General features: G+C 35.7%; 37 non-coding genes across 37 annotated transcripts; all 37 read left to right on the plus strand.

Annotated features, from left to right (window-relative positions):
- Positions 1-8385: 8385 nt before the first annotated feature.
- Positions 8386-8478, plus strand: TRNAI-UAU (transfer RNA isoleucine (anticodon UAU)). The gene is given in 2 exon segments: positions 8386-8423; positions 8443-8478. It is a non-coding gene; the product is annotated as a tRNA-Ile (tRNA).
- Positions 8479-21319: 12841 nt separating this feature from the next.
- Positions 21320-21412, plus strand: TRNAI-UAU (transfer RNA isoleucine (anticodon UAU)). Its single transcript is given in 2 exon segments — positions 21320-21357; positions 21377-21412. It is a non-coding gene; the product is annotated as a tRNA-Ile (tRNA).
- Positions 21413-27615: 6203 nt separating this feature from the next.
- On the plus strand, positions 27616-27708 carry TRNAI-UAU (transfer RNA isoleucine (anticodon UAU)). Its single transcript is given in 2 exon segments — positions 27616-27653; positions 27673-27708. It is a non-coding gene; the product is annotated as a tRNA-Ile (tRNA).
- Positions 27709-28519: 811 nt separating this feature from the next.
- TRNAI-UAU (transfer RNA isoleucine (anticodon UAU)) lies at positions 28520-28612 on the plus strand. Its single transcript is given in 2 exon segments — positions 28520-28557; positions 28577-28612. It is a non-coding gene; the product is annotated as a tRNA-Ile (tRNA).
- Positions 28613-29421: 809 nt separating this feature from the next.
- Positions 29422-29514, plus strand: TRNAI-UAU (transfer RNA isoleucine (anticodon UAU)). Its single transcript is given in 2 exon segments — positions 29422-29459; positions 29479-29514. It is a non-coding gene; the product is annotated as a tRNA-Ile (tRNA).
- Positions 29515-31229: 1715 nt separating this feature from the next.
- Positions 31230-31322, plus strand: TRNAI-UAU (transfer RNA isoleucine (anticodon UAU)). Its single transcript is given in 2 exon segments — positions 31230-31267; positions 31287-31322. It is a non-coding gene; the product is annotated as a tRNA-Ile (tRNA).
- Positions 31323-32133: 811 nt separating this feature from the next.
- On the plus strand, positions 32134-32226 carry TRNAI-UAU (transfer RNA isoleucine (anticodon UAU)). Its single transcript is given in 2 exon segments — positions 32134-32171; positions 32191-32226. It is a non-coding gene; the product is annotated as a tRNA-Ile (tRNA).
- An 810-nt stretch (positions 32227-33036) lies between these two features.
- TRNAT-UGU (transfer RNA threonine (anticodon UGU)) lies at positions 33037-33129 on the plus strand. Its single transcript is given in 2 exon segments — positions 33037-33074; positions 33094-33129. It is a non-coding gene; the product is annotated as a tRNA-Thr (tRNA).
- Positions 33130-36661: 3532 nt separating this feature from the next.
- On the plus strand, positions 36662-36754 carry TRNAI-UAU (transfer RNA isoleucine (anticodon UAU)). The gene is given in 2 exon segments: positions 36662-36699; positions 36719-36754. It is a non-coding gene; the product is annotated as a tRNA-Ile (tRNA).
- An 813-nt stretch (positions 36755-37567) lies between these two features.
- TRNAI-UAU (transfer RNA isoleucine (anticodon UAU)) lies at positions 37568-37660 on the plus strand. Its single transcript is given in 2 exon segments — positions 37568-37605; positions 37625-37660. It is a non-coding gene; the product is annotated as a tRNA-Ile (tRNA).
- Positions 37661-38468: 808 nt separating this feature from the next.
- Positions 38469-38561, plus strand: TRNAI-UAU (transfer RNA isoleucine (anticodon UAU)). Its single transcript is given in 2 exon segments — positions 38469-38506; positions 38526-38561. It is a non-coding gene; the product is annotated as a tRNA-Ile (tRNA).
- Positions 38562-41179: 2618 nt separating this feature from the next.
- Positions 41180-41272, plus strand: TRNAI-UAU (transfer RNA isoleucine (anticodon UAU)). The gene is given in 2 exon segments: positions 41180-41217; positions 41237-41272. It is a non-coding gene; the product is annotated as a tRNA-Ile (tRNA).
- A 1716-nt stretch (positions 41273-42988) lies between these two features.
- Positions 42989-43081, plus strand: TRNAI-UAU (transfer RNA isoleucine (anticodon UAU)). Its single transcript is given in 2 exon segments — positions 42989-43026; positions 43046-43081. It is a non-coding gene; the product is annotated as a tRNA-Ile (tRNA).
- Positions 43082-44797: 1716 nt separating this feature from the next.
- TRNAI-UAU (transfer RNA isoleucine (anticodon UAU)) lies at positions 44798-44890 on the plus strand. The gene is given in 2 exon segments: positions 44798-44835; positions 44855-44890. It is a non-coding gene; the product is annotated as a tRNA-Ile (tRNA).
- A 1714-nt stretch (positions 44891-46604) lies between these two features.
- TRNAI-UAU (transfer RNA isoleucine (anticodon UAU)) lies at positions 46605-46697 on the plus strand. The gene is given in 2 exon segments: positions 46605-46642; positions 46662-46697. It is a non-coding gene; the product is annotated as a tRNA-Ile (tRNA).
- An 810-nt stretch (positions 46698-47507) lies between these two features.
- Positions 47508-47600, plus strand: TRNAI-UAU (transfer RNA isoleucine (anticodon UAU)). The gene is given in 2 exon segments: positions 47508-47545; positions 47565-47600. It is a non-coding gene; the product is annotated as a tRNA-Ile (tRNA).
- A 2614-nt stretch (positions 47601-50214) lies between these two features.
- TRNAI-UAU (transfer RNA isoleucine (anticodon UAU)) lies at positions 50215-50307 on the plus strand. Its single transcript is given in 2 exon segments — positions 50215-50252; positions 50272-50307. It is a non-coding gene; the product is annotated as a tRNA-Ile (tRNA).
- An 813-nt stretch (positions 50308-51120) lies between these two features.
- On the plus strand, positions 51121-51213 carry TRNAI-UAU (transfer RNA isoleucine (anticodon UAU)). The gene is given in 2 exon segments: positions 51121-51158; positions 51178-51213. It is a non-coding gene; the product is annotated as a tRNA-Ile (tRNA).
- Positions 51214-57426: 6213 nt separating this feature from the next.
- Positions 57427-57519, plus strand: TRNAI-UAU (transfer RNA isoleucine (anticodon UAU)). Its single transcript is given in 2 exon segments — positions 57427-57464; positions 57484-57519. It is a non-coding gene; the product is annotated as a tRNA-Ile (tRNA).
- Positions 57520-59235: 1716 nt separating this feature from the next.
- TRNAI-UAU (transfer RNA isoleucine (anticodon UAU)) lies at positions 59236-59328 on the plus strand. Its single transcript is given in 2 exon segments — positions 59236-59273; positions 59293-59328. It is a non-coding gene; the product is annotated as a tRNA-Ile (tRNA).
- A 1714-nt stretch (positions 59329-61042) lies between these two features.
- On the plus strand, positions 61043-61135 carry TRNAI-UAU (transfer RNA isoleucine (anticodon UAU)). The gene is given in 2 exon segments: positions 61043-61080; positions 61100-61135. It is a non-coding gene; the product is annotated as a tRNA-Ile (tRNA).
- An 810-nt stretch (positions 61136-61945) lies between these two features.
- On the plus strand, positions 61946-62038 carry TRNAI-UAU (transfer RNA isoleucine (anticodon UAU)). The gene is given in 2 exon segments: positions 61946-61983; positions 62003-62038. It is a non-coding gene; the product is annotated as a tRNA-Ile (tRNA).
- A 3520-nt stretch (positions 62039-65558) lies between these two features.
- On the plus strand, positions 65559-65651 carry TRNAI-UAU (transfer RNA isoleucine (anticodon UAU)). Its single transcript is given in 2 exon segments — positions 65559-65596; positions 65616-65651. It is a non-coding gene; the product is annotated as a tRNA-Ile (tRNA).
- A 4421-nt stretch (positions 65652-70072) lies between these two features.
- TRNAI-UAU (transfer RNA isoleucine (anticodon UAU)) lies at positions 70073-70165 on the plus strand. The gene is given in 2 exon segments: positions 70073-70110; positions 70130-70165. It is a non-coding gene; the product is annotated as a tRNA-Ile (tRNA).
- A 2362-nt stretch (positions 70166-72527) lies between these two features.
- On the plus strand, positions 72528-72620 carry TRNAI-UAU (transfer RNA isoleucine (anticodon UAU)). Its single transcript is given in 2 exon segments — positions 72528-72565; positions 72585-72620. It is a non-coding gene; the product is annotated as a tRNA-Ile (tRNA).
- Positions 72621-77041: 4421 nt separating this feature from the next.
- On the plus strand, positions 77042-77134 carry TRNAI-UAU (transfer RNA isoleucine (anticodon UAU)). The gene is given in 2 exon segments: positions 77042-77079; positions 77099-77134. It is a non-coding gene; the product is annotated as a tRNA-Ile (tRNA).
- Positions 77135-77947: 813 nt separating this feature from the next.
- Positions 77948-78040, plus strand: TRNAI-UAU (transfer RNA isoleucine (anticodon UAU)). Its single transcript is given in 2 exon segments — positions 77948-77985; positions 78005-78040. It is a non-coding gene; the product is annotated as a tRNA-Ile (tRNA).
- Positions 78041-81015: 2975 nt separating this feature from the next.
- On the plus strand, positions 81016-81108 carry TRNAL-UAA (transfer RNA leucine (anticodon UAA)). The gene is given in 2 exon segments: positions 81016-81053; positions 81073-81108. It is a non-coding gene; the product is annotated as a tRNA-Leu (tRNA).
- A 1709-nt stretch (positions 81109-82817) lies between these two features.
- Positions 82818-82910, plus strand: TRNAI-UAU (transfer RNA isoleucine (anticodon UAU)). The gene is given in 2 exon segments: positions 82818-82855; positions 82875-82910. It is a non-coding gene; the product is annotated as a tRNA-Ile (tRNA).
- Positions 82911-85562: 2652 nt separating this feature from the next.
- TRNAL-UAA (transfer RNA leucine (anticodon UAA)) lies at positions 85563-85655 on the plus strand. Its single transcript is given in 2 exon segments — positions 85563-85600; positions 85620-85655. It is a non-coding gene; the product is annotated as a tRNA-Leu (tRNA).
- A 9925-nt stretch (positions 85656-95580) lies between these two features.
- On the plus strand, positions 95581-95673 carry TRNAI-UAU (transfer RNA isoleucine (anticodon UAU)). Its single transcript is given in 2 exon segments — positions 95581-95618; positions 95638-95673. It is a non-coding gene; the product is annotated as a tRNA-Ile (tRNA).
- Positions 95674-100091: 4418 nt separating this feature from the next.
- On the plus strand, positions 100092-100184 carry TRNAI-UAU (transfer RNA isoleucine (anticodon UAU)). The gene is given in 2 exon segments: positions 100092-100129; positions 100149-100184. It is a non-coding gene; the product is annotated as a tRNA-Ile (tRNA).
- Positions 100185-101009: 825 nt separating this feature from the next.
- TRNAI-UAU (transfer RNA isoleucine (anticodon UAU)) lies at positions 101010-101102 on the plus strand. The gene is given in 2 exon segments: positions 101010-101047; positions 101067-101102. It is a non-coding gene; the product is annotated as a tRNA-Ile (tRNA).
- An 812-nt stretch (positions 101103-101914) lies between these two features.
- TRNAI-UAU (transfer RNA isoleucine (anticodon UAU)) lies at positions 101915-102007 on the plus strand. Its single transcript is given in 2 exon segments — positions 101915-101952; positions 101972-102007. It is a non-coding gene; the product is annotated as a tRNA-Ile (tRNA).
- A 6263-nt stretch (positions 102008-108270) lies between these two features.
- Positions 108271-108363, plus strand: TRNAI-UAU (transfer RNA isoleucine (anticodon UAU)). Its single transcript is given in 2 exon segments — positions 108271-108308; positions 108328-108363. It is a non-coding gene; the product is annotated as a tRNA-Ile (tRNA).
- An 811-nt stretch (positions 108364-109174) lies between these two features.
- Positions 109175-109267, plus strand: TRNAI-UAU (transfer RNA isoleucine (anticodon UAU)). The gene is given in 2 exon segments: positions 109175-109212; positions 109232-109267. It is a non-coding gene; the product is annotated as a tRNA-Ile (tRNA).
- A 6249-nt stretch (positions 109268-115516) lies between these two features.
- On the plus strand, positions 115517-115609 carry TRNAI-UAU (transfer RNA isoleucine (anticodon UAU)). The gene is given in 2 exon segments: positions 115517-115554; positions 115574-115609. It is a non-coding gene; the product is annotated as a tRNA-Ile (tRNA).
- The last annotated feature ends 231 nt before the right edge of the window (positions 115610-115840 follow it).

A 115840-nucleotide genomic window follows, 5' to 3' on the forward strand; every position in this document is an offset into this window, starting at 1 on the left:
ATGCATGTTCCTTTGTTGCTCATCATTCATCACCAAAAATGATTTTCTTTTTCAATTCTTATGACTGTACTGATTGTATTGAATAAAATCCACATCTAGCATAACCAATCAATGCTGCAAAGTGCTCCAGTGGCGCAATTGGTCAGCACGTGGTACTTATAAAACAGTATCTGTTGAGCAATGCCGAGGTTGTGAGTTCAAGCCTCACTTGGAGCATCTTTGTACACTATTTTATTTCCTTTTCTTATGTCGTTAGTCATTGATTATAAACTGCTACCTTAATATTTAATATGATATTACAAAGGATGGAAGAAAGAAAGAAAAAACACAAACATGATTGTGCATTTAAGTTGTCAGCACACATCTGCTTTGGTTCAAATGCACTGCATATCTTCCTTCAGTCAGCCAACAAAACAGCAATGGAAAAGATTAACATACTGTTGGTAAAGCAGTTGCATCAAATAGATTTTCTGCAATATAGCATGATAATCCATACTGACAGCTCTGGATAGTACCAGCACATTTCTTGCTGGACTTGGTAATGCAAAGAACACAGTAAACAGCTTCACTTTTTCCTCAAAAATAAATAATTGACTATTAAAAACCTAACAGTCTTAAATAAGAACATCAGTAAGCACCACTGGCATAATGGATAAGTCACTGCCCTCCTAAGCCAGGGGGTCCAAGTCCCATATGGGGTGGAAGTCATTACAGCAAGTGTCTCATCACTAGAGTTGATATTTTATCCTTGCTTCAACTGTAAAACAGTCTTGCAGTGTTTAGCTTGTAAAAAATTACCACAGAGCTAAAATATGACATTAATTATGATAACATTGTTGTTGTTGTTGTTGTTGTTGTTGTTGTTGTTTTTTAAACCTTTTCTATCACCGTGGACAGCTTATTCAAGTGCCATCTGGCATGCATGTTCCTTTTCTGCTCATCATTCATCACCAAAAATGATTTTATTTTTCAATTCTTATGACTGTACTGATTGTATTGAATAAAATCCACATCTAGCATAACCAATCAATGCTGCAAAGTGCTCCTGTGGCGCAATTTCTCAGTGCACGGTACTTATAAGACAGTATCTGTTGAGCAATGCAGAGGTTGTAAGTTCAAGCCTCACCTGGAGCATCTTTGTATACTGTTTTTTTTCCTTTTCTTATGTCATTAGTCATTGATTATAAACTGCTACCTTAATATTTAATATGATATTACAAAGGATGGAAGAAAGAAAGAAAAAACACAAACATGATTGTGCATTTAAGTTGTCAGCACACATCTGCTTTGGTTCAAATGCACTGCATATCTTCCTTCAGTCAGCCAACAAAACAGCAATGGAAAAGATTAACATACTGTTGGTAAAGCAGTTGCATCAAATTGATTTTCTGCAATATAGCATGATAATCCATACTGACAGCTCTGGGTAGTACCAGCACATTTCTTGCTGGACTTGGCAATGCAAAGAACACAGTAAACAGCTTAACTTTTCTTCAAAAATAAATAATTGACTATTAAAAACCTATCAGTCTTAAAAAAGGACATCAGTAAGCACCACTGGCATAATGGATAAGGCACTGTTCTCCTAAGCCAGTCGTTGTAGGTTTAAGTCCCGTCTGAGTTGGAAGTCATTACAGCAAGTGGCATAATGGATAAGTCACTGCCCTCCTAAGCCACGGGGTCCAAGTCCCATATGGGGTGGAAGTCATTACAGCAAGTGTCTCATCACTAGAGTTGATATTTTATCCTTGCTTCAACTGTAAAACAGACTTGCAGTGTTTAGCTTGTAAAACATGACCACAGAAGCTAAAATATGACATTAATTATGATAACATTGTTGTTGTTGTTTTTTAAACCTTTTCTATCACCGTGGACAGCTTATTCAAGTGCCATCTGGCATGCATGTTCCTTTGTTGCTCATCATTTATCACCAAAAATGATTTTCTTTTTCAATTCTTATGACTGTACTGATTGTATTGAATAAAATCCACATCTAGCATAACCAATTATTGCTGCAAAGTGCTCCAGTGGCGCAATAGGTCAGCGTGCGTTACTTATAAGACAGTATCTGTTGAGCAATGCCGAGGTTGTGAGTTCAAGCCTCACCTGGAGCATCTTTGTACACTATTTTTTTTCCTTTTCTTATGTCATTAGTCATTGATTATAAACTGCTACCTTAGTGTTTAATATGATATTACAAAGGATGGAAGAAAGAAAGAAAAAACACAAACATGATTGTGCATTTAAGTTGTCAGCACACATCTGCTTTGGTTCAAATGCACTGCATATCTTCCTTCAGTCAGCCAACAAAACAGCAATGGAAAAGATTAACATACTGTTGGTAAAGCAGTTGCATCAAATAGATTTTCTGCAATATAGCATGATAATCCATACTGACAGCTCTGGATAGTACCAGCACATTTCTTGCTGGACTTGGTAATGCAAAGAACACAGTAAACAGCTTCACTTTTTCCTCAAAAATAAATAATTGACTATTAAAAACCTAACAGTCTTAAATAAGAACATCAGTAAGCACCACTGGCATAATGAATAAGTCACTGCCCTCCTAAGCCAGGGGGTCTAAGTCCCATATGCGGTGGAAGTCATTACAGCAAGTGTCTCATCACTAGAGTTGATATTTTATCCTTGCTTCAACTGTAAAACAGTCTTGCAGTGTTTAGCTTGTAAAAAATGACCACAGAGCTAAAATATGACATTAATTATGATAACATTGTTGTTGTTTTTTAAACCTTTTCTATCACCGTGGACAGCTTATTCAAGTGCCACCTGGCATGCATGTTTCTTTTTTGCTCATCATTCATCACCAAAAATGATTATCTTTTTCAATTCTTATAACTGTACTTATTGTATTGAATAAAATCCACATCTAGCATAACCAATTAATGCTGCAAAGTGCTCCAGTGGCGCAATTTGTCAGTGCACGGTACTTATAAGACAGTATCTGTTGAGCAATGCAGAGGTTGTAAGTTCAAGCCTCACCTGGAGCATCTTTGTATACTGTTTTTTTTTCCTTTTCTTATGTCATTAGTCATTGATTATAAACTGCTACCGTAATATTTAATATGATATTACAAAGGATGGAAGAAAGAAAGAAAAAACACAAACATGATTGTGCATTTAAGTTGTCAGCACACATCTGCTTTGGTTCAAATGCACTGCATATCTTCCTTCAGTCAGCCAACAAAACAGCAATGGAAAAGATTAACATACTGTTGGTAAAGCAGTTGCATCAAATTGATTTTCTGCAATATAGCATGATAATCCATACTGACAGCTCTGGATAGTACCAGCACATTTCTTGCTGGACTTGGTAATGCAAAGAACACAGTAAACAGCTTCACTTTTTCCTCAAAAATAAATAATTGACTATTAAAAACCTAACAGTCTTAAATAAGAACATCAGTAAGCACCACTGGCATAATGGGTAAGGCACTGTTCTCCTAAGCCAGTGGTTGTGGGTTTAAGTCCTGTCTGAGTTGGAAGTCATTACAGCAAGTGTCTCATCACTAGAGTTGATATTTTATCCTTGCTTCAACTGTAAAATAGTCTTGCAGTGTTTAGCTTGTAAAAAATTACCACAGAAGCTAAAATATGACATTAATTATGATAACATTGTTGTTGTTGTTTTTTAAACCTTTTCTATCACCGTGGACAGCTTATTCAAGTGCCATCTGGCATGCATGTTCCTTTGTTGCTCATCATTCATCACCAAAAATGATTTTCTTTTTCAATTCTTATGACTGTACTGATTGTATTGAATAAAATCCACATCTAGCATAACCAATTAATGCTGCAAAGTGCTCCAGTTGCGCAATTGGTCAGCGCGCGGTACTTATAAGACAGTATTTGTTGAGCAATGCCGAGGTTGTGAGTTCAAGCCTCACTTGGAGCATCTTTGTATACTGTTTTTTTTCCTTTTCTTATGTCATTAGTCATTGATTATAAACTGCTACCTTAATATTTAATATGATATTACAAAGGATGGAAGAAAGAAAGAAAAAACACAAACATGGTTGTTCATTTAAGTTGTCAGCACACATCTGCTTTGGTTCAAATGCACTGCATATCTTCCTTCAGTCAGCCAACAAAACAGCAATGGAAAAGATTAACATACTGTTGGTAAAGCAGTTGCATCAAATTGATTTTCTGCAATATAGCATGATAATCCATACTGACAGCTCTGGATAGTACCAGCACATTTCTTGCTGGACTTGGTAATGCAAAGAACACAGTAAACAGCTTCACTTTTTACTCAAAAATAAATAATTGACTATTAAAAACCTAACAGTCTTAAATAAGAACATCAGTAAGCACCACTGGCATAATGGATAAGTCACTGCCCTCCTAAGCCACGGGGTCCAAATCCCATATGGGGTGGAAGTCATCACAGCAAGTGTCTCATCACTAGAGTTGATATTTTATCCTTGCTTCAACTGTTAAACAGTCTTGCAGTGTTTAGCTTGTAAAAAATGACCACAGAAGCTAAAATATGACATTAATTATGATAACATTGTTGTTGTTGTTGTTGTTGTTTTTTAAACCTTTTCTATCACCGTGGACAGCTTATTCAAGTGCCATCCTTTGTTGCTCATCATTTATCACCAAAAATGATTTTCTTTTTCAATTCTTATGACTGTACTGATTGTATTGAATAAAATCCACATCTAGCATAACCAATCAATGCTGCAAAGTGCTCCTGTGGCGCAATTTCTCAGTGCACGGTACTTATAAGACAGTATCTGTTGAGCAATGCAGAGGTTGTAAGTTCAAGCCTCACCTGGAGCATCTTTGTATACTGTTTTTTTTCCTTTTCTTATGTCATTAGTCATTGATTATAAACTGCTACCTTAATATTTAATATGATATTACAAAGGATGGAAGAAAGAAAGAAAAAACACAAACATGATTGTGCATTTAAGTTGTCAGCACACATCTGCTTTGGTTCAAATGCACTGCATATCTTCCTTCAGTCAGCCAACAAAACAGCAATGGAAAAGATTAACATACTGTTGGTAAAGCAGTTGCATCAAATTGATTTTCTGCAATATAGCATGATAATCCATACTGACAGCTCTGGGTAGTACCAGCACATTTCTTGCTGGACTTGGCAATGCAAAGAACACAGTAAACAGCTTAACTTTTCTTCAAAAATAAATAATTGACTATTAAAAACCTATCAGTCTTAAAAAAGGACATCAGTAAGCACCACTGGCATAATGGATAAGGCACTGTTCTCCTAAGCCAGTCGTTGTAGGTTTAAGTCCCGTCTGAGTTGGAAGTCATTACAGCAAGTGGCATAATGGATAAGTCACTGCCCTCCTAAGCCACGGGGTCCAAGTCCCATATGGGGTGGAAGTCATTACAGCAAGTGTCTCATCACTAGAGTTGATATTTTATCCTTGCTTCAACTGTAAAACAGACTTGCAGTGTTTAGCTTGTAAAACATGACCACAGAAGCTAAAATATGACATTAATTATGATAACATTGTTGTTGTTGTTTTTTAAACCTTTTCTATCACCGTGGACAGCTTATTCAAGTGCCATCTGGCATGCATGTTCCTTTGTTGCTCATCATTTATCACCAAAAATGATTTTCTTTTTCAATTCTTATGACTGTACTGATTGTATTGAATAAAATCCACATCTAGCATAACCAATTATTGCTGCAAAGTGCTCCAGTGGCGCAATAGGTCAGCGTGCGTTACTTATAAGACAGTATCTGTTGAGCAATGCCGAGGTTGTGAGTTCAAGCCTCACCTGGAGCATCTTTGTACACTATTTTTTTTCCTTTTCTTATGTCATTAGTCATTGATTATAAACTGCTACCTTAGTGTTTAATATGATATTACAAAGGATGGAAGAAAGAAAGAAAAAACACAAACATGATTGTGCATTTAAGTTGTCAGCACACATCTGCTTTGGTTCAAATGCACTGCATATCTTCCTTCAGTCAGCCAACAAAACAGCAATGGAAAAGATTAACATACTGTTGGTAAAGCAGTTGCATCAAATAGATTTTCTGCAATATAGCATGATAATCCATACTGACAGCTCTGGATAGTACCAGCACATTTCTTGCTGGACTTGGTAATGCAAAGAACACAGTAAACAGCTTCACTTTTTCCTCAAAAATAAATAATTGACTATTAAAAACCTAACAGTCTTAAATAAGAACATCAGTAAGCACCACTGGCATAATGAATAAGTCACTGCCCTCCTAAGCCAGGAGGTCTAAGTCCCATATGCGGTGGAAGTCATTACAGCAAGTGTCTCATCACTAGAGTTGATATTTTATCCTTGCTTCAACTGTAAAACAGTCTTGCAGTGTTTAGCTTGTAAAAAATGACCACAGAGCTAAAATATGACATTAATTATGATAACATTGTTGTTGTTTTTTAAACCTTTTCTATCACCGTGGACAGCTTATTCAAGTGCCACCTGGCATGCATGTTTCTTTTTTGCTCATCATTCATCACCAAAAATGATTATCTTTTTCAATTCTTATAACTGTACTTATTGTATTGAATAAAATCCACATCTAGCATAACCAATTAATGCTGCAAAGTGCTCCAGTGGCGCAATTTGTCAGTGCACGGTACTTATAAGACAGTATCTGTTGAGCAATGCAGAGGTTGTAAGTTCAAGCCTCACCTGGAGCATCTTTGTATACTGTTTTTTTTTCCTTTTCTTATGTCATTAGTCATTGATTATAAACTGCTACCGTAATATTTAATATGATATTACAAAGGATGGAAGAAAGAAAGAAAAAACACAAACATGATTGTGCATTTAAGTTGTCAGCACACATCTGCTTTGGTTCAAATGCACTGCATATCTTCCTTCAGTCAGCCAACAAAACAGCAATGGAAAAGATTAACATACTGTTGGTAAAGCAGTTGCATCAAATTGATTTTCTGCAATATAGCATGATAATCCATACTGACAGCTCTGGATAGTACCAGCACATTTCTTGCTGGACTTGGTAATGCAAAGAACACAGTAAACAGCTTCACTTTTTCCTCAAAAATAAATAATTGACTATTAAAAACCTAACAGTCTTAAATAAGAACATCAGTAAGCACCACTGGCATAATGGGTAAGGCACTGTTCTCCTAAGCCAGTGGTTGTGGGTTTAAGTCCTGTCTGAGTTGGAAGTCATTACAGCAAGTGTCTCATCACTAGAGTTGATATTTTATCCTTGCTTCAACTGTAAAATAGTCTTGCAGTGTTTAGCTTGTAAAAAATTACCACAGAAGCTAAAATATGACATTAATTATGATAACATTGTTGTTGTTGTTTTTTAAACCTTTTCTATCACCGTGGACAGCTTATTCAAGTGCCATCTGGCATGCATGTTCCTTTGTTGCTCATCATTCATCACCAAAAATGATTTTCTTTTTCAATTCTTATGACTGTACTGATTGTATTGAATAAAATCCACATCTAGCATAACCAATTAATGCTGCAAAGTGCTCCAGTTGCGCAATTGGTCAGCGCGCGGTACTTATAAGACAGTATTTGTTGAGCAATGCCGAGGTTGTGAGTTCAAGCCTCACTTGGAGCATCTTTGTATACTGTTTTTTTTCCTTTTCTTATGTCATTAGTCATTGATTATAAACTGCTACCTTAATATTTAATATGATATTACAAAGGATGGAAGAAAGAAAGAAAAAACACAAACATGGTTGTTCATTTAAGTTGTCAGCACACATCTGCTTTGGTTCAAATGCACTGCATATCTTCCTTCAGTCAGCCAACAAAACAGCAATGGAAAAGATTAACATACTGTTGGTAAAGCAGTTGCATCAAATTGATTTTCTGCAATATAGCATGATAATCCATACTGACAGCTCTGGATAGTACCAGCACATTTCTTGCTGGACTTGGTAATGCAAAGAACACAGTAAACAGCTTCACTTTTTACTCAAAAATAAATAATTGACTATTAAAAACCTAACAGTCTTAAATAAGAACATCAGTAAGCACCACTGGCATAATGGATAAGTCACTGCCCTCCTAAGCCACGGGGTCCAAATCCCATATGGGGTGGAAGTCATCACAGCAAGTGTCTCATCACTAGAGTTGATATTTTATCCTTGCTTCAACTGTTAAACAGTCTTGCAGTGTTTAGCTTGTAAAAAATGACCACAGAAGCTAAAATATGACATTAATTATGATAACATTGTTGTTGTTGTTGTTGTTGTTTTTTAAACCTTTTCTATCACCGTGGACAGCTTATTCAAGTGCCATCCTTTGTTGCTCATCATTTATCACCAAAAATGATTTTCTTTTTCAATTCTTATGACTGTACTGATTGTATTGAATAAAATCCACATCTAGCATAACCAATAATTGCTGCAAAGTGCTCCAGTGGCGCAATTGGTCAGCGCGCGGAACTTATAAGACAGTATCTGTTGAGCGATGCCGAGGTTGTGAGTTCAAGCCTCACCTGGAGCATCTTTGTATACTGTTTTTTTTTCCTTTTCTTATGTCATTAGTCATTGATTATAAACTGCTACCTTAGTATTTAATATGATATTACAAAGGATGGAAGAAAGAAAGAAAGAAAAAACACAAACATGATTGTGCATTTAAGTTGTCAGCACACATCTGCTTTGGTTCAAATGCACTACATATCTTCCTTCAGTCAGCCAACAAAACAGCAATGGAAAAGATTAACATACTGTTGGTAAAGCAGTTGCATCAGATTGACTTTCTGCAATATAGCATGATAATCCATACTGACAGCTCTGGATAGTACCAGCACATTTCTTGCTGGACTTGGTAATGCAAAGAACACAGTAAACAGCTTCACTTTTTCCTCAAAAATAAATAATTGACTATTAAAAACCTAACAGTCTTAAATTAGAACATCAGTAAGCACCACTGGCATAATGGATAAGTCACTGCCCTCCTAAGCCAGGGGGTCCAAGTCCCATATGTGGTGGAAGTCATTACAGCAAGTGTCTCATCACTAGAGTTGATATTTTATCCTTGCTTCAACAGTAAAACAGTCTTGCAGTGTTTAGCTTGTAAAAAATGACCACAGAAGCTAAAATATGACATTAATTATGATAACATTGTTGTTGTTGTTTTTTAAACCTTTTCTATCACCGTGGACAGCTTATTCAAGTGCCATCTGGCATGCATGTTCCTTTGTTGCTCATCATTCATCACCAAAAATGATTTTCTTTTTCAATTCTTATGACTGTACTGATTGTATTGAATAAAATCCACATCTAGCATAACCAATTAATGCTGCAAAGTGCTCCAGTGGCGCAATTGGTCAGCACGTGGTACTTATAAGACAGTATCTGTTGAGCAATGCCGAGGTTGTGAGTTCAAGCCTCACTTGGAGCATCTTTGTACACTATTTTATTTCCTTTTCTTATGTCGTTAGTCATTGATTATAAACTGCTACCTTAATATTTAATATGATATTACAAAGGATGGAAGAAAGAAAGAAAAAACACAAACATGATTGTGCATTTAAGTTGTCAGCACACATCTGCTTTGGTTCAAATGCACTGCATATCTTCCTTCAGTCAGCCAACAAAACAGCAATGGAAAAGATTAACATACTGTTGGTAAAGCAGTTGCATCAAATAGATTTTCTGCAATATAGCATGATAATCCATACTGACAGCTCTGGATAGTACCAGCACATTTCTTGCTGGACTTGGTAATGCAAAGAACACAGTAAACAGCTTCACTTTTTCATCAAAAATAAATAATTGACTATTAAAAAAATATCAGTCTTAAATAAGAACATCAGTAAGCACCACTGGCATAATGGATAAGTCACTGCCCTCCTAAGCCACGGGGTCCAAATCCCATATGGGGTGGAAGTCATCACAGCAAGTGTCTCATCACTAGAGTTGATATTTTATCCTTGCTTCAACTGTAAAACAGTCTTGCAGGGTTTAGCTTGTAAAAAATGACCACAGAAGCTAAAATATGACATTAATTATGATAACATTGTTGTTGTTGTTTTTTAAACCTTTTCTATCACCGTGGACAGCTTATTCAAGTGCCATCTGGCATGCATGTTCCTTTGTTGCTCATCATTCATCACCAAAAATGATTTTCTTTTTCAATTCTTATGACTGTACTGATTGTATTGAATAAAATCCACATCTAGCATAACCAATTAATGCTGCAAAGTGCTCCAGTGGCGTAATTGGTCAGCACGCGGTACTAATAAGACAGTATCTGTTGAGCAATGCCGAGGTTGTGAGTTCAAGCATCACCTGGAGCGTCTTTGTATATTGTTTTTTTTCCTTTTTCTAATGTCATTAGTCATTGATTATAAACTGCTACCTTAATATTTAATATGATATTACAAAGGATGGAAGAAAGAAAGAAAAAACACAAACATGATTGTACATTTAAGTTGTCAGCACACATCTGCTTTGGTTCAAATGCATTGCATATCTTCCTTCAGTCAGCCAACAAAACAGCAATGGAAAAGATTAACATACTGTTGGTAAAGCAGTTGCATCAAATTGATTTTCTGCAATATAGCATGATAATCCATACTGACAGCTCTGGATAGTACCAGCACATTTCTTGCTGGACTTGGTAATGCAAAGAACACAGTAAACAGCTTCACTTTTTTAAAAAATAAATAATTGACTATTAAAAACCTATCAGTCTTAAATAAGGACATCAGTAAGCACCACTGGCATAATGGAAAAGGCACTGTTCTCCTAAGCCAGTGGTTGTGGGTTTAAGTCCCGTCTGAGTTGGAAGTCATTACAGCAAGTGTCTCATCACTAGAGTTGATATTTTATCCTTGCTTCAACTGTAAAACAGTCTTGCAGTGTTTAGCTTGTAAAAAATGACCACAGAAGCTAAAATATGACATTAATTATGATAACATTGTTGTTGTTGTTTTTTAAACCTTTTCTATCACCGTGGACAGCTTATTCAAGTGCCATCTGGCATGCATGTTCCTTTGTTGCTCATCATTTATCACCAAAAATGATTTTCTTTTTCAATTCTTATGACTGTACTGATTGTATTGAATAAAATCCACATCTAGCATAACCAATTAATGCTGCAAAGTGCTCCAGTGGCGCAATTGGTTAGCGCGCGGTACTTATAAGACAGTATCTGTTGAGCGATTCCGAGGTTGACATAAGAAATGGAAAAAAAAACAGTATACAAAGAAGCTCCAGGTGAGGCTTGAACTCATCAAGCCTCACCTGGAGCTTTTTGTATACTGTTTTTTTTTTACTATTCTTATGTCATTAGTCATTGATTATAAACTGCTACCTTAATATTTAATATGATATTACAAAGGATGGAAGAAACAAAGAAAAAACACAAACATGATTGTGCATTTAAGTTGTCAGCACACATCTGCTTTGTTTCAAATGCACTGCATATCTTCCTTCAGTCAGCCAACAAAACAGCAATGGAAAAGATTAACATACTGTTGGTAAAGCAGTTGCATCAAATTGATTTTCTGCAATATAGCATGATAATCCATACTGACAGCTCTGGATAGTACCAGCACATTTCTTGCTGGACTTGGTAATGCAAAGAACACAGTAAACAGCTTCACTTTTTTCAAAAATAAATAATTGACTATTAAAAACCTATCAGTCTTAAATAAGGACATCAGTAAGCACCACTGGCATAATGGATAAGTCACTGCCCTCCTAAGCCACGGGGTCCAAGTCCCATATGGGTTGGAAGTCATTACAGCAAGTGTCTTATCACTAGAGTTGATATTTTATCCTTGCTTCAACTGTAAAACAGTCTTGCAGTGTTTAGCTTGTAAAAAATGACCACAGAAGCTAAAATATGACATTAATTATGATAACATTGTTGTTGTTGTTGTTTTTTAAACCTTTTCTATCACCGTGGACAGCTTATTCAAGTGCCATCTGGCATGCATGTTCCTTTGTTGCTCATCATTTATCACCAAAAATGATTTTCTTTTTCAATTCTTATGACTGTACTGATTGTATTGAATAAAATCCACATCTAGCATAACCAATTAATGCTGCAAAGTACTCCAGTGGCGCAATTGGTCAGCGCGCGGTACTTATAAGACAGTATCTGTTGAGCGATGCCGAGGTTGACATAAGAAATGGAAAAAAAAACAGTATACAAAGAAGCTCCAGGTGAGGCTTGAACTCATCAAGCCTCACCTGGAGCTTCTTTGTATACTGTTTTATTTTTTACTTTTCTTATGCCATTAGTCATTGATTATAAACTGCTACCTTAATATTTAATATGATATTACAAAGGATGGAAGAAAGAAAGAAAAAACACAAACATGATTGTGCATTTAAGTTGTCAGCACACATCTGCTTTGGTTCAAATGCACTGCATATCTTCCTTCAGTCAGTTAACAAAACAGCAATGGAAAAGATTAACATACTGTTGGTAAAGCAGTTGCATCAAATTGATTTTCTGCAATATAGCATGATAATCCATACTGACAGCTCTTGATAGTACCAGCACATTTTTTGCTGGACTTGGTAATGCAAAGAACACAGTAAACAGCTTCACTTTTTCCTCAAAAATAAATAATTGACTATTAAAAACCTAACAGTCTTAAATAAGAACATCAGTAAGCACCACTGGCATAATGGATAAGTCACTGCCCTCCTAAGCCAGGGGGTCCAAGTCCCATATGGGGTGGAAGTCATTACAGCAAGTGTCTCATCACTAGAGTTGATATTTTATCCTTGCTTCAACTGTAAAACAGTCTTGCAGTGTTTAGCTTGTAAAAAATTACCACAGAGCTAAAATATGACATTAATTATGATAACATTGTTGTTGTTGTTGTTGTTTTTTAAACCTTTTCTATCACCGTGGACAGCTTATTCAAGTGCCATCTGGCATGCATGTTCCTTTTTTGCTCATCATTCATCACCAAAAATGATTTTCTTTTTCAATTCTTATGACTGTACTGATTGTATTGAATAAAATCCACATCTAGCATAACCAATCAATGCTGCAAAGTGCTCCAGTGGCGCAATTTCTCAGTGCACGGTACTTATAAGACAGTATCTGTTGAGCAATGCAGAGGTTGTAAGTTCAAGCCTCACCTGGAGCATCTTTGTATACTGTTTTTTTTCCTTTTCTTATGTCATTAGTCATTGATTATAAACTGCTACCTTAATATTTAATATGATATTACAAAGGATGGAAGAAAGAAAGAAAAAACACAAACATGATTGTGCATTTAAGTTGTCAGCACACATCTGCTTTGGTTCAAATGCACTGCATATCTTCCTTCAGTCAGCCAACAAAACAGCAATGGAAAAGATTAACATACTGTTGGTAAAGCAGTTGCATCAAATTGATTTTCTGCAATATAGCATGATAATCCATACTGACAGCTCTGGGTAGTACCAGCACATTTCTTGCTGGACTTGGCAATGCAAAGAACACAGTAAACAGCTTAACTTTTCTTCAAAAATAAATAATTGACTATTAAAAACCTATCAGTCTTAAATAAGGACATCAGTAAGCACCACTGGCATAATGGATAAGGCACTGTTCTCCTAAGCCAGTCGTTGTGGGTTTAAGTCCCGTCTGAGTTGGAAGTCATTACAGCAAGTGGCATAATGGATAAGTCACTGCCCTCCTAAGCCACGGGGTCCAAGTTCCATATGGGGTGGAAGTCATTACAGCAAGTGTCTCATCACTAGAGTTGATATTTTATCCTTGCTTCAACTGTAAAACAGTCTTGCAGTGTTTAGCTTGTAAAAAATGACCACAGAGCTAAAATATGACATTAATTATGATAACATTGTTGTTGTTGTTTTTTAAACCTTTTCTATCACCGTGGACAGCTTATTCAAGTGCCACCTGGCATGCATGTTTCTTTTTTGCTCATCATTCATCACCAAAAATGATTTTCTTTTTCAATTCTTATGACTGTACTTATTGTATTGAATAAAATCCACATCTAGCATAACCAATTAATGCTGCAAAGTGCTCCAGTGGCGCAATTTGTCAGTGCACGGTACTTATAAGACAGTATCTGTTGAGCAATGCAGAGGTTGTAAGTTCAAGCCTCACCTGGAGCATCTTTGTATACTGTTTTTTTTTTCCTTTTCTTATGTCATTAGTCATTGATTATAAACTGCTACCGTAATATTTAATATGATATTACAAAGGATGGAAGAAAGAAAGAAAAAACACAAACATGATTGTGCATTTAAGTTGTCAGCACACATCTGCTTTGGTTCAAATGCACTGCATATCTTCCTTCAGTCAGCCAACAAAACAGCAATGGAAAAGATTAACATACTGTTGGTAAAGCAGTTGCATCAAATTGATTTTCTGCAATATAGCATGATAATCCATACTGACAGCTCTGGATAGTACCAGCACATTTCTTGCTGGACTTGGTAATGCAAAGAACACAGGAACCAGCTTCACTTTTTCCTCAAAAATAAATAATTGACTATTAAAAAAATATCAGTCTTAAATAAGAACATCAGTAAGCACCACTGGCATAATGGATAAGTCACTGCCCTCCTAAGCCACAGGGTCCAAGTCCCATATGGGGTGGAAGTCATTACAGCAAGTGTCTCATCACTAGAGTTGATATTTTATCCTTGCTTCAACTGTAAAACAGTCTTGCAGTGTTTAGCTTGTAAAAAATGACCACAGAAGCTAAAATATGACATTAATTATGATAACATTGTTGTTGTTGTTTTTTAAACCTTTTCTATCACCGTGGACAGCTTATTCAAGTGCCATCTGGCATGCATGTTCCTTTGTTGCTCATCATTTATCACCAAAAATGATTTTCTTTTTCAATTCTTATGACTGTACTGATTGTATTGAATAAAATCCACATCTAGCATAACCAATTAATGCTGCAAAGTACTCCAGTGGCGCAATTGGTCAGCGCGCGGTACTTATACGACAGTATCTGTTGAGCGATGCCGAGGTTGACATAAGAAATGGAAAAAAAAACAGTATACAAAGAAGCTCCAGGTGAGGCTTGAACTCATCAAGCCTCACCTGGAGCTTCTTTGTATACTGTTTTATTTTTTACTTTTCTTATGCCATTAGTCATTTATTATAAACTGCTACCTTAATATTTAATATGATATTACAAAGGATGGAAGAAAGAAAGAAAAAACACAAACATGATTGTGCATTTAAGTTGTCAGCACACATCTGCTTTGGTTCAAATGCACTGCATATCTTCCTTCAGTCAGTTAACAAAACAGCAATGGAAAAGATTAACATACTGTTGGTAAAGCAGTTGCATCAAATTGATTTTCTGCAATATAGCATGATAATCCATACTGACAGCTCTTGATAGTACCAGCACATTTCTTGCTGGACTTGGTAATGCAAAGAACACAGTAAACAGCTTCACTTTTTCCTCAAAAATAAATAATTGACTATTAAAAACCTAACAGTCTTAAATAAAAACATCAGTAAGCACCACTGGCATAATGGATAAGTCACTGCCCTCCTAAGCCAGGGGGTCCAAGTCCCATATGGGGTGGAAGTCATTACAGCAAGTGTCTCATCACTAGAGTTGATATTTTATCCTTGCTTCAACTGTAAAACAGTCTTGCAGTGTTTAGCTTGTAAAAAATTACCACAGAGCTAAAATATGACATTAATTATGATAACATTGTTGTTGTTGTTGTTTTTTAAACCTTTTCTATCACCGTGGACAGCTTATTCAAGTGCCATCTGGCATGCATGTTCCTTTTTTGCTCATCATTCATCACCAAAAATTATTTTCTTTTTCAATTCTTATGACTGTACTGATTGTATTGAATAAAATCCACATCTAGCATAACCAATCAATGCTGCAAAGTGCTCCAGTGGCGCAATTTCTCAGTGCACGGTACTTATAAGACAGTATCTGTTGAGCAATGCAGAGGTTGTAAGTTCAAGCCTCACCTGGAGCATCTTTGTATACTGTTTTTTTTCCTTTTCTTATGTCATTAGTCATTGATTATAAACTGCTACCTTAATATTTAATATGATATTACAAAGGATGGAAGAAAGAAAGAAAAAACACAAACATGATTGTGCATTTAAGTTGTCAGCACACATCTGCTTTGGTTCAAATGCACTGCATATCTTCCTTCAGTCAGCCAACAAAACAGCAATGGAAAAGAATAACATACTGTTGGTAAAGCAGTTGCATCAAATTGATTTTCTGCAATATAGCATGATAATCCATACTGACAGCTCTGGGTAGTACCAGCACATTTCTTGCTGGACTTGGCAATGCAAAGAACACAGTAAACAGCTTAACTTTTCTTCAAAAATAAATAATTGACTATTAAAAACCTATCAGTCTTAAATAAGGACATCAGTAAGCACCACTGGCATAATGGATAAGGCACTGTTCTCCTAAGCCAGTCGTTGTGGGTTTAAGTCCCGTCTGAGTTGGAAGTCATTACAGCAAGTGGCATAATGGATAAGTCACTGCCCTCCTAAGCCACGGGGTCCAAGTCCCATATGGGGTGGAAGTCATTACAGCAAGTGTCTCATCACTAGAGTTGATATTTTATCCTTGCTTCAACTGTAAAACAGTCTTGCAGTGTTTAGCTTGTAAAACATGACCACAGAAGCTAAAATATGACATTAATTATGATAACATTGTTGTTGTTGTTTTTTAAACCTTTTCTATCACCGTGGACAGCTTATTCAAGTGCCATCTGGCATGCATGTTCCTTTGTTGCTCATCATTTATCACCAAAAATGATTTTCTTTTTCAATTCTTATGACTGTACTGATTGTATTGAATAAAATCCACATCTAGCATAACCAATCATTGCTGCAAAGTGCTCCAGTGGCGCAATTGGTCAGCACGCAGTGCTTATAAGACAGTATCTGTTGAGTGATGCCGAGGTTGTGAGTTCAAGCCTCACCTGGAGCATCTTTGTATACTGTTTTTTTTTCCTTTTCTTATGTCATTAGTCATTGATTATAAACTGCTACCTTAGTGTTTAATATGATATTACAAAGGATGGAAGAAAGAAAGAAAAAACACAAACATGATTGTGCATTTAAGTTGTCAGCACACATCTGCTTTGGTTCAAATGCACTGCATATCTTCCTTCAGTCAGCCAACAAAACAGCAATGGAAAAGATTAACATACTGTTGGTAAAGCAGTTGCATCAAATAGATTTTCTGCAATATAGCATGATAATCCATACTGACAGCTCTGGATAGTACCAGCACATTTCTTGCTGGACTTGGTAATGCAAAGAACACAGTAAACAGCTTCACTTTTTCCTCAAAAATAAATAATTGACTATTAAAAACCTAACAGTCTTAAATAAGAACATCAGTAAGCACCACTGGCATAATGAATAAGTCACTGCCCTCCTAAGCCAGGGGGTCTAAGTCCCATATGGGGTGGAAGTCATTACAGCAAGTGTCTCATCACTAGAGTTGATATTTTATCCTTGCTTCAACTGTAAAACAGTCTTGCAGTGTTTAGCTTGTAAAAAATGACCACAGAGCTAAAATATGACATTAATTATGATAACATTGTTGTTGTTGTTTTTTAAACCTTTTCTATCACCGTGGACAGCTTATTCAAGTGCCACCTGGCATGCATGTTTCTTTTTTGCTCATCATTCATCACCAAAAATGATTTTCTTTTTCAATTCTTATGACTGTACTTATTGTATTGAATAAAATCCACATCTAGCATAACCAATTAATGCTGCAAAGTGCTCCAGTGGCGCAATTTGTCAGTGCACGGTACTTATAAGACAGTATCTGTTGAGCAATGCAGAGGTTGTAAGTTCAAGCCTCACCTGGAGCATCTTTGTATACTGTTTTTTTTTCCTTTTCTTATGTCATTAGTCATTGATTATAAACTGCTACCTTAATATTTAATATGATATTTACAAAGGATGGAAGAAAGAAAGAAAAAACACAAACATGATTGTGCATTTAAGTTGTCAGCACACATCTGCTTTGGTTCAAATGCACTGCATATCTTCCTTCAGTCAGCCAACAAAACAGCAATGGAAAAGATTAACATACTGTTGGTAAAGCAGTTGCATCAAATAGATTTTCTGCAATATAGCATGATAATCCATACTGACAGCTCTGGATAGTACCAGCACATTTCTTGCTGGACTTGGTAATGCAAAGAACACAGTAAACAGCTTCACTTTTTCATCAAAAATAAATAATTGACTATTAAAAAAATATCAGTCTTAAATAAGAACATCAGTAAGCACCACTGGCATAATGGGTAAGGCACTGTTCTCCTAAGCCAGTGGTTGTGGGTTTAAGTCCTGTCTGAGTTGGAAGTCATTACAGCAAGTGTCTCATCACTAGAGTTGATATTTTATCCTTGCTTCAACTGTAAAATAGTCTTGCATTGTTTAGCTTGTAAAAAATGACCACAGAAGCTAAAATATGACATTAATTATGATAACATTGTTGTTGTTGTTTTTTAAACCTTTTCTATCACCGTGGACAGCTTATTCAAGTGCCATCCTTTGTTGCTCATCATTTATCACCAAAAATGATTTTCTTTTTCAATTCTTATGACTGTACTGATTGTATTGAATAAAATCAACATCTAGCATAACCAATAATTGCTGCAAAGTGCTCCAGTGGCGCAATTGGTCAGCGCGCGGAACTTTTAAGACAGTATCTGTTGAGCGATGCCGAGGTTGTGAGTTCAAGCCTCACCTGGAGCATCTTTGTATACTGTTTTTTTTTTCCTTTTCTTATGTCATTAGTCATTGATTATAAACTGCTACCTTAGAATTTAATATGATATTACAAAGGATGGAAGAAATAAAGAAAGAAAGAAAGAAAAAACACAAACATGATTGTGCATTTAAGTTGTCAGCACACATCTGCTTTGGTTCAAATGCACTACATATCTTCCTTCAGTCAGCCAACAAAACAGCAATGGAAAAGATTAACATACTGTTGGTAAAGCAGTTGCATCAAATTGATTTTCTGCAATATAGCATGATAATCCATACTGACAGCTCTGGATAGTACCAGCACATTTCTTGCTGGACTTGGTAATGCAAAGAACACAGTAAACAGCTTCACTTTTTCCTCAAAAATAAATAATTGACTATTAAAAACCTAACAGTCTTAAATTAGAACATCAGTAAGCACCACTGGCATAATGGATAAGTCACTGCCCTCCTAAGCCAGGGGGTCCAAGTCCCATATGTGGTGGAAGTCATTACAGCAAGTGTCTCATCACTAGAGTTGATATTTTATCCTTGCTTCAACAGTAAAACAGTCTTGCAGTGTTTAGCTTGTAAAAAATGACCGCAGAAGCTAAAATATGACATTAATTATGATAACATTGTTGTTGTTGTTTTTTAAACCTTTTCTATCACCGTGGACAGCTTATTCAAGTGCCATCTGGCATGCATGTTCCTTTGTTGCTCATCATTCATCACCAAAAATGATTTTCTTTTTCAATTCTTATGACTGTACTGATTGTATTGAATAAAATCCACATCTAGCATAACCAGTTAATGCTGCAAAGTGCTCCAGTGGCGCATTTGGTCAGCACGCGGTACTTATAAGACAGTATTTGTTGAGCAATGCTGAGGTTGTGAGTTCAAGCCTCACTTGGAGCATCTTTGTACACTATTTTTTTTCCTTTTCTTATGTCATTAGTCATTGATTATAAACTGCTACCTTAATATTTAATATGATATTACAAAGGATGGAAGAAAGAAAGAAAAAACACAAACATGATTGTGCATTTAAGTTGTCAGCACACATCTGCTTTGGTTCAAATGCACTGCATATCTTCCTTCAGTCAGCCAACAAAACAGCAATGGAAAAGATTAACATACTGTTGGTAAAGCAGTTGCATCAAATAGATTTTCTGCAATATAGCATGATAATCCATACTGACAGCTCTGGATAGTACCAGCACATTTCTTGCTGGACTTGGTAATGCAAAGAACACAGTAAACAGCTTCACTTTTTCATCAAAAATAAATAATTGACTATTAAAAAAATATCAGTCTTAAATAAGAACATCAGTAAGCACCACTGGCATAATGGATAAGTCACTGCCCTCCTAAGCCACGGGGTCCAAATCCCATATGGGGTGGAAGTCATCACAGCAAGTGTCTCATCACTAGAGTTGATATTTTATCCTTGCTTCAACTGTAAAACAGTCTTGCAGTGTTTAGCTTGTAAAAAATGACCACAGAAGCTAAAATATGACATTAATTATGATAACATTGTTTTTGTTGTTTTTTAAACCTTTTCTATCACCGTGGACAGCTTATTCAAGTGCCATCTGGCATGCATGTTCCTTTGTTGCTCATCATTCATCACCAAAAATGATTTTCTTTTTCAATTCTTATGACTGTACTGATTGTATTGAATAAAATCCATATCTAGCATAACCAATTAATGCTGCAAAGTGCTCCAGTGGCGCAATTGGTCAGCGCGCGGTACTTATAAGACAGTATCTGTTGAGCAATGCTGAGATTGTGAGTTCAGGCCTCACTTGGAGCATCTTTGTACACTATTTTTTTTCCTTTTCTTATGTCATTAGTCATTGATTATAAACTGCTACCTTAATATTTAATATGATATTACAAAGGATGGAAGAAAGAAAGAAAAAACACAAACATGATTGTGCATTTAAGTTGTCAGCACACATCTGCTTTGGTTCAAATGCACTGCATATCTTCCTTCAGTCAGCCAACAAAACAGCAATGGAAAATATTAACATACTGTTGGTAAAGCAGTTGCATCAAATTGATTTTCTGCAATATAGCATGATAATCCATACTGACAGCTCTGGATAGTACCAGCACATTTCTTGCTGGACTTGGTAATGCAAAGAACACAGTAAACAGCTTCACTTTTTACTCAAAAATAAATAATTGACTATTAAAAACCTAACAGTCTTAAATAAGAACATCAGTAAGCACCACTGGCATAATGGATAAGTCACTGCCCTCCTAAGCCAGGGGGTCCAAGTCCCATATGGGGTGGAAGTCATTACAGCAAGTGTCTCATTACTAGAGTTGATATTTTATCCTTGCTTCAACTGTAAAACAGTCTTGCAGTGTTTAGCTTGTAAAAAATGACCACAGAGCTAAAATATGACATTAATTATGATAACATTGTTGTTGTTGTTGTTTTTTAAACCTTTTCTATCACCGTGGACAGCTTATTCAAGTGCCATCTGGCATACATGTTCCTTTGTTGCTCATCATTCATCACCAAAAATGATTTACTTTTTCAATTCTTATGACTGTACTGATTGTATTGAATAAAATCCACATCTAGCATAACCAATTAATGCTGCAAAGTGCTCCAGTGGCGCAATTGGTCAGCGCGCGGTACTTATAAGACAGTATCTGTTGAGCAATGCCGAGGTTGTGAGTTCAAGCCTCACTTGGAGCATCTTTGTATACTGTTTTTTTTCCCTTTTCTTATGTCATTAGTCATTGATTATAAACTGCTACCTTAATATTTAATATGATATTACAAAGGATGGAAGAAAGAAAGAAAAAACACAAACATGATTGTGCATTTAAGTTGTCAGCACACATCTGCTTTGGTTCAAATGCACTGCATATCTTCCTTCAGTCAGCCAACAAAACAGCAATGGAAAAGATTAACATACTGTTGGTAAAGCAGTTGCATCAAATTGATTTTCTGCAATATAGCATGATAATCCATACTGACAGCTCTGGATAGTACCAGCACATTTCTTGCTGGACTTGGTAATGCAAAGAACACAGTAAACAGCTTCACTTTTTCCTCAAAAATAAATAATTGACTATTAAAAACCTAACAGTCTTAAATTAGAACATCAGTAAGCACCACTGGCATAATGGATAAGTCACTGCCCTCCTAAGCCAGGGGGTCCAAGTCCCATATGTGGTGGAAGTCATTACAGCAAGTGTCTCATCACTAGAGTTGATATTTTATCCTTGCTTCAACAGTAAAACAGTCTTGCAGTGTTTAGCTTGTAAAAAATGACCACAGAAGCTAAAATATGACATTAATTATGATAACATTGTTGTTGTTGTTGTTTATTAAACCTTTTCTATCACCGTGGACAGCTTATTCAAGTGCCATCTGGCATGCATGTTCCTTTGTTGCTCATCATTCATCACCAAAAATGATTTTCTTTTTCAATTCTTATGACTGTACTGATTGTATTGAATAAAATCCACATCTAGCATAACCAATTAATGCTGCAAAGTGCTCCAGTGGCGCAATTGGTCAGCGCGCGGTACTTATAAGACAGTATCTGTTGAGCAATGTCGATGTTGTGAGTTCAAGCCTCACTTGGAGCATCTTTGTACACTATTTTTTTTCCTTTTCTTATGTCATTAGTCATTGATTATAAACTGCTACCTTAATATTTAATATGATATTACAAAGGATGGAAGAAAGAAAGAAAAAACACAAACATGATTGTGCATTTAAGTTGTCAGCACACATCTGCTTTGGTTCAAATGCACTGCATATCTTCCTTCAGTCAGCCAACAAAACAGCAATGGAAAAGATTAACATACTGTTGGTAAAGCAGTTGCATCAAATTGATTTTCTGCAATATAGCATGATAATCCATACTGACAGCTCTGGATAGTACCAGCACATTTCTTGCTGGACTTGGTAATGCAAAGAACACAGTAAACAGCTTCACTTTTTCATCAAAAATAAATAATTGACTATTAAAAAAATATCAGTCTTAAATAAGAACATCAGTAAGCACCACTGGCATAATGGATAAGTCACTGCCCTCCTAAGCCACGGGGTCCAAATCCCATATGGGGTGGAAGTCATTACAGCAAGTGTCTCATCACTAGAGTTGATATTTTATCCTTGCTTCAACTGTAAAACAGTCTTGCAGTGTTTAGCTTGTAAAAAATGACCATAGAAGCTAAAATATGACATTAATTATGATAACATTGTTTTTGTTGTTTTTTAAACCTTTTCTATCACCGTGGACAGCTTATTCAAGTGCCATCTGGCATGCATGTTCCTTTGTTGCTCATCATTCATCACCAAAAATGATTTTCTTTTTCAATTCTTATGACTGTACTGATTTTATTGAATAAAATCCACATCTAGCATAACCAACTAATGCTGCAAAGTGCTCCAGTGGCGCAATAGGTCAGCGCGTGGTACTTATAAGACAGTATCTGTTGAGCGATGCCAAAGTTGTGAGTTCAAGCCTCACCTGGAGCATCTTTGTATACTGTTTTTTTTTTCCTTTTCTTATGTCATTAGTCATTGATTATAAACTGCTACCTTAGTATTTAACATGATATTACAAAGGATGGAAGAAAGAAAGAAAAAACACAAACATGATTGTGCATTTAAGTTGTCAACACACATCTGCTTTGGTTCAAATGCACTGCATATCTTCCTTCAGTCAGCCAACAAAACAGCAATGGAAAAGATTAACATACTGTTGGTAAAGCAGTATCATCAAATTGATTTTCTGCAATATAGCATGATAATCCATACTGACAGCTCTGGATAGTACCAGCACATTTCTTGCTGGACTTGGTAATGCAAAGAACACAGTAAACAGCTTCACTTTTTACTCAAAAATAAATAATTGACTATTAAAAACCTAACAGTCTTAAATAAGAACATCAGTAAGCACCACTGGCATAATGGATAAGTCACTGCCCTCCTAAGCCAGGGGGTCCAAGTCCCATATGGGGTGGAAGTCATTACAGCAAGTGTCTCATCACTAGAGTTGATATTTTATCCTTGCTTCAACTGTAAAACAGTCTTGCAGTGTTTAGCTTGTAAAAAATGACCACAGAGCTAAAATATGACATTAATTATGATAACATTGTTGTTGTTGTTTTTTAAACCTTTTCTATCACCGTGGACAGCTTATTCAAGTGCCATCTGGCATGCATGTTCCTTTGTTGCTCATCATTCATCACCAAAAATGATTTTCTTTTTCAATTCTTATGACTGTACTGATTGTATTGAATAAAATCCACATCTAGCATAACCAATTAATGCTGCAAAGTGCTCCAGTGGCGCAATTGGTCAGCGCGCGGTACTTATTAGACAGTATCTGTTGAGCAATGCCGAGGTTGTGAGTTCAAGCCTCATTTGGAGCATCTTTGTATAAAGATTTTTTTTCCTTTTCTTATGTCATTAGTCATTGATTATAAACTGCTACCATAATATTTAAGATGATATTACAAAGGATGGAAGAAAGAAAGAAAAAACACAAACATGATTGTGCATTTAAGTTGTCAGCACACATCTGCTTTGGTTCAAATGCACTGCATATCTTCCTTCAGTCAGCCAACAAAACAGCAATGGAAAAGATTAACATACTGTTGGTAAAGCAGTTGCATCAAATTGATTTTCTGCAATATAGCATGATAATCCATACTGACAGCTCTGGATAGTACAAGCACATTTCTTGCTGGACTTGGTAATGCAAAGAACACAGTAAACAGCTTCACTTTTTCCTCAAAAATAAATAATTGACTATTAAAAACCTAACAGTCTTAAATTAGAACATCAGTAAGCACCACTGGCATAATGGATAAGTCACTGCCCTCCTAAGCCAGGGGGTCCAAGTCCCATATGTGGTGGAAGTCATTACAGCAAGTGTCTCATCACTAGAGTTGATATTTTATCCTTGCTTCAACTGTAAAACAGTCTTGCAGTGTTTAGCTTGTAAAAAATGACCATAGAAGCTAAAATATGACATTAATTATGATAACATTGTTTTTGTTGTTTTTTAAACCTTTTCTATCACCGTGGACAGCTTATTCAAGTGCCATCTGGCATGCATGTTCCTTTGTTGCTCATCATTCATCACCAAAAATGATTTTCTTTTTCAATTCTTATGACTGTACTGATTTTATTGAATAAAATCCACATCTAGCATAACCAACTAATGCTGCAAAGTGCTCCAGTGGCGCAATAGGTCAGCGCGCGGTACTTATAAGACAGTATCTGTTGAGCGATGCCAAAGTTGTGAGTTCAAGCCTCACCTGGAGCATCTTTGTATACTGTTTTTTTTTTTCCTTTTCTTATGTCATTAGTCATTGATTATAAACTGCTACCTTAGTATTTAACATGATATTACAAAGGATGGAAGAAAGAAAGAAAAAACACAAACACGATTGTGCATTTAAGTTGTCAGCACACATCTGCTTTGGTTCAAATGCACTGCATATCTTCCTTCAGTCAGCCAACAAAACAGCAATGGAAAAGATTAACATACTGTTGGTAAAGCAGTTGCATCAAATTGATTTTCTGCAATATAGCATGATAATCCATACTGACAGCTCTGGATAGTACCAGCACATTTCTTGCTGGACTTGGTAATGCAAAGAACACAGTAAACAGCTTCACTTTTTACTCAAAAATAAATAATTGACTATTAAAAACCTAACAGTCTTAAATAAGAACATCAGTAAGCACCACTGGCATAATGGATAAGTCACTGCCCTCCTAAGCCAGGGGGTCCAAGTCCCATATGGGGTGGAAGTCATTACAGCAAGTGTCTCATCACTAGAGTTGATATTTTATCCTTGCTTCAACTGTAAAACAGTCTTGCAGTGTTTAGCTTGTAAAAAATGACCACAGAGCTAAAATATGACATTAATTATGATAACATTGTTGTTGTTGTTTTTTAAACCTTTTCTATCACCGTGGACAGCTTATTCAAGTGCCATCTGGCATGCATGTTCCTTTGTTGCTCATCATTCATCACCAAAAATGATTTTCTTTTTCAATTCTTATGACTGTACTGATTGTATTGAATAAAATCCACATCTAGCATAACCAATTAATGCTGCAAAGTGCTCCAGTGGCGCAATTGGTCAGCGCGCGGTACTTATTAGACAGTATCTGTTGAGCAATGCCGAGGTTGTGAGTTCAAGCCTCATTTGGAGCATCTTTGTATAAAGTTTTTTTTTCCTTTTCTTATGTCATTAGTCATTGATCATAAACTGCTACCATAATATTTAAGATGATATTACAAAGGATGGAAGAAAGAAAGAAAAAACACAAACATGATTGTGCATTTAAGTTGTCAGCACACATCTGCTTTGGTTCAAATGCACTGCATATCTTCCTTCAGTCAGCCAACAAAACAGCAATGGAAAAGATTAACATACTGTTGGTAAAGCAGTTGCATCAAATTGATTTTCTGCAATATAGCATGATAATCCATACTGACAGCTCTGGATAGTACCAGCACATTTCTTGCTGGACTTGGTAATGCAAAGAACACAGTAAACAGCTTCACTTTTTCCTCAAAAATAAATAATTGACTATTAAAAACCTAACAGTCTTAAATTAGAACATCAGTAAGCACCACTGGCATAATGGATAAGTCACTGCCCTCCTAAGCCAGGGGGTCCAAGTCCCATATGTGGTGGAAGTCATTACAGCAAGTGTCTCATCACTAGAGTTGATATTTTATCCTTGCTTCAACTGTAAAACAGTCTTGCAGTGTTTAGCTTGTAAAAAATGACCATAGAAGCTAAAATATGACATTAATTATGATAACATTGTTTTTGTTGTTTTTTAAACCTTTTCTATCACCGTGGACAGCTTATTCAAGTGCCATCTGGCATGCATGTTCCTTTGTTGCTCATCATTCATCACCAAAAATGATTTTCTTTTTCAATTCTTATGACTGTACTGATTTTATTGAATAAAATCCACATCTAGCATAACCAACTAATGCTGCAAAGTGCTCCAGTGGCGCAATAGGTCAGCGCGCGGTACTTATAAGACAGTATCTGTTGAGCGATGCCAAAGTTGTGAGTTCAAGCCTCACCTGGAGCATCTTTGTATACTGTTTTTTTTTTTCCTTTTCTTATGTCATTAGTCATTGATTATAAACTGCTACCTTAGTATTTAACATGATATTACAAAGGATGGAAGAAAGAAAGAAAAAACACAAACATGATTGTGCATTTAAGTTGTCAGCACACATCTGCTTTGGTTCAAATGCACTGCATATCTTCCTTCAGTCAGCCAACAAAACAGCAATGGAAAAGATTAACATACTGTTGGTAAAGCAGTTGCATCAAATTGATTTTCTGCAATATAGCATGATAATCCATACTGACAGCTCTGGATAGTACCAGCACATTTCTTGCTGGACTTGGTAATGCAAAGAACACAGTAAACAGCTTCACTTTTTACTCAAAAATAAATAATTGACTATTAAAAACCTAACAGTCTTAAATAAGAACATCAGTAAGCACCACTGGCATAATGGATAAGTCACTGCCCTCCTAAGCCAGGGGGTCCAAGTCCCATATGGGGTGGAAGTCATTACAGCAAGTGTCTCATCACTAGAGTTGATATTTTATCCTTGCTTCAACTGTAAAACAGTCTTGCAGTGTTTAGCTTGTATAAAATGACCACAGAGCTAAAATATGACATTAATTATGATAACATTGTTGTTGTTGTTTTTAAACCTTTTCTATCACCGTGGACAGCTTATTCCAGTGCCATCTGGCATGCATGTTCCTTTGTTGCTCATCATTCATCACCAAAAATGATTTTCTTTTTCAATTCTTATGACTGTACTGATTGTATTGAATAAAATCCACATCTAGCATAACCAATTAATGCTGCAAAGTGCTCCAGTGGCGCAATTGGTCAGCGCGCGGTACTTATAAGACAGTATCTGTTGAGCAATGCCGAGGTTGTGAGTTCAAGCCTCATTTGGAGCATCTTTGTATAAAGTTTTTTTTTCCTTTTCTTATGTCATTAGTCATTGATTATAAACTGCTACCATAATATTTAAGATGATATTACAAAGGATGGAAGAAAGAAAGAAAAAACAAAAACATGATTGTGCATTTAAGTTGTCAGCACACATCTGCTTTGGTTCAAATGCACTGCATATCTTCCTTCAGTCAGCCAACAAAACAGCAATGGAAAAGATTAACATACTGTTGGTAAAGCAGTTGCATCAAATTGATTTTCAGCAATATAGCATGATAATCCATACTGACAGCTCTGGATAGTACCAGCACATTTCTTGCTGGACTTGGTAATGCAAAGAACACAGTAAACAGCTTCACTTTTTCCTCAAAAATAAATAATTGACTATTAAAAACCTAACAGTCTTAAATAAGGACATCAGTAAGCACCACTGGCATAATGGATAAGGCACTTTTCTCCTAAGCCAGTGGTTGTGGGTTTAAGTCCCGTCTGAGTTGGAAGTCATTACAGCAAGTGTCTCATCACTTGAGTTGATATTTTATCCTTGCTTCAACTGTAAAAATGTCTTGCAGTGTTTAGCTTGTAAAAAATGACCACAGAAGCTAAAATATGACATTAATTATGCTAACATTGTTGTTGTTGTTTTTTAAACCTTTTCTATCACCGTGGACAGCTTATTCAAGTGCTTCTAGCATGCATGTTCCTTTGTTGCTCATCATTCATCACCAAAAATGATTTTCTTTTTAAATTCTTATGACTGTACTGATTGCATTGAATAAAATCCACATCTAGCATAACCAATCAATGTTGAAAAGTGCTCCAGTGGCGCAATTGGTCAGCGCGCGGTACTTATAAGACAGTATCTGTTGAGCAATGCCGAGGTTGTGAGTTCAAGCCTCACCTAGAGCAGCTTTGTATAGTTTTTTTTTTCCTTTTTTTATGTCATTAGTCATTGATTATAAACTGCTACCTTAATATTTAATATGATATTACAAAGGATGGAAGAAAGAAAGAAAACACACAAACATGATTGTGCATTTAAGTTGTCAGCACACATCTGCTTTGGTTCAAATGCACTGCATATCTTCCTTCAGTCAGCCAACAAAACAGCAATGGAAAAGATTAACATACTGTTGGTAAAGCAGTTGCATCAAATTGATTTTCTGCAATATAGCATGATAATCCATACTGACAGCTCTGGATAGTAATAGCACATTTCTTGCTGGACTTGGTAATGCAAAGAACACAGTAAACAGCTTCACTTTTTTTCAAAAATAAATAATTGACTATTAAAAACCTATCAGTCTTAAATAAGGACATCAGTAAGCACCACTGGCATAATGGATAAGGCACTGTTCTCCTAAGCCAGTGGTTGTGGGTTTAAGTCCCGTCTGAGTTGGAAGTCATTACAGCAAGTGTCTCATCACTTGAGTTGATATTTTATCCTTGCTTCAACTGTAAAAATGTCTTGCAGTGTTTAGCTTGTAAAAAATGACCACAGAAGCTAAAATATGACATTAATTATGCTAACATTGTTGTTGTTGTTTTTTAAACCTTTTCTATCACCGTGGACAGCTTATTCAAGTGCTTCTAGCATGCATGTTCCTTTGTTGCTCATCATTCATCACCAAAAATGATTTTCATTTTCAATTCTTATGACTGTACTGATTGTATTGAATAAAATCCACATCTAGCATAACCAGCTAACACTTCAAAGTGCTCCAGTGGCGCAATTGGTCAGCACGCGGTACTTATAAGACAGTATCTGTTGAGCAATGCCGAGGTTGTGAGTTCAAGCCTCACCTGGAGCATGTTTGTATACTGTTTTTTTCCTTTTCTTTTGTCATTAGTCATTGATTATAAACTGCTACCTTAATATTTAATATGATATTACAAAGGATGGAAGAAAGAAAGAAAAAACACAAACATGATTGTGCATTTAACTTGTCAGCACACATCTGCTTTGGTTCAAATGCACTGCATATCTTCCTTCAGTCAGCCAACAAAACAGCAATGGAAAAGATTAACATACTGTTGGTAAAGCAGTTGCATCAAATTGATTTTCTGCAATATAGCATGATAATCCATACTGACAGCTCTGGATAGTACCAGCACATTTCTTGCTGGACTTGGCAATGCAAAGAACACAGTAAACAGCTTCACTTTTTCCTCAAAAATAAATAATTGACTATTAAAAACCTAACAGTCTTAAATAAGAACATCAGTAAGCACCACTGGCATAATGGATAAGTCACTGCCCTCCTAAGACAGGGGGTCCAAGTTCCATATGGGGTGGAAGTCATTACAGCAAGTGTCTCATCACTAGAGTTGATATTTTATCCTTGCTTCAACTGTAGAACAGTCTTGCAGTGTTTAGCTTGCAAAAAATGACCACAGAAGCTAAAATATGACATTTATTATGATAACATTGTTGTTGTTTTTTTTTAAACCTTTTCTATCACAGTGGACAGCTTATTCAAGTGCCATCTGGCATGCATGTTCCTTTGTTGCTCATCATTCATCACCAAAAATGATTTTCTTTTTCAATTCTTATGACTGTACTGATTGCATTGAATAAAATCCACATCTAGCATAACCAATTAATGTTGCAAAGTGCTCCAGTGGCGCAATTGGTCAGCGCGCGGTACTTATAAGACAGTATCTGTTGAGCAATGCCAAGGTTGTGAGTTCAAGCCTTACCTGGAGCATCTTTGTATACTGTTTTTTTTCCTTTTCTTATGTCATTAGTCATTGATTATAAACTGGTAGCCTTAATATTTAATATGATATTACAAAGGATGGAAGAAAGAAAGAAAACACACAAACATGATTGTGCATTTAAGTTGTCAGCACACATCTGCTTTGGTTCAAATGCACTGCATATCTTCCTTCAGTCAGCCAACAAAACAGCAATGGAAAAGAATAACATACTGTTGGTAAAGCAGTTGCATCAAATTGATTTTCTGCAATATAGCATGATAATCCATACTAACAGCTCTGGATAGTACCAGCACATTTCTTGCTGGACTTGGTAATGCAAAGAACACAGTAAACAGCTTCACTTTTTCCTCAAAAATAAATAATTGACTATTATAAACCTAACAGTCTTAAATAAGGACATCAGTAAGCACCACTGGCATAATGGATAAGGCTCTGTTCTCCTAAGCCAGTGGTTGTGGGTTTAAGTCCCGTCTGAGTTGGAAGTCATTACAGCAAGTGTCTCATCACTTGAGTTGATATTTTATCCTTGCTTCAACTGTAAAACAGTCTTGCAGTGTTTAGCTTGTAAAAAATGACCACAGAAGCTAAAATATGACATTAATTATGATAACATTGTTGTTGTTGTTGTTGTTTTTTAAACCTTTTCTATCACAGTGGACAGCTTATTCAAGTGCCATCTGGCATGCATGTTCCTTTGTTGCTCATCATTTATCACCAAAAATTATTTTCTTTTTCAATTCTTATGACTGTACTGATTGTATTGAATAAAATCCACATCTAGCATAACCAATTAATGCTGGAAAGTGCTCCAGTGGCGCAATTGGTCAGCGCGCGGTACTTATAAGACAGTATCTGTTGAGCAATGCCGAGGTTGTGAGTTCAAGCCTCACCTTGAGCAGCTTTGTATAGTTTTTTTTTTCCTTTTTTTATGTCATTAGTCATTGATTATAAACTGCTACCTTAATATTTAATATGATATTACAAAGGATGGAAGAAAGAAAGAAAACACACAAACATGATTGTGCATTTAAGTTGTCAGCACACATCTGCTTTGGTTCAAATGCACTGCATATCTTCCTTCAGTCAGCCAACAAAACAGCAATGGAAAAGAATAACATACTGTTGGTAAAGCAGTTGCATCAAATTGATTTTCTGCAATATAGCATGATAATCCATACTGACAGCTCTGGATAGTACCAGCACATTTCTTGCTGGACTTGGTAATGCAAAGAACACAGTAAACAGCTTCAATTTTTTTTCAAAAATAAATAATTGACTATTAAAAACCTATCAGTCTTAAATAAGGACACCAGTAAGCACCACTGGCATAATGGATAAGGCACTGTACTCCTAATCCAGTGGTTGTGGGTTTTAAGTCCCGTCTGAGTTGGAAGTCATTACAGCAAGTGTCTCATCACTAGAGTTGATATTTTATCCTTGCTTCAACTGTAAAAATGTCTTGCAGTGTTTAGCTTGTAAAAAATGACCACAGAAGCTAAAATATGACATTAATTATGATAACATTGTTGTTGTTGTTTTTTAAACCTTTTCTATCACCGTGGACAGCTTATTCAAGTGCTTCTAGCATTCATGTTCCTTTGTTGCTCATCATTCATCACCAAAAAGGATTTTCATTTTCAATTCTTATGACTGTACTGATTGTATTGAATAAAATCCACATCTAGCATAACCAATTAACGCTGCAAAGTGCTCCAGTGGCGCAATTGGTCAGCGCGCGGTACTTATAAGACAGTATCTGTTGAGCAATGCCGAGGTTGTGAGTTCAAGCCTCACCTGGAGCGTCTTTGTGTACTGTTTTTTTCCTTTTCTTATGTCATTAGTCATTGATTATAAACTGCTACCTTAATATTTAATATGATATTACAAAGGATGGAAGAAAGAAAGAAAAAACACAAACATGATTGTGCATTTAACTTGTCAGCACACATCTGCTTTGGTTCAAATGCACTGCATATCTTCCTTCAGTCAGCCATCAAAACAGCAATGGAAAAGAATAACATACTGTTGGTAAAGCTGTTGCATCAAATTGATTTTCTGCAATATAGCATGATAATCCATACTGACAGCTCTGGATAGTACCAGCACATTTCTTGCTGGACTTGGTAATGCAAAGAACACAGTAAACAGCTTCACTTTTTCCTCAAAAATAAATAATTGACTATTAAAAACCTAACAGTCTTAAATAAGGACATCAGTAAGCACCACTGGCATAATGGATAAGGTACTGTTCTCCTAAGCCAGTGGTTGTGGGTTTAAGTCCCGTCTGAGTTGGAAGTCATTACAGCAAGTGTCTCATCACTTGAGTTGATATTTTATCCTTGCTTCAACTGTAAAACAGTCTTGCAGTGTTTAGCTTGTAAAAAATGACCACAGAAGCTAAAATATGATATTAATTATGATAACATTGTTGTTGTTGTTTTTTAAACCTTTTCTATCACAGTGGACAGCTTATTCAAGTGCCATCTGGCATGCATGTTCCTTTGTTGCTCATCATTCATCACCAAAAATGATTTTCTTTTTCAATTCTTATGACTGTACTGATTGCATTGAATAAAATCCACATCTAGCATAACCAATCAATGTCGCAAAGCGCTCCAGTGGCGCAATTGGTCAGCGCGCGTTACTTGTAAGACAGTATCTGTTGAGCAATGCCGAGGTTGTGAGTTCAAGCCTTACCTGGAGCATCTTTGTATACTGTTTTTTTTTCCTTTTCTTATGTCATTAGTCATTGATTATAAACTGGTAGCCTTAATATTTAATATGATCTTACAAAGGATGGAAGAAAGAAAGAAAACACACAAACATGATTGTGCATTTAAGTTGTCAGCACACATCTGCTTTGGTTCAAATGCACTGCATATCTTCCTTCAGTCAGCCAACAAAACAGCAATGGAAAAGAATAACATACTGTTGGTAAAGCAGTTGCATCAAATTGATTTTCTGCAATATAGCATGATAATCCATACTGACAGCTCTGGATAGTACCAGCACATTTCTTGCTGGACTTGGTAATGCAAAGAACACAGTAAACAGCTTCACTTTTTCCTCAAAAATAAATAATTGACTATTATAAACCTAACAGTCTTAAATAAGGACATCAGTAAGCACCACTGGCATAATGGATAAGGCACTGTTCTCCTAAGCCAGTGGTTGTGGGTTTAATTCCCGTCTGAGTTGGAAGTCATTACAGCAAGTGTCTCATCACTTGAGTTGATATTTTATCCTTGCTTCAACTGTAAAACAGTCTTGCAGTGTTTAGCTTGTAAAAAATGACCACAGAAGCTAAAATATGACATTAATTATGATAACATTGTTGTTGTTGTTTTTTAAACCTTTTCTATCACAGTGGACAGCTTATTCAAGTGCCATCTGGCATGCATGTTCCTTTGTTGCTCATCATTTATCAACAAAAATTATTTTCTTTTTCAATTCTTATGACTGTACTGATTGTATTGAATAAAATCCACATCTAGCATAACCAATTAATGCTGCAAAGTGCTCCAGTGGCGCAATTGGTCAGCGCGTGGTACTTATAAGACCGTATCTGTTGAGCAATGCTGAGGTTGTGAGTTCAAGCCTCACCTAGAGCAGCTTTGTATAGTTTTTTTTTTCCTTTTTTTATGTCATTAGTCATTGATTATAAACTGCTACCTTAATATTTAATATGATATTACAAAGGATGGAAGAAAGAAAGAAAGAAAACATACAAACATGATTGTGCATTTAAGTTGTCAGCACACATCTGCTTTGGTTCAAATGCACTGCATATCTTCCTTCAGTCAGCCAACAAAACAGCAATGGAAAAGATTAACATACTGTTGGTAAAGCAGTTGCATCAAATTGATTTTCTGCAATATAGCATGATAATCCATACTGACAGCTCTGGATAGTAATAGCACATTTCTTGCTGGACTTGGTAATGCAAAGAACACAGTAAACAGCTTCACTTTTTTTCAAAAATAAATAATTGACTATTAAAAACCTATCAGTCTTAAATAAGGACATCAGTAAGCACCACTGGCATAATGGATAAGGCACTGTTCTCCTAAGCCAGTGGTTGTGGGTTTAAGTCCCGTCTGAGTTGGAAGTCATTACAGCAAGTGTCTCATCACTTGAGTTGATATTTTATCCTTGCTTCAACTGTAAAAATGTCTTGCAGTGTTTAACTTGTAAAAAATGACCACAGAAGCTAAAATATGACATTAATTATGATAACATTGTTGTTGTTGTTTTTTAAACCTTTTCTATCACAGTGGACAGCTTATTCAAGTGCCATCTGGCATGCATGTTCCTTTGTTGCTCATCATTTATCAACAAAAATTATTTTCTTTTTCAATTCTTATGACTGTACTGATTGTATTGAATAAAATCCACATCTAGCATAACCAACTAATGCTGCAAAGTGCTCCAGTGGCGCAATTGGTCAGCGCGTGGTACTTATAAGACAGTATCTGTTGAGCAATGCTGAGGTTGTGAGTTCAAGCCTCACCTAGAGCAGCTTTGTATAGTTTTTTTTTTCCTTTTTTTATGTCATTAGTCATTGATTATAAACTGCTACCTTAATATTTAATATGATATTACAAAGGATGGAAGAAAGAAAGAAAGAAAACATACAAACATGATTGTGCATTTAAGTTGTCAGCACACATCTGCTTTGGTTCAAATGCACTGCATATCTTCCTTCAGTCAGCCAACAAAACAGCAATGGAAAAGATTAACATACTGTTGGTAAAGCAGTTGCATCAAATTGATTTTCTGCAATATAGCATGATAATCCATACTGACAGCTCTGGATAGTAATAGCACATTTCTTGCTGGACTTGGCAATGCAAAGAACACAGTAAACAGCTTCACTTTTTTTCAAAAATAAATAATTGACTATTAAAAACCTATCAGTCTTAAATAAGGACATCAGTAAGCACCACTGGCATAATGGATAAGGCACTGTTCTCCTAAGACAGGGGGTCCAAGTTCCATATGGGGTGGAAGTCATTACAGCAAGTGTCTCATCACTAGAGTTGATATTTTATCCTTGCTTCAACTGTAGAACAGTCTTGCAGTGTTTAGCTTGCAAAAAATGACCACAGAAGCTAAAATATGACATTTATTATAACATTGTTGTTGTTTTTTTTTAAACCTTTTCTATCACAGTGGACAGCTTATTCAAGTGCCATCTGGCATGCATGTTCCTTTGTTGCTCATCATTCATCACCAAAAATGATTTTCTTTTTCAATTCTTATGACTGTACTGATTGCATTGAATAAAATCCACATCTAGCATAACCAATCAATGTTGCAAAGTGCTCCAGTGGCGCAATTGGTCAGCGCGCGGTACATATAAGACAGTATCTGTTGAGCAATGCCGAGGTTGTGAGTTCAAGCCTTACCTGGAGCATCTTTGTTTACTGTTTTTTTTTTCATTTTCTTATGTCATTAGTCATTGATTATAAACTGGTAGCCTTAATATTTAATATGATATTACAAAGGATGGAAGAAAGAAAGAAAGAAAACACACAAACATGATTGTGCATTTAAGTTGTCAGCACACATCTGCTTTGGTTCAAATGCACTGCATATCTTCCTTCAGTCAGCCAACAAAACAGCAATGGAAAAGAATAACATACTGTTGGTAAAGCAGTTGCATCAAATTGATTTTCTGCAATATAGCATGATAATCCATACTGACAGCTCTGGATAGTACCAGCACATTTCTTGCTGGACTTGGTAATGCAAAGAACACAGTAAACAGCTTCACTTTTTCCTCAAAAATAAATAATTGACTATTATAAACCTAACAGTCTTAAATAAGGACATCAGTAAGCACCACTGGCATAATGGATAAGGCACTGTTCTCCTAAGCCAGTGGTTGTGGGTTTAAGTCCCGTCTGAGTTGGAAGTCATTACAGCAAGTGTCTCATCACTTGAGTTGATATTTTATCCTTGCTTCAACTGTAAAACAGTCTTGCAGTGTTTAGCTTGTAAAAAATGACCACAGAAGCTAAAATATGACATTAATTATGATAACATTGTTGTTGTTGTTGTTTTTTAAACCTTTTCTATCACAGTGGACAGCTTATTCAAGTGCCATCTGGCATGCATGTTCCTTTGTTGCTCATCATTTATCTCCAAAAATTATTTTCTTTTTCAATTCTTATGACTGTACTGATTGTATTGAATAAAATCCACATCTAGCATAACCAATTAATGCTGCAATGTGCTCCAGTGGCGCAATTGGTCAGCGCACGGTACTTATAAGACGGTATCTGTTGAGCAATGCCGAGGTTGTGAGTTCAAGCCTCACCTAGAGCAGCTTTGTATATTTTTTTTTTTCCTTTTTTTATGTCATTAGTCATTGATTATAAACTGCTACCTTAATATTTAATATGATATTACAAAGGATGGAAGAAAGAAAGAAAAAACACAAACATGATTGTGCATTTAAGTTGTCAGCACACATCTGCTTTGGTTCAAATGCACTGCATATCTTCCTTCAGTCAGCCAACAAAACAGCAATGGAAAAGATTAACATACTGTTGGTAAAGCAGTTGCATCAAATTGATTTTCTGCAATATAGCATGATAATCCATACTGACAGCTCTGGATAGTAATAGCACATTTCTTGCTGGACTTGGTAATGCAAAGAACACAGTAAACAGCTTCACTTTTTTTCAAAAATAAATAATTGACTATTAAAAACCTATAAGTCTTAAAAAAGGACATCAGTAAGCACCACTGGCATAATGGATATGGCACTGTTCTCCTAAGCCAGTGGTTGTGGGTTTAAGTCCCGTCTGAGTTGGAAGTCATTACAGCAAGTGTCTCATCACTTGAGTTGATATTTTATCCTTGCTTCAACTGTAAAACAGTCTTGCAGTGTTTAGCTTGTAAAAAATGACCACAGAAGCTAAAATATGACATTAATTATGATAACATTGTTGTTGTTGTTGTTTTTTAAACCTTTTCTATCACCGTGGACAGCTTATTCAAGTGCCATCTGGCACGCATGTTTCTTTGTTGCTCATCATTCATCACCAAAAATGATTTTCTTTTTCAATTCTTATGACTGTACTGATTGTATTGAATAAAATCCACATCTAGCATAACCAATTAATGCTGCAAAGTGCTCCAGTGGCGCAATTGGTCAGCGTGCGGTACTTATAAGACAGTATCTGTTGAGCAATGCCGAGGTTGTGAGTTCAAGCCTCACCTGGAGCATCTTTGTATACTGTTTTTTTTTCCTTTTCTTATGTCATTAGTCATTGATTACAAACTGCTACCTTAATATTTAATATGATATTACAAAGGATGGAAGAAAGAAAGAAAAAACACAAACATGATTGTGCATTTAAGTTGTCAGCACACATCTGCTTTGGTTCAAATGCACTGCATATCTTCCTTCAGTCAGCCAACCAACATAACAGCAATGGAAAAGATTAACATACTGTTGGTAAAGCAGTTGCATCAAATTGATTTTCTGCAATATAGCATGATAATCCATACTGACAGCTCTGAATAGTACCAGCACATTTCTTGCTGGACTTGGTAATGCAAAGAACACAGTAAACAGCTTCACTTTTTCCTCAAAAATAAATAATTGACTATTAAAAACCTAACAGTTTTAAATAAGAACATCAGTAAGCACCACTGGCATAATGGATAAGTCACTGCCCTCCTAAGACAGGGGTCCAAGTTCCATATGGGGTGGAAGTCATTACAGCAAGTGTCTCATCACTAGAATTGATATTTTATCCTTGCTTTGACTGTAAAACAGTCTTGCAGTGTTTAGCTTGCAAAAAATGACCACAGAAGCTAAAATATGACATTTATTATGATAACATTGTTGTTGTTTTTTTTAAACATTTTCTATCACCGTGGACATCTTATTTAAGTACCATCTGGCATGCATGTTCCTTTGTTGCTCATCATTTATCACCAAAAATGATTTTCTTTTTCAATTCTTATGACTGTACTGATTGCATTGAATAAAATCCTCATCTAGCATAACCAATCAATGTTGCAAAGCGCTCCAGTGGCGCGATTGGTCAGCGCGCGGTACTTATAAGACAGTATCTGATGAGCAATGCCGAGGTTGTGAGTTCAAGCCTCACCTGGAGCATCTTTGTATACTGATTTTTTTCCTTTTCTTATGTCATTAGTCATTGATTATAAACTTGTAGCCTTAATATTTAATATGATATTACAAAGGATGGAAGAAAAAAAGAAAACACACAAACATGATTGTGCATTTAAGTTGTCAGCACACATCTGCTTTGGTTCAAATGCACTGCATATCTTCCTTCAGTCAGCCAACAAAACAGCAATGGAAAAGAATAACATACTGTTGGTAAAGCAGTTGCATCAAATTGATTTTCTGCAATATAGCATGATAATCCATACTGACAGCTCTGGATAGTACCAGCACATTTCTTGCTGGACTTGGTAATGCAAAGAACACAGTAAACAGCTTTAATTTTTTTTCAAAAATAAATAATTGACTATTAAAAACCTATCAGTCTTAAATAAGGACATCAGTAAGCACCACTGGCATAATGGATAAGGCACTGTACTCCTAATCCAGTGGTTGTGGGTTTTAAGTCCCGTCTGAGTTGGAAGTCATTACAGCAAGTGTCTCATCACTAGAGTTGATATTTTATCCTTGCTTCAACTGTAAAAATGTCTTGCAGTGTTTAGCTTGTAAAAAATGACCACAGAAGCTAAAATATGACATTAATTATGATAACATTGTTGTTGTTGTTTTTTAAACCTTTTCTATCACCGTGGACAGCTTATTCAAGTGCTTCTAGCACGCATGTTCCTTTGTTGCTCATCATTCATCACCAAAAAGGATTTTAATTTTCAATTCTTATGACTGTACTGATTGTATTGAATAAAATCCACATCTAGCATAACCAATTAACGCTGCAAAGTGCTCCAGTGGCGCAATTGGTCAGCGAGCGGTACTTATAAGACAGTATCTGTTGAGCAATGTCGAGGTTGTGAGTTCAAGCCTCACCTGGAGTATCTTTGTGTACTGTTTTCTTCCTTTTCTTATGTCATTAGTCATTGATTATAAACTGCTACCTTAATATTTAATATGATATTACAAAGGATGGAAGAAAGAAAGAAAAAACACAAACATGATTGTGCATTTAACTTGTCAGCACACATCTGCTTTGGTTCAAATGCACTGCATATCTTCCTTCAGTCAGCCATCAAAACAGCAATGGAAAAGAATAACATACTGTTGGTAAAGCAGTTGCATCAAATTGATTTTCTGCAATATAGCATGATAATCCATACTGACAGCTCTGAATAGTACCAGCACATTTCTTGCTGGACTTGGTAATGCAAAGAACACAGTAAACAGCTTCACTTTTTCCTCAAAAATAAATAATTGACTATTAAAAACCTAACAGTTTTAAATAAGAACATCAGTAAGCACCACTGGCATAATGGATAAGTCACTGCCCTCCTAAGACAGGGGTCCAAGTTCCATATGGGGTGGAAGTCATTACAGCAAGTGTCTCATCACTAGAATTGATATTTTATCCTTGCTTCGACTGTAAAACAGTCTTGCAGTGTTTAGCTTGCAAAAAATGACCACAGAAGCTAAAATATGACATTTATTATGATAACATTGTTGTTGTTTTTTTTAAACATTTTCTATCACCGTGGACATCTTATTTAAGTACCATCTGGCATGCATGTTCCTTTGTTGCTCATCATTTATCACCAAAAATGATTTTCTTTTTCAATTCTTATGACTGTACTGATTGCATTGAATAAAATCCACATCTAGCATAACCAATCAATGTTGCAAAGCGCTCCAGTGGTGCAATTGGTCAGCGCGCGGTGCTTATAAGACAGTATCTGTTGAGCAATGCCGAGGTTGTGAGTTCAAGCATCACCTGGAGCATCTTTGTATACTGATTTTTTTCCTTTTCTTATGTCATTAGTCATTGATAATAAACTTGCAGCCTTAATATTTAATATGATATTACAAAGGATGGAAGAAAGAAAGAAAACACAAAAACATGATTGTGCATTTAAGTTGTCAGCACACATCTGCTTTGGTTCAAATGCACTGCATATCTTCCTTCAGTCAGCCAACAAAACAGCAATGGAAAAGAATAACATACTGTTGGTAAAGCAGTTGCATCAAATTGATTTTCTGCAATATAGCATGATAATCCATACTGACAGCTCTGGATAGTACCAGCACATTTCTTGCTGGACTTGGTAATGCAAAGAACACAGTAAACAGCTTCAATTTTTTTTCAAAAATAAATAATTGACTATTAAAAACCTATCAGTCTTAAATAAGGACATCAGTAAGCACCACTGGCATAATGGATAAGGCACTGTACTCCTAATCCAGTGGTTGTGGGTTTTAAGTCCCGTCTGAGTTGGAAGTCATTACAGCAAGTGTCTCATCACTAGAGTTGATATTTTATCCTTGCTTCAACTGTAAAAATGTCTTGCAGTGTTTAGCTTGTAAAAAATGACCACAGAAGCTAAAATATGACATTAATTATGATAACATTGTTGTTGTTGTTGTTGTTTTTTAAACCTTTTCTATCACCGTGGACAGCTTATTCAAGTGCTTCTAGCATGCATGTTCCTTTGTTGCTCATCATTCATCACCAAAAATGATTTTCTTTTTCAATTCTTATGACTGTACTGATTGCATTGAATAAAATCCACATCTAGCATAACCAATCAATGTTGCAAAGAGCTCCAGTGGCGCAATTGGTCAGCGCGCGGTGCTTATAAGACAGTATTTGTTGAGCAATGCCGAGGTTGTGAGTTCAAGCCTCACCTGGAGCATCTTTGTATACTGATTTTTTTCCTTTTCTTATGTCATTAGTCATTGATAATAAACTTGTAGCCTTAATATTTAATATGATATTACAAAGGATGGAAGAAAGAAAGAAAAAACACAAACATGATTGTGCATTTAACTTGTCAGCACACATCTGCTTTGGTACAAATGCACTGCATATCTTCCTTCAGTCAGCCATCAAAACAGCAATGGAAAAGAATAACATACTGTTGGTAAAGCAGTTGCATCAAATTGATTTTCTGCAATATAGCATGATAATCCATACTGACAGCTCTGGATAGTACCAGCACATTTCTTGCTGGACTTGGTAATGCAAAGAACACAGTAAACAGCTTCACTTTTTCCTCAAAAATAAATAATTGACTATTAAAAACCTAACAGTCTTAAATAAGGACATCAGTAAGCACCACTGGCATAATGGATAAGGCACTGTTCTCCTAAGCCAGTGGTTGTGGGTTTAAGTCCCGTCTGAGTTGGAAGTCATTACAGCAAGTGTCTCATCACTTGAGTTGATATTTTATCCTTGCTTCAACTGTAAAACAGTCTTGCAGTGTTTAGCTTGTAAAAAATGACCACAGAAGCTAAAATATGACATTAATTATGATAACATTGTTGTTGTTGTTTTTTAAACCTTTTCTATCACAGTGGACAGCTTATTCAAGTGCCATCTGGCATGCATGTTCCTTTGTTGCTCATCATTTATCACCAAAAATTATTTTCTTTTTCAACTCTTATGACTGTACTGATTGTATTGAATAAAATCCACATCTAGCATAAACAATTAATGCTGCAAAGTGCTCCAGTGGCGCAATTGGTCAGCGCACGGTACTTATAAGACAGTATCTGTTGAGCATTGCCGAGGTTGTGAGTTCAAGCCTCACCTAGAGCAGCTTTGTATAGTTTTTTTTCTTCCTTTTTTTATGTCATTAGTCATTGATTATAAACTGCTACCTTAATATTTAATATGATATTACAAAGGATGGAAGAAAGAAAGAAAAAACACAAACATGATTGTGCATTTAAGTTGTCAGCACACATCTGCTTTGGTTCAAATGCACTGCATATCTTCCTTCAGTCAGCCAACAAAACAGCAATGGAAAAGATTAACATACTGTTGGTAAAGCAGTTGCATCAAATTGATTTTCTGCAATATAGCATGATAATCCATACTGACAGCTCTGGATAGTAATAGCACATTTCTTGCTGGACTTGGTAATGCAAAGAACACAGTAAACAGCTTCACTTTTTTTCAAAAATAAATAATTGACTATTAAAAACCTATCAGTCTTAAATAAGGACATCAGTAAGCACCACTGGCATAATGGATAAGGCACTGTTCTCCTAAGCCAGTGGTTGTGGGTTTAAGTCCCGTCTGAGTTGGAAGTCATTACAGCAAGTGTCTCATCACTTGAGTTGATATTTTATCCTTGCTTCAACTGTAAAACAGTCTTGCAGTGTTTAGCTTGTAAAAAATGACCACAGAAGCTAAAATATGACATTAATTATGATAACATTGTTGTTGTTGTTTTTTAAACCTTTTCTATCACCGTGGACAGCTTATTCAAGTGCCGTCTGGCATGCATGTTTCTTTGTTGCTCATCATTCATCACCAAAAATGATTTTCTTTTTCAATTCTTATGACTGTACTGATTGTATTGAATAAAATCCACATCTAGCATAACCAATTAATGCTGTAAAGTGCTCCAGTGGCGCAATTGGTCAGCGTGCGGTACTTATAAGACAGTATCTGTTGAGCAATGCCGAGGTTGTGAGTTCAAGCCTCACCTGGAGCATCTTTGTATACTGTTTTTTTTTCCTTTTCTTATGTCATTAGTCATTGATTATAAACTGCTACCTTAATATTTAATATGATATTACAAAGGATGGAAGAAAGAAAGAAAAAACACAAACATGATTGTGCATTTAAGTTGTCAGCATACATCTGCTTTGGTTCAAATGCACTGCATATCTTCCTTCAGTCAGCCAACAAAACAGCAATGGAAAAGATTAACATACTGTTGGTAAAGCAGTTGCATCAAATTGATTTTCTGCAATATAGCATGATAATCCATACTGACAGCTCTGGATAGTACCAGCACATTTCTTGCTGGACTTGGTAATGCAAAGAACACAGTAAACAGCTTCACTTTTTCCTCAAAAATAAATAATTGACTATTAAAAACCTAACAGTCTTAAATAAGGACATCAGTAAGCACCACTGGCATAATGGATAAGGCACTGTTCTCCTAAGCCAGTGGTTGTGGGTTTAAGTCCCGTCTGAGTTGGAAGTCATTACAGCAAGTGTCTCATCACTTGAGTTGATATTTTATCCTTGCTTCAACTGTAAAACAGTCTTGCAGTGTTTAGCTTGTAAAAAATGACCACAGAAGCTAAAATATGACATTAATTATGATAACATTGTTGTTGTTGTTTTTTAAACCTTTTCTATCACAGTGGACAGCTTATTCAAGTGCCATCTGGCATGCATGTTCCTTTGTTGCTCATCATTTATCACCAAAAATTATTTTCTTTTTCAACTCTTATGACTGTACTGATTGTATTGAATAAAATCCACATCTAGCATAAACAATTAATGCTGCAAAGTGCTCCAGTGGCGCAATTGGTCAGCGCACGGTACTTATAAGACAGTATCTGTTGAGCATTGCCGAGGTTGTGAGTTCAAGCCTCACCTAGAGCAGCTTTGTATAGTTTTTTTTCTTCCTTTTTTTATGTCATTAGTCATTGATTATAAACTGCTACCTTAATATTTAATATGATATTACAAAGGATGGAAGAAAGAAAGAAAAAACACAAACATGATTGTGCATTTAAGTTGTCAGCACACATCTGCTTTGGTTCAAATGCACTGCATATCTTCCTTCAGTCAGCCAACAAAACAGCAATGGAAAAGATTAACATACTGTTGGTAAAGCAGTTGCATCAAATTGATTTTCTGCAATATAGCATGATAATCCATACTGACAGCTCTGGATAGTAATAGCACATTTCTTGCTGGACTTGGTAATGCAAAGAACACAGTAAACAGCTTCACTTTTTTTCAAAAATAAATAATTGACTATTAAAAACCTATCAGTCTTAAATAAGGACATCAGTAAGCACCACTGGCATAATGGATAAGGCACTGTTCTCCTAAGCCAGTGGTTGTGGGTTTAAGTCCCATCTGAGTTGGAAGTCATTACAGCAAGTGTCTCATCACTTGAGTTGATATTTTATCCTTGCTTCAACTGTAAAACAGTCTTGCAGTGTTTAGCTTGTAAAAAATGACCACAGAAGCTAAAATATGACATTAATTATGATAACATTGTTGTTGTTGTTTTTTAAACCTTTTCTATCACCGTGGACAGCTTATTCAAGTGCCATCTGGCATGCATGTTTCTTTGTTGCTCATCATTCATCACCAAAAATGATTTTCTTTTTCAATTCTTATGACTGTACTGATTGTATTGAATAAAATCCACATCTAGCATAACCAATTAATGCAGTAAAGTGTTCCAGTGGCGCAATTGGTCAGCGTGCGGTACTTATAAGACAGTATCTGTTGAGCAATGCCGAGGTTGTGAGTTCAAGCCTCACCTGGAGCATCTTTGTATACTGTTTTTTTTTCCTTTTCTTATGTCATTAGTCATTGATTATAAACTGCTACCTTAATATTTATTATGATATTACAAAGGATGGAAGAAAGAAAGAAAAAACACAAACATGATTGTGCATTTAAGTTGTCAGCATACATCTGCTTTGGTTCAAATGCACTGCATATCTTCCTTCAGTCAGCCAACAAAACAGCAATGGAAAAGATTAACATACTGTTGGTAAAGCAGTTGCATCAAATTGATTTTCTGCAATATAGCATGATAATCCATACTGACAGCTCTGGATAGTACCAGCACATTTCTTGCTGGACTTGGTAATGCAAAGAACACAGTAAACAGCTTCACTTTTTCCTCAAAAATAAATAATTGACTATTAAAAACTTAACAGTCTTAAATAAGAACATCAGTAAGCACCACTGGCATAATGGATAAGTCACTGCCCTCCTAAGACAGGGGGTCCAAGTTCCATATGGGGTGGAAGTCATTACAGCAAGTGTCTCATCACTAGAGTTGATATTTTATCCTTGCTTCAACTGTAGAACAGTCTTGCAGTGTTTAGCTTGCAAAAAATGACCACAGAAGCTAAAATATGACATTTATTATGATAACATTGTTGTTGTTTTTTTTTAAACCTTTTCTATCACAGTGGACAGCTTATTCAAATGCCATCTGGCATGCATGTTCCTTTGTTGCTCATCATTCATCACCAAAAATGATTTTCTTTTTCAATTCTTATGACTGTACTGATTGCATTGAATAAAATCCACATCTAGCATAACCAATCAATGTTGCAAAGTGCTCCAGTGGCGCAATTGGCCAGCGCGCGGTACTTATAAGACAGTATCTGTTGAGCAATGCCGAGGTTGTGAGTTCAAGCCTTACCTGGAGCATCTTTGTATACTGTTTTTTTTCCTTTTCTTATGTCATTAGTCATTGATTATAAACTGGTAGCCTTAATATTTAATATGATATTACAAAGGATGGAAGAAAGAAAGAAAGAAAACACACAAACATGATTGTGCATTTAAGTTGTCAGCACACATCTGCTTTGGTTCAAATGCACTGCATATCTTCCTTCAGTCAGCCAACAAAACAGCAATGGAAAAGAATAACATACTGTTGGTAAAGCAGCTGCATCAAATTGATTTTCTGCAATATAGCATGATAATCCATACTGACAGCTCTGGATAGTACCAGCACATTTCTTGCTGGACTTGGTAATGCAAAGAACACAGTAAACAGCTTCACTTTTTCCTCAAAAATAAATAATTGACTATTATAAACCTAACAGTCTTAAATAAGAACATAAGTAAGCACCACTGGCATAATGGATAAGGCACTGTTCTCCTAAGCCAGTGGTTGTGGGTTTAAGTCCCGTCTGAGTTGGAAGTCATTACAGCAAGTGTCTCATCACTTGAGTTGATATTTTATCCTTGCTTCAACTGTAAAAATGTCTTGCAGTGTTTAGCTTGTAAAAAATGACCACAGAAGCTAAAATATGACATTAATTATGATAACATTGTTGTTGTTGTTTTTAAACCTTTTCTATCACAGTGGACAGCTTATTCAAGTGCCATCTGGCATGCATGTTCCTTTGTTGCTCATCATTTATCACCAAAAATTATTTTCTTTTTCAATTCTTATGACTGTACTGATTGTATTGAATAAAATCCACATCTAGCATAACCAATTAATGCAGCAAAGTGCTCCAGTGGCGCAATTGGTCAGCGCACGGCACTTATAAGACGGTATCTGTTGAGCAATGCCGAGGTTGTGAGTTCAAGCCTCACCTAGAGCAGCTTTGTATAATTTTTTTTTTCCTTTTTTTATGTCATTAGTCACTGATTATAAACTGCTACCTTAATATTTAATATGATATTACAAAGGATGGAAGAAAGAAAGAAAAAACACAAACATGATTGTGCATTTAAGTTGTCAGCACACATCTGCTTTGGTTCAAATGCACTGCATATCTTCCTTCAGTCAGCCAACAAAACAGCAATGGAAAAGATTAACATACTGTTGGTAAAGCAGTTGCATCAAATTGATTTTCTGCAATATAGCATGATAATCCATACTGACAGCTCTGGATAGTAATAGCACATTTCTTGCTGGACTTGGTAATGCAAAGAACACAGTAAACTGCTTCACTTTTTTTCAAAAATAAATAATTGACTATTAAAAACCTATCAGTCTTAAATAAGGACATCAGTAAGCACCACTGGCATAATGGATATGGCACTGTTCTCCTAAGCCAGTGGTTGTGGGTTTAAGTCCCGTCTGAGTTGGAAGTCATTACAGCAAGTGTCTCATCACTTGAGTTGATATTTTATCCTTGCTTCAACTGTAAAACAGTCTTGCAGTGTTTAGCTTGTAAAAAATGACCACAGGAGCTAAAATATGACATTAATTATGATAACATTGTTGTTGTTGTTTTTTAAACCTTTTCTATCACCGTGGACAGCTTATTCAAGTGCCATCTGGCATGCATGTTTCTTTGTTGCTCATCATTCATCACCAAAAATGATTTTCTTTTTCAATTCTTATGACTGTACTGATTGTATTGAATAAAATCCACATCTAGCATAACCAATTAATGCTGCAAAGTGCTCCAGTGGCGCAATTGGTCAGCGTGCGGTACTTATAAGAGAGTATCTGTTGAGCAATGCTGAGGTTGTGAGTTCAAGCCTCACCTGGAGCATCTTTGTATACTGTTTTTTTTTCCTTTTCTTATGTCATTAGTCATTGATTATAAACTGCTACCTTAATATTTAATATGATATTACAAAGGATGGAAGAAAGAAAGAAAAAACACAAACATGATTGTGCATTTAACTTGTCAGCACACATCTGCTTTGGTTCAAATGCACTGCATATCTTCCTTCAGTCAGCCAACATAACAGCAATGGAAAAGATTAACATACTGTTGGTAAAGCAGTTGCATCAAATTGATTTTCTGCAATATAGCATGATAATCCATACTGACAGCTCTGAATAGTACCAGCACATTTCTTGCTGGACTTGGTAATGCAAAGAACACAGTAAACAGCTTCACTTTTTCCTCAAAAATAAATAATTGACTATTAAAAACCTAACAGTTTTAAATAAGAACATCAGTAAGCACCACTGGCATAATGGATAAGTCACTGCCCTCCTAAGACAGGGGTCCAAGTTCCATATGGGGTGGAAGTCATTACAGCAAGTGTCTCATCACTAGAATTGATATTTTATCCTTGCTTCGACTGTAAAACAGTCTTGCAGTGTTTAGCTTGCAAAAAATGACCACAGAAGCTAAAATATGACATTTATTATGATAACATTGTTGTTGTTTTTTTAAACATTTTCTATCACCGTGGACATCTTATTTAAGTACCATCTGGCATGCATGTTCCTTTGTTGCTCATCATTTATCACCAAAAATGATTTTCTTTTTCAATTCTTATGACTGTACTGATTGCATTGAATAAAATCCACATCTAGCATAACCAATAAATGTTGCAAAGCACTCCAGTGGCGCAATTGGTCAACACGCGGTACTTATAAGACAGTATCTGATGAGCAATGCCGAGGTTGTGAGTTCAAGCCTCACCTGGAGCATCTTTGTATACTGATTTTTTTCCTTTTCTTATGTCATTGGTCATTGATTATAAACTTGTAGCCTTAATATTTAATATGATATTACAAAGGATGGAAGAAAGAAAGAAAACACACAAACATGATTGTGCATTTAAGTTGTCAGCACACATCTGCTTTGGTTCAAATGCACTGCATATCTTCCTTCAGTCAGCCAACAAAACAGCAAATGGAAAAGAATAACATACTGTTGGTAAAGCAGTTGCATCAAATTGATTTTCTGCAATATAGCATGATAATCCATACTGACAGCTCTGGATAGTACCAGCACATTTCTTGCTGGACTTGGTAATGCAAAGAACACAGTAAACAGCTTCAATTTTTTTTCAAAAATAAATAATTGACTATTAAAAACCTATCAGTCTTAAATAAGGACATCAGTAAGCACCACTGGCATAATGGATAAGGCACTGTACTCCTAATCCAGTGGTTGTGGGTTTTAAGTCCCGTCTGAGTTGGAAGTCATTACAGCAAGTGTCTCATCACTAGAGTTGATATTTTATCCTTGCTTCAACTGTAAAAATGTCTTGCAGTGTTTAGCTTGTAAAAAATGACCACAGAAGCTAAAATATGACATTAATTATGATAACATTGTTGTTGTTGTTGTTGTTTTTTAAACCTTTTCTATCACCGTGGACAGCTTATTCAAGTGCTTCTAGCATGCATGTTCCTTTGTTGCTCATCATTCATCACCAAAAAGGATTTTCATTTTCAATTCTTATGACTGTACTGATTGTATTGAATAAAATCCACATCTAGCATAACCAATTAACGCTGCAAAGTGCTCCAGTGGTGCAATTGGTCAGCGCGCGGTAATTATAAGACAGTATCTGTTGAGCAATGCCGAGGTTGTGAGTTCAAGCCTCACCTGGAGTATCTTTGTGTACTGTTTTCTTCCTTTTCTTATGTCATTAGTCATTGATTATAAACTGCTACCTTAATATTTAATATGATATTACAAAGGATGGAAGAAAGAAAGAAAGAAAACACACAAACATGATTGTGCATTTAAGTTGTCAGCACACATCTGCTTTGGTTCAAATGCACTGCATATCTTCCTTCAGTCAGCCATCAAAACAGCAATGGAAAAGAATAACATACTGTTGGTAAAGCAGTTGCATCAAATTGATTTTCTGCAATATAGCATGATAATCCATACTGACAGCTCTGAATAGTACCAGCACATTTCTTGCTGGACTTGGTAATGCAAAGAACACAGTAAACAGCTTCACTTTTTCCTCAAAAATAAATAATTGACTATTAAAAACCTAACAGTTTTAAATAAGAACATCAGTAAGCACCACTGGCATAATGGATAAGTCACTGCCCTCCTAAGACAGGGGTCCAAGTTCCATATGGGGTGGAAGTCATTACAGCAAGTGTCTCATCACTAGAATTGATATTTTATCCTTGCTTCGACTGTAAAACAGTCTTGCAGTGTTTAGCTTGCAAAAAATGACCACAGAAGCTAAAATATGACATTTATTATGATAACATTGTTGTTGTTTTTTTTAAACATTTTCTATCACCGTGGACATCTTATTTAAGTACCATCTGGCATGCATGTTCCTTTGTTGCTCATCATTTATCACCAAAAATGATTTTCTTTTTCAATTCTTATGACTGTACTGATTGCATTGAATAAAATCCACATCTAGCATAACCAATCAATGTTGCAAAGCGCTCCAGTGGCGCAATTGGTCAGCGCGCGGTGCTTATAAGACAGTATCTGTTGAGCAATGCCGAGGTTGTGAGTTCAAGCCTCACCTGGAGCATCTTTGTATACTGATTTTTTTCCTTTTCTTATGTCATTAGTCATTGATAATAAACTTGTAGCCTTAATATTTAATATGATATTACAAAGGATGGAAGAAAGAAAGAAAACACAAAAACATGATTGTGCATTTAAGTTGTCAGCACACATCTGCTTTGGTTCAAATGCACTGCATATCTTCCTTCAGTCAGCCAACAAAACAGCAATGGAAAAGAATAACATACTGTTGGTAAAGCAGTTGCATCAAATTGATTTTCTGCAATATAGCATGATAATCCATACTGACAGCTCTGGATAGTACCAGCACATTTCTTGCTGGACTTGGTAATGCAAAGAACACAGTAAACAGCTTCAATTTTTTTTCAAAAATAAATAATTGACTATTAAAAACCTATCAGTCTTAAATAAGGACATCAGTAAGCACCACTGGCATAATGGATAAGGCACTGTACTCCTAATCCAGTGGTTGTGGGTTTTAAGTCCCGTCTGAGTTGGAAGTCATTACAGCAAGTGTCTCATCACTAGAGTTGATATTTTATCCTTGCTTCAACTGTAAAAATGTCTTGCAGTGTTTAGCTTGTAAAAAATGACCACAGAAGCTAAAATATGACATTAATTATGATAACATTGTTGTTGTTGTTTTTTAAACCTTTTCTATCACCGTGGACAGCTTATTCAAGTGCCATCTGGCATGCATGTTTCTTTGTTGCTCATCATTCATCACCAAAAATGATTTTCTTTTTCAATTCTTATGACTGTACTGATTGTATTGAATAAAATCCACATCTAGCATAACCAACTAATGCTGCAAAGTGCTCCAGTGGCGCAATTGGTCAGCGTGCGGTACTTATAAGATAGTATCTGTTGAGCAATGCCGAGGTTGTGAGTTCAAGCCTCACCTGGAGCTTCTTTGTATACTGTTTTTTTTTCCTTTTCTTATGTCATTAGTCATTGATTATAAACTGCTACCTTAATATTTAATATGATATTACAAAGGATGGAAGAAAGAAAGAAAAAACACAAACATGATTGTGCATTTAAGTTGTCAGCATACATCTGCTTTGGTTCAAATGCACTGCATATCTTCCTTCAGTCAGCCAACAAAACAGCAATGGAAAAGATTAACATACTGTTGGTAAAGCAGTTGCATCAAATTGATTTTCTGCAATATAGCATGATAATCCATACTGACAGCTCTGAATAGTACCAGCACATTTCTTGCTGGACTTGGTAATGCAAAGAACACAGTAAACAGCTTCACTTTTTCCTCAAAAATAAATAATTGACTATTAAAAACCTAACAGTCTTAAATAAGAACATCAGTAAGCACCACTGGCATAATGGATAAGTCACTGCCCTCCTAAGACAGGGGTCCAAGTTCCATATGGGGTGGAAGTCATTACAGCAAGTGTCTCATCACTAGAATTGATATTTTATCCTTGCTTCGACTGTAAAACAGTCTTGCAGTGTTTAGCTTGCAAAAAATGACCACAGAAGCTAAAATATGACATTTATTATGATAACATTGTTGTTGTTTTTTTTAAATATTTTCTATCACCGTGGACATCTTATTTAAGTACCATCTGGCATGCATGTTCCTTTGTTGCTCATCATTTATCACCAAAAATGATTTTCTTTTTCAATTCTTATGACTGTACTGATTGCATTGAATAAAATCCACATCTAGCATAACCAATCAATGTTCCAAAGCGTTCCAGTGGCGCAATTGGTCAGCGCGCGGTACTTATAAGACATTATCTGTTGAGCAACGCCGAGGTTGTGAGTTCAAGCCTCACCTGGAGCATCTTTGTATACTGTTTTTTTCCTTTTCTTATGTCATTAGTCATTGATTATAAACTGCTACCTTAATATTTAATATGATATTACAAAGGATGGAAGAAAGAAAGAAAAAACACAAACATGATTGTGCATTTAACTTGTCAGCACACATCTGCTTTGGTTCAAATGCACTGCATATCTTCCTTCAGTCAGCCATCAAAACAGCAATGGAAAAGAATAACATACTGTTGGTAAAGCAGTTGCATCAAATTGATTTTCTGCAATATAGCATGATAATCCATACTGACAGCTCTGGATAGTACCAGCACATTTCTTGCTGGACTTGGTAATGCAAAGAACACAGTAAACAGCTTCACTTTTTCCTCAAAAATAAATAATTGACTATTAAAAACCTAACAGTCTTAAATAAGGACATCAGTAAGCACCACTGGCATAATGGATAAGGCACTGTTCTCCTAAGCCAGTGGTTGTGGGTTTAAGTCCCGTCTGAGTTGGAAGTCATTACAGCAAGTGTCTCATCACTTGAGTTGATATTTTATCCTTGCTTCAACTGTAAAACAGTCTTGCAGTGTTTAGCTTGTAAAAAATGACCACAGAAGCTAAAATATGACATTAATTATGATAACATTGTTGTTGTTGTTTTTTAAACCTTTTCTATCACAGTGGACAGCTTATTCAAGTGCCATTTGGCATGCATGTTCCTTTGTTGCTCATCATTTATCACCAAAAATTATTTTCTTTTTCAATTCTTATGACTGTACTGATTGTATTGAATAAAATCCACATCTAGCATAACCAACTAATGCTGCAAAGTGCTCCAGTGGCGCAATTTGTCAGCGCGCTGTACTTATAAGACAGTATCTGTTGACCAATGGCGAGGTTGTGAGTTCAAGCCTCACCTAGAGCAGCTTCGTATAGTTTTTTTTTCCTTTACTTATGTCATTAGTCATTGATTATAAAATGCTACCTTAATATTTAATATGATATTACAAAGGATGGAAGAAAGAAAGAAAACACACAAACATGATTGTGCATTTAAGTTGTCAGCACACATCTGCTTTGGTTCAAATGCACTGCATATCTTCCTTCAGTCAGCCAGCAAAACAGCAATGGAAAAGATTAACATACTGTTGGTAAAGCAGTTGCATCAAATTGATTTTCTGCAATATAGCATGATAATCCATACTGACAGCTCTGGATAGTACCAGCACATTTCTTGCTGGACTTGGTAATGCAAAGAACACAGTAAACAGCTTCACTTTTTCCTCAAAAATAAATAATTGACTATTAAAAACCTAACAGTCTTAAATAAGAACATCAGTAAGCACCACTGGCATAATGGATAAGTCACTGCCCTCCTAAGACAGGGGTCCAAGTTCCATATGGGGTGGAAGTCATTACAGCAAGTGTCTCATCACTAGAATTGATATTTTATCCTTGCTTCGACTGTAAAACAGTCTTGCAGTGTTTAGCTTGCAAAAAATGACCACATAAGCTAAAATATGACATTTATTATGATAACATTGTTGTTGTTTTTTTTAAACATTTTCTATCACCGTGGACATCTTATTTAAGTACCATCTGGCATGCATGTTCCTTTGTTGCTCATCATTTATCACCAAAAATGATTTTCTTTTTCAATTCTTATGACTGTACTGATTGCATTGAATAAAATCCACATCTAGCATAACCAATCCATGTTGCAAAGCGCTCCAATGGCGCAATTAATCAGCGCGCGGTACTTATAAGACAGTATCTGTTGAGCAATGCAGAGGTTGTGAGTTCAAGCCTCACCTGGAGCATCTTTGTATACTGATTTTTTTCCTTTTCTTATGTCATTAGTCATTGATTATAAACTTGTAGCCTTAATATTTAATATGATATTACAAAGGATGGAAGAAAGAAAGAAAACACACAAACATGATTGTGCATTTAAGTTGTCAGCACACATCTGCTTTTGTTCAAATGCACTGCATATCTTCCTTCATTCAGCCAACAAAACAGCAATGGAAAAGAATAACATACTGTTGGTAAAGCAGTTGCATCAAATTGATTTTCTGCAATATAGCATGATAATCCATACTGACAGCTCTGGATAGTACCAGCACATTTCTTGCTGGACTTGGTAATGCAAAGAACACAGTAAACAGCTTCAATTTTTTTTCAAAAATAAATAATTGACTATTAAAAACCTATCAGTCTTAAATAAGGACATCAGTAAGCACCACTGGCATAATGGATAAGGCACTGTTCTCCTAAGCCAGTGGTTGTGGGTTTAAGTCCCGTCTGAGTTGGAAGTCATTACAGCAAGTGTCTCATCACTTGAGTTGATATTTTATCCTTGCTTCAACTGTAAAACAGTCTTGCAGTGTTTAGCTTGTAAAAAATGACCACAGAAGCTAAAATATGACATTAATTATGATAACATTGTTGTTGTTGTTTTTTAAACCTTTTCTATCACAGTGGACAGCTTATTCAAGTGCCATCTGGCATGCATGTTCCTTTGTTGCTCATCATTTATCACCAAAAATTATTTTCTTTTTCAACTCTTATGACTGTACTGATTGTATTGAATAAAATCCACATCTAGCATAAACAATTAATGCTGCAAAGTGCTCCAGTGGCGCAATTGGTCAGCGCACGGTACTTATAAGACAGTATCTGTTGAGCATTGCCGAGGTTGTGAGTTCAAGCCTCACCTAGAGCAGCTTTGTATAGTTTTTTTTCTTCCTTTTTTTATGTCATTAGTCATTGATTATAAACTGCTACCTTAATATTTAATATGATATTACAAAGGATGGAAGAAAGAAAGAAAAAACACAAACATGATTGTGCATTTAAGTTGTCAGCACACATCTGCTTTGGTTCAAATGCACTGCATATCTTCCTTCAGTCAGCCAGCAAAACAGCAATGGAAAAGATTAACATACTGTTGGTAAAGCAGTTGCATCAAATTGATTTTCTGCAATATAGCATGATAATCCATACTGACAGCTCTGGATAGTACCAGCACATTTCTTGCTGGACTTGGTAATGCAAAGAACACAGTAAACAGCTTCACTTTTTCCTCAAAAATAAATAATTGACTATTAAAAACCTAACAGTCTTAAATAAGAACATCAGTAAGCACCACTGGCATAATGGATAAGTCACTGCCCTCCTAAGACAGGGGTCCAAGTTCCATATGGGGTGGAAGTCATTACAGCAAGTGTCTCATCACTAGAATTGATATTTTATCCTTGCTTCGACTGTAAAACAGTCTTGCAGTGTTTAGCTTGCAAAAAATGACCACATAAGCTAAAATATGACATTTATTATGATAACATTGTTGTTGTTTTTTTTAAACATTTTCTATCACCGTGGACATCTTATTTAAGTACCATCTGGCATGCATGTTCCTTTGTTGCTCATCATTTATCACCAAAAATGATTTTCTTTTTCAATTCTTATGACTGTACTGATTGCATTGAATAAAATCCACATCTAGCATAACCAATCCATGTTGCAAAGCGCTCCAATGGCGCAATTAATCAGCGCGCGGTACTTATAAGACAGTATCTGTTGAGCAATGCAGAGGTTGTGAGTTCAAGCCTCACCTGGAGCATCTTTGTATACTGATTTTTTTCCTTTTCTTATGTCATTAGTCATTGATTATAAACTTGTAGCCTTAATATTTAATATGATATTACAAAGGATGGAAGAAAGAAAGAAAACACACAAACATGATTGTGCATTTAAGTTGTCAGCACACATCTGCTTTTGTTCAAATGCACTGCATATCTTCCTTCATTCAGCCAACAAAACAGCAATGGAAAAGAATAACATACTGTTGGTAAAGCAGTTGCATCAAATTGATTTTCTGCAATATAGCATGATAATCCATACTGACAGCTCTGGATAGTACCAGCACATTTCTTGCTGGACTTGGTAATGCAAAGAACACAGTAAACAGCTTCAATTTTTTTTCAAAAATAAATAATTGACTATTAAAAACCTATCAGTCTTAAATAAGGACATCAGTAAGCACCACTGGCATAATGGATAAGGCACTGTTCTCCTAAGCCAGTGGTTGTGGGTTTAAGTCCCGTCTGAGTTGGAAGTCATTACAGCAAGTGTCTCATCACTTGAGTTGATATTTTATCCTTGCTTCAACTGTAAAACAGTCTTGCAGTGTTTAGCTTGTAAAAAATGACCACAGAAGCTAAAATATGACATTAATTATGATAACATTGTTGTTGTTGTTTTTTAAACCTTTTCTATCACAGTGGACAGCTTATTCAAGTGCCATCTGGCATGCATGTTCCTTTGTTGCTCATCATTTATCACCAAAAATTATTTTCTTTTTCAACTCTTATGACTGTACTGATTGTATTGAATAAAATCCACATCTAGCATAAACAATTAATGCTGCAAAGTGCTCCAGTGGCGCAATTGGTCAGCGCACGGTACTTATAAGACAGTATCTGTTGAGCATTGCCGAGGTTGTGAGTTCAAGCCTCACCTAGAGCAGCTTTGTATAGTTTTTTTTCTTCCTTTTTTTATGTCATTAGTCATTGATTATAAACTGCTACCTTAATATTTAATATGATATTACAAAGGATGGAAGAAAGAAAGAAAAAACACAAACATGATTGTGCATTTAAGTTGTCAGCACACATCTGCTTTGGTTCAAATGCACTGCATATCTTCCTTCAGTCAGCCAACAAAACAGCAATGGAAAAGATTAACATACTGTTGGTAAAGCAGTTGCATCAAATTGATTTTCTGCAATATAGCATGATAATCCATACTGACAGCTCTGGATAGTAATAGCACATTTCTTGCTGGACTTGGTAATGCAAAGAACACAGTAAACAGCTTCACTTTTTTTCAAAAATAAATAATTGACTATTAAAAACCTATCAGTCTTAAATAAGGACATCAGTAAGCACCACTGGCATAATGGATAAGGCACTGTTCTCCTAAGCCAGTGGTTGTGGGTTTAAGTCCCGTCTGAGTTGGAAGTCATTACAGCAAGTGTCTCATCACTTGAGTTGATATTTTATCCTTGCTTCAACTGTAAAACAGTCTTGCAGTGTTTAGCTTGTAAAAAATGACCACAGAAGCTAAAATATGACATTAATTATGATAACATTGTTGTTGTTGTTTTTTAAACCTTTTCTATCACCGTGGACAGCTTATTCAAGTGCCGTCTGGCATGCATGTTTCTTTGTTGCTCATCATTCATCACCAAAAATGATTTTCTTTTTCAATTCTTATGACTGTACTGATTGTATTGAATAAAATCCACATCTAGCATAACCAATTAATGCTGTAAAGTGCTCCAGTGGCGCAATTGGTCAGCGTGCGGTACTTATAAGACAGTATCTGTTGAGCAATGCCGAGGTTGTGAGTTCAAGACTCACCTGGAGCATCTTTGTATACTGTTTTTTTTTCCTTTTCTTATGTCATTAGTCATTGATTATAAACTGCTACCTTAATATTTAATATGATATTACAAAGGATGGAAGAAAGAAAGAAAAAACACAAACATGATTGTGCATTTAAGTTGTCAGCATACATCTGCTTTGGTTCAAATGCACTGCATATCTTCCTTCAGTCAGCCAACAAAACAGCAATGGAAAAGATTAACATACTGTTGGTAAAGCAGTTGCATCAAATTGATTTTCTGCAATATAGCATGATAATCCATACTGACAGCTCTGGATAGTACCAGCACATTTCTTGCTGGACTTGGTAATGCAAAGAACACAGTAAACAGCTTCACTTTTTCCTCAAAAATAAATAATTGACTATTAAAAACCTAACAGTCTTAAATAAGGACATCAGTAAGCACCACTGGCATAATGGATAAGGCACTGTTCTCCTAAGCCAGTGGTTGTGGGTTTAAGTCCCGTCTGAGTTGGAAGTCATTACAGCAAGTGTCTCATCACTTGAGTTGATATTTTATCCTTGCTTCAACTGTAAAACAGTCTTGCAGTGTTTAGCTTGTAAAAAATGACCACAGAAGCTAAAATATGACATTAATTATGATAACATTGTTGTTGTTGTTTTTTAAACCTTTTCTATCACAGTGGACAGCTTATTCAAGTGCCATCTGGCATGCATGTTCCTTTGTTGCTCATCATTTATCACCAAAAATTATTTTCTTTTTCAACTCTTATGACTGTACTGATTGTATTGAATAAAATCCACATCTAGCATAAACAATTAATGCTGCAAAGTGCTCCAGTGGCGCAATTGGTCAGCGCACGGTACTTATAAGACAGTATCTGTTGAGCATTGCCGAGGTTGTGAGTTCAAGCCTCACCTAGAGCAGCTTTGTATAGTTTTTTTTCTTCCTTTTTTTATGTCATTAGTCATTGATTATAAACTGCTACCTTAATATTTAATATGATATTACAAAGGATGGAAGAAAGAAAGAAAAAACACAAACATGATTGTGCATTTAAGTTGTCAGCACACATCTGCTTTGGTTCAAATGCACTGCATATCTTCCTTCAGTCAGCCAACAAAACAGCAATGGAAAAGATTAACATACTGTTGGTAAAGCAGTTGCATCAAATTGATTTTCTGCAATATAGCATGATAATCCATACTGACAGCTCTGGATAGTAATAGCACATTTCTTGCTGGACTTGGTAATGCAAAGAACACAGTAAACAGCTTCACTTTTTGTAAAAAATAAATAATTGACTATTAAAAACCTATCAGTCTTAAATAAGGACATCAGTAAGCACCACTGGCATAATGGATAAGGCACTGTTCTCCTAAGCCAGTGGTTGTGGGTTTAAGTCCCATCTGAGTTGGAAGTCATTACAGCAAGTGTCTCATCACTTGAGTTGATATTTTATCCTTGCTTCAACTGTAAAACAGTCTTGCAGTGTTTAGCTTGTAAAAAATGACCACAGAAGCTAAAATATGACATTAATTATGATAACATTGTTGTTGTTGTTTTTTAAACCTTTTCTATCACCGTGGACAGCTTATTCAAGTGCCATCTGGCATGCATGTTTCTTTGTTGCTCATCATTCATCACCAAAAATGATTTTCTTTTTCAATTCTTATGACTGTACTGATTGTATTGAATAAAATCCACATCTAGCATAACCAATTAATGCTGTAAAGTGTTCCAGTGGCGCAATTGGTCAGCGTGCGGTACTTATAAGACAGTATCTGTTGAGCAATGCCGAGGTTGTGAGTTCAAGCCTCACCTGGAGCATCTTTGTATACTGTTTTTTTTTCCTTTTCTTATGTCATTAGTCATTGATTATAAACTGCTACCTTAATATTTAATATGATATTACAAAGGATGGAAGAAAGAAAGAAAAAACACAAACATGATTGTGCATTTAAGTTGTCAGCATACATCTGCTTTGGTTCAAATGCACTGCATATCTTCCTTCAGTCAGCCAACAAAACAGCAATGGAAAAGATTAACATACTGTTGGTAAAGCAGTTGCATCAAATTGATTTTCTGCAATATAGCATGATAATCCATACTGACAGCTCTGGATAGTACCAGCACATTTCTTGCTGGACTTGGTAATGCAAAGAACACAGTAAACAGCTTCACTTTTTCCTCAAAAATAAATAATTGACTATTAAAAACTTAACAGTCTTAAATAAGAACATCAGTAAGCACCACTGGCATAATGGATAAGTCACTGCCCTCCTAAGACAGGGGGTCCAAGTTCCATATGGGGTGGAAGTCATTACAGCAAGTGTCTCATCACTAGAGTTGATATTTTATCCTTGCTTCAACTGTAGAACAGTCTTGCAGTGTTTAGCTTGCAAAAAATGACCACAGAAGCTAAAATATGACATTTATTATGATAACATTGTTGTTGTTTTTTTTTAAACCTTTTCTATCACAGTGGACAGCTTATTCAAATGCCATCTGGCATGCATGTTCCTTTGTTGCTCATCATTCATCACCAAAAATGATTTTCTTTTTCAATTCTTATGACTGTACTGATTGCATTGAATAAAATCCACATCTAGCATAACCAATCAATGTTGCAAAGTGCTCCAGTGGCGCAATTGGCCAGCGCGCGGTACTTATAAGACAGTATCTGTTGAGCAATGCCGAGGTTGTGAGTTCAAGCCTTACCTGGAGCATCTTTGTATACTGTTTTTTTTCCTTTTCTTATGTCATTAGTCATTGATTATAAACTGGTAGCCTTAATATTTAATATGATATTACAAAGGATGGAAGAAAGAAAGAAAGAAAACACACAAACATGATTGTGCATTTAAGTTGTCAGCACACATCTGCTTTGGTTCAAATGCACTGCATATCTTCCTTCAGTCAGCCAACAAAACAGCAATGGAAAAGAATAACATACTGTTGGTAAAGCAGCTGCATCAAATTGATTTTCTGCAATATAGCATGATAATCCATACTGACAGCTCTGGATAGTACCAGCACATTTCTTGCTGGACTTGGTAATGCAAAGAACACAGTAAACAGCTTCACTTTTTCCTCAAAAATAAATAATTGACTATTATAAACCTAACAGTCTTAAATAAGAACATAAGTAAGCACCACTGGCATAATGGATAAGGCACTGTTCTCCTAAGCCAGTGGTTGTGGGTTTAAGTCCCGTCTGAGTTGGAAGTCATTACAGCAAGTGTCTCATCACTTGAGTTGATATTTTATCCTTGCTTCAACTGTAAAAATGTCTTGCAGTGTTTAGCTTGTAAAAAATGACCACAGAAGCTAAAATATGACATTAATTATGATAACATTGTTGTTGTTGTTTTTAAACCTTTTCTATCACAGTGGACAGCTTATTCAAGTGCCATCTGGCATGCATGTTCCTTTGTTGCTCATCATTTATCACCAAAAATTATTTTCTTTTTCAATTCTTATGACTGTACTGATTGTATTGAATAAAATCCACATCTAGCATAACCAATTAATGCAGCAAAGTGCTCCAGTGGCGCAATTGGTCAGCGCACGGCACTTATAAGACGGTATCTGTTGAGCAATGCCGAGGTTGTGAGTTCAAGCCTCACCTAGAGCAGCTTTGTATAATTTTTTTTTTCCTTTTTTTATGTCATTAGTCACTGATTATAAACTGCTACCTTAATATTTAATATGATATTACAAAGGATGGAAGAAAGAAAGAAAAAACACAAACATGATTGTGCATTTAAGTTGTCAGCACACATCTGCTTTGGTTCAAATGCACTGCATATCTTCCTTCAGTCAGCCAACAAAACAGCAATGGAAAAGATTAACATACTGTTGGTAAAGCAGTTGCATCAAATTGATTTTCTGCAATATAGCATGATAATCCATACTGACAGCTCTGGATAGTAATAGCACATTTCTTGCTGGACTTGGTAATGCAAAGAACACAGTAAACTGCTTCACTTTTTTTCAAAAATAAATAATTGACTATTAAAAACCTATCAGTCTTAAATAAGGACATCAGTAAGCACCACTGGCATAATGGATATGGCACTGTTCTCCTAAGCCAGTGGTTGTGGGTTTAAGTCCCGTCTGAGTTGGAAGTCATTACAGCAAGTGTCTCATCACTTGAGTTGATATTTTATCCTTGCTTCAACTGTAAAACAGTCTTGCAGTGTTTAGCTTGTAAAAAATGACCACAGGAGCTAAAATATGACATTAATTATGATAACATTGTTGTTGTTGTTTTTTAAACCTTTTCTATCACCGTGGACAGCTTATTCAAGTGCCATCTGGCATGCATGTTTCTTTGTTGCTCATCATTCATCACCAAAAATGATTTTCTTTTTCAATTCTTATGACTGTACTGATTGTATTGAATAAAATCCACATCTAGCATAACCAATTAATGCTGCAAAGTGCTCCAGTGGCGCAATTGGTCAGCGTGCGGTACTTATAAGAGAGTATCTGTTGAGCAATGCTGAGGTTGTGAGTTCAAGCCTCACCTGGAGCATCTTTGTATACTGTTTTTTTTTCCTTTTCTTATGTCATTAGTCATTGATTATAAACTGCTACCTTAATATTTAATATGATATTACAAAGGATGGAAGAAAGAAAGAAAAAACACAAACATGATTGTGCATTTAACTTGTCAGCACACATCTGCTTTGGTTCAAATGCACTGCATATCTTCCTTCAGTCAGCCAACATAACAGCAATGGAAAAGATTAACATACTGTTGGTAAAGCAGTTGCATCAAATTGATTTTCTGCAATATAGCATGATAATCCATACTGACAGCTCTGAATAGTACCAGCACATTTCTTGCTGGACTTGGTAATGCAAAGAACACAGTAAACAGCTTCACTTTTTCCTCAAAAATAAATAATTGACTATTAAAAACCTAACAGTTTTAAATAAGAACATCAGTAAGCACCACTGGCATAATGGATAAGTCACTGCCCTCCTAAGACAGGGGTCCAAGTTCCATATGGGGTGGAAGTCATTACAGCAAGTGTCTCATCACTAGAATTGATATTTTATCCTTGCTTCGACTGTAAAACAGTCTTGCAGTGTTTAGCTTGCAAAAAATGACCACAGAAGCTAAAATATGACATTTATTATGATAACATTGTTGTTGTTTTTTTAAACATTTTCTATCACCGTGGACATCTTATTTAAGTACCATCTGGCATGCATGTTCCTTTGTTGCTCATCATTTATCACCAAAAATGATTTTCTTTTTCAATTCTTATGACTGTACTGATTGCATTGAATAAAATCCACATCTAGCATAACCAATAAATGTTGCAAAGCGCTCCAGTGGCGCAATTGGTCAACACGCGGTACTTATAAGACAGTATCTGATGAGCAATGCCGAGGTTGTGAGTTCAAGCCTCACCTGGAGCATCTTTGTATACTGATTTTTTTCCTTTTCTTATGTCATTGGTCATTGATTATAAACTTGTAGCCTTAATATTTAATATGATATTACAAAGGATGGAAGAAAGAAAGAAAACACACAAACATGATTGTGCATTTAAGTTGTCAGCACACATCTGCTTTGGTTCAAATGCACTGCATATCTTCCTTCAGTCAGCCAACAAAACAGCAAATGGAAAAGAATAACATACTGTTGGTAAAGCAGTTGCATCAAATTGATTTTCTGCAATATAGCATGATAATCCATACTGACAGCTCTGGATAGTACCAGCACATTTCTTGCTGGACTTGGTAATGCAAAGAACACAGTAAACAGCTTCAATTTTTTTTCAAAAATAAATAATTGACTATTAAAAACCTATCAGTCTTAAATAAGGACATCAGTAAGCACCACTGGCATAATGGATAAGGCACTGTACTCCTAATCCAGTGGTTGTGGGTTTTAAGTCCCGTCTGAGTTGGAAGTCATTACAGCAAGTGTCTCATCACTAGAGTTGATATTTTATCCTTGCTTCAACTGTAAAAATGTCTTGCAGTGTTTAGCTTGTAAAAAATGACCACAGAAGCTAAAATATGACATTAATTATGATAACATTGTTGTTGTTGTTGTTGTTTTTTAAACCTTTTCTATCACCGTGGACAGCTTATTCAAGTGCTTCTAGCATGCATGTTCCTTTGTTGCTCATCATTCATCACCAAAAAGGATTTTCATTTTCAATTCTTATGACTGTACTGATTGTATTGAATAAAATCCACATCTAGCATAACCAATTAACGCTGCAAAGTGCTCCAGTGGTGCAATTGGTCAGCGCGCGGTAATTATAAGACAGTATCTGTTGAGCAATGCCGAGGTTGTGAGTTCAAGCCTCACCTGGAGTATCTTTGTGTACTGTTTTCTTCCTTTTCTTATGTCATTAGTCATTGATTATAAACTGCTACCTTAATATTTAATATGATATTACAAAGGATGGAAGAAAGAAAGAAAGAAAACACACAAACATGATTGTGCATTTAAGTTGTCAGCACACATCTGCTTTGGTTCAAATGCACTGCATATCTTCCTTCAGTCAGCCATCAAAACAGCAATGGAAAAGAATAACATACTGTTGGTAAAGCAGTTGCATCAAATTGATTTTCTGCAATATAGCATGATAATCCATACTGACAGCTCTGAATAGTACCAGCACATTTCTTGCTGGACTTGGTAATGCAAAGAACACAGTAAACAGCTTCACTTTTTCCTCAAAAATAAATAATTGACTATTAAAAACCTAACAGTTTTAAATAAGAACATCAGTAAGCACCACTGGCATAATGGATAAGTCACTGCCCTCCTAAGACAGGGGTCCAAGTTCCATATGGGGTGGAAGTCATTACAGCAAGTGTCTCATCACTAGAATTGATATTTTATCCTTGCTTCGACTGTAAAACAGTCTTGCAGTGTTTAGCTTGCAAAAAATGACCACAGAAGCTAAAATATGACATTTATTATGATAACATTGTTGTTGTTTTTTTTAAACATTTTCTATCACCGTGGACATCTTATTTAAGTACCATCTGGCATGCATGTTCCTTTGTTGCTCATCATTTATCACCAAAAATGATTTTCTTTTTCAATTCTTATGACTGTACTGATTGCATTGAATAAAATCCACATCTAGCATAACCAATCAATGTTGCAAAGCGCTCCAGTGGCGCAATTGGTCAGCGCGCGGTGCTTATAAGACAGTATCTGTTGAGCAATGCCGAGGTTGTGAGTTCAAGCCTCACCAGGAGCATCTTTGTATACTGATTTTTTTCCTTTTCTTATGTCATTAGTCATTGATAATAAACTTGTAGCCTTAATATTTAATATGATATTACAAAGGATGGAAGAAAGAAAGAAAACACAAAAACATGATTGTGCATTTAAGTTGTCAGCACACATCTGCTTTGGTTCAAATGCACTGCATATCTTCCTTCAGTCAGCCAACAAAACAGCAATGGAAAAGAATAACATACTGTTGGTAAAGCAGTTGCATCAAATTGATTTTCTGCAATATAGCATGATAATCCATACTGACAGCTCTGGATAGTACCAGCACATTTCTTGCTGGACTTGGTAATGCAAAGAACACAGTAAACAGCTTCAATTTTTTTTCAAAAATAAATAATTGACTATTAAAAACCTATCAGTCTTAAATAAGGACATCAGTAAGCACCACTGGCATAATGGATAAGGCACTGTACTCCTAATCCAGTGGTTGTGGGTTTTAAGTCCCGTCTGAGTTGGAAGTCGTTACAGCAAGTGTCTCATCACTAGAGTTGATATTTTATCCTTGCTTCAACTGTAAAAATGTCTTGCAGTGTTTAGCTTGTAAAAAATGACCACAGAAGCTAAAATATGACATTAATTATGATAACATTGTTGTTGTTGTTTTTTAAACCTTTTCTATCACCGTGGACAGCTTATTCAAGTGCCATCTGGCATGCATGTTTCTTTGTTGCTCATCATTCATCACCAAAAATGATTTTCTTTTTCAATTCTTATGACTGTACTGATTGTATTGAATAAAATCCACATCTAGCATAACCAACTAATGCTGCAAAGTGCTCCAGTGGCGCAATTGGTCAGCGTGCGGTACTTATAAGATAGTATCTGTTGAGCAATGCCGAGGTTGTGAGTTCAAGCCTCACCTGGAGCTTCTTTGTATACTGTTTTTTTTTCCTTTTCTTATGTCATTAGTCATTGATTATAAACTGCTACCTTAATATTTAATATGATATTACAAAGGATGGAAGAAAGAAAGAAAAAACACAAACATGATTGTGCATTTAAGTTGTCAGCATACATCTGCTTTGGTTCAAATGCACTGCATATCTTCCTTCAGTCAGCCAACAAAACAGCAATGGAAAAGATTAACATACTGTTGGTAAAGCAGTTGCATCAAATTGATTTTCTGCAATATAGCATGATAATCCATACTGACAGCTCTGAATAGTACCAGCACATTTCTTGCTGGACTTGGTAATGCAAAGAACACAGTAAACAGCTTCACTTTTTCCTCAAAAATAAATAATTGACTATTAAAAACCTAACAGTCTTAAATAAGAACATCAGTAAGCACCACTGGCATAATGGATAAGTCACTGCCCTCCTAAGACAGGGGTCCAAGTTCCATATGGGGTGGAAGTCATTACAGCAAGTGTCTCATCACTAGAATTGATATTTTATCCTTGCTTCGACTGTAAAACAGTCTTGCAGTGTTTAGCTTGCAAAAAATGACCACAGAAGCTAAAATATGACATTTATTATGATAACATTGTTGTTGTTTTTTTTAAATATTTTCTATCACCGTGGACATCTTATTTAAGTACCATCTGGCATGCATGTTCCTTTGTTGCTCATCATTTATCACCAAAAATGATTTTCTTTTTCAATTCTTATGACTGTACTGATTGCATTGAATAAAATCCACATCTAGCATAACCAATCAATGTTCCAAAGCGTTCCAGTGGCGCAATTGGTCAGCGCGCGGTACTTATAAGACAGTATCTGTTGAGCAACGCCGAGGTTGTGAGTTCAAGCCTCACCTGGAGCATCTTTGTATACTGTTTTTTTCCTTTTCTTATGTCATTAGTCATTGATTATAAACTGCTACCTTAATATTTAATATGATATTACAAAGGATGGAAGAAAGAAAGAAAAAACACAAACATGATTGTGCATTTAACTTGTCAGCACACATCTGCTTTGGTTCAAATGCACTGCATATCTTCCTTCAGTCAGCCATCAAAACAGCAATGGAAAAGAATAACATACTGTTGGTAAAGCAGTTGCATCAAATTGATTTTCTGCAATATAGCATGATAATCCATACTGACAGCTCTGGATAGTACCAGCACATTTCTTGCTGGACTTGGTAATGCAAAGAACACAGTAAACAGCTTCACTTTTTCCTCAAAAATAAATAATTGACTATTAAAAACCTAACAGTCTTAAATAAGGACATCAGTAAGCACCACTGGCATAATGGATAAGGCACTGTTCTCCTAAGCCAGTGGTTGTGGGTTTAAGTCCCGTCTGAGTTGGAAGTCATTACAGCAAGTGTCTCATCACTTGAGTTGATATTTTATCCTTGCTTCAACTGTAAAACAGTCTTGCAGTGTTTAGCTTGTAAAAAATGACCACAGAAGCTAAAATATGACATTAATTATGATAACATTGTTGTTGTTGTTTTTTAAACCTTTTCTATCACAGTGGACAGCTTATTCAAGTGCCATTTGGCATGCATGTTCCTTTGTTGCTCATCATTTATCACCAAAAATTATTTTCTTTTTCAATTCTTATGACTGTACTGATTGTATTGAATAAAATCCACATCTAGCATAACCAACTAATGCTGCAAAGTGCTCCAGTGGCGCAATTTGTCAGCGCGCTGTACTTATAAGACAGTATCTGTTGACCAATGGCGAGGTTGTGAGTTCAAGCCTCACCTAGAGCAGCTTCGTATAGTTTTTTTTTCCTTTACTTATGTCATTAGTCATTGATTATAAAATGCTACCTTAATATTTAATATGATATTACAAAGGATGGAAGAAAGAAAGAAAACACACAAACATGATTGTGCATTTAAGTTGTCAGCACACATCTGCTTTGGTTCAAATGCACTGCATATCTTCCTTCAGTCAGCCAGCAAAACAGCAATGGAAAAGATTAACATACTGTTGGTAAAGCAGTTGCATCAAATTGATTTTCTGCAATATAGCATGATAATCCATACTGACAGCTCTGGATAGTACCAGCACATTTCTTGCTGGACTTGGTAATGCAAAGAACACAGTAAACAGCTTCACTTTTTCCTCAAAAATAAATAATTGACTATTAAAAACCTAACAGTCTTAAATAAGAACATCAGTAAGCACCACTGGCATAATGGATAAGTCACTGCCCTCCTAAGACAGGGGTCCAAGTTCCATATGGGGTGGAAGTCATTACAGCAAGTGTCTCATCACTAGAATTGATATTTTATCCTTGCTTCGACTGTAAAACAGTCTTGCAGTGTTTAGCTTGCAAAAAATGACCACATAAGCTAAAATATGACATTTATTATGATAACATTGTTGTTGTTTTTTTTAAACATTTTCTATCACCGTGGACATCTTATTTAAGTACCATCTGGCATGCATGTTCCTTTGTTGCTCATCATTTATCACCAAAAATGATTTTCTTTTTCAATTCTTATGACTGTACTGATTGCATTGAATAAAATCCACATCTAGCATAACCAATCCATGTTGCAAAGCGCTCCAATGGCGCAATTAATCAGCGCGCGGTACTTATAAGACAGTATCTGTTGAGCAATGCAGAGGTTGTGAGTTCAAGCCTCACCTGGAGCATCTTTGTATACTGATTTGTTTCCTTTTCTTATGTCATTAGTCATTGATTATAAACTTGTAGCCTTAATATTTAATATGATATTACAAAGGATGGAAGAAAGAAAGAAAACACACAAACATGATTGTGCATTTAAGTTGTCAGCACACATCTGCTTTTGTTCAAATGCACTGCATATCTTCCTTCATTCAGCCAACAAAACAGCAATGGAAAAGAATAACATACTGTTGGTAAAGCAGTTGCATCAAATTGATTTTCTGCAATATAGCATGATAATCCATACTGACAGCTCTGGATAGTACCAGCACATTTCTTGCTGGACTTGGTAATGCAAAGAACACAGTAAACAGCTTCAATTTTTTTTCAAAAATAAATAATTGACTATTAAAAACCTATCAGTCTTAAATAAGGACATCAGTAAGCACCACTGGCATAATGGATAAGGCTCTGTACTCCTAATCCAGTGGTTGTGGGTTTAAGTCCCGTCTGAGTTGGAAGTCGTTACAGCAAGTGTCTCATCACTAGAGTTGATATTTTATCTTTGCTTCAACTGTAAAAATGTCTTGCAGTGTTTAGCTTGTAAAAAATGACCACAGAAGCTAAAATATGACATTAATTATGATAACATTGTTGTTGTTGTTGTTGTTGTTGTTTTTTAAACCTTTTCTATCACCGTGGACAGCTTATTCAAGTGCTTCTAGCATGCATGTTCCTTTGTTGCTCATCATTCATCGCCAAAAATGATTTTCATTTTCAATTCTTATGACTGTACTGATTGTATTGAATAAAATCCACATCTAGCATAACCAATTAATGCTGCAAAGTGCTCCAGTGGCGCAATTGGTCAGCGCGCGGTACTTATAAGACAGTATTTGTTGAGCAATGCCGAGGTTGTGAGTTCAAGCCTCACCCGGAGTATCTTTGTATACTGTTTTTTTCCTTTTCTTATGTCATTAGTCATTGATTATAAACTGCTACCTTAATATTTAATATGATATTACAAAGGATGGAAGAAAGAAAAAAAAAACACAAACATGATTGTGCATTTAACTTGTCAGCACACATCTGCTTTGGTTCAAATGCACTGCATATCTTCCTTCAGTCAGCCATCAAAACAGCAATGGAAAAGAATAACATACTGTTGGTAAAGCAGTTGCATCACATTGATTTTCTGCAATATAGCATGATAATCCATACTGACAGCTCTGGATAGTACCAGCACATTTCTTGCTGGACTTGGTAATGCAAAGAACACAGTAAACAGCTTCACTTTTTCCTCAAAAATAAATTATTGACTATTAAAAACCTAACAGTCTTAAATAAGGACATCAGTAAGCACCACTGGCATAATGGATAAGGCACTGTTCTCCTAAGCCAGTGGTTGTGGGTTTAAGTCCCGTCTGAGTTGGAAGTCATTACAGCAAGTGTCTCATCACTAGAGTTGATATTTTATCCTTGCTTCAACTGTAAAATAGTCTTGCAGTGTTTAGCTTGTAAAAAATGACCACAGAAGCTAAAATATGACATTAATTATGATAACATTGTTGTTGTTGTTTTTTAAACCTTTTCTATCACAGTGGACAGCTAATTCAAGTGCCATCTGGCATGCATGTTCCTTTGTTGCTCATCATTTATCACCAAAAATTATTTTCTTTTTCAATTCTTATGACTGTACTGATTGTATTGAATAAAATCCACATCTAGCATAACCAATTAATGCTGCAAAGTGCTCCAGTGGCGCAATTGGTAAGCGCACGGTACTTATAAGACAGTATCTGTTGAGCAATGCCGAGGTTGTGAGTTCAAGCCTCACCTAGAGCAGCTTTGTATAGTTTTTTTTTTACTTTTTTTATGTCATTAGTCATTGATTATAAACTGCTACCTTAATATTTAATATGATATTACAAAGGATGGAAGAAAGAAAGAAAAAACACAAACATGATTGTGCATTTAAGTTGTCAGCACACATCTGCTTTGGTTCAAATGCACTGCATATCTTCCTTCAGTCAGCCAACAAAACAGCAATGGAAAAGATTAACATACTGTTGGTAAAGCAGTTGCATCAAATTGATTTTCTGCAATATAGCATGATAATCCATACTGACAGCTCTGGATAGTAATAGCACATTTCTTGCTGGACTTGGTAATGCAAAGAACACAGTAAACAGCTTCACTTTTTTTCAAAAATAAATAATTGACTATTAAAAACCTATCAGTCTTAAATAAGGACATCAGTAAGCACCACTGGCATAATGGATAAGGCACTGTACTCCTAATCCAGTGGTTGTGGGTTTAAGTCCCGTCTGAGTTGGAAGTCATTACAGCAAGTGTCTCATCACTAGAGTTGATATTTTATCCTTGCTTCAACTGTAAAAATGTCTTGCAGTGTTTAGCTTGTAAAAAATGACCACAGAAGCTAAAATATGACATTAATTATGATAACATTGTTGTTGTTGTTTTTTAAACCTTTTCTATCACCGTGGACAGCTTATTCAAGTGCTTCTAGCATGCATGTTCCTTTGTTGCTCATCATTCATCACCAAAAATGATTTTCATTTTCAATTCTTATGACGGTACTGATTGTATTGAATAAAATCCACATCTAGCATAACCAATTAACGCTGCAAAGTGCTCCAGTGGCGCAATTCCTTCAGTCAGCCAACAAAACAGCAATGGAAAAGATTAACATACTGTTGGTAAAGCAGTGGCATCAAATTGATTTTCTGCAATATAGCATGATAATCCATACTGACAGCTCTGGATAGTAATAGCACATTTCTTGCTGGACTTGGTAATGCAAAGAACACAGTAAACAGCTTCACTTTTTCCTCAAAAATAAATAATTGACTATTAAAAACCTAACAGTCTTAAATAAGAACATCAGTAAGCACCACTGGCATAATGGATAAGTCACTGCCCTCCTAAGACAGGGGGTCCAAGTTCCATATGGGGTGGAAGTCATTACAGCAAGTGTCTCATCACTAGAGTTGATAATTTATCCTTTCTTCAACTGTAAAACAGTCTTGCAGTGTTTAGCTTGCAAAAAATGACCACAGAAGCTAAAATATGACATTTATTATGATAACATTGTTGTTGTTTTTTTTAAACATTTTCTATCACCGTGGACAGCTTATTTCAGTACAATCTGGCATGCATGTTCCTTTGTTGCTCATCATTCATCACCAAAAATGATTTTCTTTTTCAATTCTTATGACTGTACTGTTTGCATTGAATAAAATCCACATCTAGCATAACCAATCAATGTCGCAAAGCTCTCCAGTGGCGCTATTGGTCAGCGTGCGGTACTTATAAGACAGTATCTGTTGAGCAATGCCGAGGTTGTGAGTTCAAGCCTCACCTGGAGCATCTTTGTATACTGTTTTTTTTCCTTTTCTTATGTCATTGGTCATTGATTATAAACTGGTAGCCTTAATATTTAATATGATATTACAAAGGATGGAAGAAAGAAAGAAAACACACAAAGATGATTGTGCATTTAAGTTGTCAGCACACATCTGCTTTGGTTCAAATGCACTGCATATCTTCCTTCAGTCAGCCAACAAAACAGCAATGGAAAAGAATAACATACTGTTGGTAAAGCAGTTGCATCAAATTGATTTTCTGCAATATAGCATGATAATCCATACTGACAGCTCTGGATAGTACCAGCACATTTCTTGCTGGACTTGGTAATGCAAAGAACACAGTAAACAGCTTCAAAAAAATTTTTAAATAAATAATTGACTATTAAAACCCTATCAGTCTTAAATAAGGACTTCAGTAAGCACCACTGGCATAATGAATAAGGCACTGTTTTCCTAAACCAGTGGTTGTGGGTTTAAGTCCCGTCTGAGTTGGAAGTCATTACAGCAAGTGTCTCATCACTAGAGTTGATATTTTATCCTTGCTTCAACTGTAAAACAGTCTTGCAGTGTTTAGCTTGTAAAAAATGACCACAGAAGCTAAAATATGACATTAATTATGATAACATTGTTGTTGTTGTTGTTGTTTTTTAAACCTTTTCTATCACAGTGGACAGCTTATTCAAGTGCCATCTGGCATGCATGTTCCTTTGTTGCTCATCATTCATCACCAAAAATTATTTTCTTTTTCAATTCTTATGACTGTACTTATTGTATTGAATAAAATCCACATCTAGCATAACCAATTAATGCTGCAAAGTGCTCCAGTGGCGCAATTGGTCAGCGCGCGGTACTTATAAGACAGTATCTGTTGAGCAATGCTGAGGTTGTGAGTTCAAGCCTCACCTGGAGCATCTTTGTATACTGTTTTTTTCCTTTTCTTATGTCATTAGTCATTGATTATAAACTGCTAGCTTAATATTTAATATGATATTACAAAGGATGGAAGAAAGAAAGAAAAAACACAAACATGATTGTGCATTTAACTTGTCAGCACACATCTGCTTTGGTTCAAATGCACTGCATATCTTCCTTCAGTCATCCAACAAAACAGCAATGGAAAAGATTAACATACTGTTGGTAAAGCAGTTGCATCAAATTGATTTTCTGCAATATAGCATGATAATCCATACTGACAGCTCTGGATAGTACCAGCACATTTCTTGCTGGACTTGGTAATGCAAAGAACACAGTAAACAGCTTCACTTTTTCCTCAAAAATAAATAATTGACTATTAAAAACCTAACAGTCTTAAATAAGAACATCAGTAAGCACCACTGGCATAATGGATAAGTCACTGCCCTCCTAAGACAGGGGGTCCAAGTTCCATATGGGGTGGAAGTCATTACAGCAAGTGTCTCATCACTAGAGTTGATATTTTATCCTTGCTTCAACTGTAAAACAGTCTTGCAGTGTTTAGCTTGCAAAAAATGACCACAGAAGCTAAAATATGACATTTATTATGATAACATTGTTGTTGTTTTTTTTAAACATTTTCTATCACCGTGGACAGCTTATTTCAGTACAATCTGGCATGCATGTTCCTTTGTTGCTCATCATTCATCACCAAAAATGATTTTCTTTTTCAATTCTTATGACTGTACTGATTGCATTGAATAAAATCCACATCTAGCATAACCAATCAATGTTGCAAAGCGCTCCAGTGGCGCTATTGGTCAGCGCGCGGTACTTATAAGACAGTATCTGTTGAGCAATGCTGAGGTTGTGAGTTCAAGCCTCACCTGGAGCATCTTTGTATACTGTTTTTTTTTCCTTTTCTTATGTCATTAGTCATTGATTATAAACTGGTAGACTTAATATTTAATATGATATTACAAAGGATGGAAGAAAGAAAGAAAACACACAAAGATGATTGTGCATTTAAGTTGTCAGCACACATCTGCTTTGGTTCAAATGCACTGCATATCTTCCTTCAGTCAGCCAACAAAACAGCAATGGAAAAGAATAACATACTGTTGGTAAAGCAGTTGCATCAAATTGATTTTCTGCAATATAGCATGATAATCCATACTGACAGCTCTGGATAGTACCAGCACATTTCTTGCTGGACTTGGTAATGCAAAGAACACAGTAAACAGCTTAAAAAAAAATTTTTAAATAAATAATTGACTATTAAACCCTATCAGTCTCAAATAAGGACTTCAGTAAGCACCACTGGCATAATGGATAAGGCACTGTTTTCCTAAGCCAGTGGTTGTGGGTTTAAGTCCCGTCTGAGTTGGAAGTCATTACAGCAAGTGTCTCATCACTAGAGTTGATATTTTATCCTTGCTTCAACTGTAAAACAGTCTTGCAGTGTTTAGCTTGTAAAAAATGACCACAGAAGCTAAAATATGACATTAATTATGATAACATTGTTGTTGTTGTTTTTTAAACCTTTTCTATCACAGTGGACAGCTTATTCAAGTGCCATCTGGCATGCATGTTCCTTTGTTGCTCATCATTCATCACCAAAAATTATTTTCTTTTTCAATCTTATGACTGTACTGATTGTATTGAATAAAATCCACATCTAGCATAACCAATTAATGCTGCAAAGTGCTCAAGTGGCGCAATTGGTCAGCGCGCGGTACTTATAAGACAGTATCTGTTGAGCAATGCCGAGGTTGTGAGTTCAAGCCTCACCTGGAGCAGTTTTGTATAATGTTTTTTTTTTCTTTTTTTATGTCATTAGTCATTGATTATAAACTGCTACCTTAATATTTAATATGATATTACAAAGGATGGAAGAAAGAAAGAAAAAACACAAACATGATTGTGCATTTAAGTTGTCAGCACACATCTGCTTTGGTTCAAATGCACTGCATATCTTCCTTCAGTCAGCCAACAAAACAGCAATGGAAAAGATTAACATACTGTTGGTAAAGCAGTTGCATCAAATTGATTTTCTGCAATATAGCATGATAATCCATACTGACAGCTCTGGATAGTACCAGCACATTTCTTGCTGGACTTGGTAATGCAAAGAACACAGTAAACAGCTTCACTTTTTAAAAAAAAATAATAATTGACTATTAAAAACCTATCAGTCTTAAATAAGGACATCAGTTAGCACCACTGGCATAATGGATAAGGCACTGTTCTCCTAAGCCAGTGGTTGTGGGTTTAAGTCCCGTCTGAGTTGGAAGTCATTACAGCAAGTGTCTCATCACTAGAGTTGATATTTTATCCTTGCTTCAACTGTAAAACAGTCTTGCAGTGTTTAGCTTGTAAAAAATGACCACAGAAGCGAAAATATGACATTTATTATGATAACATTGTTGTTGTTGTATTTTAAACCTTTTCTATCACCGTGGACAGCTTATTCAAGTGCCATCTGGCATGCATGTTCCTTTGTTGCTCATCATTCATCACCAAAAATGATTTTCTTTTTCAATTCTTATGAATGTACTGATTGTATTGAATAAAATCCACATGTAGCATAACCAATTAATGCTGCAAAGTGCTCCAGTGGCGCAATTGGTCAGCGCGCAAAACTTATAAGACAGTATCTGTTGAGCAATGCCAAGTTTATGAGTTCAAGCCTCACTTGGAACGTCTTTGTATACTGTTTTTTTTCCTTTTCTTATGTCATTAGTCATTGATTATAAACTGCTACCTTAATATTTAATATGATATTACAAAGGATGGAAGAAAGAAAGAAAAAACACAAACATGATTGTGCATTTAAGTTGTCAGCACACATCTGCTTTGGTTCAAATGCACTGCATATCTTCCTTCAGTCAGCCAACAAAACAGCAATGGAAAAGATTAACATACTGTTGGTAAAGCAGTTGCATCAAATTGATTTTCTGCAATATAGCATGATAATCCATACTGACAGCTCTGGATAGTACCAGCACATTTCTTGCTGGACTTGGTAATGCAAATAACACAGTAAACAGCTTCACTTTTTTTCAAAAATAAATAATTGACTATTAAAAACCTATCAGTCTTAAATAAGGACATCAGTAAGCAACACTGGCATAATGGATAAGGCACTGTTCTCCTAAGCCAGTGGTTGTAAGTTTAAGTCCCGTCTGAGTTGGAAGTCATTACAGCAAGTGTCTCATCACTAGAGTTGATATTTTATCATTGCTTCAACTGTAAAACAGTCTTGCAGTGTTTAGCTTGTAAAAAATGACCACAAAAGCTAAAATATGACATTATTTATGATAACATTGTTGTTGCTGTTGCTTTTTAAACCTTTTCTATCACAGTGGACAGCTTATTCTAATGCAATCTGGCATGCATGTTCCTTTGTTGCTCATCATTCATCACCAAAAATTATTTATTTTTTTTCAATTCTTATGACTGTACTGATTGTATTAAATAAAATCCACATCTAGCATAACCAATCAATGCTGCAAAGTGCTCCAGTGGCGCAGTTGGTCAGCGTGTGGTACTTATAAGACAGTATCTGTTGAGCAATGCTGAGGTTTTGAGTTCAAGCCTCACCTGGAGCATCTTTGTATACTGTTTTTTTCCTTTTCTTATGTCATTAGTCATTGATTATAAACTGCTACCTTAATATTTAATATGATATTACAAAGGATGGAAGAAAGAAAGAAAAAACACAAACATGATAGTGCATTTAAGTTGTCAGCACACATCTGCTTTGGTTCAAATGCACTGCATATCTTCCTTCAGTCAGCCAACAAAACAGCAATGGAAAAGATTAACATACTGTTGGTAAAGCAGTTGCATCAAATTGATTTTCTGCAATATAGCATGATAATCCATACTGACAGCTCTGGATAGTACCAGCACATTTCTTGCTGGACTTGGTAATGCAAAGAACACAGTAAACAGCTTCATATTTTTTCAAAAATAAATAATTGACTATTAAAAACCTATCAGTCTTAAATAAGGACATCAGTAAGCACCACTGGCATAATGGATAAGGCACTGTTCTCCTAAGCCAGTGGTTGTGGGTTTTAGTCCCGTCTGAGTTGGAAGTCATCACAGCAAGTGTCTCATCAGTAGAGTTGATCTTTTATCCTTGCTTCAACTGTAAAACAGTCTTGCAGTGTTTAGCTTGTAAAAAGTGACCACAGAAGCTAAAATATGACATTAATTATGATAACATTGTTGTTGTTGTTTTTTAAACCTTTTCTATCACTGTGGACAGCTTATTCAAGTGCCATCTGGCATGCATGTTCCTTTGTTGCTCATCATTCATCACCAAAAATGATTTTCTTTTTCAATTCTTATGACTGTACTGATTGTATTGAATAAAATCCACATCTAGCATAACCAATAAATGCTGCAAAGTGCTCCAGTGGCGCAATTGGTCAGCGCGCGGTACTTATAAGACAGTATCTGTTGAGCAATGCCGAGGTTGTGAGTTCAAGCTTCACCTGGAGCATCTTTGTATACTGTTTTTTTCCTTTTCTTATGTCATTAGTCATTGATTATAAACTGCTACCTTAATATTTAATATGATATTACAAAGGATGGAAGAAAGAAAGAAAACACACATACATGATTGTGCATTTAAGTTGTCAGCACACATCTGCTTTGGTTCAAATGCACTGCATATCTTCCTTCAGTCAGCAAACAAAACAGCAATGGAAAAGATTAACATGCTGTTGGTAAAGCAGTTGCATCAAATTGATTTTCTGCAATATAGCATGATAATCCATACTGACAGCTCTGGATAGTACCAGCACATTTCTTGCTGGACTTCGTAATGCAAAGAACACAGTAAACAGCTTCAAATTTTTTTCAAAATAAATAATTGACTATTAAAACCCTATCAGTCTTGAATAAGGACATCAGTAAGCACCACTGGCATAATGGATAAGGCACTGTTCTCCTAAGCCAGTGTTTGTGGGTTTAAGTCCCGTCTGAGTTGGAAGTCATTACAGCAAGTGTCTCATCACTAGAGTTTATATTTTATCCTTGCTTCAACTGTAAAACAGTCTTGCAGTGTTTAGCTTGTAAAAAGTGACCACAGAAGCTAAAATATGACATTAATTATGATAACATTGTTGTTGTTGTTGTTTTTTTAAACCTTTTCTATCACTGTGGACAGCTTATTCAAGTGCCATCTGGCATGCATGTTCCTTTGTTGCTCATCATTCATCACCAAAAATGATTTTCTTTTTCAATTCTTATGACTGTACTGATTGTATTGAATAAAATCCACATCTAGCATAACCAATTAATGCTGCAAAGTGCTCCAGTGGCGCAATTGGTCAGCGCGCGGTACTTATAAGACAGTATTTGTTGAGCAATTCCGAGGTTGTGAGTTCAAGCCTCACCTGGAGCATTTTTGTATACTGTTTTTTTTTCCTTTTCTTATGTCATTAGTCATTGATTATAAACTTGTAGCCTTAATATTAAATATGATATTACAAAGGATGGAAGAAAGAAATAAAAAACACAAACATGATTGTGCATTTAAGTTGTCAGCACACATCTGCTTTGGTTCAAATGCACTGCATATCTTTATTCAGTCAGCCAACAAAACAGCAATGGAAAAGAATAACATACTGTTGGTAAAGCAGTTGCATCAAATTGATTTTCTGCAATATAGCATGATAATCCATACTGACAGCTCTGGATAGTACCAGCACATTTCTTGCTGGACTTGGTAAAGCAAAGAACACAGTAAACAGCTTCACCAAAAATGATTTTCTTTTTCAATTCTTATGACTGTACTGATTGTATTGAATAAAATCCACATCTAGCATAACCAGGAAATGCTGCAAAGAGCTCTAGTGGCGCAATTGGTCAGCTCGCGGTACTTATAAGACAGTATCTGTTGAGCAATGCCGAGGTTGTGAGTTCAAGCCTCACCTGGAGCATCTTTGTATACTGTTTTTTTTCCTTTTCTTATGTCACTTTCTTATAAACTGCTACCTTAATATTTAATATGATATTACAAAGGATGGAAGAAAGAAAGAAAAAACACAAACATGATTGTGCATTTAAGTTGGACGCAAAGAACACAGTAAACAGCTTCACTTTTTTTCAAAAATAAATAATTGACTATTAAAAACCTATCAGTCTTAAATAAGGACATCAGTAAGCACCACTGGCATAATGGATAAGGCACTGTTCTCCTAAGCCAGTGTTTGTGGGTTTAAGTCCCGTCTGAGTTGGAAGTCATTACAGCAAGTGTCTCATCACTAGAGTTGATATTTGATCCTTGCTTCAACTGTAAAACAGTCTTGCAGTGTTTAGCTTGTAAAAAATGACCACAGTAGCTAAAATATGACATTAATTAGGATAACATTGTTGTTGTTGTTGTTGTTTTTTAAACCTTTTCTATCACAGTGGACAGCTTATTCAAGTGCCATCTGGCATGCATGTTCCTTTGTTGCTCATCATTCATCACCAAAAATGATTTTCTTTTTCAATTCTTATGACTGTACTGATTGTATTGAATAAAATCCACATCTAGCATAACCAATTAATGCTGCAAAGTGCTCCAGTGGCGAAATTGGTCAGTGCGCGGTACTTATAAGACAGTATCTGTTGAGCACTGCAGAGGTTGTGAGTTCAAGCCTCACTTGGAGCAGCTTTGTATAATGTTTTTTTTTTCCTTTTTTTATTTCATTAGTCATTGATTATAAACTGCTACCTTAATATTTAATATGATATTACAAAGGATGGAAGAAAGAAAGAAAAAACACAAACATGATTGTGCATTTAAGTTGTCAGCACACATCTGCTTTGGTTCAAATGCACTGCATATCTTCCTTCAGTCAGCCAACAAAACAGCAATGGAAAAGATTAACATACTGTTGGTAAAGCAGTTGCATCAAATTGATTTTCTGCAATATAGCATGATAATCCATACTGACAGCTCTGGATAGTACCAGCACATTTCTTGCTGGACTTGGTAATGCAAAGAACACAGTAAACAGCTTCACTTTTTTTCAAAAATAAATAATTGACTATTAAAAACCTATCAGTCTTAAATAAGGACATCAGTAAGCACCACTGACATAATGGATAAGGCACTGTTCTCCTAAGCCAGTGGTTGTGGGTTTAAGTCCCGTCTGAGTTCGAAGTCATTACAGCAAGTGTCTCATCACTAGAGTTGATATTTTATCCTTGCTTCAACTGTAAAACAGTCTTGCAGTGTTTAGCTTGTAAAAAATGACCACAGAAGCTAAAATATGACATTTATTATGATAACATTGTTGTTGTTGTTGTTGTTGTTGTTTTTTAAACCTTTTCTATCACCGTGGACAGCATATTCAAGTGCCATCTGGCATGCATGTTCCTTTGTTGCTCATCATTCATCACCGAAAATGATTTTCTTTTTCAATTCTTATGAATGTACTGATTGTATTGAATAAAATCCACATCTAGCATAACCAATTAATGCTGCAAAGTGCTCCAGTGGCGCAATTGGTCAGCGCGTGAAACTTATAAGACAGGTTCTGTTGAGCAATGCAAAGGTTGAGAGTTCAAGCCTCACCTGGAGCATCTTTGTATACTGTTTTTTTTTCCTTTACTTATGTCATTAGTCATTGATTATAAACTGCTACCTTAGTATTTAATATGATATTACAAAGGATGGAAGAAAGAAAGAAAAAACACAAACATGATTGTGCATTTAAGTTGTCAGCACACATCTGCTTTGGTTCAAATGCACTGCATATCTTCCTTCAGTCAGCCAACAAAACAGCAATGGAAAAGATTAACATACTGTTGGTAAAGCAGTTGCATCAAATTGATTTTCTGCAATATAGCATGACAATCCATACTGACAGCTCTGGATAGTACCAGCACATTTCTTGCTGGACTTGGTAATGCAAAGAACACAGTAAACAGCTTCACTTTTTCCTCAAAAATAAATAATTGACTATTAAAAACCTAACAGTCTTAAATAAGAACATCAGTAAGCACCACTGGCATAATGGATAAGTCACTGCCCTCCTAAGACAGGGGTCCAAGTTCCATATGGGGTGGAAGTCATTACAGCAAGTGTCTCTTCACTAGAATTGATATTTTATCCTTGCTTCGACTGTAAAACAGTCTTGCAGTGTTTAGCTTGCAAAAAATGACCACAGAAGCTAAAATATGACATTTATTATGATAACATTGTTGTTGTTTTTTTTAAACATTTTCTATCACCGTGGACATCTTATTAAAGTACCATCTGGCATGCATGTTCCTTTGTTGCTCATCATTCATCAAAAAAAATGATTTTCTTTTTCAATTCTTATGACTGTACTGATTGCATTGAATAAAATCCACATCTAGCATAACCAACCAATGTTGCAAAGCGCTCCAGTGGCGCTATTGGTCAGCGCGCGGTACTTAAAAGACAGTATCTGTTGAGCAATGCCGAGGTTGTGAGTTCAAGCCTCACCTGGAGCATCTTTGTATACTGTTTTTTTTTCCTTTTCTTATGTCATTAGTCATTGATTATAAACTGCTACCTTAGTATTTAATATGATATTACAAAGGATGGAAGAAAGAAAGAAAAAACACAAACATGATTGTGCATTTAAGTTGTCAGCACACATCTGCTTTGGTTCAAATGCACTGCATATCTTCCTTCAGTCAGCCAACAAAACAGCAATGGAAAAGATTAACATACTGTTGGTAAAGCAGTTGCATCAAATTGATTTTCTGCAATATAGCATGATAATCCATACTGACAGCTCTGGATAGTACCAGCACATTTCATGCTGGACTTGGTAATGCAAAGAACACAGTAAACAGCTTCAATTTTTTTCAAAAATAAATAATTGACTATTAAAAACCTATCAGTCTTAAATAAGGACATCAGTAAGCACCACTGGCATAATGGATAAGGCACTGTTCTCCTAAGCCAGTGGTTGTGGGTTTAAGTCCCGTCTTAGTTGGAAGTCATTACAGCAAGTGTCTCATCAGTAGAGTTGATATTTTATCCTTGCTTCAACTGTAAAACAGTCTTGCAGTGTTTAGCTTGTAAAAAATGACCACAGAAGCTAAAATATGACATTTATTATGATAACATTGTTGTTGTTGTTTTTTAAACCTTTTCTATCACCGTGGACAGCTTATTCAAGTGCCATCTGGCATGCATGTTCCTTTGTTGCTCATCATTCATCACCAAAAATGATTTTCTTTTTCAATTCTTATGAATGTACTGATTGTATTGAATAAAATCCACATCTAGCATAACCAATTAATGCTGCAAAGTGCTCCAGTGGCGCGATTGGTCAGCGCGCGAAACTTATAAGACAGTATCTGTTGAGCAATGCCAAGGTTGTGAGTTCAAGCCTCACCTGGAGTGTCTTTGTATACTGTTTTTTTTTCCTTTTCTTATGTCATTAGTCATTGATTATAAACTGCTACCTTAATATTTAATATGATATTACAAAGGATGGAAGAAAGAAAGAAAACACACAAACATGATTGTGCATTTAAGTTGTCAGCACACATCTGCTTTGGTTCAAATGCACTGCATATCTTCCTTCAGTCAGCCAAAAAAACAGCAATGGAAAAGATTAACATACTGTTGGTAAAGCAGTTGCATCAAATTGATTTTCTGCAATATAGCATGATAATCCATACTGACAGCTCTGGATAGTACCAGCACATTTCTTGCTGGACTTGGTAATGCAAAGAACACAGTAAACAGCTTCACTTTTTCCTCAAAAATAAATAATTGACTATTAAAAACCTAACAGTCTTAAATAAGGACATCAGTAAGCACCACTGGCATTATGGATAAGTCACTGCCCTCCTAAGACAGGGGGTCCAAGTTCCATATGGGGTGGAAGTCATTACAGCAAGTGTCTCATCACTAGAATTGATATTTTATCCTTGCTTCGACTGTAAAACAGTCTTGCAGTGTTTAGCTTGCAAAAAATGACCACAGAAGCTAAAATATGACATTTATTATGATAACATTGTTGTTGTTTTTTTTAAACATTTTCTATCACCGTGGACAGCTTATTCAAGTGCCATCTGGCATGCATGTTCCTTTGTTGCTCATCATTCATCACCAAAAATGATTTTTTTTTTCAATTCTTATGACTGTACGGATTGTATTGAATAAAATCCACATCTAGCATAACCAACTAATGCTGCAAAGAGCTCCAGTAGCGCAATTGGTCAGCGCGTGGTACTTATAAGACAGTATCTGTTGAGCAATGCCGAGGTTGTGAGTTCAAGCCTCACCTGGAGCATTTTTGTATACTGTTTTTTTTCCTTTTCTTATGTCATTAGTCATTGATTATAAACTGCTACCTTAATATTTAATATGATATTACAAAGGATGGAAGAAAGAAAGAAAACACACATACATGATTGTGCATTTAAGTTGTCAGCACACATCTGCTTTGGTTCAAATGCACTGCATATCTTCCTTCAGTCAGCCAACAAAACAGCAATGGAAAAGATTAACATACTGTTGGTAAAGCAGTTGCATCAAATTGATTTTCTGCAATATAGCATGATAATCCATACTGACAGCTCTGGATACTACCAGCACATTTCTTGCTGGACTTGGTAATGCAAAGAACACAGTAAACAGCTTCACTTTTTTTCAAAAATAAATAATTGACTATTAAAAACCTATCAGTCTTAAATAAGGACATCAGTAAGCACCACTGGCATAATGGATAAGGCACTGTTCTCCTAAGCCAGTGGTTGTGGGTTTAAGTCCCATCTGAGTTGGAAGTCATTACAGCAAGTGTCTCATCACTAGAGTTGATAATATTTTATCTTTGCTTCAACTGTAAAACAGTCTTGCAGTGTTTAGCTTGTAAAAAATGACCACATAAGCTAAAATATGACATTTATTATGATAACATTGTTGTTGTTGTTTTTTAAACCTTTTCTATCACTGTGGACACCTTATTCAAGTGCCATCTGGCATGCATGTTCCTTTGTTGCTCATCTTTCATCACCAAAAATGATTTTCTTTTTCAATTCTTATGACTGTACTGATTGTATTGAATAAAATCCACATCTAGCATAACCAGTTAATGCTGCAAAGAGCGCTAGTGGCGCAATTGTTCAGCTCGCGGTACTTATAAGACAGTATCTGTTGAGCAATGCCGAGGTTGTGAGTTCAAGCCTCACCTGGAGCAGCTTTGTATAATGTTTTTTTTTCCTTTTTTTTATGTCATTAGTCATTGATTATAAACTGCTACCTTAATATTTAATATGATATTACAAAGGATGGAAGAAAGAAAGAAAGAAAGAAAGAAAGAAAGAAAGAAAGAAAAAACACAAACATGATTGTGCATTTAAGTTGTCAGCACACATCTGCTTTGGTTCAAATGCATTGCATATCTTCCTTCAGTCAGCCAACAAAACAGCAATGGAAAAGATTAACATACTGTTGGTAAAGCAGTTGCATCAAATTGATTTTCTGCAATATAGCATGATAATTTATACTGACAGCTCTGGATAGTACCAGCACATTTCTTGCTGGACTTGGTAATGCAAAGAACACAGTAAACAGCTTCACTTTTTTTCAAAAATAAATAATTGACTATTAAAAACCTATCAGTCTTAAATAAGGACATCAGTAAGCACCACTGGCATAATGGATAAGGCACTGTTCTCCTAAGCCAGTGGTTGTGGGTTTAAGTCCCGTCTGAGTTCGAAGTCATTACAGCAAGTGTCTCATCACTAGAGTTGATATTTTATCCTTGCTTCAACTGTAAAACAGTCTTGCAGTGTTTAGCTTGTAAAAAATGACCACAGAAGCTAAAATATGACATTTATTATGATAACATTGTTGTTGTTGTTGTTGTTGTTTTTTAAACCTTTTCTATCACCGTGGACAGCATATTCAAGTGCCATCTGGCATGCATGTTCCTTTGTTGCTCATCATTCTTCACCGAAAATGATTTTCTTTTTCAATTCTTATGAATGTACTGATTGTATTGATTAAAATCCCCATCTAGCATAACCAATTAATGCTGCAAAGTGCTCCAGTGGCGCAATTGGTCAGCGCGTGAAACTTATAAGACAGGTTCTGTTGAGCAATGCAAAGGTTGAGAGTTCAAGCCTCACCTGGAGCATCTTTGTATACTGTTTTTTTTTCCTTTACTTATGTCATTAGTCATTGATTATAAACTGCTACCTTAGTATTTAATATGATATTACAAAGGATGGAAGAAAGAAAGAAAAAACACAAACATGATTGTGCATTTAAGTTGTCAGCACACATCTGCTTTGGTTCAAATGCACTGCATATCTTCCTTCAGTTAGCCAACAAAACAGCAATGGAAAAGATTAACATACTGTTGGTAAAGCAGTTGCATCAAATTGATTTTCTGCAATATAGCATGACAATCCATACTGACAGCTCTGGATAGTACCAGCACATTTCTTGCTGGACTTGGTAATGCAAAGAACACAGTAAACAGCTTCACTTTTTCCTCAAAAATAAATAATTGACTATTAAAAACCTAACAGTCTTAAATAAGAACATCAGTAAGCACCACTGGCATAATGGATAAGTCACTGCCCTCCTAAGACAGGGGTCCAAGTTCCATATGGGGTGGAAGTCATTACAGCAAGTGTCTCTTCACTAGAATTGATATTTTATCCTTGCTTCGACTGTAAAACAGTCTTGCAGTGTTTAGCTTGCAAAAAATGACCACAGAAGCTAAAATATGACATTTATTATGATAACATTGTTGTTGTTTTTTTTAAACATTTTCTATCACCGTGGACATCTTATTTAAGTACCATCTGGCATGCATGTTCCTTTGTTGCTCATCATTCATCACCAAAAATGATTTTCTTTTTCAATTCTTATGACTGTACTGATTGCATTGAATAAAATCCACATCTAGCATAACCAATCAATGTTGCAAAGCGCTCCAGTGGCGCTATTGGTCAGCGTGCGGTACTTAAAAGACAGTATCTGTTGAGCAATGCCGAGGTTGTGAGTTCAAGCCTCACCTGGAGCATCTTTGTATACTGTTTTTTTTTCCTTTTCTTATGTCATTAGTCATTGATTATAAACTGCTACCTTAGTATTTAATATGATATTACAAAGGATGGAAGAAAGAAAGAAAAAACACAAACATGATTGTGCATTTAAGTTGTCAGCACACATCTGCTTTGGTTCAAATGCACTGCATATCTTCCTTCAGTCAGCCAACAAAACAGCAATGGAAAAGATTAACATACTGTTGGTAAAGCAGTTGCATCAAATTGATTTTCTGCAATATAGCATGATAATCCATACTGACAGCTCTGGATAGTACCAGCACATTTCATGCTGGACTTGGTAATGCAAAGAACACAGTAAACAGCTTAAATTTTTTTCAAAAATAAATAATTGACTATTAAAAACCTATCAGTCTTAAATAAGGACATCAGTAAGCACCACTGGCATAATGGATAAGGCACTGTTCTCCTAAGCCAGTGGTTGTGGGTTTAAGTCCCGTCTGAGTTGGAAGTCATTACAGCAAGTGTCTCATCACTAGAGTTGATAATATTTTATCTTTGCTTCCACTGTAAAACAGTCTTGCAGTATTTAGCTTGTAAAAAATGACCACATAAGCTAAAATATGACATTTATTATGATAACATTGTTGTTGTTGTTTTTTAAACCTTTTCTATCACTGTGGACACCTTATTCAAGTGCCATCTGGCATGCATGTTCCTTTGTTGCTCATCTTTCATCACCAAAAATGATTTTCTTTTTCAATTCTTATGACTGTACTGATTGTATTGAATAAAATCCACATCTAGCATAACCAGTTAATGCTGCAAAGAGCGCTAGTGGCGCAATTGTTCAGCTCGCGGTACTTATAAGACAGTATCTGTTGAGCAATGCCGAGGTTGTGAGTTCAAGCCTCACCTGGAGCAGCTTTGTATAATGTTTTTTTTTCCTTTTTTTTATGTCATTAGTCATTGATTATAAACTGCTACCTTAATATTTAATATGATATTACAAAGGATGGAAGAAAGAAAGAAAGAAAGAAAGAAAGAAAGAAAGAAAGAAAGAAAGAAAGAAAGAAAGAAAGAAAGAAAGAAAGAAAGAAAGAAAGAAAGAAAGAAAAAACACAAACATGATTGTGCATTTAAGTTGTCAGCACACATCTGCTTTGGTTCAAATGCATTGCATATCTTCCTTCAGTCAGCCAACAAAACAGCAATGGAAAAGATTAACATACTGTTGGTAAAGCAGTTGCATCAAATTGATTTTCTGCAATATAGCATGATAATTTATACTGACAGCTCTGGATAGTACCAGCACATTTCTTGCTGGACTTGGTAATGCAAAGAACACAGTAAACAGCTTCACTTTTTTTCAAAAATAAATAATTGACTATTAAAAACCTATCAGTCTTAAATAAGGACATCAGTAAGCACCACTGGCATAATGGATAAGGCACTGTTCTCCTAAGCCAGTGGTTGTGGGTTTAAGTCCCGTCTGAGTTCGAAGTCATTACAGCAAGTGTCTCATCACTAGAGTTGATATTTTATCCTTGCTTCAACTGTAAAACAGTCTTGCAGTGTTTAGCTTGTAAAAAATGACCACAGAAGCTAAAATATGACATTTATTATGATAACATTGTTGTTGTTGTTGTTGTTGTTTTTTAAACCTTTTCTATCACCGTGGACAGCATATTCAAGTGCCATCTGGCATGCATGTTCCTTTGTTGCTCATCATTCATCACCGAAAATGATTTTCTTTTTCAATTCTTATGAATGTACTGATTGTATTGATTAAAATCCCCATCTAGCATAACCAATTAATGCTGCAAAGTGCTCCAGTGGCGCAATTGGTCAGCGCGTGAAACTTGTAAGACAGTATCTGTTGAGCAATGCCAAGGTTGAGAGTTCAAGCTTCTTTGTATACTGTTTTTTTTTCCTTTACTTATGTCATTAGTCATTGATTATAAACTGCTACCTTAGTATTTAATATGATATTACAAAGGATGGAAGAAAGAAAGAAAAAACACAAACATGATTGTGCATTTAAGTTGTCAGCACACATCTGCTTTGGTTCAAATGCACTGCATATCTTCCTTCAGTCAGCCAACAAAACAGCAATGGAAAAGATTAACATACTGTTGGTAAAGCAGTTGCATCAAATTGATTTTCTGCAATATAGCATGATAAACATACTGACAGCTCTGGATAGTACCAGCACATTTCTTGCTGGACTTGGTAATGCAAAGAACACAGTAAACAGCTTCACTTTTTCCTCAAAAATAAATAATTGACTATTAAAAACCTAACAGTCTTAAATAAGAACATCAGTAAACACCACTGGCATAATGGATATGTCACTGCCCTCCTAAGACAGGGGTCCAAGTTCCATATGGGGTGGAAGTCATTACAGCAAGTGTCTCATCACTAGAATTGATATTTTATCCTTGCTTCGACTGTAAAACAGTCTTGCAGTGTTTAGCTTGCAAAAAATGACCACAGAAGCTAAAATATGACATTTATAATGATAACATTGTTGTTGTTTTTTTAAACATTTTCTATCACCGTGGACATCTTATTTAAGTACCATCTGGCATGCATGTTCCTTTGTTGCTCATCATTCATCACCAAAAATGATATTCTTTTTCAATTCTTATGAATGTACTGATTGCATTGAATAAAATCCACATCTAGCATAACCAATCAATGTTGCAAAGTGCTTCAGTGGTGCAATTTGTCAGCGCGCGGTACTTATAAGACAGTATCTGTTGAGCAATGCCGAGGTTGTGAGTTCAAGCCTCACCTGGAGCAGCTTTGTATAATGTTTTTTTTTTCCTTTTCTTATGTCATTAGTCATTGATTATAAACTTGTAGCCTTAATATTTATTATGATATTACAAAGGATGGAAGAAAGAAAGAAAACACACAAACACGATTGTGCATTTAAGTTGTCAGCACACATCTGCTTTGGTTCAAATGCACTGCATATCTTCCTTCAGTCAGCCAACAAAACAGCAATGGAAAAGAATAACATACTGTTGGTAAAGCAGTTGCATCAAATTGATTTTCTGCAATATAGCATGATAATCCATACTGACAGCTCTGGATAGTACCAGCACATTTCTTGCTGGACTTGGTAATGCAAAGAACACAGTAAACAGCTTCAATTTTTTTTCAAAAATAAATAATTGACTATTAAAACCCTATCAGTCTTAAATAAAGACATCAGTAAGCACCACTGGCATAATGGATAAGGCACTGTTCTCCTAAGCCAGTGGTTGTGGGTTTAAGTCCCGTCTGAGTTGGAAGTCATTACAGCAAGTGTCTCATCACTAGAGTTTATATTTTATCCTTGCTTCAACTGTAAAACAGTCTTGCAGTGTTTAGCTTATAAAAAATGACCACAGAAGCTAAAATATGACATTAATTATGATAACATTGTTGTTGTTGTTGTTTTTTAAACCTTTTCTATCACAGTGGACAGCTTATTCAAGTGCCATCTGGCATGCATGTTCCTTTGTTGCTCATCATTCATCACCAAAAATGATTTTCTTTTTCAATTCTTATGAATGTACTGATTGTATTGAATAAAATCCACATCTAGCGTAACCAATTAATGCTGGAAAATGCTCCAGTGGCGCAATTGGTCAGCTCGCGGTACTTATAAGACAGTATCTGTTGAGCAATGCCGAGGTTGTGAGTTCAAGCCTCACCTGGAGCATCTTTGTATACTGTTTTTTTTCCTTTTCTTATGTCATTAGTCATTGATTATAAACTGCTACCTTAATATTTAATATGATATTACAAAGGATGGAAGAAAGAAAGAAAAAACACAAACATGATTGTGCATTTAAGTTGTCAGCACACATCTGCTTTGGTTCAAATGCACTGCATATCTTCCTTCAGTCAGCCAACAAAACAGCAATGGAAAAGATTAACATACTGTTGGTAAAGCAGTTGCATCAAATTGATTTTCTGCAATATAGCATGATAATCCATACTGACAGCTCTGGATAGTACCAGCACATTTCATGCTGGACTTGGTAATGCAAAGAACACAGTAAACAGCTTAAATTTTTTTCAAAAATAAATAATTGACTATTAAAAACCTATCAGTCTTAAATAAGGACATCAGTAAGCACCACTGGCATAATGGATAAGGCACTGTTCTCCTAAGCCAGTGGTTGTGGGTTTAAGTCCCGTCTGAGTTGGAAGTCATTACAGCAAGTGTCTCATCAGTAGAGTTGATATTTTATCCTTGCTTCAACTGTAAAACAGTCTTGCAGTGTTTAGCTAGTAAAAAATGACCACAGAAGCTAAAATAAGACATTTATTATGATAACATTGTTGTTGTTGTTTTTTAAACCTTTTCTATCACCGTGGACAGCTTATTCAAGTGCCATCTGGCATGCATGTTCCTTTGTTGCTCATCATTCATCACCAAAAATGATTTTCTTTTTCAATTCTTATGAATGTACTGATTGTATTGAATAAAATCCACATCTAGCATAACCAATTAATGCTGGAAAATGCTCCAGTGGCGCAATTGGTCAGCTCGCGGTACTTATAAGACAGTATCTGTTGAGCAATGCCGAGGTTGTGAGTTCAAGCCTCACCTGGAGCATCTTTGTATACTGTTTTTTTTCCTTTTCTTATGTCATTAGTCATTGATTATAAACTGCTACCTTAATATTTAATATGATATTACAAAGGATGGAAGAAAGAAAGAAAAAACACAAACATGATTGTGCATTTAAGTTGTCAGCACACATCTGCTTTGGTTCAAATGCACTGCATATCTTCCTTCAGTCAGCCAACAAAACAGCAATGGAAAAGATTAACATACTGTTGGTAAAGCAGTTGCATCAAATTGATTTTCTGCAATATAGCATGATAATCCATACTGACAACTCTGGATAGTACCAGCACATTTCTTGCTGGACTTGGTAATGCAAAGAACACAGTAAACAGCTTCACTTTTTTTCAAAAATAAATAATTGACTATTAAAAACCTATCAGTCTTAAATAAGGACATCAGTAAGCACCACTGGCATAATGGATAAGGCACTGTTCTCCTAAGCCAGTGCTTGTGGGTTTAAGTCCCGTCTGAGTTGGAAGTCATTACAGCAAGTGTCTCATCACTAGAGTTGATATTTTATCCTTGCTTCAACTGTAAAACAGTCTTGCAGTGTTTAGCTTGTAAAAAATGACCACAGTAGCTAAAATATGACATTAATTAGGATAACATTGTTGTTGTTTTTGTTTTTTAAACCTTTTCTATCACAGTGGACAGCTTATTCAAGTGCCATCTGGCATGCATGTTCCTTTGTTGCTCATCATTCATCACCAAAAATGATTTTCTTTTTCAATTCTTATGACTGTACTGATTGTATTGAATAAAATCCACATCTAGCATAACCAATTAATGCTGCAAAGTGCTCCAGTGGTGAAATTGGTCAGCACGCGGTACTTATAAGACAGTATCTGTTGAGCACTGCCGAGGTTGTGAGTTCAAGCCTCACTTGGAGCAGCTTTGTATAATGTTTTTTTTTCCTTTTTTTATTTCATTAGTCATTGATTATAAACTGCTACCTTAATATTTAATATGATATTACAAAGGATGGAAGAAAGAAAGAAAAAACACAAACATGATTGTGCATTTAAGTTGTCAGCACACATCTGCTTTGGTTCAAATGCACTGCATATCTTCCTTCAGTCAGCCAACAAAACAGCAATGGAAAAGATTAACATACTGTTGGTAAAGCAGTTGCATCAAATTGATTTTCTGCAATATAGCATGATAATCCATACTGACAGCTCTGGATAGTACCAGCACATTTCATGCTGGACTTGGTAATGCAAAGAACACAGTAAACAGCTTCACTTTTTCCTCAAAAATAAATAATTGACTATTAAAAACCTAACAGTCTTAAATAAGAACATCAGTAAGCACCACTGGCATAATGGATAAGTCACTGCCCTCCTAAGACAGGGGTCCAAGTTCCATATGGGGTGGAAGTCATTACAGCAAGTGTCTCATCATTAGAATTGATATTTTATCCTTGCTTCGACTGTAAAACAGTCTTTCAGTGTTTAGCTTGCAAAAAATGACCACAGAAGCTAAAATATGACATTTATTATGATAACATTGTTGTTGTTTTTTTTAAACATTTTCTATCACCGTGGACATCTTATTTAAGTACCATCTGGCATGCATGTTCCTTTGTTGCTCATCATTCATCACCAAAAATGATTTTCTTTTTCAATTCTTATGACTGTACTGATTGCATTGAATAAAATCCACATCTAGCATAACCAATCAATGTTGCAAAGTGCTCCAGTGGCGCAATTGGTCAGCGCGAGGAACTTATAAGACAGTATCTGTTGAGCAATGCCGAGGTTGTGAGTTCAAGCCTCACCTGGAGCAACTTTGTATAATGTTTTTTTTTTCCTTTTCTTATGTCATTAGTCATTGATTATAAACTTGTAGCCTTAATATTTAATATGATATTACAAAGGATGGAAGAAAGAAAGAAAACACACAAACATGATTGTGCATTTAAGTTGTCAGCACACATCTGCTTTGGTTTAAATGCACTGCATATCTTCCTTCAGTCAGCCAACAAAACAGCAATGGAAAAGATTAACATACTGTTGGTAAAGCAGTTGCATCAAATTGATTTTCTGCAATATAGCATGATAATCCATACTGACAGCTCTGGATAGTACCAGCACATTTCATGCTGGACTTGGTAATGCAAAGAACACAGTAAACAGCTTCAATTTTTTTCAAAAAAAAATAATTGACTATTAAAAACCTATCAGTCTTAAATAAGAACATCAGTAAGCAAGACTGGCATAATGGATAAGGCACTGTTCTCCTAAGCCAGTGGTTGTGGGTTTAAGTCCCGTCTGAGTTGGAAGTCATTACAGCAAGTGTCTCATCAGTAGAGTTGATATTTTATCCTTGCTTCAACTGTAAAACAGTCTTGCAGTGTTTAGCTTGTAAAAAATGACCACAGAAGCTAAAATATGACATTTATTATGATAACATTGTTGTTGTTGTTTTTTAAACCTTTTCTATCACCGTGGACAGCTTATTCAAGTGCCATCTGGCATGCATGTTCCTTTGTTGCTCATCATTCATCACCAAAAATGATTTTCTTTTTCAATTCTTATGACTGTACTGATTGTATTGAATAAAATCCACATCTAGCATAACCAATTAATGCTGCAAAGTGCTCCAGTGGCGCAATTGGTCAGCGCGCGAAACTTATAAGACAGTATCTGTTGAGCAATGCCAAGGTTGTGAGGTAAAGCCTCACCTGGAGCATCTTTGTATACTGTTTTTTTTTCCTTTTCTTATGTCATTAGTCATTGATTATAAACTGCTACCTTAGTATTTAATATGATATTACAAAGGATGGAAGAAAGAAAGAAAAAACACAAACATGATTGTGCATTTAAGTTGTCAGCACACATCTGCTTTGGTTCAAATGCACTGCATATCTTCCTTCAGTCAGCCAACAAAACAGCAATGGAAAAGATTAACATACTGTTGGTAAAGCAGTTGCATCAAATTGATTTTCTGCAATATAGCATGATAATCCATACTGACAGCTCTGGATAGTACCAGCACATTTCTTGCTGGACTTGGTAATGCAAAGAACACAGTAAACAGCTTCACTTTTTTTCAAAAATAAATAATTGACTATTAAAAACCTATCAGTCTTAAATAAGGACATCAGTAAGCACCACTGGCATAATGGATAAGTCACTGCCCTCCTAAGACAGGGGGTCCAAGTTCCATATGGGGTGGAAGTCATTACAGCAAGTGTCTCATCACTAGAATTGATATTTTATCCTTGCTTCGACTGTAAAACAGTCTTGCAGTGTTTAGCTTGCAAAAAATGACCACAGAAGCTAAAATATGACATTTATTATGATAACATTGTTGTTGTTTTTTTTAAACATTTTCTATCACCGTGGACATCTTATTTAAGTACCATCTGGCATGCATGTTCCTTTGTTGCTCATCATTCATCACCAAAAATGATTTTCTTTTTCAATTCTTATGACTGTACTGATTGCATTGAATAAAATCCACATCTAGCATAACCAATCAATGTTGCAAATTCTAGTGGCGCAATTGGTCAGCGCGCGGTACTTATAAGACAGTATCTGTTGAGCAATGCCGAGGTTGTGAGTTCAAGCCTCACCTGGAGCAGCTTTGTATAATGTTTTTTTTTTCCTTTTCTTATGTCATTAGTCATTGATTATAAACTTGTAGCCTTAATATTTAATATGATATTACAAAGGATGGAAGAAAGAAAGAAAACACACAAACATGATTGTGCATTTAAGTTGTCAGCACACATCTGCTTTGGTTCAAATGCACTGCATATCTTCCTTCAGTCAGCCAACAAAACAGCAATGGAAAAGATTAACATACTGTTGGTAAAGCAGTTGCATCAAATTGATTTTCTGCAATATAGCATGATAATCCATACTGACAGCTCTGGATAGTACCAGCACATATCATGCTGGACTTAATACTGCAAAGAACACAGTAAACAGCTTCAATTTTTTTCAAAAATAAATAATTGACTATTAAAAACCTATCAGTCTTAAATAAGGACATCAGTAAGCACCACTGGCATAATGGATAAGGCACTGTTCTCCTAAGCCAGTGGTTGTGGGTTTAAGTCCCGTCTGAGTTGGAAGTCATTACAGCAAGTGTCTCATCACTAGAGTTTATATTTTATCCTTGCTTCAACTGTAAAATAGTCTTGCAGTGTTTAGCTTGTAAAAAATGACCACAGAAGCTAAAATATGACATTAATTATGATAACATTGTTGTTGTTGTTTTTTAAACCTTTTCTATCACAGTGGACAGCTTATTCAAGTGCAATCTGGCATGCATGTTCCTTTGTTGCTCATCATTCATCACCAAAAATGATTTTCTTTTTCAATTCTTATGACTGTACTGATTGTATTGAATAAAATCCACATCTAGCATAACCAATTAATGCTGCAAAGTGCTCCAGTGACGCAATTGGTCAGCGCGCGGTACTTATAAGACAGTATCTGTTGAGCAATGCCAAGGTTGTGAGTTCAAGCCTCACCTGAAGCAGCTTCGTATAATGTTTTTTTTTCCTTTTTTTATGTCATTAGTCATTGATTATAAACTGCTACCTTAATATTTAATATGATATTACAAAGGATGGAAGAAAGAAAGAAAGAAAAAACACAAACATGATTGTGCATTTAAGTTGTCAGCACACATCTGCTTTGGTTCAAATGCACTGCATATCTTCCTTCAGTCAGCCAACAAAACAGCAATGGAAAAGATTAACATACTGTTGGTAAAGCAGTTGCATCAAATTGATTTTCTGCAATATAGCATGATAATCCATACTGACAGCTCTGGATAGTACCAGCACATTTCATGCTGGACTTGGTAATGCAAAGAACACAGTAAACAGCTTCAATTTTTTTCAAAAATAAATAATTGACTATTAAAAACCTATCAGTCTTAAATAAGGACATCAGTAAGCACCACTGGCATAATGGATAAGGCACTGTTCTCCTAAGCCAGTGGTTGTGGGTTTAAGTCCCGTCTGAGTTGGAAGTCATTACAGCAAGTGTCTCATCAGTAAAGTTGATATTTTATCCTTGCTTCAACTGTAAAACAGTCTTGCAGTGTTTAGCTTGTAAAAAATGACCACAGAAGCTAAAATATGACATTTATTATGATAACATTGTTGTTGTTGTTTTTTAAACCTTTTCTATCACCGTGGACAGCTTATTCAAGTGCCATCTGGCATGCATGTTCCTTTGTTGCTCATCATTCATCACCAAAAATGATTTTCTTTTTCAATTCTTATGACTGTACTGATTGCATTGAATAAAATCCACATCTAGCTTAACCAATTAATGTTGCAAAGCGCTCCAGTGGCGCAATTGGTCAGCGCGCGGTACTTATAAGACAGTATCTGTTGAGCAATGCCGAGGTTGTGAGTTCAAGCCTCACCTGGAGCAGCTTTGTATAATGTTTTTTTTCCTTTTCTTATGTCATTAGTCATTGATTATAAACTTGTAGCCTTAATATTTAATATGATATTACAAAGGATGGAAGAAAGAAAGAAAACACACAAACATGATTGTGCATTTAAGTTGTCAGCACACATCTGCTTTGGTTCAAATGCACTACATATCTTCCTTCAGTCAGCCAACAAAACAGCAATGGAAAAGATTAACATACTGTTGGTGAAGCAGTTGCATCAAATTGATTTTCTGCAATATAGCATGATAATCCATACCGACAGCTCTGGATAGTACCAGCACATATCATGCTGGACTTGGTAATGCAAAGAACACAGTAAACAGCTTCAATTTTTTTCAAAAATAAATAATTGACTATTAAAAACCTATCAGTCTTAAATAAGGACATCAGTAAGCACCACTGGCATAATGGATAAGGCACTGTTCTCCTAAGCCAGTGGTTGTGGGTTTAAGTCCCGTCTGAGTTGGAAGTCATTACAGCAAGTGTCTCATCACTAGAGTTTATATTTTATCCTTGCTTCAACTGTAAAACAGTCTTGCAGTGTTTAGCTTGTAAAAAATGACCACAGAAGCTAAAATATGACATTAATTATGATAACATTGTTGTTGTTGTTTTTTAAACCTTTTCTATCACAGTGGACAGCTTATTCAAGTGCAATCTGGCATGCATGTTCCTTTGTTGCTCATCATTCATCACCAAAAATGATTTTCTTTTTCAATTCTTATGACTGTACTGATTGTATTGAATAAAATCCACATCTAGCATAACCAATTAATGCTGCAAAGTGCTACAGTGGCGCAATTGGTCAGTGCGCGGTACTTATAAGACAGTATCTGTTGAGCAATGCCGAGGTTGTGAGTTCAAGCTTCACCTGGAGCAGCTTTCTATAATGTTTTTTTTTCCTTTTTTTATGTCATTAGTCATTGATTATAAACTGCTACCTTAATATTTAATATGATATTACAAAGGATGGAAGAAAGAAAGAAAGAAAAAACACAAACATGATTGTGCATTTAAGTTGTCAGCACACATCTGCTTTGGTTCAAATGCACTGCATATCTTCCTTCAGTCAGCCAACAAAACAGCAATGGAAAAGATTAACATACTGTTGGTAAAGCAGTTGCATCAAATTGATTTTCTGCAATATAGCATGATAATCCATACTGACAGCTCTGGATAGTACCAGCACATTTCTTGCTGGACTTGGTAATGCAAAGAACACAGTAAACAGCTTTACTTTTTTTTTAAAATAAATTATTGACTATTAAAAACCTATCAGTCTTAAATAAGGACATCAGTAAGCACCACTGGCATAATGGATAAGGCACTGTTCTCCTAAGCCAGTGGTTGTGGGTTTAAGTCCCGTCTGAGTTGGAAGTCATTACAGCAAGTGTCTCATCACTAGAGTTGATATTTTATCCTTGCTTTAACTGTAAAACAGTCTTGCAGTGTTTAGCTTGTAAAAAATGACCACGGAAGCTAAAATATGACATTTATTATGATAACATTGTTGTTGTTTTTTAAACCTTTTCTATCACCGTGGACAGCTTATTCAAGTGCCATCTGGCATGCATGTCCCTTTGTTGCTCATCATTCATCACCATAAATGATTTTCTTTTTCAATTCTTATGAATGTACTGATTGTATTGAATAAAATCCACATCTATCATAACCAATTAATGCTGCAAAGTGCTCCAGTGGCGCAATTGGTCAGCGCGCGAAACTTATAAGACAGTATCTGTTGTGCAATGCCGTGGTTGTGAGTTCAAGCCTCACTTGGAGCAGCTTTGTATAATGTTTTATTTCTTTTTTTTATGTCATTAGTCATTGATTATAAACTGCTACCTTATTATTTAATATGATATTACAAAGGATGGAAGAAAGAAAGAAAACACACAAACATGATTGTGCATTTAAGTTGTCAGCACACATCTGCTTTGGTTCAAATGCACTGCATATCTTCCTTCAGTCAGCCAACAAAACAGCAATGGAAAAGATTAACATACTGTTGGTAAAGCAGTTGCATCAAATTAATTTTCTGCAATATAGCATGATAATCCATACTGACAGCTCTGGATAGTACCAGCACATTTCATGCTGGACTTGGTAATGCAAAGAACACAGTAAACAGCTTCAATTTTTTTCAAAAATAAATAATTGACTATTAAAACCTATCAGTCTTAAATAAGGACATCAGTAAGCACCACTGGCATAATGGATAAGGCACTGTTCTCCTAAGCCAGTGGTTGTGGGTTTAAGTCCAGTCTGAGTTGGAAGTCATTACAGCAAGTGTCTCATCACTAGAGTTGATATTTTATCCTTGCTTCAACTGTAAAACAGTGTTGCAGTGTTTAGCTTGTAAAAAATGATCACAGAAGCTAAAATATGACATTTATTATGATAACATTGTTGTTGTTGTTTTTTAAACCTTTTCTATCACCGTGGACAGCTTATTAAAGTGCCATCTGGCATGCATGTTCCTTTGTTGCTCATCATTCATCACCAAAAATGATTTTCTTTTTCAATTCTTATGAATGTACTGATTGTATTGATTAAAATCCACATCTAGCATAACCAATTAACGCTGCAAAGTGCTCCAGTGGCGCAATTGGTCAGCACGTGAAACTTATAAGACAGTATCTGTTGAGCAATGCCAAGGTTGTGAGGTCAAGCCTCACCTCGAGCATCTTTGTATACTGTTTTTTTTCCTTTTCTTATGTCATTAGTCATTGATTATAAACTGCTACCTTAATATTTAATATGATATTACAAAGGATGGAAGAAAGAAAGAAAAAACACAAACATGATTGTGCATTTAAGTTGTCAGCACACATCTGCTTTGGTTCAAATGCACTGCATATCATCCTTCAGTCAGCCAACAAAACAGCAATGGAAAAGATTAACATACTGTTGGTAAAGCAGTTGCATCAAATTGATTTTCTGCAATATAGCATGATAATCCATACTGACAGCTCTGGATAGTACCAGCACATTTCTTGCTGGACTTGGTAATGCAAAGAACACAGTAAACAGCTTCACTTTTTTTCAAAAATAAATAATTGAGTATTAAAAACCTATCAGTCTTAAATAAGGACATCAGTAAGCACCACTGGCATAATGGATAAGTCACTGCCCTCCTAAGACAGGGGGTCCAAGTTCCATATGGGGTGGAAGTCATTACAGCAAGTGTCTCATCACTAGAATTGATATTTTATCCTTGCTTCGACTGTAAAACAGTCTTGCAGTGTTTAGCTTGCAAAAAATGACCACAGAAGCTAAAATATGACATTTATTATGATAACATTGTTGTTGTTTTTTTTAAACATTTTCTATCACCGTGGACATCTTATTTAAGTACCATCTGGCATGCATGTTCCTTTGTTGCTCATCATTCATCTCCAAAAATAATTTTCTTTTTCAATTCTTATGACTGTACTGATTGCATTGAATAAAATCCACATCTAGCATAACCAATCAATGTAGCAAAGTGCTCCAGTGGCGCAATTGGTCAGCGCGCGGTACTTATAAGACAGTATCTGTTGAGCAATGCTGAGGTTGTGAGTTCAAGCCTCACCTGGAACATCTTTGTATACTGTTTTTTTTCCTTTTCTTATGTCATTAGTCATTGATTATAAACTTGTAGCCTTAATATTTAATATGATATTACAAAGGATGGAAGAAAGAAAGAAAACACACAAACATGATTGTGCATTTAAGTTGTCAGCACACATCTGCTTTGGTTCAAATGCACTGCATATCTTCCTTCAGTCAGCCAACAAAGCAGCAATGGAAAAGATTAACATACTGTTGGTAAAGCAGTTGCATCAAATTGATTTTCTGCAATATAGCATGATAATCCATACTGACAGCTCTGGATAGTACCAGCACATTTCTTGCTGGACTTGGTAATGCAAAGAACACAGTAAACAGCTTTACTTTTTTTCAAAAATAAATTATTGACTATTAAAAACCTATCAGTCTTAAATAAGGACATCAGTAAGCACCACTGGCATAATGGATAAGGCACTGTTCTCCTAAGCCAGTGGTTGTGGGTTTAAGTCCCGTCTGAGTTGGAAGTCATTACAGCAAGTGTCTCATCACTAGAGTTGATATTTTATCCTTGCTTTAACTGTAAAACAGTCTTGCAGTGTTTAGCTTGTAAAAAATGAACACGGAAGCTAAAATATGACATTTATTATGATAACATTGTTGTTGTTGTTTTTTAAACCTTTTCTATCACCGTGGACAGCTTATTCAAGTGCCATCTGGCATGCATGTCCCTTTGTTGCTCATCATTCATCACCATAAATGATTTTCTTTTTCAATTCTTATGAATGTACTGATTGTATTGAATAAAATCCACATCTATCATAACCAACTAATGCTGCAAAGTGCTCCAGTGGCGCAATTGGTCAGCGTGCGGTACTTATAAGACAGTATCTGTTGAGCAATGCCGAGGTTGTGAGTTCAAGCCTCACCTGGAGCATCTTTGTATACTGTTTTTTTTTTCCTTTTCTTATGTCATTAGTCATTGATTATAAACTGCTACCTTAATATTTAATATGATATTACAAAGGATGGAAGAAAGAAAGAAAAAACACAAACATGATTGTGCATTTAAGTTGTCAGCACACATCTGCTTTGGTTCAAATGCACTGCATATCTTCCTTCAGTCAGCCAACATAACAGCAATGGAAAAGATTAACATACTGTTGGTAAAGCAGTTGCATCAAATTGATTTTCTGCAATATAGCATGATAATCCATACTGACAGCTCTGGATAGTACCAGCACATTTCTTGCTGGACTTGGTAATGCAAAGAACACAGTAAACAGCTTCACTTTTTCCTCAAAAATAAATAATTGACTATTAAAAACCTAACAGTCTTAAATAAGAACATCAGTAAGCACCACTGGCATAATGGATAAGTCACTGCCCTCCTAAGACAGGGGTCCAAGTTCCATATGGGGTGGAAGTCATTACAGCAAGTGTCTCATCACTAGAATTGATATTTTATCCTTGCTTCGACTGTAAAACAGTCTTGCAGTGTTTAGCTTGCAAAAAATGACCACAGAAGCTAAAATATGACCACAGAAGCTAAAATATGACATTAATTATGATAACATTGTTGTTGTTGTTTTTTAAACCTTTTCTATCACCGTGGACAGCTTATTCAAGTGCTTCTAGCATGCATGTTCCTTTGTTGCTCATCATTCATCACCAAAAAGGATTTTCATTTTCAATTCTTATGACTGTACTGATTGTATTGAATAAAATCCACATCTAGCATAACCAATCAATGTTGCAAAGCGCTCCAGTGGCGCAATTGGTCAGCGCGCGGTACTTATAAAACAGTATCTGTTGAGCAATGCCGAGGTTGTGAGTTCAAGCCTCACCTGGAGCATCTTTGTATACTGATTTTTTTCCTTTTCTTATGTCATTAGTCATTGATTATAAACTTGTAGCCTTAATATTTAATATGATATTACAAAGGATGGAAGAAAGAAAGAAAACACACAAACATGATTGTGCATTTAAGTTGTCAGCACACATCTGCTTTGGTTCAAATGCACTGCATATCTTCCTTCAGTCAGCCAACAAAACAGCAATGGAAAAGAATAACATACTGTTGGTAAAGCAGTTGCATCAAATTCATTTTCTGCAATATAGCATGATAATCCATACTGACAGCTCTGGATAGTACCAGCACATTTCTTGCTGGACTTGGTAATGCAAAGAACACAGTAAACAGCTTCAATTTTTTTTCAAAAATAAATAATTGACTATTAAAAACCTATCAGTCTTAAATAAGGACATCAGTAAGCATCACTGGCATAATGGATAAGGCACTGTACTCCTAATCCAGTGGTTGTGGGTTTTAAGTCCCGTCTGAGTTGGAAGTCATTACAGCAAGTGTCTCATCACTAGAGTTGATATTTTATCCTTGCTTCAACTGTAAAAATGTCTTGCAGTGTTTAGCTTGTAAAAAATGACCACAGAAGCTAAAATATGACATTAATTATGATAACATTGTTGTTGTTGTTTTTTAAACCTTTTCTATCACCGTGGACAGCTTATTCAAGTGCTTCTAGCATGCATGTTCCTTTGTTGCTCATCATTCATCACCAAAAAGGATTTTCATTTTCAATTCTTATGACTGTACTGATTGTATTGAATAAAATCCACATCTAGCATAACCAAGTAACGCTGCAAAGTGCTCCAGTGGCGCAATTGGTCAGCGCGCGGTACTTATAAGACAGTATCTGTTGAGCAATGCCGAGGTTGTGAGTTCAAGCCTCACCTGGAGCATCTTTGTATACTTTTTTTTTTTCCTTTTCTTATGTCATTAGTCATTGATTATAAACTGCTACCTTAATATTTAATATGATATTACAAAGGATGGAAGAAAGAAAGAAAAAACACAAACATGATTGTGCATTTAAGTTGTCAGCACACATCTGCTTTGGTTCAAATGCACTGCATATCTTCCTTCAGTCAGCCAACAAAACAGCAATGGAAAAGATTAACATACTGTTGGTAAAGCAGTTGCATCAAATTGATTTTCTGCAATATAGCATGATAATCCATACTGACAGCTCTGTATAGTACCAGCACATTTCTTGCTGGACTTGGTAATGCAAAGAACACAGTAAACAGCTTCACTTTTTTTCAAAAATAAATTATTGACTATTAAAAACCTATCAGTCTTAAATAAGGACATCAGTAAGCACCACTGGCATAATGGATAAGGCACTGTTCTCCTAAGCCAGTGGTTGTGGGTTTATGTCCCGTCTGAGTTGGAAGTCATTACAGCAAGTGTCTCATCACTAGAGTTGATATTTTATCCTTGCTTCAACTGTAAAACAGTCTTGCAGTGTTTAGCTTGTAAAAAATGACCACAGAAGCTAAAATATGACATTTATTATGATAACATTGTTGTTGTTGTTGTTGTTTTTTAAACCTTTTCTATCACCGTGGACAGCTTATTCAAGTGCCATCTGGCATGCATGTCCCTTTGTTGCTCATCATTCATCACCATAAATGATTTTCTTTTTCAATTCTTATGAATGTACTGATTGTATTGAATAAAATCCACATCTAGCATAACCAATTAATGCTGCAAAGTGCTCCAGTGGCGCAATTGGTCAGCGCGCGAAACTTATAAGACAGTATCTGTTGAGCAATGCCAAGGTTGTGAGGTCAAGCCTCACCTGGAGCATCTTTGTATACTGTTTTTTTTTCCCTTTTCTTATGTCATTAGTCATTGATTATAAACTGCTACCTTAATATTTAATATGATATTACAAAGGATTCAAGAAAGAAAGAAAAAACACAAACATGATTGTGCATTTAAGTTGTCAGCACACATCTGCTTTGGTTCAAATGCACTGCATATCTTCCTTCAGTCAGACAACAAAACAGCAATGGAAAAGATTAACATACTGTTGGCAAAGCAGTTGCATCAAATTGATTTTCTGCAATAGAGCATGATAATCCATACTGACAGCTCTGGATAGTACCAGCACATTTCTTGCTGGACTTGGTAATGCAAAGAACACAGTAAACAGCTTCACTTTTTTTCAAAAATAAATAATTGACTATTAAAAGCCTATCAGTCTTAAATAAGGACATCAGTAAGCACCACTGGCATAATGGATAAGGCACTGTTCTCCTAAGCCAGTGGTTGTGGGTTTAAGTTCCGTCTGAGTTGGAAGTCATTACAGCAAGTGTCTCATCACTAGAGTTGATATTTTATCCTTGCTTCAACTGTAAAACAGTCTTGCAGTGTTTAGCTTGTAAAAAATTACCACAGAAGCTAAAATATGACATTTATTATGATAACATTGTTGTTGTTGTTTTTTAAACCTTTTCTATCACCGTGGACAGCTTATTCAAGTGCCATCTGGCATGCATGTTCCTTTGTTGCTCATCATTCATCACCAAAAATGATTTTCTTTTTCAATTCTTATGAATGTACTGATTGTATTGAATAAAATCCACATCTAGCATTACCAATTATTGCTGCAAAGTGCTCCAGTGGCGCAATTGGTCAGCGCGCGAAACTATTAAGACAGTATCTGTTGAGCAATGCCAAGGTTGTGAGGTCAAGCCTCACCTGGAGCATCTTTGTATACTATTTTTTTTTCCTTTTCTTATGTCATTAGTCATTGATTATAAACTGCTACCTTAATATTTAATATGATATTACAAAGGATGGAAGAAAGAAAGAAAAAACACAAACATGATTGTGCATTTAAGTTGTCAGCACACATCTGCTTTGGTTCAAATGCACTGCATATCTTCCTTCAGTCAGCCAACAAAACAGCAATGGAAAAGATTAACATACTGTTGGTAAAGCAGTTGCATCAAATTGATTTTCTGCAATATAGCATGATAATCCATACTGACAGCTCTGGATAGTACCAGCACATTTCTTGCTGGACTTGGTAATGCAAAGAACACAGTAAACAGCTTCACTTTTTTTCAAAAATAAATAATTGACTATTAAAAAACTAACAGTCTTAAATAAGGACATCAGTGAGCACCACTGGCATAATGGATAAGGCACTGTTCTCCTAAGCCAGTGGTTGTGGGTTTAAGTCCCGTCTGAGTTGGAAGTCATTACAGCAAGTGTCTCATCAGTAGAGTTGATATTTTATCCTTGCTTCAACTGTAAAACAGTCTTGCAGTGTTAGCTTGTAAAAAGTGACCACAGAAGCTAAAATATGACATTATTTATGATAACATTGTTGTTATTGTTTTTTAAACCTTTTCTATCACCGTGGACAGCTTATTCAAGTGCCATCTGGCATGCATGTTCCTTTGTTGCTCATCATTCATCACCAAAAATGATTTTCTTTTTCAACTCTTATGACTGTACTGATTGTATTGAATAAAATCCACATCTAGCATAACCAATTAATGCTGCAAAGAGCTCCACTGGCGCAATTGGTCAGCGCGCGAAACTTATAAGACAGTATCTGTTGAGCAATGCCGAGGTTGTGTGTTCAAGCCTCACCTGGAGCATCTTTGTATACAGTTTTTTTTTCCTTTTCTTATGTCATTAGTCATTGATTATAAACTGCTACCTTAATATTTAATATGATATTACAAAGGATGGAAGAAAGAAAAAAAGAAAAAACACAAACATGATTGTGCATTTAAGTTGTCAGCACACATCTGCTTTGGTTCAAATGCACTGCATATCTTCCTTCAGTCAGCCAACAAAACAGCAATGGAAAAGATTAACATACTGTTGGTAAAGCAGTTGCATCAAATAGATTTTCTGCAATATAGCATGATAATCCATACTGACAGCTCTGGATAGTACCAGCACATTTCTTGCTGGACTTGGTAATGCAAAGAACACAGTAAACAGCTTCACTTTTTTTCAAAAATAAATAATTGACTATTAAAAACCTAACAGTCTTAAATAAGGACATCAGTGAGCACAACTGGCATAATGGATAAGGCACTGTTCTCCTAAGCCAGTGGTTGTGGGTTTAAGTCCCGTCTGAGTTGGAATCATTACAGCAAGTGTCTCATCAGTAGAGTTGATATTTTATCCTTGCTTCAACTGTAAAACAGTCTTGCAGTGTTTAGCTTGTAAAAAGTGACCACAGAAGCTAAAATATGACATTAATTATGATAACATTGTTGCTGTTGTTTTTTAAACCTTTTCTATCACCGTGGACAGCTTATTCAAGTGCCATCTGGCATGCATGTTCCTTTGTTGCTCATCATTCATCACCAAAAATGATTTTCTTTTTCAATTCTTATGACTGTACTGATTGTATTGAATAAAATCCACATCTAGCATAAACAATTAATGCTGCAAAGAGCTCCAGTGGTGCAATTGGTCAGCGCGCGAAACTTATAAGACAGTATCTGTTGAGCAATGCCAAGGTTGTGTGTTCAAGCCTCACCTGGAGCATTTTTGTATACAGTTTTTTTTCCTTTTCTTCTGTCATTAGTCATTGATTATAAACTGCTACCTTAATATTTAATATGATATTACAAAGGATGGAAGAAAGAAAAAAAGAAAAAACACAAACATGATTGTGCATTTAAGTTGTCAGCACACATCTGCTTTGGTTCAAATGCACTGCATATCTTCCTTCAGTCAGCCATCAAAACAGCAATGGAAAAGATTAACATACTGTTGCTAAAGCAGTTGCATCAAATTGATTTTCTGCAATATAGCATGATAATCCATACTTACAGCTCTGGATAGTACCAGCACATTTCTTGCTGGACTTGGTAATGCAAAGAACACAGTAAACAGCTTCACTTTTTTTCAAAAATAAATAATTGACTATTAAAAACCTAACAGTCTTAAATAAGGACATCAGTGAGCACCACTGGCATAATGGATAAGGCACTGTTCTCCTAAGCCAGTGGTTGTGGGTTTAAGTCCCGTCTGAGTTGGAAGTCATTACAGCAAGTGTCTCATCACTAGAGTTGATATTTTATCCTTGCTTCAACTGTAAAACAGTCTTGCAGTGTTTAGCTTGTAAAAAATTACCACAGAAGCTAAAATATGACATTTATTATGATAACATTGTTGTTGTTGTTTTTTAAACCTTTTCTATCACCGTGGACAGCTTATTCAAGTGCCATCTGGCATGCATGTTCCTTTGTTGCTCATCATTCATCACCAAAAATGATTTTCTTTTTCAATTCTTATGAATGTACTGATTGTATTGAATAAAATCCACATCTAGCATAACCAATTATTGCTGCAAAGTGCTCCAGTGGCGCAATTGGTCAGCGCGCGAAACTATTAAGACAGTATCTGTTGAGCAATGCCAAGGTTGTGAGGTCAAGCCTCACCTGGAGCATCTTTGTATACTATTTTTTTTTCCTTTTCTTATGTCATTAGTCATTGATTATAAACTGCTACCTTAATATTTAATATGATATTACAAAGGATGGAAGAAAGAAAGAAAAAACACAAACATGATTGTGCATTTAAGTTGTCAGCACACATCTGCTTTGGTTCAAATGCACTGCATATCTTCCTTCAGTCAGCCAACAAAACAGCAATGGAAAAGATTAACATACTGTTGGTAAAGCAGTTGCATCAAATTGATTTTCTGCAATATAGCATGATAATCCATACTTACAGCTCTGGATAGTACCAGCACATTTCTTGCTGGACTTGGTAATGCAAAGAACACAGTAAACAGCTTCACTTTTTTTCAAAAATAAATAATTGACTATTAAAAACCTAACAGTCTTAAATAAGGACATCAGTGAGCACCACTGGCATAATGGATAAGGCACTGTTCTCCTAAGCCAGTGGTTGTGGGTTTAAGTCCCGTCTGAGTTGGAAGTCATTACAGCAAGTGTCTCATCAGTAGAGTTGATATTTTATCCTTGCTTCAACTGTAAAACGGTCTTGCAGTGTTTAGCTTGTAAAAAGTGACCACAGAAGCTAAAATATGACATTATTTATGATAACATTGTTGTTGCTGTTTTTAAACCTTTTCTATCACCGTGGACAGCTTATTCAAGTGCCATCTGGCATGCATGTTCCTTTGTTGCTCATCATTCATCACCAAAAATGATTTTCTTTTTCAATTCTTATGACTGTACTGATTGTATTGAATAAAATCCACATCTAGCATAACCAATTAATGCTGCAAAGAGCTCCACTGGCGCAATTGGTCAGCGCGCGAAACTTATAAGACAGTATCTGTTGAGCAATGCCGAGGTTGTGTGTTCAAGCCTCACCTGGAGCATCTTTGTATACAGTTTTTTTTTCCTTTTCTTATGTCATTAGTCATTGATTATAAACTGCTACCTTAATATTTAATATGATATTACAAAGGATGGAAGAAAGAAAAAAAGAAAAAACACAAACATGATTGTGCATTTAAGTTGTCAGCACACATCTGCTTTGGTTCAAATGCACTGCATATCTTCCTTCAGTCAGCCAACAAAACAGCAATGGGAAAGATTAACATACTGTTGGTAAAGCAGTTGCATCAAATTGATTTTCTGCAATATAGCATGATAATCCATACTGACAGCTCTGGATAGTACCAGCACATTTCTTGCTGGACTTGGTAATGCAAAGAACACAGTAAACAGCTTCACTTTTTCCTCAAAAATAAATAATTGACTATTAAAAACCTAACAGTCTTAAATAAGAACATCAGTAAGCACCACTGGCATAATGGATAAGTCACTGCCCTCCTAAGACAGGGGTCCAAGTTCCATATGGGGTGGAAGTCATTACAGCAAGTGTCTCATCACTAGAATTGATATTTTATCCTTGCTTCGACTGTAAAACAGTCTTGCAGTGTTTAGCTTGCAAAAAATGACCACAGAAGCTAAAATATGACCACAGAAGCTAAAATATGACATTAATTATGATAACATTGTTGTTGTTGTTTTTTAAACCTTTTCTATCACCGTGGACAGCTTATTCAAGTGCTTCTAGCATGCATGTTCCTTTGTTGCTCATCATTCATCACCAAAAAGGATTTTCATTTTCAATTCTTATGACTGTACTGATTGTATTGAATAAAATCCACATCTAGCATAACCAATCAATGTTGCAAAGCGCTCCAGTGGCGCAATTGGTCAGCGCGCGGTACTTATAAAACAGTATCTGTTGAGCAATGCCGAGGTTGTGAGTTCAAGCCTCACCTGGAGCATCTTTGTATACTGATTTTTTTCCTTTTCTTATGTCATTAGTCATTGATTATAAACTTGTAGCCTTAATATTTAATATGATATTACAAAGGATGGAAGAAAGAAAGAAAACACACAAACATGATTATGCATTTAAGTTGTCAGCACACATCTGCTTTGGTTCACATGCACTGCATATCTTCCTTCAGTCAGCCAACAAAACAGCAATGGAAAAGAATAACATACTGTTGGTAAAGCAGTTGCATCAAATTGATTTTCTGCAATATAGCATGATAATCCATACTGACAGCTCTGGATAGTACCAGCACATTTCTTGCTGGACTTGGTAATGCAAAGAACACAGTAAACAGCTTCAATTTTTTTTCAAAAATAAATAATTGACTATTAAAAACCTATCAGTCTTAAATAAGGACATCAGTAAGCATCACTGGCATAATGGATAAGGCACTGTACTCCTAATCCAGTGGTTGTGGGTTTTAAGTCCCGTCTGAGTTGGAAGTCATTACAGCAAGTGTCTCATCACTAGAGTTGATATTTTATCCTTGCTTCAACTGTAAAAATGTCTTGCAGTGTTTAGCTTGTAAAAAATGACCACAGAAGCTAAAATATGACATTAATTATGATAACATTGTTGTTGTTGTTTTTTAAACCTTTCTATCACCGTGGACAGCTTATTCAAGTGCTTCTAGCATGCATGTTCCTTTGTTGCTCATCATTCATCACCAAAAAGGATTTTCATTTTCAATTCTTATGACTGTACTGATTGTATTGAATAAAATCCACATCTAGCATAACCAAGTAACGCTGCAAAGTGCTCCAGTGGCGCAATTGGTCAGCGCGCGGTACTTATAAGACAGTATCTGTTGAGCAATGCCGAGGTTGTGAGTTCAAGCCTCACCTGGAGCATCTTTGTATACTTTTTTTTTTTCCTTTTCTTATGTCATTAGTCATTGATTATAAACTGCTACCTTAATATTTAATATGATATTACAAAGGATGGAAGAAAGAAAGAAAAAACACAAACATGATTGTGCATTTAAGTTGTCAGCACACATCTGCTTTGGTTCAAATGCACTGCATATCTTCCTTCAGTCAGCCAACAAAACAGCAATGGAAAAGATTAACATACTGTTGGTAAAGCAGTTGCATCAAATTGATTTTCTGCAATATAGCATGATAATCCATACTGACAGCTCTGGATAGTACCAGCACATTTCTTGCTGGACTTGGTAATGCAAAGAACACAGTAAACAGCTTCACTTTTTTTCAAAAATAAATTATTGACTATTAAAAACCTATCAGTCTTAAATAAGGACATCAGTAAGCACCACTGGCATAATGGATAAGGCACTGTTCTCCTAAGCCAGTGGTTGTGGGTTTATGTCCCGTCTGAGTTGGAAGTCATTACAGCAAGTGTCTCATCACTAGAGTTGATATTTTATCCTTGCTTCAACTGTAAAACAGTCTTGCAGTGTTTAGCTTGTAAAAAATGACCACAGAAGCTAAAATATGACATTTATTATGATAACATTGTTGTTGTTGTTGTTTTTTAAACCTTTTCTATCACCGTGGACAGCTTATTCAAGTGCCATCTGGCATGCATGTCCCTTTGTTGCTCATCATTCATCACCATAAATGATTTTCTTTTTCAATTCTTATGAATGTACTGATTGTATTGAATAAAATCCACATCTAGCATAACCAATTAATGCTGCAAAGTGCTCCAGTGGCGCAATTGGTCAGCGCGCGAAACTTATAAGACAGTATCTGTTGAGCAATGCCAAGGTTGTGAGGTCAAGCCTCACCTGGAGCATCTTTGTATACTGTTTTTTTTTCCCTTTTCTTATGTCATTAGTCATTGATTATAAACTGCTACCTTAATATTTAATATGATATTACAAAGGATTCAAGAAAGAAAGAAAAAACACAAACATGATTGTGCATTTAAGTTGTCAGCACACATCTGCTTTGGTTCAAATGCACTGCATATCTTCCTTCAGTCAGACAACAAAACAGCAATGGAAAAGATTAACATACTGTTGGCAAAGCAGTTGCATCAAATTGATTTTCTGCAATAGAGCATGATAATCCATACTGACAGCTCTGGATAGTACCAGCACATTTCTTGCTGGACTTGGTAATGCAAAGAACACAGTAAACAGCTTCACTTTTTTTCAAAAATAAATAATTGACTATTAAAAGCCTATCAGTCTTAAATAAGGACATCAGTAAGCACCACTGGCATAATGGATAAGGCACTGTTCTCCTAAGCCAGTGGTTGTGGGTTTAAGTTCCGTCTGAGTTGGAAGTCATTACAGCAAGTGTCTCATCACTAGAGTTGATATTTTATCCTTGCTTCAACTGTAAAACAGTCTTGCAGTGTTTAGCTTGTAAAAAATTACCACAGAAGCTAAAATATGACATTTATTATGATAACATTGTTGTTGTTGTTTTTTAAACCTTTTCTATCACCGTGGACAGCTTATTCAAGTGCCATCTGGCATGCATGTTCCTTTGTTGCTCATCATTCATCACCAAAAATGATTTTCTTTTTCAATTATTATGAATGTACTGATTGTATTGAATAAAATCCACATCTAGCATAACCAATTATTGCTGCAAAGTGCTCCAGTGGCGCAATTGGTCAGCGCGCGAAACTATTAAGACAGTATCTGTTGAGCAATGCCAAGGTTGTGAGGTCAAGCCTCACCTGGAGCATCTTTGTATACTATTTTTTTTTCCTTTTCTTATGTCATTAGTCATTGATTATAAACTGCTACCTTAATATTTAATATGATATTACAAAGGATGGAAGAAAGAAAGAAAAAACACAAACATGATTGTGCATTTAAGTTGTCAGCACACATCTGCTTTGGTTCAAATGCACTGCATATCTTCCTTCAGTCAGCCAACAAAACAGCAATGGAAAAGATTAACATACTGTTGGTAAAGCAGTTGCATCAAATTGATTTTCTGCAATATAGCATGATAATCCATACTGACAGCTCTGGATAGTACCAGCACATTTCTTGCTGGACTTGGTAATGCAAAGAACACAGTAAACAGCTTCACTTTTTTTCAAAAATAAATAATTGACTATTAAAAAACTAACAGTCTTAAATAAGGACATCAGTGAGCACCACTGGCATAATGGATAAGGCACTGTTCTCCTAAGCCAGTGGTTGTGGGTTTAAGTCCCGTCTGAGTTGGAAGTCATTACAGCAAGTGTCTCATCAGTAGAGTTGATATTTTATCCTTGCTTCAACTGTAAAACAGTCTTGCAGTGTTAGCTTGTAAAAAGTGACCACAGAAGCTAAAATATGACATTATTTATGATAACATTGTTGTTATTGTTTTTTAAACCTTTTCTATCACCGTGGACAGCTTATTCAAGTGCCATCTGGCATGCATGTTCCTTTGTTGCTCATCATTCATCACCAAAAATGATTTTCTTTTTCAACTCTTATGACTGTACTGATTGTATTGAATAAAATCCACATCTAGCATAACCAATTAATGCTGCAAAGAGCTCCACTGGCGCAATTGGTCAGCGCGCGAAACTTATAAGACAGTATCTGTTGAGCAATGCCGAGGTTGTGTGTTCAAGCCTCACCTGGAGCATCTTTGTATACAGTTTTTTTTTCCTTTTCTTATGTCATTAGTCATTGATTATAAACTGCTACCTTAATATTTAATATGATATTACAAAGGATGGAAGAAAGAAAAAAAGAAAAAACACAAACATGATTGTGCATTTAAGTTGTCAGCACACATCTGCTTTGGTTCAAATGCACTGCATATCTTCCTTCAGTCAGCCAACAAAACAGCAATGGAAAAGATTAACATACTGTTGGTAAAGCAGTTGCATCAAATAGATTTTCTGCAATATAGCATGATAATCCATACTGACAGCTCTGGATAGTACCAGCACATTTCTTGCTGGACTTGGTAATGCAAAGAACACAGTAAACAGCTTCACTTTTTTTCAAAAATAAATAATTGACTATTAAAAACCTAACAGTCTTAAATAAGGACATCAGTGAGCACAACTGGCATAATGGATAAGGCACTGTTCTCCTAAGCCAGTGGTTGTGGGTTTAAGTCCCGTCTGAGTTGGAATCATTACAGCAAGTGTCTCATCAGTAGAGTTGATATTTTATCCTTGCTTCAACTGTAAAACAGTCTTGCAGTGTTTAGCTTGTAAAAAGTGACCACAGAAGCTAAAATATGACATTAATTATGATAACATTGTTGCTGTTGTTTTTTAAACCTTTTCTATCACCGTGGACAGCTTATTCAAGTGCCATCTGGCATGCATGTTCCTTTGTTGCTCATCATTCATCACCAAAAATGATTTTCTTTTTCAATTCTTATGACTGTACTGATTGTATTGAATAAAATCCACATCTAGCATAAACAATTAATGCTGCAAAGAGCTCCAGTGGTGCAATTGGTCAGCGCGCGAAACTTATAAGACAGTATCTGTTGAGCAATGCCAAGGTTGTGTGTTCAAGCCTCACCTGGAGCATTTTTGTATACAGTTTTTTTTCCTTTTCTTATGTCATTAGTCATTGATTATAAACTGCTACCTTAATATTTAATATGATATTACAAAGGATGGAAGAAAGAAAAAAAGAAAAAACACAAACATGATTGTGCATTTAAGTTGTCAGCACACATCTGCTTTGGTTCAAATGCACTGCATATCTTCCTTCAGTCAGCCATCAAAACAGCAATGGAAAAGATTAACATACTGTTGCTAAAGCAGTTGCATCAAATTGATTTTCTGCAATATAGCATGATAATCCATACTTACAGCTCTGGATAGTACCAGCACATTTCTTGCTGGACTTGGTAATGCAAAGAACACAGTAAACAGCTTCACTTTTTTTCAAAAATAAATAATTGACTATTAAAAACCTAACAGTCTTAAATAAGGACATCAGTGAGCACCACTGGCATAATGGATAAGGCACTGTTCTCCTAAGCCAGTGGTTGTGGGTTTAAGTCCCGTCTGAGTTGGAAGTCATTACAGCAAGTGTCTCATCAGTAGAGTTGATATTTTATCCTTGCTTCAACTGTAAAACGGTCTTGCAGTGTTTAGCTTGTAAAAAGTGACCACAGAAGCTAAAATATGACATTATTTATGATAACATTGTTGTTGCTGTTTTTAAACCTTTTCTATCACCGTGGACAGCTTATTCAAGTGCCATCTGGCATGCATGTTCCTTTGTTGCTCATCATTCATCACCAAAAATGATTTTCTTTTTCAATTCTTATGACTGTACTGATTGTATTGAATAAAATCCACATCTAGCATAACCAATTAATGCTGCAAAGAGCTCCACTGGCGCAATTGGTCAGCGCGCGAAACTTATAAGACAGTATCTGTTGAGCAATGCCGAGGTTGTGTGTTCAAGCCTCACCTGGAGCATCTTTGTATACAGTTTTTTTTTCCTTTTCTTATGTCATTAGTCATTGATTATAAACTGCTACCTTAATATTTAATATGATATTACAAAGGATGGAAGAAAGAAAAAAAGAAAAAACACAAACATGATTGTGCATTTAAGTTGTCAGCACACATCTGCTTTGGTTCAAATGCACTGCATATCTTCCTTCAGTCAGCCAACAAAACAGCAATGGAAAAGATTAACATACTGTTGGTAAAGCAGTTGCATCAAATAGATTTTCTGCAATATAGCATGATAATCCATACTGACAGCTCTGGATAGTACCAGCACATTTCTTGCTGGACTTGGTAATGCAAAGAACACAGTAAACAGCTTCACTTTTTTTCAAAAATAAATAATTGACTATTAAAAACCTAACAGTCTTAAATAAGGACATCAGTGAGCACAACTGGCATAATGGATAAGGCACTGTTCTCCTAAGCCAGTGGTTGTGGGTTTAAGTCCCGTCTGAGTTGGAATCATTACAGCAAGTGTCTCATCAGTAGAGTTGATATTTTATCCTTGCTTCAACTGTAAAACAGTCTTGCAGTGTTTAGCTTGTAAAAAGTGACCACAGAAGCTAAAATATGACATTAATTATGATAACATTGTTGCTGTTGTTTTTTAAACCTTTTCTATCACCGTGGACAGCTTATTCAAGTGCCATCTGGCATGCATGTTCCTTTGTTGCTCATCATTCATCACCAAAAATGATTTTCTTTTTCAATTCTTATGACTGTACTGATTGTATTGAATAAAATCCACATCTAGCATAAACAATTAATGCTGCAAAGAGCTCCAGTGGTGCAATTGGTCAGCGCGCGAAACTTATAAGACAGTATCTGTTGAGCAATGCCAAGGTTGTGTGTTCAAGCCTCACCTGGAGCATTTTTGTATACAGTTTTTTTTCCTTTTCTTATGTCATTAGTCATTGATTATAAACTGCTACCTTAATATTTAATATGATATTACAAAGGATGGAAGAAAGAAAAAAAGAAAAAACACAAACATGATTGTGCATTTAAGTTGTCAGCACACATCTGCTTTGGTTCAAATGCACTGCATATCTTCCTTCAGTCAGCCATCAAAACAGCAATGGAAAAGATTAACATACTGTTGGTAAAGCAGTTGCATCAAATTGATTTTCTGCAATATAGCATGATAATCCATACTTACAGCTTTGGATAGTACCAGCACATTTCTTGCTGGACTTGGTAATGCAAAGAACACAGTAAACAGCTTCACTTTTTTTCAAAAATAAATAATTGACTATTAAAAACCTAACAGTCTTAAATAAGGACATCAGTAAGCACCACTGGCATAATGGATAAGGCACTGTTCTCCTAAGCCAGTGGTTGTGGGTTTAAGTCCCGTCTGAGTTGGAAGTCATTACAGCAAGTGTCTCATCACTAGAGTTGATATTTTATCCTTGCTTCAACTGTAAAACAGTCTTGCAGTGTTTAGCTTGTAAAAAATGACCACAGAAGCTAAAATATGACATTAATTAGGATAACATTGTTGTTGTTGTTTTTTAAACCTTTTCTATCACAGTGGACAGCTTATTCAAGTGCCATCTGGCATGCATGTTCCTTTGTTGCTCATCATTCATCACCAAAAATGATTTTCTTTTTCAATTCTTATGACTGTACTGATTGCATTGAATAAAATCCACATCTAGCATAACCAATCAATGTTGCAAAGCGCTCCAGTGGCGCAGTTGGTCAGCACGTGGTACTTATAAGACAGTATCTGTTGAGCAATGCCGAGGTTGTGAGTTCAAGCCTCACCTGGAGCATATTTGTATACTGTTTTTTTTCCTTTTCTTATGTCATTAGTCATTGATTATAAACTTGTAGCCTTAATATTTAATATGATATTACAAAGGATGGAAGAAAGAAAGAAAAAACACAAACATGATTGTGCATTTAAGTTGTAAGCACACATCTGCTTTGGTTCAAATGCACTGCATATCTTCCTTCAGTCAGCCAACAAAACAGCAATGGGAAAGATTAACATACTGTTGGTA

This window comes from Pseudophryne corroboree, chromosome 4, assembly GCF_028390025.1.
Source record: "Pseudophryne corroboree isolate aPseCor3 chromosome 4, aPseCor3.hap2, whole genome shotgun sequence".
NCBI classification, from domain to species: Eukaryota; Metazoa; Chordata; class Amphibia; order Anura; family Myobatrachidae; genus Pseudophryne; species Pseudophryne corroboree.